Source organism: Sminthopsis crassicaudata, chromosome 2 (genome assembly GCF_048593235.1).
Source record: "Sminthopsis crassicaudata isolate SCR6 chromosome 2, ASM4859323v1, whole genome shotgun sequence".
Lineage (NCBI taxonomy): Eukaryota > Metazoa > Chordata > Mammalia > Dasyuromorphia > Dasyuridae > Sminthopsis > Sminthopsis crassicaudata.
The window spans coordinates 682,956,072-683,097,419 of NC_133618.1; the positions used below are offsets into that span (position 1 = coordinate 682,956,072).

The 141,348-nt window shown below is 55.5% G+C and overlaps 2 protein-coding genes across 2 annotated transcripts in view; both read left to right on the forward strand.

Moving 5' to 3' along the window:
- The first annotated feature begins 37,064 nt into the window (after window positions 1-37,064).
- Window positions 37,065-107,335, forward strand: KNDC1 (kinase non-catalytic C-lobe domain containing 1). Its single transcript, XM_074297218.1, is given in 32 exon segments — window positions 37,065-37,381; window positions 44,178-44,376; window positions 45,328-45,386; window positions 59,083-59,229; window positions 61,240-61,357; window positions 62,013-62,839; window positions 70,715-70,829; window positions 72,540-72,611; window positions 73,028-73,089; window positions 73,899-74,057; window positions 77,408-77,485; window positions 78,100-78,199; window positions 78,368-78,530; window positions 78,625-79,367; window positions 79,642-79,786; window positions 84,511-84,611; window positions 86,990-87,075; window positions 87,077-87,367; window positions 89,172-89,201; window positions 91,324-91,417; window positions 91,508-91,605; window positions 92,259-92,479; window positions 99,705-99,818; window positions 100,129-100,276; window positions 100,399-100,578; window positions 100,828-101,034; window positions 101,869-101,951; window positions 102,399-102,549; window positions 106,236-106,358; window positions 106,448-106,507; window positions 106,602-106,759; window positions 106,971-107,335. Coding segments are annotated over 32 exon segments (5,487 nt in total). The 5' UTR covers window positions 37,065-37,258; the 3' UTR covers window positions 107,203-107,335.
- Window positions 107,336-139,354: 32,019 nt separating this feature from the next.
- The window catches only part of LOC141559118 (uncharacterized), a 5,866-nt gene continuing 3,872 nt past the window's right edge, over window positions 139,355-141,348 (forward strand). Inside the window, exons 1-2 of the mRNA XM_074297223.1 lie at window positions 139,355-139,979; window positions 140,192-140,586. Of these exons, the coding sequence (XP_074153324.1) occupies window positions 139,733-139,979; window positions 140,192-140,586 (642 nt within the window). The 5' untranslated portion in view covers window positions 139,355-139,732. The remainder of the gene's footprint in view (window positions 139,980-140,191; window positions 140,587-141,348) is intronic.

The window sequence follows — 141,348 nt, forward strand, 5'->3', positions numbered from 1 at the left end:
CTAGAAATAATTCTGACTCAGCCTCGTGCTTTGCTGAGCAAACCATCCAGTCCCTTCCTATCGTGCCATGTGCACACACACATACACGCTCACACTCACACACACACATACACGCTCACACTCACACACACACATACAAGCTCACACTCACACACACATACACACTCACACTCACACACACACACGCTCACACTCACACACACACATACACGCTCACACTCACACACACACATACACACTCACACTCACACACACACACACACTCACACACACACATACACGCTCACACTCACACACACACACACACGCTCACACTCACACACACACACACGCTCACACTCACACACACACATACACGCTCACACTCACACACACACATACACGCTCACACTCACACACACACACACACACGCTCACACGTACACACATACATGCACAGGGATACACACACACGTGCATGTACTACATGTGTGCACCACTCTTCCCTTAACACTACCCCCTCGAGTTTCTAATTCAGGGCCTGCTCCTTCCTCCATAGGACCAAAAAGCCGGGGCGGCTGCAGAGTGATGGAAGAAAAATCTCTGTCCTATCCGTGTGTGGTCTGGTTCCAGTCCAGACACAGACACTTTTCTGTGTGCATAAAACTCCCCCCTTCCACCTCGCACATAGCAGATGCCTGACTAATGCTCGTTGATTTGGATTCATAACCAGCCGCGTTCAGAACCAGGAGCGTCTTTCCCTCTGACTTCCAGGCATCCAGCTAGGGGCAAGAGCCCCCTTCCTGCCCTACTTGTCTTGCCTAGCCTGGGGGGACCTGAGGGAGCTGCTGGTTGTTTTCTGTTCTTTGTGACCTAAAGAACTCCGGCCTTCGTCATCAGAGCCACAGATGGTCTTCTCTGAGCCCGGCAGCACGCAGAAATCGGAGTGGAAGGAGGAGGGCAGCCTGAGACGTGCAGGGAGAGACCTCTCTAGGGCCAAGAGGGAGGCAGGGCTTTCCTCCAGGCAGAGCAGTGTCCCAGACACCTCAGTCCAGACACAGGGAGCCCCAGAATCACAAATCCAACTTCCATGAGTTGGGGGGACACCCTTGTCTGCATGGCAAGAACATAGATCAGGCGGCAGGCAGCTGGTGCCCTTGGGAAGAGAGTTCTCTGGGATGGAGGAAGCCATCACCCCCGGCCAAGCTGAGGATCTCCAAGGTCTGAGAGTAGAGAACTGGCCCCCCACGCCACTGCTGTCTTAGAAGTCACTGCTGCTGCTGCTCTTTAAAGCGGGATGCCATCTGAAAGGGAAGTGATGGAGTTTAAAGCCAAGGTATGGGAGAGATGAAGACTTAGGATGAGACGGAGAACAAAGCACAAGGAGACCATCCAAAAGCACAGACGTGTTTCATGCTCATGAACCAAACAGTAGGTGCTTAATAATGCTTGTCACTGAGTGATGTGCCCACACCCTCCCATAGAGGAACCCGTTGCACGTATCCCTCTGACAAAAAACAGGAGCGGGCCACACAAATAGTAAGAGATTGGGAATCCCGACTCTGTGTTCCTGGGCTTGGGCAAACGTTCTTTTTCCACAGGATGTTTTGAAGGGGGCTCACGATAGGAAGGAGTCTCTCTGACTCCACTGGGAGACCGTAAACTCTCTGAGGCCAAAGGCCCGTCCGTCTCCACCCTTGGATGGCCCCGCAGCCAGAAGGGCTGCGCTTCAATCCCCTGCAGATTCCTTCTCCCTTCACTCCAAGCTTCACTCACCCCTGTCCAGTCCCCGGAGCCTGGAGGCTGGCGACCCCGCAGACATCCTGCCCGGTGTGGAGAGCTGTCCCAAAGCCGTCGCCCCCGCTTTGGCTCAGGATCAGGCACTCTTTCTCTGAGTTTTGAAATGGCCCATTTCACCTTTGACATGTTTAATGCCTTCTTTTCTGCCTTCCCCTCCCCCTTGCCTTCTGCAATCCGGTGCCCAATGAAGCTTTTCTACATTTCTGAAAGCTGCCCCTCCTGCACTCAATCCAAACCCCCCAAAATCTCCTTTCTCAACAAACATACGGTTGCACTGAGAGGGGAAAAATGCAATGGAAGCCATCCCAGGAAGCACCCACAGGGGATTGTCCAGGTGCGGGGTAAAGGTGGTGGGCTCCATCAGTCAGCTGTGAGAGGTCTCAGACAGCAATGCTAACAAATACCACAGTCCTGGATCCCAAGTCCGCTGGGATCCCAAGCTTGTCCTCTGTGACATGAGCCCCCAGAGTTTCTGCTGCTTCATCACTCAGTTAAGTATTGAGGTGATGCTTCTTTGCCCAATTGAAGGAGAGGGTTGAGGATGAGGGAAGGATGGGGGGGAACTAAATCAACCACATTTCCCAGAACTCCTGGATAAAGCAGCTTCTAAATGGCCTGGGGAGCCCAGAGCCCAGAGGGCCTTGTTTGCCAGGTTGGAGGTGAATGATTGTTCCTAGTTTTCTTGTCCGAATCTGCTTCTTCAGAATCAACAGCGCCTGGGCCCACAGACCTGAGGCCTCCCTTTCTCAGGTGCCGAAATCTCTCTGGCTCTGGAAGGAGCAGCTGGGACTCCTTGCAGCGCCTCATTGCAGAGTGCGGCGAGCCTCTGACCCTGGGGGGTGAGCCCGGGTGGGGTGGACACGCGGGGCACCATGGTCACGTCTTCTAAAGAAGAATGGAGAAATGCGGGCAACAGCGCACACTCAGAGGCTCGGGCAGATGCCGAAGCGGCCTGCAACCAAAATGAAACCGCGTTGTGAATGCCCCCGGAGACCCAGCTCCACCCCAGAATTCAGGGTCACCGATCGTGGGGCCAGGAGGAACCTCCAGAGCCGTTCCAAACCAAGCCAGCGTCCCCCCCTGTGACAGACAAAACAACAGCCTCTGCTGGAGGACTCCCCAGAAGGGCAAGCCCAGCACCTCCCGCTCCAGGGAAGGAGGATTTTCCTGCAGAAGGGACCAGACCTACTCCTCCCTATCCTCACAAAGCCCTTCAGGGTCTTTAAAGAAAACAGCCTTGTTCACACATGCACACACTCAGGCACACATCCCAGACTATACTCACTCATATGCACAGACTCTCCCCCTGCCCCTCTCTCCCTCCCTCCCTCCCTCCCCTCCCATCCCTCTCTCTCTCTCTCTCTCTCTCTCTCTCTCTCTCTCTCTCTCTCTCTTCTCTCTCTCTCTCTCTCTCTCTCTCTCTCTCTTCTCTCTCTCTCTTCTCTCTCTCTCTTCTCTCTCTCTCTCTCTCTCTCTCTCTCTCTCTTCTCTCTTCTCTCTCTCTCTCTCTCTCTCTCTCTCTTCTCTCTCTCTCTTCTCTCTCTCTCTTCTCTCTCTCTCTCTCTCTCTCTCTCTCTCTCTCTCTCTCTCTCTCTCTCTCTCTCTGTTTCTCTCTCTCTCTCTCTCTTCTCTCTCTCTCTTCTCTCTCTCTCTTCTCTCTCTCTCTCTCTCTCTCTCTCTCTCTCTCCTCTCTCTCTCCTCTCTCTCTCTCTCTCTCTCTCTCTCTCTCTCACACACACACACACACACACACACACACATTCACCCCTCATACTCACTCACTCACTCCACCCTGAGCCTTCTCCAGGCTCCATTTTCCCTGTCCTCCCCATCTTTGCTGTGCTCTCCCACTCTCCCCCGTCCCTGATCACAGTCCTGGCACAGGAGAGTAAGGGGAAGGTGGGCTGTGTGCTTATAGCAGGATCATTTCCATACTTTTTGAGTTCTGAGCACCAATGATGGGTGTAATTACCAAAAAAAAAAAATCATGTAGAAATGATGGAAACCCCCAGAGAACCAGGCGGTGGTGCTGAATGGTTCAGAGAAACGATTTCAAAATAGAAGCATGATGAATACTGTGTCTGCAGCCCAGCTGCTGTGAGCAGGAGAGGTTACAGAAATCCATTTGCAAATAAAGAGCAGCCCATCCATCTTATCATGAGCCCGGGTGTGAGGAGCAGCCCCCATACTGGGCCCGCTGGTAAGGTGCCGGCAGTTGGAGAAACAACTGGGAGCGAAGAGCATTCTGGGTGGATCCGGGACAGCCACACAGTCCATCTCCCACCTCTTTGGGCTTGGTCACTTCTGAGAAGGAAACGCCTTCAAAGTTAAGCTTTTCCCCTTGTTTCCTTCTTCCTCTCTCCTTCCCTTTCTCTGTCTCCCTTCTTCCCTTGGTTTTTTCTTTTCCTTTTCTTCTTCCTTTCTTTGAAATAATGACTGTGAACATTATACGCCTCTTTTATTCCTTGGATCCTCATGAGAATTCTGTAAGCCCAGCCTCAGTTTTTTCACCTGTAAAATGAGAGAATTGAACTAAAGAATTTGTTCCAACATTCGATGACCTCCAAATGGTGTGGACAATCAAAGATTGAGCGCCTCGATTAAGTCAGCTCTTGTTACCACTGATTCCTCGGAGCCCCAGAGGCTCCCTCCGTTCTCCTTGACTACCTCTCCTCTCCCACCAGTGGAAGAAATCCTTGGACACTGTGAATTTAATTGGGTCTGCAGCCAGACCCTGAGCAAAACAGCTCTCTACGCCTTAGAGAAATCCTGGGAAGTAATGGCAAGGTGACCTAGTCCGCCACTCCATTACAAGTCTCCGGGGACTGGAGATTTCACGGAAGGGACAGACTGCCCAGTCATGCTCAAACAATAGACTTTTTGTAATCCTTCTTATCACAAATAAAAGATGACAGGAAGTCTAACTTGAGGCCCTGAGAGAGACCAAGGAGACAGATGGGGAAGGAGGGAAAAAAAGGAAAGACAAAGCTACAGACATGCCCTAATGAGTGGAACGGCCTGGGGTTCCAGGGGCCACCCAGAGAGACTCAAGGATCCCACCCTCTGGGCTGGACTGACAGCCTACCCCAGGCTCTCCCTCCGACGACCCAATCCCACCACCACCACCATACCCACAATCTTGGGGGAGGGCTGGAGGTGGGGCTCACTTACTTGCATGAGACTGATTTCCCCTCTTTGAAGTTCCCTTCAGGAGATTTTGGAGTTCTTGTCACTGACTTCTCCCTTCCCCAATAAGCAGGGAGCAGCACTTTTGGGGAACAGCACTGAGTTTCAAGGGGACCTCTGAGGTGTCAGATCATTCCCTTGCAGCAAACCTGTTGGAAGAAAGATTTAAATTGCCAGTCAGGCTAGCCATGACCTCTCGGGTTCTTGATGCATCCCTGGCTTCTGGGTCAGTTCTTGGTCCCATCAGAGGGACAAACTCCATTGGACTCTTCTTAAGAATTCTGGATATTAACTTTGGGTCTTTATCCAAAACAGGGAGAGCCTTCCAGTTAGAAACCATAGCCCTGCGACATCAGGGGTGTTAGCTCCCTCTGCAGACGGACAAAACCACTTGTGTCCCCGCCGGATACACTGAGCCAGGTGGTTGCTGAGTCCAGTTAATAGACAGGACCGAGCCAAGTTGCATCAAGACAGTGAGTGTCCATTTGGGGAGTCAGCAATTTGATAGCCACAGTCCAGACCGGGAAATCAGAGTAGGACGAGGTTTTCCGGGGATCTCAGATACAGCTTTGCCTTTTCTCTTTCCATTGATGTCATGAATTGGTAGGGGGTGAAAAGAACAAGGAAACTGAAATGTGCGAGGCTGCTGTAAGACTCTCAGAAAGCTAAGTGAGGCTGTGATCATCTAAGCAACTTCCCCCCGGGCCCAGTGGTTTCTGAGAGACAGTCCCATGACTCTCTATGAGATCTATGTGGCCAGAGATAGAACTTCTGGTTGACTGAGAGACCCAAGTCCATGACACTGTCTGCCTTCAAAGGGGCAGACCTTGCAGGGAAGGAAGTGGGAGACTCAGGTGAAAGAGAGAGGTACTAACTTTGAATGAAAGACAGGGAATTTCTCCTGACCCATAGACATGTGAGGAAGCCAACTGCACTCCTACCATGTTTCTCTCCCAGGTGAAGAGCTCATCTGCTCTTTAAAAATACTTCATTTTCCCAATTACATGGAACAATAATTTTTAACACTTGTTGGGTTTTTCTTAAATTTTGAGTTCCAAATCCAATCCCTACCTTTTTCTCCTGAGATGGGAAGCAATTTGATAGAGGTTATACACACACAATCATATAAAATATATTCCTTATTAGGAAGAAATGTGGAAGAAAACTAGAATCAGGAAGGAAGGGAAGGAAGGGGGGAAGAGAAGGAAGGAAAGGAAGGAAATGAGGGAGGGAGGAAGAGAGGAAGGGAGAAAGCAAGAAAGCACCATTAGCTCAGAGCGCTGCCTCAGTCTCTTATTGTAGGTGGGATAATTTTAATCCCTACCCCAGCATCCAGGACCACACACACCACACACACACACACACACACACACACACACACACACACACACACACACACACAGTGTTCCAGACAAGCTGGCCTATTTATACAAAATATTCCACCTCTTACCTCTGTTTTTTGCATGGGAAGTGCCTGGAAATTTCTCCGTCTACACCTCTGCTTCTTGGAGTCCCTCCCCCATCCAAAGGTTCAACTTCGGTGATTTCTCCTCCAGAAAGGCTTTCCTCATGCCCCTCCTCCCTTTGGTTGATAGCATTCTCCCTTGCCCCAAGGGAAATTATGTTAGATTCACTTTTTGTGTTTGCTTTTCTGGGAGTATGTTGTTTCCTCCAAGGAAAGAAGGTTCCTGGAAGACAGGGGTTATGTTTGAAGTGGTCTTTACAGCCCAACACCTGAAACAGTGGCTGGCCCACTGTAGGTCCTGAATAAATGCTTGTCAAATTGTTAGCTGGAAGACATGACCTTCAACAGAGGAAGACGAATTAAGGAATTGAATGCAGCTGATTGAAGAGGAGGTTTGTGTTTCTGGACCTTTACTCAAAACAGGAATTGCAGGCTCTTGCCAAAGCTGGCCAGGTCCATCTTAACCTATATGTGGCAAATCTGTTGAAAAGGAAAGGGAAGGATTGCTACAGAAAAGGGCTGTCATAGAGGGAGATGAAAAACGAGGGAGAAACTCAGAAATTCCCAGGGGAGCAAAGTGAAGAAAAGATCTAACAGTAAAACTGCTGCCTCAGGAGGTGACGCATAAATAAATTCATAAAGTATGGGTAACAGCAAGGAGAACTCCAACAATTTGAAATTCTATCCAGAGCGAAAAAACAACTGTGTAGATCCTGTGAGCAGGACTAAGTCTATACCTCCAAGAGATGTAAGAAAAAAGAACTATTTGCACAAAAATATTTATGGTTGTTCTTTTGGTGATAGCAAAGAACTGGAAATTGAGGGAGCACCCATAAACTGAGGAATGACTGACCGGGTTACGGTATATGGTTGTGAGGCAATACTACTAGGCTACAAGAAATGACAGAAAAGCCTGAAAAGACTTGCACCAACAGATGCAGAGTGAACAAAACCAGGACATCGTCGTGCACAATTTTGATAAGGACAGTTCCCAGAAGTAATGATGAAAAATGCTCTCAGGCCATCTCCAGAGAGAGCTGACAGAGTCCCAGGCTGCTGGGTGCAGACTGACGTATATATATATTTTTCAGTTTATTTTTCCTGTCATTTTTTGCAATATGCTAAAATGGAAATAAGAATGATTTCACATGTAGAACTGATATTTCACTCACCTTCTCAAGCAGAGGAGAGTATCTAGGGGAAGGGAGAGAATTTGGAATTTTTAATGACTTAAAATAAATAATAACTTGTACAAAAACTAAAATCTTACCCTCTTTTTAAAAAACAAGCATGGCCTGGGAGAGATGATTACAACTAACCAATGATTTGGGAAATGCAGAATTCCCCCTTTTTTCTCACAGCCCTCACTGCAGTTACTGATGATGAACCTTTCCAAAGCTGCTCAGAGCAAGGTCTCCTGACGTGCCTTAGGAGGCTTCCTTCATCCGGAAGCCTGTAGCCTCCTCACCGCCTGCTGCCGGATGTTTCCCAGCCGTTTCCCGGCTCCCGTGCCCCCTTCGCATTAGTCGGGTGCTCACTTAGCGTGAGGGTCTCCGGCCCTTCTTGGACTTCTTGGCTTCCTCCTCCCCCTTCTCCTGCTCGATGGGCTGACCGATAAGCTGCCTCTGCTGCTGGGCCCGTCCCCTTCCTGCAGTGCCTGGGTGGGGGCCGAGTGGCCAGGCCAGGCCCCGCAGATTTCTTTCTCGGTACTTTTGCCCTCTGGATAAACGTCCCTTCCTTCGAGGCCCTCCAAGGGGAGCCTGGGGCCATCCTTCCCGCCCTTGCTCCAGCCGCCTGGTCTCACTGGCATCAAGAACAGCCGGAATGGCTTCCCCTCGTCCTCCCCAGCGCTTGGCTCAGGCGCGGGTGACTGTGGGACACCGGACACCGCTCGGTCCGGACCTAAGAGCTGCTGCCGGAGGTGAAGGGTGGGAGGAGGCCGCTGGGTCAGCGCTGAAGCATGAGTGACCCGCAGGGAGGGGAGGGGAGAGGAAGGAGCCAGGAAGATGGCAGCCAGGGCCCAGGGACCGCCTCCGGCCCTGGTGGGAGCCAGCAGGGAGGTCAGAAATGTGGCCGGAAGAAGGCTGGGCACTGGGGAGAAGGCCTGGCACTGGGGGGAAGCCCGGGCACTGGGGAGAAGCCCCGGCACTGGGGAGAAGCCCCGGCACTGGGGAGAAGCCCCGGCACTGGGGAGAAGCCCGGGCACTGGGGAGAAGGCCGGGCACTGGGGAGAAGGCCGGGCACTGGGGAGAAGCCCGGGCACTGGGGAGAAGGCCGGGCACTGGGGAGAAGGCCGGGCACTGGGGAGAAGCCGGGCACTGGGGAGAAGGCCGGGCACTGGGGAGAAGGCCGGGCACTGGGGAGAAGGCCTGGCACTGGGGAGAAGGCCGGGCACTGGGGAGAAGCCCGGGCACTGGGGAGAACCCTTGGCACTGGGGAGAAGGCCTGGCACTGGGGAGAAGGCCAGGCACTGGGGAGAAGGCCTGGCACTGGGGAGAAGGCCGGGCACTGGGGAGAAGCCCAGGCACTGGGGAGAAGCCCGGGCACTGGGGAGAAGGCCGGGCACTGGGGAGAAGCCCGGGCACTGGGGAGAAGGCCGGGCACTGGGGAGAAGGCCTGGCACTGGGGAGAAGGCCGGGCACTGGGGAGAAGGCCGGGCACTGGGGAGAACCCTTGGCACTGGGGAGAAGGCCTGGCACTGGGGAGAAACCCGGGCACTGGGGAGAAGGCCGGGCACTGGGGAGAACCCTTGGCACTGGGGAGAAGGCCGGGCACTGGGGAGAAGGCCGGGCACTGGGGAGAAGGCCGGGCACTGGGGAGAAGCCCGGGCACTGGGGAGAAGGCCGGGCACTGGGGAGAAGGCCGGGCACTGGGGAGAACCCTTGGCACTGGGGAGAAGCCGGGCACTGGGGAGAAGGCCGGGCACTGGGGAGAAGGCCGGGCACTGGGGAGAAGGCCTGGCACTGGGGAGAAGGCCGGGCACTGGGGAGAACCCTTGGCACTGGGGAGAAGGCCTGGCACTGGGGAGAAACCCGGGCACTGGGGAGAAGGCCGGGCACTGGGGAGAACCCTTGGCACTGGGGAGAAGCCGGGCACTGGGGAGAAGGCCGGGCACTGGGGAGAAGGCCTGGCACTGGGGAGAAGGCCGGGCACTGGGGAGAAGCCCGGGCACTGGGGAGAACCCTTGGCACTGGGGAGAAGGCCTGGCACTGGGGAGAAGGCCGGGCACTGGGGAGAAGGCCGGGCACTGGGGAGAAGGCCGGGCACTGGGGAGAACCCTTGGCACTGGGGAGAAGGCCTGGCACTGGGGAGAAGGCCGGGCACTGGGGAGAAACCCGGGCACTGGGGAGAAGGCCGGGCACTGGGGAGAACCCTTGGCACTGGGGAGAAGGCCTGGCACTGGGGAGAAGGCCGGGCACTGGGGAGAAGGCCTGGCACTGGGGAGAAGGCCGGGCACTGGGGAGAAGGCCGGGCACTGGGGAGAAGGCCGGGCACTGGGGAGAAGGCCGGGCACTGGGGAGAACCCTTGGCACTGGGGAGAAGGCCGGGCACTGGGGAGAAGGCCGGGCACTGGGGAGAAGCCCGGGCACTGGGGAGAAGGCCGGGCACTGGGGAGAAGGCCTGGCACTGGGGAGAAGGCCGGGCACTGGGGAGAACCCTTGGCACTGGGGAGAAGGCCGGGCACTGGGGAGAAGCCGGGCACTGGGGAGAAGGCCGGGCACTGGGGAGAAGGCCGGGCACTGGGGAGAAACCCGGGCACTGGGGAGAAGGCCGGGCACTGGGGAGAACCCTTGGCACTGGGGAGAAGGCCGGGCACTGGGGAGAAGCCGGGCACTGGGGAGAAGGCCGGGCACTGGGGAGAAGGCCGGGCACTGGGGAGAAGCCGGGTACTGGGGAGAAACCCGGGCACTGGGGAGAAGGCCGGGCACTGGGGAGAAGGCCGGGCACTGGGGAGAAGCCCGGGCACTGGGGAGAAGGCCGGGCACTGGGGAGAACCCTTGGCACTGGGGAGAAGGCCGGGCACTGGGGAGAAACCCGGGCACTGGGGAGAAGCCCGGGCACTGGGGAGAAGGCCGGGCACTGGGGAGAAGGCCGGGCACTGGGGAGAAGCCCGGGCACTGGGGAGAACCCTTGGCACTGGGGAGAAGGCCGGGCACTGGGGAGAAGGCCTGGCACTGGGGGGAAGGCCGGGCACTGGGGAGAACCCTTGGCACTGGGGAGAAGGCCGGGCACTGGGGAGAAGGCCGGGCACTGGGGAGAAGGCCGGGCACTGGGGAGAAGGCCGGGCACTGGGGAGAAGGCCGGGCACTGGGGAGAAGCCCGGGCACTGGGGAGAACCCTTGGCACTGGGGAGAAGGCCTGGCACTGGGGGGAAGCCCGGGCACTGGGGAGAAGGCCGGGCACTGGGGAGAAGGCCGGGCACTGGGGAGAAGGCCGGGCACTGGGGAGAAGGCCGGGCACTGGGGAGAAGGCCTGGCACTGGGGAGAAGGCCTGGCACTGGGGAGAAGCCCGGGCACTGGGGAGAAGGCCGGGCACTGGGGAGAAGGCCGGGCACTGGGGAGAACCCTTGGCACTGGGGAGAAGCCCGGGCACTGGGGAGAAGGCCGGGCACTGGGGAGAAGGCCTGGCACTGGGGGGAAGCCCGGGCACTGGGGAGAAGGCCGGGCACTGGGGAGAACCCTTGGCACTGGGGAGAAGCCCGGGCACTGGGGAGAAGGCCTGGCACTGGGGAGAAGGCCGGGCACTGGGGAGAAGGCCTGGCACTGGGGAGAAGCCCGGGCACTGGGGAGAAGGCCGGGCACTGGGGAGAAGGCCGGGCACTGGGGAGAAGGCCTGGCACTGGGGAGAAGGCCTGGCACTGGGGAGAACCCTTGGCACTGGGGAGAAGGCCTGGCACTGGGGAGAAGGCCGGGCACTGGGGAGAAGGCCTGGCACTGGGGAGAAGGCCGGGCACTGGGGAGAAGCCCGGGCACTGGGGAGAAGGCCTGGCACTGGGGAGAAGGCCGGGCACTGGGGAGAAGCCCGGGCACTGGGGAGAAGGCCTGGCACTGGGGAGAAGGCCGGGCACTGGGGAGAAGGCCGGGCACTGGGGAGAAGGCCTGGCACTGGGGAGAAGGCCGGGCACTGGGGAGAAGGCCTGGCACTGGGGAGAAGGCCGGGCACTGGGGGGAAGCCCGGGCACTGGGGAGAAGGCCGGGCACTGGGGAGAAGGCCGGGCACTGGGGAGAAGGCCTGGCACTGGGGAGAAGGCCGGGCACTGGGGAGAAGCCCGGGCACTGGGGAGAAGGCCGGGCACTGGGGAGAAGCCCGGGCACTGGGGAGAAGGCCGGGCACTGGGGAGAAGGCCTGGCACTGGGGAGAAGCCCGGGCACTGGGGAGAAGCCCGGGCACTGGGGAGAAGCCCGGGCACTGGGGAGAAGGCCGGGCACTGGGGAGAACCCTTGGCACTGGGGAGAAGCCCGGGCACTGGGGAGAAGGCCTGGCACTGGGGAGAAGGCCGGGCACTGGGGAGAAGCCCGGGCACTGGGGAGAAGCCCGGGCACTGGGGAGAAGGCCGGGCACTGGGGGGAAGCCCGGGCACTGGGGAGAAGGCCTGGCACTGGGGAGAAGGCCGGGCACTGGGGAGAAGGCCTGGCACTGGGGAGAAGGCCGGGCACTGGGGGGAAGCCCGGGCACTGGGGAGAAGGCCGGGCACTGGGGAGAAGGCCGGGCACTGGGGAGAAGGCCTGGCACTGGGGAGAAGCCCGGGCACTGGGGAGAAGGCCTGGCACTGGGGAGAAGGCCGGGCACTGGGGAGAAGCCCGGGCACTGGGGAGAAGGCCGGGCACTGGGGAGAAGCCCGGGCACTGGGGAGAAGGCCGGGCACTGGGGAGAAGGCCTGGCACTGGGGAGAAGCCCGGGCACTGGGGAGAAGGCCGGGCACTGGGGAGAAGCCCGGGCACTGGGGAGAAGGCCGGGCACTGGGGAGAACCCTTGGCACTGGGGAGAAGCCCGGGCACTGGGGAGAAGGCCTGGCACTGGGGAGAAGGCCGGGCACTGGGGAGAAGCCCGGGCACTGGGGAGAAGCCCGGGCACTGGGGAGAAGGCCTGGCACTGGGGAGAAGGCCGGGCACTGGGGGGAAGCCCGGGCACTGGGGAGAAGGCCGGGCACTGGGGAGAAGCCCGGGCACTGGGGAGAAGGCCGGGCACTGGGGAGAACCCTTGGCACTGGGCAGAAGCCCGGGCACTGGGGAGAAGGCCTGGCACTGGGGAGAAGGCCGGGCACTGGGGAGAAGCCCGGGCACTGGGGAGAAGGCCTGGCACTGGGGAGAAGGCCGGGCACTGGGGAGAACCCTTGGCACTGGGCAGAAGCCCGGGCACTGGGGAGAAGGCCTGGCACTGGGGAGAAGGCCGGGCACTGGGGAGAAGGCCGGGCACTGGGGAGAAGGCCGGGCACTGGGGAGAAGGCCTGGCACTGGGGAGAAGGCCGGGCACTGGGGAGAAGCCCGGGCACTGGGGGGAAGCCCGGGCACTGGGGAGAAGGCCTGGCACTGGGGAGAAGGCCGGGCACTGGGGAGAAGGCCGGGCACTGGGGAGAAGGCCTGGCACTGGGAGAAGGCCGGGCACTGGTAGAAGCCGGGCACTGGGGAGAAGGCCGGGCACTGGGGAGAACCCTTGGCACTCGGGAGAAGCCCGGGCACTGGGGAGAAGGCCGGGCACTGGGGAGAAGGCCGGGCACTGGGGAGAAGGCCTGGCACTGGGGAGAAGGCCGGGCACTGGGGAGAAGCCCGGGCACTGGGGGGAAGCCCGGGCACTGGGGAGAAGGCCTGGCACTGGGGGGAAGGCCTGGCACTGGGGAGAACCCTTGGCACTGGGGAGAAGGCCTGGCACTGGGGAGAAGGCCGGGCACTGGGGAGAAGGCCGGGCACTGGGGAGAAGGCCTGGCACTGGGGAGAAGGCCTGGCACTGGGGAGAAGGCCGGGCACTGGGGAGAAGGCCGGGCACTGGGGAGAAGGCCGGGCACTGGGGAGAACCCTTGGCACTGGGGAGAAGGCCTGGCACTGGGGGGAAGCCCGGGCACTGGGGAGAAGCCCGGGCACTGGGTAGAAGGCCTGGCACTGGGGAGAAGGCCGGGCACTGGGGAGAACCCTTGGCACTGGGGAGAAGCCGGGTACTGGGGAGAAACCCGGGCACTGGGGAGAAGCCCGGGCACTGGGGAGAAGGCCGGGCACTGGGGAGAACCCTTGGCACTGGGGAGAAGCCCGGGCACTGGGGAGAACCCTTGGCACTGGGGAGAAGGCCTGGCACTGGGGGGAAGCCCGGGCACTGGGGAGAAGCCCGGGCACTGGGGAGAAGGCCTGGCACTGGGGAGAAGGCCGGGCACTGGGGAGAACCCTTGGCACTGGGGAGAAGGCCGGGCACTGGGGAGAACCCTTGGCACTGGGGAGAAGGCATGGCACTGGGGAGAAGGCCTGGCACTGGGGGGAAGCCCGGGCACTGGGGAGAAGCCCGGGCACTGGGGAGAAGGCCTGGCACTGGGGAGAAGGCCGGGCACTGGGGAGAAGGCCGGGCACTGGGGAGAAGGCCGGGCACTGGGGAGAAGCCCGGGCACTGGGGAGAAGGCCGGGCACTGGGGAGAAGGCCGGGCACTGGGGAGAAGGCCGGGCACTGGGGAGAAGGCCTGGCACTGGGGAGAAGCCCCGGCACTGGGGAGAAGCCCCGGCACTGGGGAGAAGGCCGGGCACTGGGGAGAAGGCCGGGCACTGGGGAGAAGGCCGGGCACTGGGGAGAAGGCCTGGCACTGGGGAGAAGCCCGGGCACTGGGGAGAAGGCCGGGCACTGGGGAGAAGGCCGGGCACTGGGGAGAAGGCCGGGCACTGGGGAGAAGGCCTGGCACTGGGGAGAACCCTTGGCACTGGGGAGAAGCCCGGGCACTGGGGAGAAGGCCTGGCACTGGGGAGAAGGCCGGGCACTGGGGAGAAGCCCGGGCACTGGGGAGAAGGCCGGGCACTGGGGAGAAGGCCTGGCACTGGGGAGAAGGCCGGGCACTGGGGAGAAGGCCGGGCACTGGGGAGAAGGCCGGGCACTGGGGAGAAGGCCTGGCACTGGGGAGAAGCCCGGGCACTGGGGAGAAGCCCCGGCACTGGGGAGAAGGCCGGGCACTGGGGAGAAGGCCGGGCACTGGGGAGAAGCCCGGGCACTGGGGAGAAGGCCGGGCACTGGGGAGAAGGCCGGGCACTGGGGAGAAGGCCTGGCACTGGGGAGAAGCCCGGGCACTGGGGAGAAGGCCTGGCACTGGGGGGAAGCCCGGGCACTGGGGAGAAGGCCTGGCACTGGGGAGAAGCCCGGGCACTGGGGAGAAGGCCTGGCACTGGGGAGAAGCCCGGGCACTGGGGAGAAGGCCTGGCACTGGGGGGAAGCCCGGGCACTGGGGAGAAGCCCGGGCACTGGGGAGAAGGCCGGGCACTGGGGAGAAGGCCGGGCACTGGGGAGAAGGCCGGGCACTGGGGAGAACCCTTGGCACTGGGGAGAAGCCCGGGCACTGGGGAGAAGGCCGGGCACTGGGGGGAAGCCCGGGCACTGGGGGGAAGCCCGGGCACTGGGGAGAACCCTTGGCACTGGGGAGAAGGCCGGGCACTGGGGAGAAGGCCTGGCACTGGGGAGAAGCCCGGGCACTGGGGAGAACCCTTGGCACTGGGCAGAAGCCCGGGCACTGGGGAGAAGGCCGGGCACTGGGGAGAACCCTTGGCACTGGGGAGAAGGCCTGGCACTGGGGAGAAGGCCGGGCACTGGGGAGAAGGCCTGGCACTGGGGAGAAGGCCGGGCACTGGGGAGAAGGCCGGGCACTGGGGAGAAGGCCGGGCACTGGGGAGAAGGCCGGGCACTGGGGAGAACCCTTGGCACTGGGGAGAAGGCCGGGCACTGGGGAGAAGGCCGGGCACTGGGGAGAAGCCCGGGCACTGGGGAGAAGGCCGGGCACTGGGGAGAAGGCCTGGCACTGGGGAGAAGGCCGGGCACTGGGGAGAACCCTTGGCACTGGGGAGAAGGCCGGGCACTGGGGAGAAGCCGGGCACTGGGGAGAAGGCCGGGCACTGGGGAGAAGGCCGGGCACTGGGGAGAAGCCGGGTACTGGGGAGAAACCCGGGCACTGGGGAGAAGGCCGGGCACTGGGGAGAAGGCCGGGCACTGGGGAGAAGGCCGGGCACTGGGGAGAAGGCCGGGCACTGGGGAGAAGCCCGGGCACTGGGGAGAACCCTTGGCACTGGGGAGAAGGCCGGGCACTGGGGAGAAGGCCTGGCACTGGGGGGAAGGCCGGGCACTGGGGAGAACCCTTGGCACTGGGGAGAAGGCCGGGCACTGGGGAGAAGGCCGGGCACTGGGGAGAAGGCCGGGCACTGGGGAGAAGGCCGGGCACTGGGGAGAAGGCCGGGCACTGGGGAGAAGCCCGGGCACTGGGGAGAACCCTTGGCACTGGGGAGAAGGCCTGGCACTGGGGGGAAGCCCGGGCACTGGGGAGAAGGCCGGGCACTGGGGAGAAGGCCGGGCACTGGGGAGAAGGCCGGGCACTGGGGAGAAGGCCGGGCACTGGGGAGAAGGCCTGGCACTGGGGAGAAGGCCTGGCACTGGGGAGAAGCCCGGGCACTGGGGAGAAGGCCGGGCACTGGGGAGAAGGCCGGGCACTGGGGAGAACCCTTGGCACTGGGGAGAAGCCCGGGCACTGGGGAGAAGGCCGGGCACTGGGGAGAAGCCCGGGCACTGGGGAGAAGGCCGGGCACTGGGGAGAAGGCCTGGCACTGGGGGGAAGCCCGGGCACTGGGGAGAAGGCCGGGCACTGGGGAGAACCCTTGGCACTGGGGAGAAGCCCGGGCACTGGGGAGAAGGCCTGGCACTGGGGAGAAGGCCGGGCACTGGGGAGAAGGCCTGGCACTGGGGAGAAGCCCGGGCACTGGGGAGAAGGCCGGGCACTGGGGAGAAGGCCGGGCACTGGGGAGAAGGCCTGGCACTGGGGAGAAGGCCTGGCACTGGGGAGAACCCTTGGCACTGGGGAGAAGGCCTGGCACTGGGGAGAAGGCCGGGCACTGGGGAGAAGGCCTGGCACTGGGGAGAAGGCCGGGCACTGGGGAGAAGCCCGGGCACTGGGGAGAAGGCCTGGCACTGGGGAGAAGGCCGGGCACTGGGGAGAAGCCCGGGCACTGGGGAGAAGGCCTGGCACTGGGGAGAAGGCCGGGCACTGGGGAGAAGGCCGGGCACTGGGGAGAAGGCCTGGCACTGGGGAGAAGGCCGGGCACTGGGGAGAAGGCCTGGCACTGGGGAGAAGGCCGGGCACTGGGGGGAAGCCCGGGCACTGGGGAGAAGGCCGGGCACTGGGGAGAAGGCCGGGCACTGGGGAGAAGGCCTGGCACTGGGGAGAAGGCCGGGCACTGGGGAGAAGCCCGGGCACTGGGGAGAAGGCCGGGCACTGGGGAGAAGCCCGGGCACTGGGGAGAAGGCCGGGCACTGGGGAGAAGGCCTGGCACTGGGGAGAAGCCCGGGCACTGGGGAGAAGCCCGGGCACTGGGGAGAAGCCCGGGCACTGGGGAGAAGGCCGGGCACTGGGGAGAACCCTTGGCACTGGGGAGAAGCCCGGGCACTGGGGAGAAGGCCTGGCACTGGGGAGAAGGCCGGGCACTGGGGAGAAGCCCGGGCACTGGGGAGAAGCCCGGGCACTGGGGAGAAGGCCGGGCACTGGGGGGAAGCCCGGGCACTGGGGAGAAGGCCTGGCACTGGGGAGAAGGCCGGGCACTGGGGAGAAGGCCTGGCACTGGGGAGAAGGCCGGGCACTGGGGGGAAGCCCGGGCACTGGGGAGAAGGCCGGGCACTGGGGAGAAGGCCGGGCACTGGGGAGAAGGCCTGGCACTGGGGAGAAGCCCGGGCACTGGGGAGAAGGCCTGGCACTGGGGAGAAGGCCGGGCACTGGGGAGAAGCCCGGGCACTGGGGAGAAGGCCGGGCACTGGGGAGAAGCCCGGGCACTGGGGAGAAGGCCGGGCACTGGGGAGAAGGCCTGGCACTGGGGAGAAGCCCGGGCACTGGGGAGAAGGCCGGGCACTGGGGAGAAGCCCGGGCACTGGGGAGAAGGCCGGGCACTGGGGAGAACCCTTGGCACTGGGGAGAAGCCCGGGCACTGGGGAGAAGGCCTGGCACTGGGGAGAAGGCCGGGCACTGGGGAGAAGCCCGGGCACTGGGGAGAAGCCCGGGCACTGGGGAGAAGGCCTGGCACTGGGGAGAAGGCCGGGCACTGGGGGGAAGCCCGGGCACTGGGGAGAAGGCCGGGCACTGGGGAGAAGCCCGGGCACTGGGGAGAAGGCCGGGCACTGGGGAGAACCCTTGGCACTGGGCAGAAGCCCGGGCACTGGGGAGAAGGCCTGGCACTGGGGAGAAGGCCGGGCACTGGGGAGAAGCCCGGGCACTGGGGAGAAGGCCTGGCACTGGGGAGAAGGCCGGGCACTGGGGAGAAGGCCGGGCACTGGGGAGAAGGCCGGGCACTGGGGAGAAGGCCTGGCACTGGGGAGAAGGCCGGGCACTGGGGAGAAGCCCGGGCACTGGGGGGAAGCCCGGGCACTGGGGAGAAGGCCTGGCACTGGGGAGAAGGCCGGGCACTGGGGAGAAGGCCGGGCACTGGGGAGAAGGCCGGGCACTGGGGAGAAGGCCGGGCACTGGGGAGAACCCTTGGCACTCGGGAGAAGCCCGGGCACTGGGGAGAAGGCCGGGCACTGGGGAGAAGGCCGGGCACTGGGGAGAAGGCCTGGCACTGGGGAGAAGGCCGGGCACTGGGGAGAAGCCCGGGCACTGGGGGGAAGCCCGGGCACTGGGGAGAAGGCCTGGCACTGGGGGGAAGGCCTGGCACTGGGGAGAACCCTTGGCACTGGGGAGAAGGCCTGGCACTGGGGAGAAGGCCGGGCACTGGGGAGAAGGCCGGGCACTGGGGAGAAGGCCTGGCACTGGGGAGAAGGCCTGGCACTGGGGAGAAGGCCTGGCACTGGGGAGAAGGCCGGGCACTGGGGAGAAGCCCGGGCACTGGGGAGAAGGCCGGGCACTGGGGAGAACCCTTGGCACTGGGGAGAAGGCCTGGCACTGGGGGGAAGCCCGGGCACTGGGGAGAAGCCCGGGCACTGGGTAGAAGGCCTGGCACTGGGGAGAAGGCCGGGCACTGGGGAGAACCCTTGGCACTGGGGAGAAGCCGGGTACTGGGGAGAAACCCGGGCACTGGGGAGAAGCCCGGGCACTGGGGAGAAGGCCGGGCACTGGGGAGAACCCTTGGCACTGGGGAGAAGCCCGGGCACTGGGGAGAACCCTTGGCACTGGGGAGAAGGCCTGGCACTGGGGGGAAGCCCGGGCACTGGGGAGAAGCCCGGGCACTGGGGAGAAGGCCTGGCACTGGGGAGAAGGCCGGGCACTGGGGAGAACCCTTGGCACTGGGGAGAAGGCCGGGCACTGGGGAGAACCCTTGGCACTGGGGAGAAGGCATGGCACTGGGGAGAAGGCCGGGCACTGGGGAGAAGCCCGGGCACTGGGGAGAAGGCCTGGCACTGGGGAGAAGGCCGGGCACTGGGGAGAAGGCCGGGCACTGGGGAGAAGGCCGGGCACTGGGGAGAAGGCCGGGCACTGGGGAGAAGGCCGGGCACTGGGGAGAAGGCCTGGCACTGGGGAGAAGCCCCGGCACTGGGGAGAAGCCCCGGCACTGGGGAGAAGGCCGGGCACTGGGGAGAAGGCCGGGCACTGGGGAGAAGGCCGGGCACTGGGGAGAAGGCCTGGCACTGGGGAGAAGCCCGGGCACTGGGGAGAAGGCCGGGCACTGGGGAGAAGGCCGGGCACTGGGGAGAAGGCCGGGCACTGGGGAGAAGGCCTGGCACTGGGGAGAACCCTTGGCACTGGGGAGAAGCCCGGGCACTGGGGAGAAGGCCTGGCACTGGGGAGAAGGCCGGGCACTGGGGAGAAGCCCGGGCACTGGGGAGAAGGCCGGGCACTGGGGAGAAGGCCTGGCACTGGGGAGAAGGCCGGGCACTGGGGAGAAGGCCGGGCACTGGGGAGAAGGCCGGGCACTGGGGAGAAGGCCTGGCACTGGGGAGAAGCCCGGGCACTGGGGAGAAGCCCCGGCACTGGGGAGAAGGCCGGGCACTGGGGAGAAGGCCGGGCACTGGGGAGAAGCCCGGGCACTGGGGAGAAGGCCGGGCACTGGGGAGAAGGCCGGGCACTGGGGAGAAGGCCTGGCACTGGGGAGAAGCCCGGGCACTGGGGAGAAGGCCGGGCACTGGGGAGAAGGCCTGGCACTGGGGGGAAGCCCGGGCACTGGGGAGAAGGCCTGGCACTGGGGAGAAGCCCGGGCACTGGGGAGAAGGCCTGGCACTGGGGAGAAGCCCGGGCACTGGGGAGAAGGCCTGGCACTGGGGGGAAGCCCGGGCACTGGGGAGAAGCCCGGGCACTGGGGAGAAGGCCGGGCACTGGGGAGAAGGCCGGGCACTGGGGAGAAGGCCGGGCACTGGGGAGAACCCTTGGCACTGGGGAGAAGCCCGGGCACTGGGGAGAAGGCCGGGCACTGGGGGGAAGCCCGGGCACTGGGGGGAAGCCCGGGCACTGGGGAGAACCCTTGGCACTGGGGAGAAGGCCGGGCACTGGGGAGAAGGCCTGGCACTGGGGAGAAGCCCGGGCACTGGGGAGAACCCTTGGCACTGGGCAGAAGCCCGGGCACTGGGGAGAAGCCCCGGCACTGGGGAGAAGCCCCGGCACTGGGGAGAAGGCCGGGCACTGGGGAGAAGGCCGGGCACTGGGGAGAAGGCCGGGCACTGGGGAGAAGGCCTGGCACTGGGGAGAAGCCCGGGCACTGGGGAGAAGCCCCGGCACTGGGGAGAAGGCCGGGCACTGGGGAGAAGGCCTGGCACTGGGGAGAAGCCCGGGCACTGGGGAGAAGGCCGGGCACTGGGGAGAAGGCCGGGCACTGGGGAGAAGGCCTGGCACTGGGGAGAAGCCGGGCACTGGGGAGAAGCCCCGGCACTGGGGAGAAGGCCGGGCACTGGGGAGAAGGCCTGGCACTGGGGAGAAGCCCGGGCACTGGGGAGAAGGCCGGGCACTGGGGAGAAGGCCGGGCACTGGGGAGAAGGCCTGGCACTGGGGAGAAGCCCGGGCACTGGGGAGAAGGCCGGGCACTGGGGAGAAGCCCGGGCACTGGGGAGAAGGCCGGGCACTGGGGAGAAGCCCCGGCACTGGGGAGAAGGCCGGGCACTGGGGAGAACCCTTGGCACTGGGGAGAAGGCCGGGCACTGGGGAGAAGGCCGGGCACTGGGGAGAAGCCCCGGCACTGGGGAGAAGGCCGGGCACTGGGGAGAAGGCCTGGCACTGGGGAGAAGCCCGGGCACTGGGGAGAAGGCCGGGCACTGGGGAGAAGGCCGGGCACTGGGGAGAAGCCCCGGCACTGGGGAGAAGGCCGGGCACTGGGGAGAAGGCCTGGCACTGGGGAGAAGCCCGGGCACTGGGGAGAAGGCCGGGCACTGGGGAGAAGGCCTGGCACTGGGGAGAAGGCCGGGCACTGGGGAGAAGGCCTGGCACTGGGGAGAAGCCCGGGCACTGGGGAGAAGCCCCGGCACTGGGGAGAAGGCCGGGCACTGGGGAGAAGGCCGGGCACTGGGGAGAAGGCCTGGCACTGGGGAGAAGCCCGGGCACTGGGGAGAAGGCCGGGCACTGGGGAGAAGGCCGGGCACTGGGGAGAAGGCCTGGCACTGGGGAGAAGCCCGGGCACTGGGGAGAAGGCCGGGCACTGGGGAGAAGCCCGGGCACTGGGGAGAAGGCCTGGCACTGGGGAGAAGCCCGGGCACTGGGGAGAAGCCCGGGCACTGGGGAGAAGGCCGGGCACTGGGGAGAAGCCCCGGCACTGGGGAGAAGGCCGGGCACTGGGGGGAAGCCCGGGCACTGGGGAGAAGGCCGGGCACTGGGGAGAAGGCCGGGCACTGGGGAGAAGCCCGGGCACTGGGGAGAAGGCCTGGCACTGGGGAGAAGGCCGGGCACTGGGGAGAAGCCCGGGCACTGGGGAGAAGCCCGGGCACTGGGGAGAAGGCCGGGCACTGGGGAGAAGCCCGGGCACTGGGGGGAAGCCCGGGCACTGGGGAGAACCCTTGGCACTGGGGAGAAGGCCGGGCACTGGGGAGAAGGCCGGGCACTGGGGAGAAGGCCGGGCACTGGGGAGAAGGCCGGGCACTGGGGAGAAGGCCGGGCACTGGGGAGAAGCCCGGGCACTGGGGAGAAGGCCGGGCACTGGGGAGAAGGCCTGGCACTGGGGAGAAGGCCGGGCACTGGGGAGAAGGCCGGGCACTGGGGAGAAGGCCGGGCACTGGGGAGAAGCCCGGGCACTGGGGAGAAGGCCGGGCACTGGGGAGAAGGCCTGGCACTGGGGAGAAGGCCGGGCACTGGGGAGAACCCTTGGCACTGGGGAGAAGCCCCGGCACTGGGCAGAAGCCCGGGCACTGGGGAGAAGGCCGGGCACTGGGGAGAAGCCCCGGCACTGGGGAGAAGGCCTGGCACTGGGGAGAAGGCCTGGCACTGGGGAGAAGGCCGGGCACTGGGGAGAAGCCCGGGCACTGGGGAGAAGGCCTGGCACTGGGGAGAAGGCCGGGCACTGGGGAGAAGGCCGGGCACTGGGGAGAAGGCCTGGCACTGGGGAGAAGGCCGGGCACTGGGGAGAAGGCCTGGCACTGGGGAGAAGGCCGGGCACTGGGGAGAAGGCCTGGCACTGGGGAGAAGGCCGGGCACTGGGGAGAAGCCCGGGCACTGGGGAGAAGGCCTGGCACTGGGGAGAAGGCCGGGCACTGGGGAGAAGGCCTGGCACTGGGGAGAAGGCCTGGCACTGGGGAGAAGGCCGGGCACTGGGGAGAAGGCCGGGCACTGGGGAGAAGCCCGGGCACTGGGGAGAAGGCCGGGCACTGGGGAGAAGGCCTGGCACTGGGGAGAAGGCCGGGCACTGGGGAGAAGGCCGGGCACTGGGGAGAAGGCCTGGCACTGGGGAGAAGGCCGGGCACTGGGGGGAAGCCCGGGCACTGGGGAGAAGCCGGGCACTGGGGAGAAGCCCGGGCACTGGGGAGAAGCCCGGGCACTGGGGAGAAGGCCTGGCACTGGGGAGAAGCCCGGGCACTGGGGAGAAGCCCGGGCACTGGGGAGAAGCCCGGGCACTGGGTAGAAGGCCTGGCACTGGGGAGAAGCCCGGGCACTGGGGAGAAGCCCGGGCACTGGGGAGAAGCCCGGGCACTGGGGAGAAGGCCTGGCACTGGGGGGAAGCCCGGGCACTGGGGAGAAGCCCGGGCACTGGGGAGAAGGCCGGGCACTGGGGAGAAGGCCGGGCACTGGGGAGAAGCCCGGGCACTGGGGAGAAGCCCGGGCACTGGGGAGAAGGCCGGGCACTGGGGAGAACCCTTGGCACTGGGGAGAAGGCCGGGCACTGGGGAGAAGGCCGGGCACTGGGGAGAAGCCCGGGCACTGGGGAGAAGCCCGGGCACTGGGGAGAAGGCCGGGCACTGGGGAGAAGGCCGGGCACTGGGGAGAAGCCCGGGCACTGGGGAGAAGGCCGGGCACTGGGGAGAAGGCCGGGCACTGGGGAGAAGGCCGGGCACTGGGGAGAAGGCCGGGCACTGGGGAGAAGGCCGGGCACTGGGGAGAAGGCCGGGCACTGAGGAGAAGGCCGGGCACTGGGGAGAAGGCCGGGCACTGGGTAGAAGGCCTGGCACTGGGGAGAAGCCCGGGCACTGGGTAGAAGGCCGGGCACTGGGGAGAAGGCCGGGCACTGGGTAGAAGGCCTGGCACTGGGGAGAAGCCCGGGCACTGGGTAGAAGGCCTGGCACTGGGGAGAAGCCCGGGCACTGGGGAGAAGGCCGGGCACTGAGGAGAAGGCCGGGCACTGGGGAGAACCTTTGGCACTGGTAGAAGCCGGGCACTGGGGAGAAGCCCGGGCACTGGGGAGAACCCTTGGCACTGGGGAGAAGCCGGGCACTGGGGAGAAGCCCCGGCACTGGGGAGAAGGCCGGGCACTGGGGAGAAGGCCGGGCACTGGGGAGAAGGCCGGGCACTGGGGAGAAGGCCGGGCACTGGGGAGAAGGCCTGGCACTGGGGAGAAGGCCTGGCACTGGGGAGAAGGCCGGGCACTGGGGAGAAGGCCGGGCACTGGGGAGAAGGCCGGGCACTGGGGAGAAGGCCTGGCACTGGGGAGAAGCCCGGGCACTGGGGAGAAGGCCGGGCACTGAGGAGAAGGCCGGGCACTGGGGAGAACCTTTGGCACTGGTAGAAGCCGGGCACTGGGGAGAAGCCCGGGCACTGGGGAGAACCCTTGGCACTGGGGAGAAGCCGGGCACTGGGGAGAAGCCCCGGCACTGGGGAGAAGGCCGGGCACTGGGGAGAAGGCCGGGCACTGGGGAGAAGGCCGGGCACTGGGGAGAAGGCCGGGCACTGGGGAGAAGGCCGGGCACTGGGGAGAAGGCCTGGCACTGGGGAGAAGGCCGGGCACTGGGGAGAAGGCCGGGCACTGGGGAGAAGGCCTGGCACTGGGGAGAAGGCCGGGCACTGGGGAGAAGCCCCGGCACTGGGGAGAAGCCCCGCTGGCCAGTGACCAGAAAGCACTGGCCGCCAGGAGAAGACCCGAAGCTCTGGAGAGCGTCTGCGGCCTCCAGTAGGAGGGACTCGGGGAACAAGCGGCCTCCTGGGAGGCTCAGAAAGGTGAGCTCGGGCTGGGGGGGGGGTCCGCGCTTGCTGGGAGGGACCCTCCGACGCCGCGCTCGGGCCGTGGACTCCCTGGCTCCCGGTCCCACGTTTGCGATCCCCTGAAATGAACATAGCGGGGAAATTGTCATTTAATTTTAAAATTCCGTCTGCGCCGACTCCACCTCCGTTCTGCTGGGACGGCGCCGCTGCGGCCCGAGACCCACCAGGGCCAGGATCCCCCTCGGGGGCGGGGGACAAGGCCTGGCGGAGGAGAACGTGCCCTGCGCGCCTCGGCCCGAAAGGGTCCAGGAGCTGGGCGACACTGCCCTCTGCTGGCTCCTCCAAAACGAGCTCCCGCTTATTCCGAGCTGGTCACTGAGCGCGTTTTCACCCCCCCTCCAAACCCGCCGCTCTCTGGGGCTGGGGGCTCCTTTGTCTGCCCACGGTCTCCCAAGCTCAGGAAAGCCGCTTCCCCGGGGGGCGTGGAGAGGAAGCGCGTCCGGGGGCACGGCGGCCTCGGGGGCACAGGTGGAGCCGGCCCGGCGCGGCCTGGACTCTGCCGTCCAAGCCTCCGAGGGCCTGGGAGCCCCCTCGCCTCCCCCTCGCCTCCCCCCGCTCCCCAGGGAGACGCAGGGTCTGCAGGCGCTTCCGGCTCTTCCCCGTCCGCGTCGTTTCCACTTCAGCGGCTTCCAGACTCTCACTTTAACATATTTTTTATAGCAGATTGCCGAGTTAATCATTTGCAAACTGGGCACCTCGGCCTGCTGCCCCCTCCGGGGCCAGCCGGTGCCCACCCCAGCGGCTTGCCGGCCCCTCGGGGTCCCCAGACACAGAGCCAGGCTCCGGGGGCCCATCCTGGCTTTGGAGGCAGCTCCCAACTGGGCCCCGCGCCAGCCCCGCACTGCCAGAGGAACCGGGGAAGAGCCCGCGCGTCACAGCCCTGGGCCGATGCCCACCGGGGGCCACGCGGCAGAGCCTCGGGCCGATGCCCGCCGGGGGCCACGCGGCAGAGCCTCGGGCCGATGCCCGCCGGGGGCCACGCGTCACAGCCTCGGGCCGATGCCCACCGGGGGCCACGCGGCAGAGCCTCGGGCCGATGCCCACCAGGTGGCAGCGGACAGCGGCACCGGACAGCGGCACCGACCACCTCCTTGGGCGGCCTGGCAAGTCACCAGCCTCAGTTTCCTCAACTGTAAAATGGCGTGATTTCGTACCCGCTTCCCAGGACGGGTGTGAGGAGCAGGCGAGACGCCGCCGGGGGGGCTGGCACGTGGTGGGTGCTCGAGAAATGCTTCCGCGCCCCGGGCAGCACGAACTCGCGTAAAATAGTGCGTGGGATGAAGGAGGAGAGCGCGAACGAGGCTGCGCTGCCTCGGGAGACAGAAACGGGGACAGAGGCTGGAGAAGCGCAAAGTTTGCCTCGAGGCGCTGGTTGCAGACGCGCAGCCAGGAAAAGGGCAGGAGAGGGCAGCGCCATTTCTGCCATCCCGGCACGGGAAAAGCACGAGGGTCTGGACCGGTGGCCGGGCATCTGCCTCAGGCCTGTGGGGATGGTGGGGGATGGGTGGCCCCCACTGACTCTGGAGCTAGCCCGGCTCCCTTTCTGGTTAGGCCCAGTCCCATTGGAAGAAAGCTTGGTGCGCTTGTTAAGATTCAGAGGAAACCTTATTGAATTATTTGACCCTGCGTGGCTGCCAAGCTGAAGCACCTCTTCTGCTGCCTACAAACCAAGGCGAGGACCGGGCCCAAGCTGAGCCGAGGCCCCGTGGGACCCGAAGATCGAGGCAGGAGCTCCTCATGTTTGTCCACGGGTCTTATGGGAAAACTGGCCCCATCTGGCCAAGGAGGCCGCAGCTGCGGGGCCACGACTGAGCCACCTGGGGACACCTGATTCCGGGGAACTCCCCCTGAGTTCTGCCGCCCCCCCCCCAGGGATGGCTCTCAAAGCCAGGGATGGCTCTCAAAGCCACGCATGGCTCTTGTTCCACCAAACTGGGAGTTGTTTCATCTGGGTTTGCTTTGTCCGTTGGGCAAGTTGAGCGGGGACTGAGGGGAAAACAAGGGAGGGGGAAAGGCAGATCTTTGTTTGAAACAAAATCAAAGTAAATAAATTTGGTAAAAAGCCCGGGAGCTCCTTGAGGGAGAGTTGGGGGTTTTGCCCCATTTCATTTATTTCCTTTTGGAAGGATCCCCGCACTTAGCAGTTCCCCACACATGGGAAGCACCTCGTAAATGGGCTTCCCCTGAGCTTCTCTGGATTCCAGCATCACATGGCTCACATCTAAACGTTGGGCTCCGTTCAAGCGTGCAGACCTTTTCCAGAGAAGTTGCTGTAGAATTCTATATCCCCCATCTCATACTGATAAAACCGAGGGTAAGACTTGGCATTAGTTCCGAAAGGCAGCGAGAAGTTACGGCAATGTGCGACAGGTAGGAGCCGGAGGCAGGAAATTCTGAATTCCAATCCTGCCTCAGACACTTAACCGTCTGGGCCGTCCTAGGCAAGTCACTTCACCTCTGTCTGCCTCAGTTTCCTAAACTACAAAATGGGGATAATAAGATCATCATATCTCCCAGGAGAATTGTGAAGCTCAAAAAGAGATAATATTTAGACAATAATTAGTAAAGTGCCTGGAACACAGTAGTCCCTTAATGAATGCTTATTTCCTTATTCCATTCATTTGTACCTTAATTAATGTTATTGCTAAAAATGTTAAGCAGCGCAGAGCCAAGCACAGGTCTTCACTTGGGACCTCCTGCTGCACTGACCTGGAAATATTAGCAGCTCCTCTTTGAGTCCAGTTGTCCAAACAGTTCTGAGTTTGTTTGATTGCACCACTGTCCAGCACAACTTTCTCCTTTTCTGAAGAAGAGCCTGAGATATTTTGTCACGTGTTTTGTTAAAATCTAAGTAAACTAGAGAGTTTCCTTGATCTACTTTTTATCTAACCTGAAAAAAACCAAAAATATTGTGCTTGCTATCACGTGGAGGGCTCCTTGTGGTCACTGCTTCCTCGTCAGGATGTCCTCCAATCATCTCTTAAATAAGGCATTCTAAAACAGCTCCAGTAATCAAACTCTCACTCCCTGACTAACAGTTGGCAAACGATTTTTACTTCCCTCCTTGGAAATTGGAAATTCCTGACTCCAGTTTTGTGGCCCCTTTCCTACTCTCCAAGATCTTTCAAATATCACTGACAATAGCTCAGTAATCACATCTACCAGTTACTTAGGAACCATCTTCCAACTGAGCCAGAGGACTCAAACTCCCCCTGGGCAGCTAAGTATTCTCTCATTGTTTCCTTCCTTGACTTGGACATCAAACATCCTCCTCTCCATCTTGTTCTTGTTTCGTCCTTCCCGTTCCAGAGCAGCTCCATCTTCTCTGGGTCATCACTTATCCTCACTGATAATATCCACAACCGTTGGGAGCCCTGCTTTTCTTTGTATCTTCTCATTCTTCTCTAACTAGTCTACATTATAATGTTTAAAAACCAGCTCATGTATCCTTAGCTTGCCCAGTCTCATCTTCTGCTGGCCTTTTTCCTGCCTTAAACTACTCTTAAATCATCATGCCATGTTCATGTCTTCATTCGCCATTACCTGCCTCACTTCCGTTTCCTCTACAGGTGGCTTAAAGATCTCTGTTGAACTAGAAACAAAGTTATTGTCCATCATTTGAGAAAATGCAAACAAGTAATGGAACCCATCGATTGGGAAAACACAAACAAATGGGGAGATGCAAGTAGAGAGAAACCCTTGAGAAGGCTGTGTACAAAGGTTGCCTCCACTTTGTCTCCCCTTACTCTCTTCTTAAGCCATTACAATCCTGCTTCTGATTTTATCATTCCACCCAAACTGCTTAATCCAAAATAGCCAATGATCTTTTAGTAGCCAATGTCCAAAGCTTAGAGGTTGGGGTGTCATGCTAGGAACAGCCAGGAAGCCAGTGTCACCCCTTTCCCAATCTCACTTCTGAAACTGTTAGTCACTTTCTCCTCCTGGATATTCTCTTCTCTCCAGGTTTTTGGGACTCCCTTCTCTCCTGGTTCTTCTCCTGCCTGCACTCCTTCTCAATCTTCTTGGGGAAATCCTCTTGCAGCCCACATTTGTTACCCACAAACATCCCTCAGGGCTCTGTCTTAGGCCCTCTTTTCTTCTCCCTTTATATTATTTCACTTGGTGATGTTGCCAACTCCAGTGAATTTAATTATCACCTCTGCACTAATGATTCCCAGATTTGCTTATTTAGCCCTAACCTTTTTGCTGATCTCCACTATTGCATCTCCGACTACCTTTCTGCCATCTCAAACTGGATAGCCAGTGGACATACCATATATGTTTAAAATAGAACTCATCATCTTTTTTTCCTAAGCCCTATTCTGCTTCTAAACTTCTTTGTTACTGTTAAAGGCACCACTCTCATCCCAGTCCCTCAGCCTGACAACCTAAAAGTCTTCTGGAACTTCTCACTGTCTCTCACTACCCTTCATATCCAATATCTTGCCAAGGCTTGTCTATTTGACCTTTGATCTCTTGAATGTGCCCCCTACCTCCTGTAACTGTCTAGCTAAAGACCCTCATTACCTTACACCTCAACGATTGTACTGGTCTCTGGGTGGGTCTGCCTGCTTTCAGGATCTCCCCACTACAAAGCGCAGCTCTGACTAATTCATTGTTGGTGGGATTGATTCAACCACTTTCGAGAACAATCTGGAATCATGACCAAAGATCACCTGTACTCTTAGACCCAACAATTCCACTACTAGTTTTATTTCCAAAGATGAATAAGGGGAAAGAAAAAGAACCTATTGGTTCTAAAAATATTTATAGCAGCTCTTTTTGTGGTGGCAAAGAACTGGAAATTCCAGGCTGCCCCTCAATTGGGAAGTGGCTGATCAACTTGTAGTTCATTAGAAAGGAATAGTACTGAGCTATAAGAAGTGATGAGTTCTTTGATCTTAGAAAAACATGAATAAACTTGAATGAAATAACGAAGAGCAGAACCAAGAGCACATACACTACCACCACAACTTTGAGTGACCAATTCATTCTATTATAAATAACCAAATTAACTACCAAAAAAAATATGAAGGAAGACACGATCTGAATCCACAGGAAAAAAAGACTGATGAATAGATGTATAGAATTATTTTAAATATACTGTATATGTGTGTATACATATGTGTACATCTATTTTATATATATGTATATGTGTATATACAGGTATATATGTATGCATATATAGCTGTAGTTATAATTTTATTAAACATTTAAAGGAATAGCACATTTTCTATAATAGATTTGTAGTTTTGTGTACAATCATCTTTTTGTTATTGCTATGTTATGAATATACTTACTTTATTTAATAAATTAAAAGTAAAATTCAAAGAATAAAATAAAATAAAGTACAGGTCTGACCATGTCATCCTCCCACCCACACATACACATTCTATAAACTCCAGTGGGCCCCATTGCCTTCAGTATCAAATACATAATTTTCCATTTGACATTCAAAAACCTTTATAACTCATCCCCCCCTTACCATTTCAGTATTCTTATCCCAAAATGTCCTCTTGGATACAGTGACACTGGCTTCCTGGCTGTTCCTAACAAGACACCCTAACTCTAAGCTTTGGACTTTGCCACTGGGTGCCCTCTTTGTCTGCTCTGCTCCCTGACCTTCCTGACTTCCTTTAAGTGCTAACTAGAGTCCCATCTTCTACAGGAAGTTTTTCCCAACCTCCATTCTAACAGCTTCCCTCTTTCATTTTCTTCCAATTTATTCTGTAGATAGCTTGTTTGTGCATATTTGTTTGCTTATTGAATCTCTTATTAGACTGTCAGGTTCTAGAGGGAGAGAAGGTCTTTTCCATGGTATCTAACTCATATTAGAGGCTTAATAAATGATTATGGACTGATTATGGACTGACAGCAAAAGCCATTTTCCTGTGAGAAATAATGAACACAATAGCTACAGAAAAACAAGTGAAGATGGATCTGAGCTGATTCAGAGTGAGGAACCACAAGGATGTCAGAAAAATCAACTAAGACTAAGTGTTGAGAGAATCAAAAAGACCCTTCCATGTCACCGGCTCCATTCAGATTTAAACTTTTTTACCAAGTGTTAAGGAAAGATCGGTTTGTTCCTACATTTTTTGATATTTCAAATAGGAATGGATATCCATCTTGTCAAAAGCATTTTCTGCAACTTTCAATATAATCATATGAGTTTTGTTATTCTCACTATTAATATGGTTAATTGTCTTCATATTTTTCCTAATATTGAACCAGCCCTGCCTTCCTACCAGAGAACATAGTAGATAGTATGATATATTTGTGTAGAACTGTGTTCTTGTAATGTTTCTTGTAATTATAATTTGTAATGTTCTTGAATTGTCTCTCAGTTGTAATCCTTCTCTGGGAGGAGGTTTCTTTTCTGCATAATCTTTTCCTCTATGAACAGGTTTCTTGGGAGGCTTCTGGAGCCTCCAGCCAGCCTCTTCTTCTTCCTGAATCCTGGCTCTGAATCTCCTCCAGCTCTTGTCCTTCCCCAGTCCAGAATGCTCTCCAGACTCAATGTTGCCTCTTTTTATCCTCCCAGAGAATGGGCGTGGGATAATGCAAGGGCTTTTGGGAAGAAATACTCCAACCAATGAACTTGCTCCTCTTAGAATTCCTAAGGTGTAAACTCCCTTTAAAGGCCCAAACCAAAGGTCTGAGCCAGAGAACTGTCAAGTCAACCTGAGTTCTCACCTTGTAATTGTCCAGACAACCTGAGTTCTCACCTTGTAATTGTCCAGACAACTTGAATTCTCACCTTGTCACTGTCCAGACAACCTGAGTTCTCACCTGGTGATCCTAACAGAACTGGCCCTTTGTATCCTGTCTCTCTGGATGTTCACCAACCATTGCTTTGATCATTTATTCAAAAGTGTTACCGGGAATCAAAGTCATTTGGTTTTGCATTTTGCAAAAATTTATTTGCACTTATTCAAAATTTTTGTACCCATGTTGGTGGAGTAATAAAATGGTCCACTCACTCTATTCTATAGAGCAATTCAGAACTATCATAGGCCCCTAAAGCTACAAAACTATAATCAATCAATAAGCATTTATTCAACACCTAAATTCATGCAGAGACCAGTCCCCAGTCCTCTTGGCTGAGAAACCAAAAACAAGATCAGAGTGGAGCAGGATGCCATGGAAAGCCACACAGGGACTTAACACAGTGAAATTGAAAGAGCTGAGTATAGTCTATGACTTATTCCACAATTCTATCCCAAATGTTTGCCTCGATTTGCCTCAATAATAATTTCATCCATCAAAAACTAGAGAAAATCACCTGAATTTCTACAATCTTTCACATGAGACTATTCATCACTCTATTATCCGCAGTCTTGAAAATGGTGCTTGGGTCCATGTATGACTGTCCTATCCTCCAAGATTCATTCCAATGTAAACAACCCTTATTAAAGCATCTGCTCGAGGAGAAATAACAAAAATGATCCAGATATCTCTTCCCACCGATGAGGAACTTCCCTCCAAGGAGCTGGAATAGAAATGATCAGACCTTTTAGAGAAGGGACCACATGCTCCACATTAGCATGTGTGATAAAGGAGGGCAAATTTCAAATTGGACACAGAGAAAGTGACTTTCTGAGGGCTTAGAGGAAACCCAGGCAGATCCTATGACTAAAATTCTATAAGGGAAATCAGCCGAGGAGGGATGGGACAAAATCAAGTGTGAAATTCAGAGAGCCCAAAAGGAAAGTATGCCAGGGAGGTCAGGGATTGGGAAGTGTCTGGAGAAAAGGATGGGGATCCAGAGAGAACTCACCAAGCAACGGAAGTTTGGGAAGAATATCTTGGTACTTTTCCATTGCCTGTATTTCTCTTCTTGCATGGGGTTTACCCTGAGAGGTAGGCAGATAGTAATGCATTGCCTAGGCAGGGTTTCCATTTAAGTGAGTGTGAGAGATGGCGGGAAGCTCCCACTCTGCTAGGAGATCATAATAAAGTGTCTCCAGCTTCTCAAGGGTGAAGTTGTGAATAAGGCAAATCAAACCAAGCCTTTGGGATAGAAATGGGGGGCAAAGACATGGGCTCCCAGCTTAAGTCAAGGCCCTGAGCGGCTCCTTAGAGAGCTCTGATATTGTTTGTTTTCTCTGACAAGGAAGGAGCAAGACAGAAAGGGCAAACAGAGAGTGGATACCTCCGGAGAAATCGGAGGTGAGTAGAGCAGGAGTTCCCACATCTGGGGCAGAACTCAAGGCCTGCGGCCCAGATACACGATATCCTTGGGTCCAGAAAGAACAGTACTGACCTCGGCCAATAAAAGCTGAAGCTCAGAGAAAATAGGAGAGGGCCTTCCAGGAGGGAGGAGGAAAGACCTTCACCTGGTTCTCAAAGGAAAGAGAGAAGCGTTTGCTAACCAGAGGCCAGAGACCTTGCCTTTGATTCCCGGCTGCACTTAGAATAGACCATCAAAGCGATGGTTGGTGGAGTCCAAAAAGGGAAGCAGCCCGGCTTCCTCAGAACGGACCTGTCAGGCTGACCTCCTTTCCCATTCTGACAGGATTATGAAACAAGCCCCGCAGGGGAGGCTGGGGACAGTTTCCTGAGACGTTGCAGAACTTGGGCAAAGTTTCTCACACTGGTCTGGTGGCAGCTGCAGACATGAGGTTAGACGGAGCTGAGCCCGAGCTGATGGGCTGGCTTACAGTCAATAGTTCGATGACCCCATGACCCCTAGCCAGTGGAGGGCTCTGGGGCTCTCGCTTGGCCCTGGGCGGCTTCACCTTTCTGTGACTTGGACAAAGGCAGGGATCAGATTGCAGAGCTCTCACACTGAGGGAGGGCTCACCGAGGGGGCACTGATGATCTTGACTGCCCCTGAGAGCCCTGAGCTGTCTGATTATTGTTGTTGTTCAGCCTTCATTTCAGAGAGGGCCGATGATGTCATTTGGGGGCGTTCTTTTACCTGAATTGGATTTTGAGAGGTGTGTTTAGTTTAGCTCACTCTCTCTTCCTGAGTCGTTGAAGTCCAGGGCCAGGACCAAAGCCAGGATGACCGGTGATGGCCCCGGATGCAGTGGAAGCTCTCTCCTGTCTGACCAAGCTCCCCGGAGCCTCCACGGCCGCTAGAACAATCTGCCCATTCTGGGGGGGGTCTCCCCATCCCAAACGCCCCTTAGCTCCCTGCTGGGTTTGAGGCCTGTCAGTGACCCACCCAGTTTACCCCATCTGTTTGGCTTCGGGGTGGTTGCTGTATGTGCTACGGCTTCTTGGAGCCATAAAGTAGACACCACAGGGGGAGAAGCAGCCCTTCCACCTGAGGGACTTTTCTCAGTGTACAGCCCCGGTAACAGGGTGGCTCAATGGCCAGAGCCATGGGCCTGAGATTAGGAAAACCTGACTTCAAATCCAGCCTCAAACAGTCCCTAGGTATGGGAGCTTGGGCACCTCATTTACTCTTCATTTGCCTAATTCATTGGAGAATCAAATGGCCCACCACCCTGTGGGGTCACAGAGAGTCAGACCCAACTAATGACGAGGTCCTGAATGGGGTTTGGACCAAGAGAAACTAGAGATTGATCCCTGAGGCAGGCAGGAAGGAAGGTCTGATGATCAGTTGTTCTGTGGTCCCAGCCTCCAGGAGCAATCCAGGCAGAAATCCAAGTGATGTCACATCCCTGAAGCTAAAAGTTCCCTATAAAACCACTTATGGTCCATGGCGTAGCTGCCACTCTCCTTTGGGTCAGTCTGCCAGGGCACTCTGCCTGGGGGGGAGGGGGGTCTTTCCCTTTCCCCTTCTGCCATGCCAGGTGGTATCTCCCCTAACTCCACTAGGCTTCCCAGCCCCACTTCTCCTCCTTACAGCTAACTCTGTTAGGGTGCTGAGCCCCATCCAGGATTGAGCCTGCCAGCTAAGGGCACGCCAGCCCCGGGGGGGGGGGCCTCCCTTTCTACTGAGTAATTGTGAGTTCCACGGAGGAAGTGGTCTTTCAGATGCTCTCCCACTCATTTCCTACTTATCCTTCCTAGTTAGTATCTGTCGTTTCCCTTCATTTTGTCTGTAACCTGTCCCCTAATGCAAAGGGAATGGCCCTTGTGAATTCTTTCTATGACCAACTTTTGGCCCATCAGATCATGTGGCACCAAAGCCCACATGCTAGTGGGCATCACCAATAGCCACAACTTCCCTGGGCCGGGACCCAGTTCATGGAGCTGAGTCTAAAATGGTGAATCAGGACAGATGAATGCAAAGTCTTCTACCCGGGTACTAATGGGAGACAGTGAGTAATGGGGTACAAAAACTGGGGTTTCGGGGCTCCCCCATACAGTCCAAGTGTTGGGGAACAGGAGTTGAACCCAAAGTCACGAATGGTCTCGAAAGAATTTGTAAACTTGGGCCTTCTCTAAATCAGGAGGCAAAGATTTGTTATTACATCATTGACCAGCCCGGGAAAAGGCGAGTTTTACCCTTTAGCAAGGGAAAGACCCCCTCCCCCAGGAAGATGCCATTAAGGGGGAAGGCTGCCATCAAGGCCATGAAGTAGCCAGTGGGGAGTTGGGCTGCTTTGTTAGTGGACTCACCCCAAAAAGTTAGCAAGGAAGTGGGATCCGGACAGGTTCTTTTAGAGGAGAAAAATAACCTCTGGGGTCAATTGCCATCAATACTTGGCTTTCTGATTGATTCCCTAAGTGTGGGGTCGGGATCATTTGGTCATGCAAAGAATTCCACGAGGAATTACAGAATAATCCTGCCGGTGGTCCTCCCTTCAACTCGGTGGGGCCCGTGAAGGCCCCTTAAACTCCACTGGAATTCCACACAAGCCTTCTCCGGTGAACGCCCCTCCCCTCGGACCTCCGAGGCCTGGCTGCCAGCGGGGAGCTGGCCCTTTGCGAGGTCTCATTCGCCCCTCTGTGGGACGTGAAGGCCAGCACGCTGGGGCCTCCGGCTGCGCTGAGAGCGGGCAGGGCTGCTGGCCCCCATCAGACGGCCCCGGGAGTCGGATTTTGGGAACAGAGCCGCGGTCCGCCGGCCCCGGGGCAGCGGGCGCGGCAGAGGCGGCCCCCGGCAGCGGGCGCAGCGGGCGGGGCACAGGCGGCCCCGGGGCAGCGGGCGCCGCAGAGGCGGAACGGGAGGCCTCGGGATGTCCGAGTTTGCGTTTCTTGGCTAAGAAGCCCTGGGGGAAGGAAACTGCGGAACGCTCCATCCCCGGGAGCCGCCAGCGCTGCCACGATTCGGCGGATGACCGGCAGGTGGCGGTGTCCCCGAGCACTCGGCCCTCGATGCAGCTGGGACGGGATCTGACTACCCCAGAGGGCTCTGGGGCACAGGCCTAAGCTCATGAACCATGAACTGCCCAGTTGAGGAGAAGGCTGAATATCTGAGGTCCAACCACTATTGGGGGAGGGGGAGTCAGAAGTTAGCACTAAGGAAAAGAAGGGGGAACAAAAGACTGGAAGTACCGAAGCGTTCAAGAAGAGTCAGAGACCTTGAATATCAAGAGATGAGTCTGTAGGAAAAACAGTAACAACGGAAGGAAGGTGCCTCCAGGTTGAGTAAATTAGTTCATTTATGAATAGATGCAAAAAGCAATGGCAATGGATCTCAGGTGCAGCCGAGAGTGGCCTGTCTTGCAAATCTGAGCTTGACCATACGGGATAGATGGATATTCAATAATAGAGTGAAAAAAGTGAGGAAGGAGGGTCTAGGACAAAGCTTTGGAGAACCCTATGATGGGGGTGGCTCTTCCCAAAGGCAGCGGCAAAAACAGGAAGGGGCAAAGTGGGGAAACTGGCGCATAAGAGGTAAGGCTGACCAAGGACAGGCTCGCTGACAGCCAGGCCCGGGATCCTGGCAGGATTAAGGTGGGAACCACATGAAGGAAGAGACCCCACTGACTCCTCCGCTGCTGCCTTAAGGACCCCCGGGACCTTGCCCTCCAACTTGTGCAATTTGTCCTACTCAATGGGAGCCCAGGGAAAACCAGGAATTGGTTTTCTATGCCTTTCTCCAGTGCTTAGATAAGGTCTTAATATATTTTTCCATCCACTCACCCATTCATCCATCCATCCACCCACCTGTCTATCCACTCCCCCATTCATTCACTTATTCACCCGGCCATCCTGACCATCCCTTCTCCCATCCACCCCCCATCTCCCCATCCCTCCATCCCTCCATTCATCCATCCCTCCATTCATCCTATCCACCCCCCATCCCCCCTCCCTCCCTCCATTCAGCTGGCCATCCTTTCCTTAGGAAGTCAGTGAGGGAGAGCATTTCCGTCCCCAGCCCCCCACCGGCCCTGCCAATGAGCCGACTCTCGGGCCGGGAGTTGCCCACAGACGGCAAGATCCGCTCGCCCCACCTCCCCTCGGCTCGGGCGTGCTCCCCTCCCGCGCCCGGGGACAGCCCGGCAGGGCAGCACTGAGCCCCTGAAGTCGGGCCTCCGGTTCCACTGCTACAGGAGAGGGGAAGAGGGGACAGGGGAAGAGAGGGAGAGGGAGAGAGGGAGGGGGGAGAGGGAGGGGGGAGAGGGACCCCAAACTCGGGCTTCGGTCCCGGTACTTCAGGGGAGCCCCAAGTCGGCCTTCCAGGCCCCGGGGCCGTTGGGGCGGGGGCTGCAGAGAGCCTGGCCGGAGCCCCCCCGCCCTTGCCACGGCAGAGGGTCCATCCTCCCTCCCCCCAACACCTCCCCAACCCGCCAGCTCCTCTCGCCCGCGCCCCGCCTCGGCCAAGCTGCCCCTCCCCTCATCCAAGGACAGCGGGGGGCGGGGGAGGGGTGGTCACTGCGGCAGGAGCCGGGCGGGGGCGGGGCCAGAGCGGCCGGCCCCGCAGGGAAGGGGGGGCAGAGCCCCCGCCCCGCCCCCCGCGCGCTCCCGCGAGCTTGAGCGCGCGTTGCCATGGTGGCGCAGCGTCCGTAGTCCGAGCTCCGCGGGCGAGCCGGGCCGAGGCAGCGGAGAGCTGACGGCCGGCCGGCCGGTCTGGGGGCGGCCAGCCTCCCGCACCCCGCCGCCAGCCCGGCACGGTCTCGGTCCCCGCCGCCAGGAGCACCATCCTCGGGGCCCGAGCCCCCCGCCCTGCCGGAGGGCGGCCCAGGGGCGCACGCGGAGCCCCGCCGCCATGGACGCCGAGCTGGCCGCGCCGCTGCAGCGGCAGCTCTACGGGCGCCAGGGGGACGAAGAGGAGGACGAAGAGCTGGACTTCTACGACTTCGAGCCGCTGCCGGCGCTGCTGGAGGACGAGGTGAGGCCCCGGCGGGGGGAGGCTGCGGCCCGCCTGAACCTGGCCTCTGTCCTCCCCGAGTCCCGGCGCGGGGAGGCTGGGAAGGGCAGGGAGGAGAGCGGGGTGCCCCCCCCCCCCGCGCCCCAGAGCCTGCGGCAGCCACAGCTCGCGAGGGCCGGCCCGGAATCCTCCCCGCGCCTCCCAGCCCGGGAGGGCAGGGCCCGGGCTCTGCCGAGTTCCGGCCGGCAGGTTGGGGTCTGGAGCCCCGGGGACGGCGGCCTGCTGCCCCAGCCCCTGCCCGGGCGGAACCCAGCCATCCCGGCTGCTGCCAGCCACCGCCCCCCCAGGCTGCCGAGCCCGGCCGGAACCCCGACCTCCTGGCCTCTCCCCCAGTCTCAGCCTGAGCAAAGCCGAGGAAACCCTCGGGGACCCCCACCCCAGCCAGTGGGATTGGACCCGAGCTCCTGCCCTTGAAACCTTGGGGGAAGTCCTGGTTCCTGGGTCAGACACCTCCCACCCCGGCAGGAGCCCTTCTGCAGCCCCAGCCACGGGGCTGGCCCTGACCCAAATCTTCTCCTTTAAACCCCCAGCCAGGTCTGCAAGTCTTGGTGATGAGGTGGGGGGGGACCCCGGCCCAGGGCTGTGGCCGAGCACAGGGGGGCTGGGCTTTGCCAGCTGGGCATCCCATCAAAGCAGGCTCAGCCTGGGAGTGGGGCTGGACCACTGAGGGCCCCTGGAGCCGGGGCTGGACCATTGAGGGCCCCTGGAGCCGGGGCTGGACCATTGAAGGTCCCTGGAGCTGGAGCTGGACCATTGAGGGTCCCTGGGAGTGGGGCTGAATAGTTGGTGGCCCCTGGAGCCGGGGCTGGACCATTGAGGGTCCCTGGAGCCGGGGCTGGACCATTGAGGGTCCCTGGGAGTGGGGCTGAATAGTTGGTGGCCCCTGGAGCTGGGGCTGGACCATTGAGGGTCCCTGGGAGTGAGGCTGGACCACTGAGGGTCCCTGGGAGCCAGGGCTGAATACTTGATCGCCTCTGGAGCCGGGGCTGGACCACTGAGGGCCCCTGGAGCCGGGGCTGGACCACTAAAGGCCTCCTTGCCAACTTCCCCAGTCTCTGCTTTTCCCAAGCCTGTCTGCTGGAAGCCTGGAGAGCCCCGGCTTCCTTGTCTGCAGGAGTCTGAAGCTGCTTTCACAGCAGCTTCCGAGGGGAGGTGGGCCAGACGGTCCCTGGGGCACCTTCCTGCTCCCAGGTCCCAGAGGACCACAGGCCCCAGTCTCTTGGCAGAGAGCTAATAAAGCTGCCCCTGGGACCCCGAGCCCTTAAAGAGAGTCTCCCTACTTGGTTGGCAAATGGGGCACAGTGTGTTTCAGGGAAGGCCTGTTGACTTGGGAGGAGGGCTGGCACTCTGCAACAAGCTTACGTAAGGCCTGGCTGCTCTGGCCAGGGGAGCAGGTACCCAGAGGCCCCTTGGCCCAGCCTCAGATTAATTCAGTTGGTGGGTTAGGACTCTCCTGTACTTGGAGGGTCTGAGAAATGTCCCCGGACCCCCGGGCCCTTATTCCCTGAGGGAGTGCAGGGGCAGCCCTTCGCCCAGACACCCTCCTCCCGAGGACTTTGCCAGTGTGGGCCATTGGGATCTCCTAAGAGAGACCCCAGGACGAGGGGAAGGACATAGAGAAAAAAAGCATCGTTCCCTGCTGGGGTCTCCAGCCCACGGGCCGATTTCGCCGCCCAGACCACTCTTGCCGTGCCCAGGACTGTCTGATCCCTGTGGGACCTCAGTCTGGTGAGGGGGAGGGGCGGGCAAACCTTCAGCAAGCACCCCAGGGGTGGAGTGTCAGGGAATCGAGCCATGGGGAGCCTCCAGGAGGCGGCGGGCAGAACTGCCTCCCCAGGGAAAAGCTTCAGGGAGGGGTCTCTCTGAAAGGACTGACAAGGTCAGGCGCCCTCCCTGGGGACCAGACGCCCCTACAGGTGACGGGTTTCCTGACCTTCTCCAAGAGTCCGGAAACCGGACTGACCGTGTTCCTGTCCCAGATTTAACAAAGCATCGTTGAAATGGAAGAGAGAGTGTGTGGGAAGAGGGCCGGAGTGCGGCCTCGAGGGCAGCGAGAGGAGCTGCTTAGTCTCCGGGCTCCCCGGGCACCCTCAGCTCCGAGCCTCTTGTCTGGGGACTCAGAAGCCCGGCTGCCAGAGCAGCGCTGTCCCTTGAGTAAGAAGGGGAGCTTGCTGGGAGTCTCCATCCCCGCCCTGGCAGACCTCCCGGAGGCTTGTTGGACTGAGTTTCCAGTCCCGCCCCAGGGCAAGGATAAAGGAAGAAAGGCTGGATCCCCTTTTAACAGACCAATGGCCAAACTGGAGTCCCGTGCACCCCCAAGAGGCTGCTCATGGTGAAAAGGACAAAAGGCTCCAGATGGACCCCTGGGCTGGGCTTGCTCTGAGTGAGAGCTCTTCCCCGACTCTGACTCCAGCCCTGCCTCTGTCTGGCCAGGGGCCTTGTCCTCCTCTCCGGATGGGGGCGTGACTTGGCAGGCCCTTATCTGGGGCCCCCTGACCTCTGGGAAGAGATTAGGGGGAGGGTTCCAGCCTTTCTTCCTGAAGTCCCTGCTCTGATCCTGGGCTTTTTAGGATTTAATTCAGAAACAAAGCATTGGTGGTGGAGGATGCTCGCCCCTTGAGCTGGCTGTCACCCACAGGTGTCCGGATTCACGGCGACCGCCCATCTGCTCACGGTTAACATCCCGCCTGCCCGTGGCCCTGCCGCTCCACTTCTCATTCTCCCCTGACCCCCCCTTACCAGCCGACGGCTCCTTAGCCGGCTCCCGACTCTTTGACCGTTAGTGGACCGCGGGTTCCGTCCCAGGCCCTCCTCTCCTCTCTTTGGACCCAGTGGATTTAATCGCCTCCCTTCCACAGATGTTCTCAGTTCTAGGTGTCTGGCCCCAGGCTGTGCTGGCTCTCGGAGCTCGCCTTCCAGAGTCGGGGAGTGGCCGTTCAGCAGCCATGTCCATCCCGGGGGGCCCCGGTGGAGCTCCTCGCCCCTCCCCTAACACTCGTCCCTCCTGAGCTCCCGACCGAGGAGACGCCCGGACTCCTGGCTCTCATCTCCCACGTCCAGTATGGGGCTGGGACCTGTCCGTTTCACACAGAATCTCCTGCATGTCGTCGTCATTGTTGTCATCATCATCATCATCATCATCATCATCGTCATCATCATCATCACAGGCTTTTCTAGAGCACTTTCAGGTTCACTACATGCCCTTCAATTGCTGCCTAATGTGATCCTCACGGCAGCCCTGGGATTGAAGTTATCCCCATTCAACAGATGAGAACACTGAGGCAGATGGAGAGGTCAAGAGACCTGCCCAAGCTCACAAAGCTCCTTTGGGCCCAGATTTGAACTCCAGTGTTCCAATGTGCGTTCGCCCTCCCTCGACGGTGCATCACCCCCAGCCAGGGCAGGCCTTCATTGCCCCACCCTCAGAGCTGCACCCCCCCACCCCCCTTGGATCCATACCCTGTTCTTATAACAGATCTGAGCAGGGGCCCGGCTCCATGACACGGCCCAGCCCCCCGTGCCCGCTCACCTCGCTGCCCACCCCCGCATCCTCACTGCAGTGGCCTTCCTCTCCCAGGACGTGCCACCCCTTCCTCCCATCCCGTGCCGTGCCATTAAACAGCTCTCAAGGGCACGGAGTCTTTCTTGCCTCTCTTTTATCCTGGACACATAGGAGGCACTTTGGGGTTTTGAGTTGTTTCATTTGTGTCCAAGTCACTGGGACCTCACTGAGGTTTTCTCAGAAAAGAGAGTTGCGTGCTTGGCCATTTCCTCCTTCTGCTCATTTTATGATAAGGAAACTGAGGCAAACAGGGTGAGGTGAGTGGCCCAAGTTCACGCAGCAAGTGTCTAGTGCAGATTTGAACTCATGGCCTTAGGACTCTGGGGCCAGCACTCTATTGAGTGGGCCACTGAGCGGCTCCAGGCACTCAGTATTTATTGAATCAAACTGGCGATCTTCCATCTCAGTGTAAGTCTCACTTTTTTTTTGCCAGTTCTTAACCTTCGAGCCTCCCTCCTGAGGCCGTTCTGTCCAGGTTGGGTCTGTCCCTTGGTCATTTGGAGCCTCCCTCCTGAGGCCGTTCTGTCCAGGTTGGGTCTGTCCCTTGGTCATTTGGAGCCTCCCTCCTGAGGCCGTTCTGTCCAGGTTGGGTCTGTCCCTCAGTTGTTTGTCTATTAACTCTCCATCTAAATGGGAGCCTCTGGAGGACAGGGGCCGTCCTTCGCCTCGTTCGCTTGTTTGTCTTTGACCCCTCTGGATCATTAAACCCTTGAGCCTACGGGATGGTCCTGGAAGGATAATAGTCCTCGTGACCACTGTTTGGGGTGTGCAAGGCCAAGCTTTATTTTAAGGCACCCTGCTCTTTTTCTTGTTGAGGGTTCTTCTAAATGTCATCTCTGAGCTAGAGATGCAGGAGGGCCGTGGGGAACAACGCCCGTTTGACCATCTCCTCCTCTAGAGTAGAAACGCTTCGATATTAGAATGTCCAATTAGATAAAACTCTTTCTGGCAGCCGTGTCTGGACCCCAGAGAACAACCTTAGTGTTTTGTTGCTGACACATCCTGCTTGGCTTTCCTTCCTCCCGTTCTTCCCCTCTCCAGTCCCTTCTTCACGCCGTCCTCCAGAGGCTGTTTTGATAGCACACCCTCGACCTATCACTCTCCCCCTCATTAATCCCACTGGGTCCCTATTGCCTTTTGGAGCCAATGTGGACTCTTCTAATTGCATTAAGGCCCTTCCCAGCTGCAGCTAGGATTTCTCAGACATTGCTGCCCCCTCTATACTCTTTGGCCCAACCACGGAGACCTTCTGCCTCTTCCTCCCATGTTTCACTGTGTCTCTTTAGTCTCCACGCTTGGGATGCACTCCCCTTGCACTCCCCTCCACATCTTGGATCTCTCCTTTCTGTCAAGATTTAGTTCAGCCACCAGCTCTTCCAGGAAGCCTTCTGGGATCCCCCTTGCTGCTGGTGATTCCTCTTCCCTTCACGCTGTTTGTGTCTGGGAGATTCTGCCATGAATGTGTCTTTTCCCTGGCGTAGTGGGCAGAGGAGAACGGTTTGTTCCCACACCCATGAGAGGAGCTGAAGCTGTGGAAGCACTTGTCCAAGGCACCAGAGCCATCCGGTGCTTTCTGGGCCATCTCCAGTCCTCCTGACTCGGGCTTTGCCCCTGGACTTCGGGGTCTCAGGGGAAAGAGAGAAGCCCGTGGCCTTGTTCAGCTCTGCCCCACGGAGACCCACTCCACATTCAAGTCAAGACATCACTTGTGGCGTTATTGATCCTCCGAAAACGGACAAACTAGGCTGAAATCCCCGAGGCCAAACTGCTGAGTCCAGCCCAGGGCTCAGGCCCTTGGAGACCGGGATAGGACCCCAACCTTGTTATCTGTGAAGTTGATAGCGACCCAATTGATGCTTCAAAGGGCAGATTCCCACTGGTGGAGAAGGTACTCGCTTTGGAGTGGGGAAGACCTGGATTGCAGCCCCTACCCGACCCTGCAAGCTGTTTAACCTGGAGAAGTCATTTCATTTCTCTTTGCCTCAGTTTCCTCATGTAGAAAATAGGGGAGTTGAGTTAGATGCCATTCATGCTTCCCACACATGCCATTTTCTCATGAGCCTGTGCTGCTTCGATCCAAGTCATCAATCGAGTCCAGAGGCCGGGGGCCAGGGCGCCTGAGACACTCCTTCCTTCCTTCCTTCTTTGGTCTGGGCCATTGAACCCTTCCAGGAGCCCCCTAATTGTTCTCTCATTTGGCCCTAAACTCCATCATCGCCATAAGACGGGCTTGAGGAATTTCCCGGAAATCTCGGGGAGTGCTGGCTACCGGGGCCCTCCAGGCTGGTTGGCCTGTCAGTAAGGGGGCCCAGGTGCATCCGGCCCAGAGTTTCTTCCCAGCAAAGGCCTGCTGGCTCTGTGTGATCCCTGCTGCCTTTTAGCTTCACTGACCAGCCCTTTAATAAGACACTCCAGAAGTCTTTCAGCAATCTCCCTGGCCTGTGGTTTGGAGGTCTCGCTCCCCCATCTCCTTCCCCTCCCTCCTCAGGATCCCTTGGTGACCTCTGATGGGACTCCTCAGCCCCCCCAATCACTGGTCCCCAGGCCAGTGATCTGACACCATCCAGAGCAAGGCAGCCACTTGGTTGATGCTCATAGATCTCAGCCAAGCCTGTGAAAAGCACGTTCTTTCCCCCTGACAGGACCCCCCCCCCCATGGTAGGAGTACAAGCTCTGGCCATGAGGACATTATCCTGCTGTGGTACTGGTACTGGCCCCATTCTGTGCCAGTGGGGGGGGGACTTTCTGACAAGTCTGTGACCCACCCACTGAGGCTCCCGGTCGCTGGGTTGCCCCAGGAGCGGGGAGAGAATGAGGGGGATGGTCAGGGCAAGCAGCTGGCTTATGTTGTATTTCAGAAGAATGCTCTAAGCTCCATTCTCAAGATTTTTAATGATAATCTTACTGTATTTGTTGTGTAATTTCATTAAAATCCAAGGATTAAAATCCAAGGGTTTTTTTGTAGGTTTTGTTTTTGTTTTTGTTTTTGTTTTTGTTTTTTTGTGTGTGTGTGTGTGGCAAGCCCTAGATTTTTCCAAGGAGGCGAGTCTGAGGGAGGTGCAGAATCTTGGCTTTCCAAGGTCAAAGCAAACTTCCTAGACATCGGTCTCGGGGGCTGGTCATCCGTCTGCCTGTGCCCCGATTTGTTTCCGCGCCCCGTGCGACGGAGTGAGTTTTGAATCCCTGTCTTGGCAGGAGAATGTATCGCTCGCTGACATCCTGTCCCTGCGGGACAGCTGCCTCACGGAGCAAGACATCTGGGCGGTGTGCTTGGAGTGCAGCCGTTCCCTGAGGAGCATCGCCCATTCTGCCATCTTCCAGACACTGTGCATCACCCCAGACACGCTGGCCTTCAACACCAATGGCAACGTGTGCTTCATGGAACAGCTCAGCGGTGAGTGCCAGAACCTCCCAGAACCCCAATCTGCTGACCGTGTGCCCACCGCCCTGGGGGCCCCAAACTACGGGTTGCAGCTGTGTTTGCAATTCTACAGAAGAACATCATTTCTTAATGAAGGCAATTAAAATCGAAACCCAGTTAGTTTGAAAACTAGATCTAGATAAGTCACAATAATTTTGTCCCAGCAAAAGTTTCCAAGAGAGCAAACCCATTTTGCTGGACTTGTGAAAACTGTTTTGTTGGGGGAACGGAGCTCTGAGCTTGCCTTACGCTTGGCTGGGGCAGGGGACTGGTCTTTCCTTGGCCATTGGAGAGCAGGTACTGCCCTGCTTTGACTATGGCAGCACGCGTTCTGCTGGGGCTGGAATCCACACCCCAAACCCAGGCAGGGGTGGAGCGGGACTCTCTTCCCCAGCCCGCTCAGTGCTTCTCCCGTCTGCCCACTGATTCTCCTAGCTCAGTGAATGCAAGCAAGTTTTCCATGTAGAGTGGAAGCTCTGCTCCCAGCAGCCTCCATGTCCAAGGGAAATCTACTGCTGGGCCAGCCTAGGAGCGGTTTCTCCTCTCCTCCAGGGAGACAGGCTTTGAGCATCTGGGGGCCAGAGGGAAACGACATTAACTGCCTGGGGTGATGCAGATGGGGCAGGAGTTCTGGGGAGGAGCAAGCTGAAGGAGGTTTCTGCGGAGGCCTTAGGAACTGCAGAAGAAAGGGATCCCTTTGGGCTCTGCCCAGTGGGATGAGTCAGGCCTTCCGGATCCAGCTCTCTACATGTATCTTGGGGCCTCCTGAGTCTTCAGAAGAAGCTCCATTTGTCCTAGAGCCACAAAACCCACCTCGGGCCACTGCTACCACTCATTGCCTGGGCGGAAGGGAGTTGGCCATGTGGTTGAGGTGCGCTTGAGAGCGGAGGTCATTTATTTCTCCGTCTCTCTTCCTTCCCCAAGATGATCCTGAAGGTGCCTTCGTTCCTCCAGAGTTCGACATAACAGGGAATACTTTTGAGGTAAGTAAAGGCTGGGGCTTTCACCAGATGCTGACTTTCTCTTCTGGGGCTTTCACCAAATGTAAGCTTTCTCTTCTGTGATTTTTGTCAAGCCCTTGATTTAGTTAATCAGAGTAAAGCCCTCCCCACCCCATTTCTGCCCTCTGTTTAGCCTCTCCAATCTATCCTTTCTGTGGCTCATTTGTCCATGATTGCTTGCCTGTTGACCCTTCCCCCCCCCCAATTAGATGATGAGCTCCTTGAGGGAACATGGTAGGTGCTTAATAAGTGCGCGTTTCCTTTCTCTCCGTTACTCTGTTCCTAGGAGTGAATCTGCAGCCAGCTTCAGAGGTTGGCCAGCTTTTGTGAAACTTGTGAAAGTGTTTCGACTCCTGGACTCCAGAAACATCACGGGTTTTCCTCAAAAACATTTTATTTGGGCAGGAAGGGAAAAGGGGTATCTGAGCTTAACTAATTAACTGATCCTTTTACAAATAAACTTAATATGAATACATTATTAAGGAATAAATAGAAATAAAGTTAACTAATTAGCTGATAACCCCCAGCTTTAGAGTGAGAAAATGGAGAAGCGTGCCATGGTGACTGACAATGCTCACTTCCATTGATCTGTGAACTGTCGGGACATAAGATGGCTCATGCTGACAGGATTTTAGCGACTGTGAAGACTGAGGGAGGCCAAGAGAGAAAAGGATGGGTGGCCGGGGGAAACTTGTGTAGCATGTCCAGCCGAGTGAATGAGATCATGCTCAGGATGCTGACCTCCCCCTTTAGATTATCGGGGAGAACAAAATGTAGAAATGGAAGGAAGCTTCAGTGGTGGAAACAGTGCTGGAGAGGCAGTGGGTGGCCCTGCCCTGTGTTGGAGGATGCTAGGGTAGGGAAGGAAAGCTGGAGCAGGGGGAAGGCACATGGCCCCAGAGTGAAGCAGCAGAGACCCCCCAGGAGCCAAGGAACAGGCTGCTGGGTGGTGTGTCCTGCTGGGAGCCCACAAGTGGTGATAGGGAGACATTGAGGTTTATTGAGCAGGAGTGGCCTAATCAAGTCCACACTTTGGGAAAATCATTTATACATACATGTGTGGGGAACGTATGCATGTATAGGGGGATGTGAAGGCAGAAATAAAGCTTGTCGACAGATTGGAGAATGTGGGGGCATGAGAGGTGCAGAAAGGGATACCAAGTTCAGGGATGTGGGGGATGGAGAAAGCTGGGAGGACCCTCACCTTCTGTTTATCAACCCAGCCCTAAGGCCCTGTTTTTAAAGGGGCAAAGATTCATCTCGGAGCTGGCTGCTGAGATGATGGGAGCCTTAGAAAGGTACATTCATGTTCAACCTTGGGAAGTTGATTTCTGAATATCCTCTCTTTGTATCCTAGCATTTAGCATGGTTCATAGGACACAGCAGGTGCTTCAAAATGCTTGTTGACTGCCTGACCTCAAAGCAACCATTCCTGCTTTGCTTCTGGTTATCAAAAGCCCTCTCATAAGCAGTGAGGGTATCATCTCACTGCCTCTTGTGGAGGATTTTCCTGAATTTACTACTGCTACCAAGTTCAGCCTTCTTCCTTACAGATAATTGGGAATCTATAGGCCCCAAAAGATCATGATTCTCAGCAAGCTCTCAACACAAGAAAAAAGAATGGGGGAGAGTGGTTATGGCTGGGATAGGAATGGGAATCTTACAGACAGGGTGACATTTCCCTCTGGACTAAACAAAAATAACTTTAATATTTTCATTTGAAGAATAGATTCCTTCATTTGGTGATATTATTGTCGGCAGCTGTTGCTGAAATAAATCTGGTTATTTCTGCAGTGGATATAATTACGTTATTGAAATAAAAAGATTTCTCCATATGCTCTTTTGGCATAAATGTGGTATGGAGACAGAGATTCATTTAAGCATTTTGAAATTTTATGATGTAGCATTTGTCATCATTTCCTAGAAGTTCGTATTTTTCTTTTCTTTCTTTTATAAATTCAACTTTATTTTCATTTCCCAATTCTTTCCTTTCTATCACCCATTGAGAAAGCAAGAAAAACAAAAGTATCCCAAGTATATGATCAGGCAAAACAAATTCTTGTATTAGCCATATTGAGAGAGCTATAAAGAAATGATTCCTCAGTCTGTGTTCTGAGTTCATCAGCTCTCCATCTGGAGGTGGGCAGCATGTTTCATCATTAATACTTTGGAATTGTGGCTGCTCACTGAGCTGATCCAAGTTCTTAAGTCTTTACAGTATTCTTGCTCCTGTATAAATTATTCTTCTACTTCTCATCCCTTCAATTTGCATCAGATGATAAAAGTTTTTCCATGGTTCTCTCAAATGATCCTCTTCATGAATTCTCACAGTACATGAATATTACATCGCCTTCATTTATCACAATTTGTTCAGCCATTCTCTAACTGATCAATGTTTCCTTAATTCTGAATTCTTTGCCACCCCAAAAAGAGCTTCTGTTGATATTTTGTACATATGGGTTCTCTTCCTCTTCCTTTGATCCCTTTGGGAAAATGGCCTAGTTACGGCATCACTGAGTTAGAAGAGAAAAAAAATTTAGTAATTTTTTGAAGGAGGGTAGGACTTAGTTTCGAACTTCTTTCCAGAATGGTTGGACCAGTTCACAGCTTCACCAACAGTACATTATTTTCCCACGTCATCTCCAGCTTTTTAATTTGTCAGTCAATATGACAGGTACAAAGTGATATCTCAGAGTTTTAATTTGTATTTCTCTTAAGTATAAATGATCTAGAGTATTTTTAAATATGGCTCATTTTAGTTTGGATTTCTTCCTCTGAAAATTGTCTGTCATATCTTGTAACCACTTATCAATTGATGAATGGCTTTTATGCATTTGACTCAGTTACTCATAGATACTAGAAATAAATATTTATCAGGGAAATTTGCTACAAATAAATAAGTGGTGAATGGCTCTAATTCTTATACATTTGACTCAGTTACTTTTGTATACTAGAAATAAAACATTTATCAGAGAAACTTGCTACAAATATTTCCCCCAGTTTTCTGCTTCAAAGTTTAACTTCATTGGTCTTTTTGAAAAAATTTAATTTTATATAATCAAAAATGGTCGTTTTGTGCTCTATGAATCTCTCTCTTGTTTAGTAATGAGCTCTTTCCTTTCTACAGATGTGCCAGATGGTTTCCTCCATGTTCCTTTAATTTGCTTGTGACGGCACCATTTGGTTCTAAATCCTGCAATTTGACTTGCTAACAGTCTAAGACATTGGTTTGCACCCAGTTTCTACCCAGATGGCTTTCCAGTTTTCCAATTTTGTTAAATAGTGAATTCTTACCCCAGTAGCTGCAATTTGAGGGTTTCTCCGACACCAGGCCACTGTGCTTTTCAACATCTGCATGTTGTGTAGCTAATCTAGTCTACAGATCACCCTCTTTATTTCTAACCCAGCACACGTTTGTTTTGACAGTTATAGTTCTTTAGTATAGTTTGCAATCTGGTACTGCTAAGCTGACTTCTTTCCTTTGTTCTTTAACTCCTTTGATATTCTTGACCATTTATTCCTCCAGATGAATTTTGTTTTTTAAATGATTTCTCTGGTCATGCTTTGTTCATTACATAGTTCTCTCCCTACTTTCCTTATGTATCACTCTCAACATGGAAGACAGCCAGACCATATGGAAAAGCCTTCTGATGGTGGGAATCAGGCTGCTTGTTGACATCAGTATTTGGAGGCAAAATTGGTGGGAGCAGGTGCCTATTTTTTCTATAATCCCTAAAATCATCTGTTTGGAAATGATGGCAGGGCAGAGAAGCTAAGGTGTGTCTATCCTTGAAGTCACTTTTGTTATCCATGAGCCTGTAAGTCATTCTGCAGATGACTGCTTTATAGCCCTCTTGCTTTTTGGAGTATCGCTGGTAGTTGCTGTGGAGAAGATGCTTGTTCTCTTTCCACTGATACATCTTCCTTCTTGATACATGGGAATGAAATATCCTGAAAGAATTTCTTCTGTATAATACCAGGTTTGCCTGCTTTTTCCCTCTGGGCTTTGGGTTCCTCATTTTTCAAATAAAGGTCACCCTCAAAGATCACCTTCAGCTCTACTGGTCTGGAATAGATTTTAGGAAAGTTAATTTTTGTTTTGCTGGGGAGAAGAGGGAAAAATACAGAAAATTCTCCAGACAGAAGGTCCTTTCTGGTGGTGCCCTGAGTTCACGAGAAGCTTGCTAATGAAGGCACAGCAGCAGCTAGGCTTATCATGTGGACTGTTTCAAAAAGAAATATTTATCCCCTTCCCTTCACACAAGAGTGTCTTTGGGGGTTCTGAACATCTTTTCATGAGACTAAGGAGAATATCACAGTAACTCAGGACCAGCACTTCTCAAAACACGTCTTTTGGAGGAAGAAAATATGAGCAGCCCTGAGACAGATGCATCCTAGGGCTGAGTTGGCACATTGAGTTCTGTGATGTCTGGCATCCTTAGAGCCAGGACTGTGTGGGAGGAGAACTCATGTTTAATGGACAGGTGGCCTGGTTAACTTAAATATGTACAAGGCTACCTAATAGTTCTGTCTTCCTGATACCTTGGGAATTTGGAGGATTTTGTCATATTATGGCAAATGTTGAAAATTTTCCATTCTGCTGCTGCTTAGTGATTCCACAGGTGGGAGGGAGCTTCTTTGTTGCTTCTAGAACTTCTTCCTTACCAAGTTCTTCTTGAATATGAGATCACTGATGTATCCCTGACAGTGACAGAAGATTGGTAGGTAAAAGAGTGAGGAGCAAGAAAGGATCAGACTAGATGACTGCTGAGGTTTCCAGCCCTAAATCTTAGGTTCTGTAACCCCATACCTGGTGCTGCCCATGGAAGCCAAAACTGCAGCAAGAGGCACCACAGAGCACCCTCACCATCAAGCATGAAGTGAAGCCTCAAGGAAATGAGAACAAGCTGCATCCTGGAGCTTCTGGAGGAGGCACCATGGAGAGCAACCTCACCAATGTAACTAGAGGTATAAGAAAGGCAGCACCATGGAGAGCGATCCAGTCCATAAATGTTAGGCAGACAATGGTCCATCATGGGGCTTCTGGAGGAGACACCATAAAGAGCACTCTCACTAATGTATCTAGAGGTGCGGGGGAGAGCAATCCAATCCATAAATGTGAGGCAAGGGCAGCACCATGGAGAACACCCTCACCAATGTAACTGGAGAAGCAGGAGAAGCAGCACCATGGAGAACAACCTCACTAATGTAAGTAGAGATACAGGAGAAGCGGCACCTTGGAGAGCAACCTCATCCATAAATGTAAGACATTATGGGCCATCCTGGAGCTTCTGGAGGAGGCACTATGGAGAGCAACCTCATTAATGGAACTAGAGGTGCAGGAGAAGCAGCACCATGGAGAGCGATCCAATCATAAATGTGAGACTGGGCAGCACTCTCATCCAGAGACCTGAGGCAAATAATGGGCTATCAAGATGCTTCTGGAGAAGGCACCATGGAGAGCACCTTGGAGAACAACCTCACCAAAGGAACTGGAAATACAGGAGAGGAGGCGTCTTAGAGAACAGCATGACAGAGCTAGTAGAGGAAGCACACCAAAGAGCAACTCAGAGCTGAGGGAAGGAATGTTTGGAATAGTAAAGGCAAACTCGTCTATTTGGATTGTGTGAAAATCTCTGTAGGGTCTAAACTCTACAACCAGAGCCCGTCTAATCCAATACTCTCCTTCCCTCCCATTTTACAGATGAGAAAATTGAGTGAATGACATTGAAGGTTAGGTAAATCGAGAGAAAAGTTTTCAGTAGTGTGGCCAAAATTTGAATTCATCTTCAGACTCCCCAAATGCTGTGGCTTCTTCTACAGCACATTTAGAGGGAAGGGAGAGAAAGGAATAAGCATTAATTGAGTATCTCTTATGTACTAGACATTGTAATAAGGCCTTTTTTACAAACATTATCTCATTTCATCTTTGGGAACATGTCCTATTTTGAAAGGTGCCTTTTTCAGAATGTTTTATTTGAGTTTTTTTTTACCCTTCAGTCCTTTAATAAAATTCCCTTTGATTTCTCAAACTGTGCAGGTGCTTGCATGCCAGATGATGCCTCTGAGCCAGAGCACTGGAAGCCCACCCAAGGGACGTCCTCCATGCTCTCGGCATGAGTTTGAACCTTCATCCTTGGGGGCTGGAATGAATGACTGGCAGGAGAGCAGCTCTGAAATTTCTCTCCATTTCTCTTCTTCCTTACCAGCCATGTACACGCCCACTTTGCAACATTTTGCAAGCAAAATGCCTGCCCCCATCATTCACAGCATTCCCCCAATAGTTACTTGTAGAGGGAGGGTGGGTCTGTATGGATGCCAGCTCAAGGAAAAGCTACCTCACTGGGATTGCCCGGCTAGGTCAGTAGAAACATCACTGGGCAAGCTTGATTCTGGCCCCACTGTGACAGCCTGAGCCATTCGTCTTGTGGAGAGTCACAGCAAGGATTCAAGGGAAGGATGCTTCCTTCCGTGTGTTCCTTTAGAAAGAAAGCCATGTCTCCGAGGTGGGGACATTGCTGAGCCAAGGTCTTGGAGAATCCTATCAACATGATGGAACACAAAGAAGCTGCTCATTGTCCCCATTGGCTCTAAGCAATCAGTCAGCATTTACTCAGTGCCTCCCTTGTGTCAGAAGCTATTCTCAGACCTACACCAAACATCACATGGTATTGCTGCAGTAAATTTGGGGTGTTTCTGTCGGCCCCACTACTTTTGCTTTCTGCTCACTCCATGATTGGGGTACCACTCACTCTCTGACTTGTATAAGCCAAAATCCCAAAGAGAAAAGGAGAGTTGGGCATTCTGGCCTGAAAACACACTCTGCTATTTTGGGGAGAGAAGCTGGGGAGTGGGCTCTTCCTTCCCGGGAAACTAAACAGCTTTGCCTGCAGCACCTACGTCTGGACTGTTGGATTTACCGGTTCACCTCACCCCCATCTCGAGCGCCTATTTCACTATTCAGTCTCATGATCGCCTTTCACAAGACCTAAGTCACCTCATTCCATGGCTGACTGGCATTTCACTACCACCACGCTCTCTTCTCCAGCCCATTCCTCACACAGTTGCCAAAGAAAGGTCTGGCCACATTGCTCCCTCACTCATGAAGCCCCTATGACTCCCTATTACCCATAAGAGTGAATATAAAATCCTCTGCTTGCCATAAAAAGCCCATGATAATCAGGCTCCAGCTGGTCCCTTCACACAGTGTACATGCTGTGCCATCTGCCACAACTATATCTTTGCCCAGGCAGTGAATCCCACCTGTGCCTGAAATGGCCTCCCTCCTCACGTCTCCCTCTTAGAACACCTGCTTCCTTCAAGCATTTGGCTCATGTCAGCTCCCAGACAAAGCCAAACTGAACCTGCCAGAGATGTGATTCTGGTTTTCTCTTGTACCTACAGACATCTCACCTGAAAAAATGGAAAGTCCTTGAGGGCGGAGGCCATTTTGTTTTGGGCTTTGAGTCTTCAGTGCGTGGCCTAGAGTAGGCACTTATGAAGTTCTAGCTGGCCCCTCTCCTGGCCCTTCCCGGCCCCTCCTGGCCCCTCTCCTCACTTGTGTAAGGCACGGCTATTCCCCATTCCAAAGGTCTGTGGAATTTGTATGGCATCCATCCTCCATTCAGATGCACCTTACATTGTAACTGGTACCACTCCAAGCCAAAAGCCCAAATTGAAAGAGGTCCTTTTTAAAGAAAGATTCCCTTTTAAAATCAGGGCAAAGCTATGGGCCTCTCTTCAACATCCTCCCAGGGAGTGTAGTAAGTGCTTGAGAAGTCAAAGGGTGCCAGAGCCCAGACCCAGTCTGCCGGGTCTCCCTCAGCTGTCTCGGCCCCTCGTTTCTGCATCCGTAGAGCTCTGCGTTCTGTCAGAGTCTTAATTTGATGCAAGTCCAGGAGAGGGCAAAGGAGGAAATAATGGCTGGCCTCCAATGACTTGTCCAATGACAAGAAAGTGGATCTTGCTCCTTCTCCTTCAGCATTATTGACATTGCTTCACGGTCCCTCTTCCTGAAGACAGAGCCCCTACAGCAGAGGGAACCTGGCAGTCAGGAAAGGCTCTGGATAGAGACTGGTACCAGATGCCCAGCAGGGAGAGTCTTTTTGTGCAGAAAAATGGCTTTCCCTATCCTAATCAGGGCTAGCACAGCTGACCCATGGGAATTAAAGGGAAAAGTAGGTGGTATAAAGATATAGAACAAAATGAAGAAAATGTCCTTGTGCCCAAATTCTGGGGCTTCCACAGTACAGTGCACTCTTCATAGAATTGCTTGCTCTGAGATTGGGCACCATCTTGCCAGATGGTTGATCTGGCACATATCCCACTGCAGCATGGCAACCACTCTTCCCCCATCAACACATGCATCTACTGAGAGGATATTGTGAGTAAGGCCTTGGCAAAACCTGGCTGGTTCTCCTTCACTCCCCCTCACAGCATATTTTACCAAGAAAATTGAGCTCATGATCTGTGATACCTTCTCTCCAAGACTGTAATTCAGATACTCTTAACTAGGCCTGCCCCCTCTTACATCCCCTGGGCCATTTGGGGAGAGAAAGGGGTCCCTTTTACCAACACTCAACCCTCAACCCTCTGCTTGTTCCCCCCAACCTTTCCATCTTCTCCAAGATGATCTTCCTTGCCCACTTTCCCCTTTACTCTGCAGTTTCTCCTTATCCATTGGCTTCTTCCCTGATGCATGCGAACATGCCCCAGTGTTCCTCACTATTTAGAAAACTCCTTCCCTTGATCCTGACCACCTTTCAGATTTTCATTCTCTTATCTCTCCTTTTCCCAGATTCTTAGGGGAAAAAGCAGCCCATCCCCATCTCCGTTTTCCTATCTCCATTAATTCCTCAACCTTTTACTGTCTGACTTGCTACTCCACAACTCTAGTTCCACCTCTCAAGATCTCCTTATTCAAACTTTAATTAGCTTTAGGACCTCCTTCTTGATTTAGCTAAAATGTTGTACGTTCTCCACCCCAACTCTAACTTTCCATTTTTTCATTCCCCCTAACTCCTCTCTTACTTCCTCTCCCCATCTGACCTCTCCTCAGCTTCTTAGTCTGGGTCCTTATTCATATCCCATCCCTTAATGTGGAGGACTGTTCCCCAAGGATCTTTTTGACCTTCTTTGTCCTTTACACTTGGTGACTTCATCATGTTCCAGGTGCTAGCATTGATACAGATACACAAAGCTCTGTGATTTCCTCCACGGTCCCCTTTCGGGTACCTCTCTGACTTACTAAATAAATCCGAGGGAGTTGCCTGCAGCACCTAGAGCTAAAGTAGCCTGCCCAGATTGCAAAAAAAGAAGAAGCAAAAAACCCTGGATTATCAAGCTTTTGCCCTTTCTACCATACAATCCAAATTCTGGAAGTCAGTGTCTCCTCACCTCCAGGACTTTCCCTTCTTTACTCAGTGAGCTCAATGGCTGCCTCAAAATCTCCCTCTTTTCCCCAAATTCTCTCTTTTCACTTAAGGGATTTCAGTAAATATATTGATGCTCCCTCAGCCTCCCAATTCTTCAGCTTGTTTCACATGAGCTGTTCCTTCACTTTCCTACTTTAGCTCTAACCCTAACCCTAACCCATAAATGCACCACTTTCCCGTTGAAGAACTCTGAAAATGCCTTATCTGCTGTCCTCTGCTGACTTATCATTCCTACCTTGGCATTTCCAAGCTTTGTCTCTCATAACACCCCGACTTTCAAAATCTTGACCCCTCAATTCTCTCCCAAGTTGTTGCCCCTGCACTAACCACTCTCTCTTCCTTTCCCCACCTTCACCACCTCCTTATGTCTTGGCAGGCCCCAGCCTTGGATCACTGCCATCGTTTGCCCCTAGACACACATTGCTGAATGACGATGGAGAAAATCACATAACCATCCTTACCAGATCCGCTATAGCTTTATGTTACACAACCACAAGTGGGCCTTCAGTACTGCTAGATAACCCATCTATCCCTCCCTAATTAATTCACTCTCCAGCTCTCCACAGTGACTCTTCCAAACCCTTTCATTCTTCCTCAGATTTCCTGTGTTTTCTTCCCCCACTGTCTTCAGCTAAGAACCTTGTTCTTATTTTCTGAGGTCACTGACAGAACTTTCTCTCCTCCTCCTCTTCATCTCAGATACCTTCTGTTCCTTTCTCTTCCTTTGCATCCCGGTTTTACACAATAAGTTGGCCCTTCTTGACAAGGCTTAAACTTCTACCTGCACACTTAAACCCATTCCATCTCATTTTCCCCAGCAGATTGCCCCTCCACTCCAGTCTCTCACTTATCTTTCCTCTCTCTGTTGGCTGCTTCTCTATTGTCCACAAACATGCCCTTTGTCTCCTCCTTCTGCAAAAACCCCTCATTTATCCACATTTCCTCCATTATGTGGCTATCTACAACAGGTGCCTTCACTTCCTCTCCTCTCACTCTTCTTTTTTGGGTTCATCTATTGTTTATTGAAATAGAACAGTCAAGGTTGTACAAATAGCTCTTTAGAACATAAAACTAAATGTTTTTGTCCATAATAATTAATTACATTCAGCATTTAGCAGTACAAAAGTGTTCTGCATTTACATGATACAAGTTCCATATAATATCATGATTAAATAACGGTAATGACAATAATTAATGTTGTGAGATCCATCTTGTTCAGACTGCTGTGTTTCCCGCACAGCCTCTCACTCTTTTCTTAACTCTACAACTTGGGTTCAACTAGAACTGCTCTTTCTGGAGACATAAATAATCTCTATTTGCCAGACCCAAAGGCCTTTCCTCAATTCTCATTTTCCTTGACCTCTGTAGTCTTTGACACTTTGTTGGACATCCTCCTCTTCTTGCTGCTCTCTGTTGTTCTCTCCTATCTGACTCTTCCTCAGTTCTCTCTTTGACACTTTGTTGGACATCCTCCTCTTCTTGTTGCTCTCTTCTGTTCTCTCCTATCCGACTCTTCTTCAGTCCCCTCTTTGACACTTTGTTGGACATCCTCCTCTTCTTGCTGCTCTCTGTTGTTCTCTCCTATCTGACTCTTCTTCAGTCCCCTTTTTGACACTTTGTTGGACATCCTCCTCTTCTTGCTGCTCTCTGTTGTTCTCTCCTATCTGACTCTTCTTCAGTCCCCTTTTTGACACTTTGTTGGACATCCTCCTCTTCTTGCTGCTCTCTGTTGTTCTCTCCTATCTGACTCTTCTTCAGTTCCCTCTTTGACACTTTGTTGGACATCCTCCTCTTCTTGCTGCTCTCTGTTGTTCTCTCCTATCTGACTCTTCTTCAGTCCCCTTTTTGACACTTTGTTGGACATCCTCCTCTTCTTGCTGCTCTCTGTTGTTCTCTCCTATCTGACTCTTCCTCAGTTCCCTCTTTGAGTCTTTATTGGACATCCTCCTCTTCTTGCTGCTCTCTGTTGTTCTCTCCTATCCGACTCTTCTTCAGTCCCCTTTTTGACACTTTGTTGGACATCCTCCTCTTCTTGCTGCTCTCTGTTGTTCTCTCCTATCTGACTCTTCCTCAGTTCCCTCTTTGACACTTTGTTGGACATCCTCCTCTTCTTGCTGCTCTCTGTTGTTCTCTCCTATCTGACTCTTCTTCAGTTCCCTCTTTGACACTTTGTTGGACATCCTCCTCTTCTTGCTGCTCTCTGTTGTTCTCTCCTATCTGACTCTTCTTCAGTCCCCTTTTTGACACTTTGTTGGACATCCTCCTCTTCTTGCTGCTCTCTGTTGTTCTCTCCTATCTGACTCTTCCTCAGTTCCCTCTTTGACACTTTGTTGGATATCCTCCTCTTCTTGCTGCTCTCTGTTGTTCTCTCCTATCTGACTCTTCCTCAGTTCCCTCTTTGAGTCTTTATTGGACATCCTCCTCTTCTTGCTGCTCTCTGTTGTTCTCTCCTATCTGACTCTTCCACAGTTCCCTTTGCTGGTTCTTCATCCAGAGCACATGTCCTAGTTTTGGGTACCCCACAGGGCTCTGTCCTGAACCCTCTTCTCTTCTCCCTCTTTTTTCACTTGATGATCTCATCAGCTTCTAGAGATTGGGTGATCACCTTTATATTGATAATTCTTAAATCGACACATCTGGGTCTGAGCTCTTGGCCAACTCCAGGCATGGGTGCAAAGACGGGACTTTGGAGAGCCGGGTTGCCAGGAGGAGCAGGGAGGGGACATGGATGTGTTGCTTAGCAGGGAAGTGATATGGTTAGACTTTTGCTTTAGGAAGACTTGAACAGCTGTTGGAGAGAGGTCAGGGATAGCTTAATGGGATAGATGGGCCACAAAGGAGGGAAGAGATTAGAATTAAGAGGGTTTGGGGAAGGCTTCCTATACAAGGTGAGATTTTAGCTGAGACTTAAAGGAAGCCAAGATAACCTGCCAGCTAGGGGAGGCGGCGGGGAGAAAGAGGGGAAAAATTGGAAAAAAAGGTTATGCAAGGGTCAATGTTGGAAAAATTACCCATGCATATGCTTTAATTAAATAAATAAATAAAAAGGAAGCCAGGAGACACTTCATCCGCAACTCCCCCTTCCAAAGCAAGCCATGGGAGCTTGTCGCACGTTCTCGAATCGCGGGCCCTTAGCAAAAAGGAAACTTTCACCGGCAGCCTCGCCGTCGCATCCAGACTCCTCCCGTGAAGAGGTCTGGATGTTTGCCAGAGACCTTTTTCTGGGGCTTTGGGGTCCGTATGCAGTGCTTTAGTCACAGAGCATTTCCTCACATTTCTCTAAAATATCTGAAATGAAGAGGGAAGAGCGTTTCCGGCACGGGGGACAGCTAGAGAAAATGGCCAGACCCGAGAGCCGGGGGGGCTTGTTTGTGGAACAGCCAGAAAGCTGGGACCTGTGGATCAAACAGAACGTGTTGAGGAATAAAGAGCCTGGAAAGGTAGGAGAGGGCACAGGAAGGGTTTTGAGGGCCAGACACCATTTTGTACTTTGGCCCAGAAGGGACAGGGAATCCTTGGAGTCCACAGAGGCGGGTAAGAGCTCAGACCTTTACTTCTGGAAAGTCAGTCTGGGGACTGAGTGGAGAGTGGGCTGGAGGGGGACAATCTGAAGCAGTCTGAGCCCAGCCACTAGTGCGATAGTCCAGGAGGCGATGACGAGGTCCCCGGGGCGGGCTGTGCCCGCTGCTGGGTCCTTGGGACACCTGGGATCCACCGACCTCTTCTGCTTGTGGATTCCATCTTTAAAACCATGGGAGCTCCCTGACCCCATTGTGCAGACTGGTAGTGGGCAGAGCAGAGCCTCAGTGGGTCCGACGGGTGGCGCTCTTAAAGACAAGGGGGTCTCAGCTCCCTTAAGATTGCAGCCCCCGTGCTGTCAGCTGGACTCCCAAAGGCTGCAGGGACAGACTCATGGGGCCGTGCAGAGTCCTTTCAGCCAGAAAACTCCGACTATTGGGCATCCGGGCCTCTGGCACGCAGGAGGTTGTGGTAACGTTGGAGCCCTGGTCCTCAGGCCCTGGAAGCTGCTCGGCAGGGATCTTGCCCTCTCAGGCCCTGCCCGAGGAGGTCCTGCCTCCCCGCAGGGCTGACAGTGGGCTTCTGCAGCACGGTATCCTGGGACAGTGGTCCGGGCTCATTGCTAACCGGGCCTGGAAGAGCACGCGTGTTTGGGAGATGCCGGGGCCCGGTTTTTGCCTTTGAAGAAGGGCTGCACTGAACGAGTCCGTTTGCCTTTTCTGCAGGCCCACATCTACTCTCTGGGGGCGACCCTGAAAGCTGCCATTGAGTATGTGATAGAACCCGAGCTAGAGCCAAAGTTCTGTAAGGACCTGGAGACGCTCCTGGACCAGATGCAGGAGGAGAGTCCCGGCAGCAGGCCCGACATTGAGGTGAGCTGGGGCGGGCTGGGGGACGGGCTCCCTGGTGGTGGAGGAGGGCATACCTGCCAGCTCATCCCTGGGGCCGGCCAGCAAGCTTGTGCAAGTGCTTGCTTTGTGGCGAGCACTGGAAGAAGCCCCGGGTACCAAGCTAGTCAAAGGGGCGCATTCTCGCGGGGAGTCACCCAAAAGGGGAGCTGGATGGCCGAAGCGGTAGCTAGAGGAGGAAGGGAGAGACATACCTGCTGGGATGGGGAAGTTTGGATCGTGAGCCATAACAGAAGCCCCCAGTGGGAGAAGGGGACATCAGGGCAGAGGGGGAAGGCCTCCCGGGCGCAGCGTGAAGTCCAGGGTAGGACCAGTCTGCTCCTTTCCCCAAATAGGGGAGCAGTAGGCGCAGGAGCCCCAGTTTGGAGGGAGGTGGTCTGCGGCACGGTGGCAACAAATCTCACCGTGAAGGACGGCGGAACACTCCCAGCCACTAGCGGGGGTCGTAGCCACGTGGCCCGCCCTGATCTGGGTGCGTCTGATGGACGAGGTGTCCCAGGGACTGATTAGAGAGAGGTCCCTCACCCTGACCACCGCGCCTGGAGTGTCCGTTGGCCAAGGCTCGGGGCGGGCTTGTGTAGGGACTGGGCATGCTGGGAGCCGCGCCCCCGCCCCTTCAGCACCCGGTGTCCGTGTGAGCAGTGAGCGGCTGGTCCCCGTGAGACTTGTTCATCCTCACTGAAGGGCGCGCTCTCCTCACTCCCTGAGCCCCCTCAGGGCCTCCAGCGTGAGGAGGCTCCTTCCTGTGCTTCTGCTCTTCTCCCTTGGCAGGTGCTCCCAAAGGCCTCTCATGGTCAGCCCCATTGGTCTTAGAGTCTCCGTGCTCTGAGTGGGCCTCAGTTTATTTCACCGCTGCCCCGTTGGTGGACGCTTAGGTTGCTTCCAGGGTTTTGCAATTCCCCATAAAGCTGCTGTGAAACTCTGTGAGCAGGTAGCCCTTTTTCCTAACCCTTTCAGAGCATATTCCCAACAGTGGAATGACGGGGTCAAAGGATATGAGGGGTCTAAAACTCGCTGCGTCGGGCCGGGTTCCCAAATCGAGAAAACCGAAGACCACATTCTCCCGTCGGTGGAGGAGGGGCGGTTTTCCCCCAATTCTGCCCGAGCCGAGCCTCCTCGTGTCCAGGTGTCCGACAGCGCGGGGGAGATCGCGGCTCTGCCCGTTACCGAGGCCGAGCCGCCATAGCGAGCGATGGGGCAGTGCCCTCCTTTTGAGAGGCCGTTCATATCCTTTGAGCCCTTGCTCCATTGTGGGCTGGGAATGACCACTTTGGCATGCACTGGTGGGTCACGAGCGCTGGACCAGACGGTGCCCGGGGCCTTCGTGCCCAATGCTCGCGAGCCCTCTCCAGCCAGGGTGTCGTGCGCTCCTCCGCGGGAAGCCCGAGTCCCGGCGGCGACATTACGGCACGGGACGCACTGGCCGCCTCCTCCGCGCCCCCGCCAGTGGGGTTGGATGTCCTGGGAGCGCTCGTCACCGCATCTCCTCTAAGCATGTTTCCTGGGTTGCTCTCTGACTCTCAGACTTCATCTTGAACCTGATACGCTGCTGACAAGAGAAAGAGGCTTATGGGACATGGTCTCCCTCATGCTCTCCCCTTACCTGATGAAGCGGAGGCTCCCCCGCCAGGGTCCCAGTGGCCTCTGAGGATGGCAGCCCCTCCAGGGGTCCGTCCTCTCCTCCCCAAGCTGTCCTGGGGCCTTGGCTGGACAGCGGTCTGCATTAGCCCCGCCCCACCTCCTCGGGCTGCCCAAAGGGGCTAAAGGCCCTCTCTCGAGCCCGCCGAGCCGGGTCTGGCCGCTGAGACTTCCTCCCGGACTTGTTGGCATGCTGTGGGCGGGTTGCTGTGGTGAGGGAGGGGGTCCCTAGGAGAGACCCCCGGCATGGGTGGCCCGCCATTGCCGTGAACTTCCCGTTGTGCCGTGGCAGAGGCGCGCTGGGAGAGCTTGCTTTTGTCTCCGCCTTCCTTCTAGAGCATCATCGCCTTGTGCGAGGGGAAGGTGCAGGCGGCCTCCTCCTGCCAGATCTGCCGAGATCTGTCTGCCGTAGGGAGAAGAGTGCTCTCCATCGAATCCTTCGGGACTTTTCAAGGTAAAAAGTGCCCCAGGCGCCCGCCCCTGAGGAGCTAGGGAAGAGCATGCTGGGGAAAGTGAGGCAGGCCCGAGGGCACAGGCTGGCTGCTCTTCCCTGGAGAGGTGCCCCGCAGATTGGCCCTCCCCTTTCCGGCCCTTCCCTGCTCTGTCTCCCCCAGCCTAAAAAAGCTCACTTGAAGGGGCCTAAAAGGAGCGTGACCAGGGAAGTGTCCACCACTAGCCCCGTGGGCCTTTACGTGGTACTTATAAGTCCCTACGTGAGAGCCCCAGGGAAGGGAGATGTTTCCCTGGGGGAAGAGCAGGAGCCACGTTATCGTGCTCACAATCCCTCCCTGGGGAGAAGCTCCCGGAGCCTTTCAGGTAGATCTTGGGGGCCCCGGCATCCAGAGGGCACGGAAGGCTCAGGCAGGGCCCCCTGAGCTTCTCACCGGAGCCACTGCAGCTGCCACGGCCTTGCCTCCCTGGCTAGGGTGAGCCCCAGGGAGTCTGAGGGACGGGGAGAGCCCTTCGGCTGGAGGGCAGCCAGTGGTAAGCTTCCCTGCAGATGTTTGGAGCCTGTCAGAAGGAAGAGGGACTGTATGGGCCTGGAGCCCCACCCCTGCCCCCTGGGAGTGACCCCGGTCGCCCGCATCTCATCCGTGTTTGTCCCGCAGATGTGAATGAGAACCTGTGGAGGGGGAGGACGGGCCCCAGGACCCAGCCGGAGGAGAAGCAGTCCGAGAGGGGCGCCCCTGCTGGAGCAGCCCCGCAGGGTGGGGACGGCGGCTCCACGGCCCAGAGAAGCCTGCCTCCGAGGCCTCTGGCCGGTGAGAGGGACAACCAAGAGAGCTTCTCGAAGGAAAAGCTGGCCAGCTTCTTCCTGGACTCGGGCTATTCCCACAGTGACCCAGAGAGGGGGCTCCTGAAGAAAAGCCGCCTGAGAAAAATCCAGACGTTTCCACGCCTCCTCATGGAGGCCCCCGAGTCCAACAACTTCTGCGTGTCCTTGACCACCGGGGGGTCTCTGACCAGGAAGAATCAGCCCCCTGCCTCCGAATTCTTTCCTCCAGACTACAGGAAGATCTTCCCAGAGGGGAAAAATGGGCCTTTCCCCATCAAGGCCCAAGCCAAGCACCGACTTAGGTCCGAGCGCTTGGCTGACCCCCCCGGGGAGAGGTCCCGGTCTCCCCCCCAGGAGCGAGCCGCCAGCGCTCGAGGAGGTGGCGAGGGGTGCGATGGCGGCAGCGGGGGCCACGAGGAGAAGCGTCCTCGTCCTGGACCTGCAGAGGCAGCTCCTGATGGCACAGAGACACCTGCCAACCCCGAGGCTCCCGGAGGACTGAGCAGAAACGGGCCACGGGATCCGGACTTAAGGATGAATCCTGGGGCAGAAAGGGCCCCCCCGGAGAACACAGGCTCCCTGGAGAACGCGAGGATGGCGGGCAGTCAGGAAGAACACAGCCTGGGAGGCGGAGCGCTGGACAGCGCGGACAGCGAGCAGGTAGGACGCCTTACAGTTCCCATGTGGGTGCTGGAGGGGGGGGAGGGAGGCCCAGAACCCCAGATAGCTGCCTCCTCCATGTGTCTGGGTAGGAACCAGTCTGGGGGCTGCCTGGTTCAGGCCCTAGGGGCGTAGGAGAAATCTTTCCTCATCCGAAGGCAGTCCCAGGCTCTGACACCCACAGAAAGTGGGACCCAGCGGGCTTCCCCACAGGCTGAGTCTCTGGGCCCTGGAGGAGCCCTCCATCCAGTCCAGTGGGCTCCCAAGCGGCTCTAATTGGGCCCTTCCAGGGGACAGTCCTCAGGCCTGTGTCAGGCTCCTTGGGAAACAAAAGTTCTAAATCTTGCCGGGGAGTCCAGCAAGTTGAGGCCAGCTCCAAACCCCATCCCAGCTCTGAAGCCGTGGATTTATGGACCAGCGGGGGGCTGGATCTTCGGTCAGTGTAGTCCTTCCTCCCTTCGGACGCCATGCTGCTGACCTCTCGGAAAGCTACAGCCAAAGTCAAGCGTAAATCCCTATTTTTCCTCATTAGAGAGGTGTTGGCCAGGGAGGCAGGAAGGTGGCTCAGAGCCTCTCCTCAGCCCCACATTGACTTGGTGACCATTCTTATTGTTTTTATTTAGTCGTTTTTCTGCCATGACTCCAGTTGGAGGGGCTGGCCATTTCCTTCCCCGGTTCATTTTACAGATGAAGAAGCTAAGGCAAACAGGGGGCAGGGACTTGCCTAGGGTCACCTGGCTTATAAGCATCCGAGGTCAGATTTGAACTCCCAAAGAGGAGTTTTCCTGACTCCAGGCCCTGGTGCACTACAGGGGCCCTCTGGTAGCACCCGGCTTCCCAAGAAAAGACAGTCTAGAAAGCACAGAGCAGATGCTCCCTTGGACATGGACATTAATGACTTTGGGGAGAGCCCAATAATAAGGTTGGGAGTCAGACCATAGAGAGCCAAGAAGAGAATGAGAAGAAAGGAAGTTGTCTGTTGTCAATGGCCTTCTCAAAGAGGTTAGCCATGAAAGACAGGAAAGATAAAAGAATTCTGATTACACTGAATTTGCACCAAAAAATCCAATGCAGCTAAAATTAGAAGAGAAGCAGGGAATGTGGAAAAACCTAATGGTTTAACTCAGATCCCAGCTGGGTAAGAAATGGCTGCCCAAAGCAAATTGTTTTAACAATGATTGCTGTGTACATCGTGTCATCTGAGATACAGTACAAGGACCCTTTTCTTCACATTTTTTTTCATTGATTGACTTGATATTTTTGACCACTTATTTCCCCATATACATTTTGTTACTTTTCTAGCTCTATAAAATAATTCTTTAATAGTTTGATTGTTATGGTGCTGAATGAATAAACTAAGTACTGGTGTCATTTTTATTATATTGACTCAGCTATTAATGTGTAATTAATATTTCTCCCAATTATTTAAAAAGGAACAAAAAAGAGAGAAAAGAAAAGAAGGAAGGGAAGGAGGAAGGAATAAGGGAGGGAGGTGGTCAGGGATGAGAAAATGAAGAGAGAAGCTTCAAAGGTTCATCACTCTCTGGGGATGGATAGCATTTTTCATCATGAGTTACTGCATACCTTATTCTCCTGATTTCTACCCACTTCACTTCATATCCCCTTATGTATCTTCCAAAGTTTTTCCTAAAGTCATCCCCTTCATTATTTCTTACAGCACAGTGATATTCCATCACATTCATAAACCATAGCTTGTTCAGCCATCTCCTCAGTCTCTAATTCTTTGCCACAACAACAACAACAACAACAAAAGCTGCTACAAATATTTTTGTTTATATGAATCCTTTCCCTTTTTCTTTGATTTCTTTGAAAAATGAATCTAGTAGTGCTTTTGCTGGATGTTCATTGTATGTTTTATGGTCCTTTGGGCATAGTATTAAATTGTTCTCCAGAATAGTTGGACCAATTCACAGCTCCATTAACAATTCATTATTTTTTTTTGCTTGTTCAGTTGTTCTCAGTAATGTCTGACTCTTCCTGACCCACTTTGGGGTTTTCTTGGCAAAGATAATGGATTGGTTTGTTGTTTCCTTTTCCAGCTCATTTGGTAGACAAAGAAACTGAGGTAAAGAGGGATTCATGACTTGCCCGAGTCACACACTAACTGAGGCTAGATTTGAACTCAAATCCTCCTGACTTCTGGCCTGATATTGGATCCTCTATGGCATCTGGTTGCTCAAAATATAGTCCCTGCTCAAAATATAGTCACAGTCCAGTGGGGAAAATAACCTGCCAACAATTATTGAACAAAAAGCTCTATACAAGACAAAATGGGGTAATTTCAGAAAGAGAGAATTAATGACTTCATTTGTGGTTTTCTTGGCAAAGATGCTGGAATTTTCGCTCATTGGGGAAACTGAGGCAAATAAGGTTAAGTAACTTACTCAGGGTCACACAATTAGTAAGTATCTGAGGCCAGATTTGAACACAGGATAATTAGTCTTCTTGACTCCAGATCCAGTACTCTATTCACTCTGATTGATGTCCCTTAGCTGTCCCATACACTGAATTAATCTATTTATTTTTCCACACTCCTTTAGCATTTGTCATGTTCCTTTTTTGTCATCTTAGGCAAATGGGTAGGTGTGAGGTGGTACTTCATAGTTGTTTTAACTGGTATTATCAGGGATTTAAGGGGCAGCTAGATGGTGCAGTGGATAGCACACCAGCCCTGGAGTCAGCAAGACCTGAGATCAAATCTTTCCTCAGACACTTAACAGTTACTAGTTGTGTGACTTTGGGCAAGTCATTTAACTCCAATTGCCTCCAAAAAAAATTAAAAATAAAAATTATCAGTAATTTGGATCATATTTTCTTAAAACTAGTGGTAGCTTAGATTTCTTCCACTGAAAACTGCCTTTTCATAACCTTTGACTATCCAATTGGAGAATGAGTCTTATTTTCATAATCTGTTCCTTATATATTTTAAAAATAAGACCTCTATAAGTGAAACTCACTTGCAAAATAATTTCCATTTCCTGCTTTTCTTTTAATGTTATCTGCATTCGTTTTATTTGTTCAAAAAATTAATTTTATATTATCCATTTTACTTCCCATGAGCCACTCTATCTCTTGTTTGGTCATCATTTCTTCTCTTATCCATAAATCTGATAGGTTAATTTTTCAGCACTCCCCTAATTTGCTTAGATTGTCACCCTTTATGTCTAAATCATGTATTCATTTGGAGTTTGGGCATATAGTGTGAGATGTTCACCTATGCCTAGTGTCTGCCAAACTTTTGTGGTCAAATAATGAGTTCTTGTCTCAATAGCTGTGACCTTTGTGTTTATCGAACACTAGGTTATGTGTTCATTTATTTCTATATATTGTATGCCTAATCTATTCTATTGATCAGTCATTCTTTTTCTTATCTGGTATCAAGTTGTTTTAACGATTACCACTTTGTAGAATTGTGTGAGAGATCGCATACTTCCAGACTTCTTTCCTTGCATTTACACACACACTCTCTCTCTCTCTCTCTCTCTCTCTCTGACACCCCCACCCCCACCCCTTCACACACACACAGAGACTCTAATTCCCTTCATGTTCTTGATCTTTTTTTCCTCCAGATGAATTTGTGTTATTTTTTTCTAATAAGTAAATTAATTTAGACAGTATTGTCGTTATTATTATATTGGCTTGGCCTTACCTTGAACAGTTATTATTTCTCCATTATTTAGAGCCATCTATATCTGCATGAAGTGTTTTGTAATTTTTCTGCACTTATTGAAGTCATCCTATGCTTTTCTTCTTTTTGTTATTAATATGGTCTATTATGCTTATTATAGTTTTCCTAATACTGAATCAGTCCTGGATTCCTTGTAGAAATCCAACCTAGTCATAATATGTGATTTTTGTGATATAATGCTATTATGTCCTCGCTAGTATTTTATTTAGAATTTTTCATCAATATTCACTAAGGAAATCTGTTTATTCTTTTTTTTTTCTCTGTTTTGACTTTCCCTAGTTTAGGTATCAAGACCATATTTCTGTCATAAAGGGAATTTGGCAGGACTCCTTTATCAATTGTTTTCAAAGTTTATGTAGCATTGAAATTAATTGATCTGTTTGGTAGACTTTCATTGTAATTCCATCTGATCCTAAGTTTTTCCCAAACTTTGGAAGTCATTTGCACTGCACTCAATTTCTTTTTTAAAGATATGACTATTTAAATATTCCTTTCATGTTAATGTGAAAAATATATATTCTTGTAAATATTTATTCATTTCATTTAGAGTGTTAGGTTTATTGGTATCTATTTGGGTAAAAATAGCATCTAATTATCACCTTTATTCATGTTTGTGAACTCACAATTCACTTTTTTTTTCTTTTTTAAAAAATCAAGTTAACTTACCAATTTATTATGTTTCCCCCATAAAAAAACAGTTCCTAGTTTTATTTCTTGAATTTAAATTTTTTTCAATTTTGTTCATTTCTCCTTTGATTTTTTTTTCAGAATTTCTATTTTGATATTTGGTTTTTTTTTTAATTCACTATCTTTCTAATTTTTTTAGTTGTATGCTCCATTCATTAATCTGAACTTTCTCAATTTTGAAGGTTTAATATCCTTAACATATGGTTAGGTCTTTTGAAGATACCATGCATAGCTGAGAAATGTGTATATATTTCTTTCTATGCCTATTAATCATCTCTAAAGATCTATCATATCTAACTTTACTAAAAGTTTACTCATCTCTTTAACTTCTTTGTTATTTTATGGTTAGCTATATCTAGATTTTGGAGGGATAAATTCAAGCCCCATAGAAGAATACTTTTACTAAATTTCTTCCTCCTTTATTCCCCTTTACTTTTCCTTAAGTATTTAGTATTTACTTAAGTATTGAGTATTTACTTTTCCTTAAGAATTTAGATGCTAAGACAATTGGTGCTTATATGTTCAGCATCGATATAAGTTCATTGTCTCTGCTACCTTTTTTTAGCAAACTGTAATTTCCCTGTTCATCTCTTTTAGTTGTCTATTGTTTTTGCTTTGTCTAAAATCTTCATTGTTACTCTTGCCCTTTTAATTCAGCTGAAGCAGAATAAATTCTGTTCCAATCCCTTATTTTAACTGTGAGTAACTTTGTTTCAAGTTTGTGTCTTATAAACAAAATAAGATTCTGTTTTCTAACATTCTGCTATCCTCTTCCATTTTATGTTGAATTTATTCCATTCACATTCAAAATTATCATGTGTTTCTTTCCATCCTATTCTCTTATACTTTTCCTTCATTTCTCCCCATACCCTCTTCAAGAGATTCTTTTGTCTCTGTCTATTGTCTCCCTTAATTTACCCTCCTTTTTAATCCTCTTTCCACTCTTTCCCTTAACCCTATTTCTTTCCACTACCCTGGACATGTGTGTACCCTCCTTCAATCAGTTCATAGTAATATTAAATATTAAAATATTTCTGGCTTTCCCCCCCCACTCTGCTACTATCCTGTTCATTATATAAACTCTCCCTTGAGCACTCCACCTATGTGGTAGAATTTTCTCCATTCTTCCTCTCCCCTCATCATCTGCTGCATTTCACTTACTCACTCTTCTATTTTCTTCTGAGATGATCCCAACTGAATAGAAACATATTTAGTTCCTCTGTCTTAATAGATTCCCTTAGGAGCCCTAGCTGATGATAAAGTTCTGAGGAGTTCAATGTATCATCTCTCTGTATAAGAATGGGAACAATTTAATCTTGAGTTTTCCACTCAAGATTATCTTCTCATGTTGATTCTCTTGAGTCCTGTGTTTATATATCAGACTTTCTACTCAACTCTGGTCTCATCAGGAATGCTGGAGGGTCTTCTGTTTCATTAACAAGCCCTTTTTCCCCTGTAGGATTATGCTTAGTTTTGTTAGGCTAGGTTATTCTTGGTTATAATTCTAACTCCTTTGTCTCCTAAAAATAATCTTCTAAACTCTTAATTTATTTAGTGATGGTTGCTAAATTTTGTGTGATCCTGACTGCCTCAGTGGGACTTAGAGTGTTTGTGAGGGAATATTATTGTATAGGAATAAGAAATGACAAGATGATTTCAGAAAACCTAGAAAGATCTAAATGAACTGATGCAAAATGAAGTAAGCAGAACTAGAGCATGTTATCGGTAAGAGCCACCTTGGGGTACGACTCAGCGCTTCCCAGCAATACAGAGAGCAGAGACAGGCCCAAAGAGCTCTGATGAAATCCACGCTCTGCCCCAGAGAAAGCAGGGATACTGTAAGAATACAGGCGGAGGCACGCTACTTTCCACTTTTCTTTCTTTTTTTCTTTTATTCATTTTCTCATATAAAATGAATAATAGGGAAATGTTTTATATGCCCTGTACCTGTGAGAGGGAGAGGAGGGAGCGAAGGAGGGATAGAACACAGAACTCGAAACTTAAAAACCACAAATGTTTAACATAATGTTAGCATGTAATTGGTTGTAGGAGAATGTATGGACACACATTCACACTCACACACACACACAGACACTCACACACCCACACACACACACTCACTCTCTCACACACACACACTAGGCCCCTCCCACCCCAGGCCTGCTCCCGTCAGTCAGCTAGCCCGTCCTTCTGGCGCCCATTTCAAACAGACCCCTTCCTTTGAAGCAGTGAATCCTGGGGGCCTGGGGAGCAGAGCCAAATTCCTGTCCTGGCAGGGGCTCTCCAGGCTGCCTGCACCTTGGCCTTTCCTCAGAGCAAATGGGCCTGGGGAGGGGGCTGGGCCCCACCTTGCTGTCTAACAACTTTTACAAGAAATAGCCCTGCTCCCTCCCCAGCCTCCTGCCCCACTCAGACCTCTCCTTCAAAAGGAAAAAACCTTCGGCAAGCCTGGTGCTCAAGGCCAGGAAGGCCTTGAATCTGCTCCAGCTCTGCACCAGCCAAGTCTTGTAACATTTTGGGGCCATTTTCTGCGCCAGCCCCTCCACCATAAAGGAGTCTGGATGTTGGGGCGTCTTACAATCATGAGGCGCCATTGGGGGGTCTGGGAGAAGGCAGCTTTCTCTCCTCAGCTGGCCCCTACAAAGTCTGCAGCCAAAGCCCCAAGACCACTTTCCCTATGGTTTTTCACAGTCCCAAGCCCCCCAGAGACTCTGGGAGCAGCCGGGCCCAAGCAGTGACCTCTGGGAGCCCCGGGACAGATCCCTCAGTCTGTGCCCTCTCAGCCCCGCAGATCAGGAGGCCTCCAGGGTCTCAAGAGGGCCCCCAAAAGCCCTTCCCACAAGGGTTCTTGTGAGAAGCAGAGGGTGCCCCTGGTGGCTGATGAGCTTTCCGAGTCTGTGGAAAGTGAGTCACCATGACCAGGGCCATGCACACGGTCAGTCACCGACAGTCACTGGGACCCCACAGCCAAATGGTGTCACATGGTCACTCACACGCGCACACACACACACACACACACACACTCACACACACACACTCACACGCATCACACGCACTCACACACACACACATACACACACACATGCACTCACACACACATACACACATACACACACATGCACACACACACATGCATTCACACGCACTCACACGCACGCGCACACACACACACACACACACACACACTCACACGCATCACACGCACTCACACACACACACACATACACACACACATACACACATACACACACATGCATTCACACGCACTCACACGCACGCGCACACACACACACACACACACACACACACACACACACACAGCCCTAGCCAGAAGCATATTTACATGGCCATTTTTAAGCCTCCTGGCTGTAGCTGCAGGAGCCTCTTGTTGCCCCTTGGGTTCTGCCTGTGGGCCCGCTGGTACCTACGTTAACAGGTTGCCCTGCCCCCTCCTTGTCTTGTTGTCTCCCACCCCCCAGTGGGTCTCTCTGCAGGAGCTCCTGGCCAGGCTGGGAAGGCCCTTTGGGGAGTACGAGCTGTGGGCGCTGTGTCGAGAAGCTTTGTTCACTCTTCAGAGCTACATAGAATACCCAGGTAAGCTCCCGCATCTCCCGGGTCTGACTGGCAGGGAGCACCCACAGCAGGCCCCGCGACAGGGCTGACCCGGCAGCCTGCGCAGCCGAGGCTGACTAGGGCCGGTGGCCGGGCCCTCTCGCAAGCTCCAGAACCCAGAGTAATTCAGGATTTGGGCAGTGGAGGCCGCTCCCTAGAGCCTGGCACCCTGGGCGAGGAGAGCAAGGCAGAAAAGGGATGCCAGGAGGAGGGGGTGAAGATGAGCCAGCGTTTCAGTCCTCCAACATCTATTAAATGCCTGCTGTGTGCAAGACATGGGCAAGGCCCTGGGGATTCCAAGGTCAAAACAAAACTTTTTTGCCAGGTTCTCCAGTTCAGGGACCATGAGGAGAGTGTTTGGTTAGGCATAGAACAGGGGTCCCCAGTCAAAGACCCTCCATTAGCCCCTGCCAAGCTAACATTGAACAAGGTCCTCCCCCCTCCCCAAGGTGGCCCAGACAGCCTGGACCGATCGCTGCCCCCACAGCACTGCCCACAAAAGTGCCCTCTGCCTTTGCTTTTTCTAAGTCTTTCCATTTCATTTGATTTTGGGTTCCAAATACTTGCTCTCCCCCATCTGCTGAGAAAACAAGAGCTTGTCACACTTAGGAAATCATGCAAAATATATTTCCACATAAGTCATAATCTGAGGAGAGAGAGATGGGGGAGAAAGGGAGAGGGGAGGGAAAGGAGAGAGAGAGGGAGGGAGGGGGGAAGCAACAAAGGAAAGAAATGAGCAAAGGAAAGAGGAAAGGAAAGGAAGGAAAGGAAAGGGAAAGGGAAGAGAAAGGGAAGGGAAATGGAGGGAAAGGGAAAGGGAAAGGAGGAGGGAGAGGGAAAGGGAAGGGAAAGGAAAAATGAAAAAGAGGAGAAGAGTGGGAGGGAAAGGAGGAGAGAAGAGGAGAGAAGGGGAAGGAGAAAGGAAAGGAAAGGGGAGAGGAGAGGAGAGAAAAGGAGGAAGGAAGGAAGGAAGGAAGGAAGGAAGGAAGGAAGGAAGGAAGGAAGGAAGGAAGGAAGGAAGGAAGGAAGGAAGGAAGGAAGGAAGGAAGGAAGGAGGGAAGAAGGGAGGGAGGGAGGGAGGGAGGGAGGAAGGGGGGAGGGAGGGAGGGAGGGAGGGAGGGAGGGAGGGAGGAAGGAAAGAAGGAAGGAAGCTCAACCTGCCCCCTGCATCCATCATTCTGTGTCTCTGCTTTTCCGAAATTCTGCCCATCCTTGGTCCAACCTTGATCTTGAGGAGCAGATACAACATGAAACAGGCCCCGGCTGCCCTTGGGAGGCCCCTGAAAGAATGAGGCTCTTGAGCCAAAAGGCAGATATGGGGTTGAAGGTTGATCAAAAAGATCTGAGTTCAAGTTCAGCCTCACACTTAGGAGCCGGATGACCCTGGACAACCTCTGTCTGCCTCAGTTTACTCATCTGTAACATGAGGGACATAGTGGCACCTGCCTCCCCAGTAGCTGGAGGGGCGAATGAAGTGATACCTGTGAAGCTCTGCGCAGAGCACCTGGCACAGAGCGGGCCGTCCCAGTATTAGTTGTCATGAACATTGAGCTGTGGGCAGCGAGGGCCCCTAAGCCCTAAGCTGGGAGCCGTGCCTTCACTGTCTGTTTCCTCCCGAATTTGAACTCGCCCTTTCAGCAGCTGCCCCTTGAGGTGCCCGCCCCTCCCCCCGATCTGTCCTTCCTTCCGCAGCTTATCTGTGTCTGGACTCGGTGCTGGTGGATTCCGAAGGAAATGTTCTCTTCGGAGCTTCCAAAGACACAGGTGAGTCTGTCCCGCGCTGCCCCGGGCTCTGTGGGAGCCTTTGGGTGTTTGTGGGAGGGCCGGGTTGGGCATGGGCTCTGCAAGAGGGGGCTAGGGAGGCTGTGTGCCCACAGGTGGGGGCTCTGCATGGGGGGGAGGGGGGCTGGGGGGGCGCTGGGGGAGGGCAGTGTGCCCACTCTGCATGGGGGGGAGGGCAGTGTGCCCACAGGGGGGGCTCTGCATGGGGGGGAGGGCAGTGTGCCCACAGGGGGGGGCTCTGCATGGGGGGGAGGGGGGCAGGGGGGGGCACTGGGGGAGGGCAGTGTGCCCACAGGGGGGGCTCTGCATGGATTGTGCATTCACGTGTCCCGGCTTCCAGGGGCTGGCGCCAAGCGCTTTCTCTGAAGGAAACTTTAACCCTTTCCTTGTCTCCCCAGGCTCTTACAACCCGTTTTATGTGGCTCCTGAAGTGGAACGACAGAAGCCGGTCACAGAGAAGGTCAGTGGGCAGGTTCCTGCCAGGCCCCTTGCCATACTCCAGAGCGCTGGGGCACAGCCTGGCACCCAGCCTCAGGACACAGGCTCAGCCATGCCTCAGGACGGCCCAGGTCCTCCCGCAGCCCCTCTGAGACTGTCCCAGGCCTCCAGCAGAGCCTGGGGAAAACAGCCGAGCTGGGGGCCCAGGGCGGCTGGCAGGACCACGGACAGAGGCAGCGCTCCCCTGCAGGAAGAGAGCCCGCTGGTCCAGTGCCCTGTTCTCCCGGGCTGGCCCTGGTGCCGACGAGGTGGTCAGGGCAGGACACTGGCCCCAGCTCCGGGCAGACCCCGACACTCTCGGGGAGCTCCATCGCGGCCCTCGCTTGAGTGTTGTCTCTGTCTCACGGTGGACCCCGAGCCACTCCCTTAGCGGGCTTGGGATTTTCTCCCGGGTAGAAGAAGGCAGATTCAGGGGCTTCTGGGTCCCTTCCAGCTCCAAACACAGAAGCCTTTAGGTAGATGCTAGGAGGCTTAAGGAGAGGGTCCAGCCTGGGAGATCAGGGGAGGGTCCCGGGGAGGCGGTACCAGAACTGGACCTTGCAGGCTCCTGTAGGGAAGCAGGAGAGGCCGGCTGCCCCTCACTGAGCGTCCTTGTCTGCAATCGGGGCAGGGGCTTGTGAGGTTGCTTTGTGCCTCGGAGCGGATCAGGGAAGTCTCGGGGAGCTTCCGTGGCCCTCTGCCTCGCTTTAGACTCCTAGCGCCTGGCCCACAATAGGCCCCTTCTAAATGCGTGTCTTGCCTGGCTGACGGCTCCCCCACCTTTCCCGACAGGCCTCCGTTTACTGCGTGGCAGCCATCCTGTGGACCGCGGCCAAATTTAACTTGGCCCCTAACCAGAAGCTGGCCTTGCCTCGGAAGCTCAAGGGTCTCCTGCTGGACATGGCCCGGAGCAGCGCCGCGGAGAGACCGTCCGTGGCCCAGGCCATGAAGGTGATTGCTTCGCTGCCCCTTCTCCCCCCAGTCGGCTCTGGGCAGAGGAACACGAACCAGTCGGTCTCCAAGCCCTCCCCGGGCAGGGGTCGAGGCAGTTGGAGATGAGCCCAGACTGGCGCCAGAGGGGGAGGGCTCGGCCTGACAGACGCCGGCATCCGCGCCCGGGCCAGGCTGCTCCCTTCCAAGCCTGACGGCGACACATCTTCCACTATTGTCACAGGCCGAGCCCGTGTCCTTCCCCCCACTCTCCATCCTTTTCTCAGAACCCAACAGACCCATTTCCAGACCTGGTGCCCGTAAGACTGACCTCTGTGGTGATGGAATTCTCAGGAGATGCTCCTCAGCTCCCCCCCAGGGGAATGTAAACTGATTGAGCCCCCCCCCCCCCGCCCCCCCCGCCCATCCACTGCTCTCATCCTCTAGCCTTTCTTTCTCCAGCGCCTGGGTTGGAATGGCAGCCTCAGGGCCCACTTGGAAGTCGTCCAGTGCCTTCAAATCCACACAGGGTGGAGCTCTGGGCTGCCGGCCCACATCCTTGGCCTTCTGGAATACAATTCCAAGCTCCCCACTCCTTGCTGGCGGCGGCTGCCAAGTCTTGGGTGCTCCCGGTGGCTCCTTCGGTGGCCAGAGCTGGGTTCCGGGTGTCGCGTTCCCGGGGAGCTTCCGGGGGGGATTTCTTCCACGGAGGGACGACTTAATTCGGTTTCTCCCTTGTTCTCCGGTCCTATGGCCTGGGCGCTTTTCTTTTTGGTTGCAGTGTGCAGGGAGTCCGTGATCCCCAGCTCCTCTGTCTCTTTTCCTGCTCACTCATTTTTGCTGTGGGATAATTGACATTTTCTTCTATTTTGTCAGGCTTTTGACTTGTCGGAATATTTTGTGACGTTTCATGGACTCTTGGCTTCTGTCTGGCCACTTCTTGTGCCCCTTGTGCAGTTAATTCCCCTTCCCCCCTTCCTTGTGGAAATCTCCTTCCCACATTGTTGGCTCCTTTCAAACTCCTGCTTTGGCTCTTCGGGAGCTCTGGATTGTGGCCGGCCTCCGGCTCCCCGGGGTTGCCCCCCTTGGCCACGGCCTGTGGATTTAGGCTATTCTCTGGTGCCTGGAGCTTCCCGGCCACTGTCTTTGGGGGGGGGGGCATCCTTTGCACTGGCTCATCCTCCAGCCGCCCCCTGGCTTTGGGCCTCGGGTGTCTGCAGAGGGAGGAGCCGGGCTGATCTTCGGTCCCCACTTTCTCTTTCATAAATCTAGAAATTTCCCATAGTGTTTTATTTTTTCAATCACACGTGGTTTTCCCCATTCGTTTTTGTAAGCCTTCCTCCCTCCCTCTCTTAGCTCCCCACGACAGCAAGCTATCTGCTACAGGCTAAATAGCGCAGTTCTTTTTAGCAGATTTCCCACGCTGTCTCACTTCCTCTGAGCGCCAAGTCCCAGGCTCTCGGGGCCAGCTGAGGCAGGCGCCCTGAAAAGCGTCTGACTGCTGCCCCCGCTGAGGGAGCTCTGCCAGCTGCTGATCTGAGTTTGGGGCTGAGAACAGGCCTGGGGGCTTGCCCAGGGACCCAGTCACCATTACCCCCCTGGGGACCTCCAGATTCAGTGGCCAGCCTGCCAGCTGCCCTGGCTATTCCTCTGCAGCTTCAGCCTGGGCTGGCGGCCACAACCGAAGCCCTGCTCCTGGGGTCCTTGCTCGGTGCCCAGTGAGGGCCCAGGACCACTCGCTCAGTGCCCGGTGGGGGCCCAGAACCCACTCACTCAGGGCCCGGTGAGGGCCCAGGACCACTCACTCAGTGCCCAGTGAGGGCCCAGGACCACTCGCTCAGTGCCCGGTGGGGGCCCAGAACCCACTCACTCAGGGCCCGGTGAGGGCCCAGGACCACTCACTCAGTGCCCAGTGGGGGCCCAGAACCCACTCGCTCAGTGCCCGGTGGGGGCCCAGAACCCACTCGCTCAGTGCCCGGTGAGGGCCCAGGACCACTCGCTCAGTGCCCGGTGGGGGCCCAGAACCCACTCCTGGGGTCCTTGCTCAGTGCCCAGTGAGGGCCCAGAACCCACTCGCTCAGTGCCCGGTGGGGGCCCAGAACCCACTCCTGGGGTCCTTGCTCGGTGCCCAGTGAGGGCCCAGGACCACTCACTCAGTGCCCAGTGGGGGCCCAGAACCCACTCACTCAGGGCCCAGTGGGGGCCCAGAACCCACTCACTCAGTGCCCAGTGGGGGCCCAGAACCCACTCACTCAGGGCCCGGTGGGGGCCCAGAACCCACTCGCTCAGTGCCCGGTGAGGGCCCAGGACCACTCACTCAGTGCCCAGTGGGGGCCCAGAACCCACTCGCTCAGTGCCCGGTGGGGGCCCAGAACCCACTCGCTCAGTGCCCGGTGAGGGCCCAGGACCACTCGCTCAGTGCCCAGTGGGGGCCCAGAACCCACTCCTGGGGTCCTTGCTCGGTGCCCAGTGAGGGCCCAGAACCCACTCGCTCAGTGCCCGGTGGGGGCCCAGAACCCACTCCTGGGGTCCTTGCTCGGTGCCCAGTGAGGGCCCAGGACCACTCACTCAGTGCCCAGTGGGGGCCCAGAACCCACTCACTCAGGGCCCAGTGGGGGCCCAGAACCCACTCACTCAGTGCCCAGTGGGGGCCCAGAACCCACTCACTCAGGGCCCGGTGGGTGCCCAGAACCCACTCGCTCAGGGCCCAGTGAGGGCCCAGGACCCACTCCTGGGATCCTTGTTTGGTGCCCAATGAGGGCCCAGGACCACTCGCTCAGTGCCCGGCGGGGGCCCAGAACCCACTCGCTCAGTGCCCGGTGAGGGCCCAGGACCACTCGCTCAGTGCCCGGTGGGGGCCCAGAACCCACTCACTCAGTGCCCGGCGGGGGCCCAGGACTCCAGCTGCCACTCCCCTCCCCGTTCTCCCAGTTGGCACCCAAGCCCGCGCCCCCACCCCCTGGTCCGGCCCCTGCACTCAGCCGCAGGCCTCCTTCGGCCCAGACGCTTCTCTCCTCTCACTCCTGGCCGGCCCGTGCTCAGTGCCCACAGGCTCCTCGGCGTCTCCCTGACCCCGGTTGGGACCATGACACCGGGTGGCTCTTTCTTGACCCTGGATTTCCCGCGGTTTCACTTGCGGTCTCTAGGGCTTTGTGGGGAGGGCCCGGAGAGCCGGGCTGTCCCGGCCGGAGCAGGGGGAGGCGGTGCTGGCTTTGGGGAGGGTGGCGGGACCAAGGCCCTCCCTCTGGCTGTGCGGTCAGAGAAGAGCTCTCATGTTCCCAAGTGCGACGCCCTCTGGGGCTGGGACGCTGCCCTGGGGTGCGGGCGCCTGGTCCTGACGCCCGTGCACCGCTCTGCTCTGCCTTGCCCAGGTGTGCAGCAGCTACCTGCACCAGCGAGGGATGGACAGCAAGAAGATCCTGGCCCACCTGAGCATGTGTCCCCTGCAGGTAAGGCCCCATGCTCTCCGTGTCTCAGGGGTTCCGCCCGGGCAGTGACCCTTGCTGGATGAGCCCCTTCCAGCCCCTGAGCCACGGGCAGACGGCCTGGCCTGGCAGAACTTGACCTCCGGCCCCTTGCTCATGGCCAAGTTTGTGGGTTCTAGGTCTACACCAGGTGAGAACCTGCCGCCCCCCAGGAGCCCCTTAGCTTTTGGTGTTAGTGAGCAGGACCTGGGGCTGTTCTGCTCCTTCTCTGTAAGTTAACCAGTTTGGGGGCCCATCGAGCCCCACAGGGCCAGGGGGAGCCTCAGTCATCCGGAGCAGCCGTGTGGCCTTCGGGGCATGAGGGGCAGCCCAGGGCTCCTGCTGCACAACGCGGGGTGGGGCGGGGGGGGCTTGAGAGAGCTTGGACCAGGACTGGGGGGCCGCAGGCTCAGTTTACTCATCTGGAAAGTGGGAGAAATGATGCTGGTAGTGTTCTCACGTAGCTAGTGTGGAAACCAGGCGAGCCGGGGCCCGTGAGGGGCTTCGGCCTGCCGTCTCCGAGAAGGTTGGTCCTCGCCCTTGCTGGGATGAGACAGAAGGCCGCAGGCGGCCCCTCCCATTCCTCCTCCCGCTCTCAGGTTTACCAGGAAGAAGAATCCATCGGCTTGCAGAAAGCCCTGAGCGGCGTGGCCCTCGGGGCTAAAGGTGGCGCAGAGGGCACGGAAGAGGTCGGGCCAGGTGGGCACCCCCTTCCTCGGACAGCAGGGCATGGAACCCCCCACCTCTGGGCACTGGGGGCACCCTCCCCCTCAGCTAAGAGGCACCCTCATCCTCGGACAGCGGGGCGGGACCCCCCACCTCTGGGCCCCGGGTCCTTCTCTGACCTTGGGTCTTGTTTTGTCACAGGGTTTGTCCCCCTGATTGGGGATAGCAAGCTGGTGGCTGTGAAGGGCCCGCTGCCTTGCCCGCTGTCTACGGGCAGAGAAGGGCCGGCCTTGCCCCCTGCATTTAGCTCTTTGGCCACTCACTTTAAACCCATCATTTTGGCACAAGAGGCAGAAGTGACCGAGTGAGTGCCCGGGGCGGGGCGTGGCCGGGGGGCAGCAGGGGCAGGGAGGCGCCAGGCGAGCTTTACCAGCTGGGTTTTCTCGGCTCCGTCTCAGGGAAGGCCGGGCACCCCCCTCTGATCGGGGCGATCGGCTCCAGGGCCCGGGTCTCGCTGCAGAAAGCACCAAAAGCAAAGTGGCTGAGGAGCAGACGGCCACTCCAGGAGCGCCCGCGCCAGCCCCGGGCAGCCCGGCCCAGCTCCGGCCCCCAGCCCCAGGGGGCCGGCAGGAGAGTGAGCCGTCCACCCCACGGGACCCTTCTGAGGCCTCCAGGCCCTCTGCCTCTCCCCCAAAGCACAGCCTCCTTCCTCCACCGGCTCCAGAGGCCAGAGCAGAACTGCCGGTGGAGCCCGGAGGCCCGGGCCTTCCTGGTGGCAGAGACCTCGAGGACCATGTCACCTGTGGCCCTCCTTGCAGCCGGGGCCCCGCGGTCAAGGAATCCGGCCCCCCGGGGGCACCGGGCCCGGAGCCCAAGACGCCGGGCAGCCGCAGGCAGGCACCAGGTCAGCTCCTGCAGGGGAGCGTCCTCGGAAGTCGAGGGGGGGAGAAAGAGCCCAGCAGCTCGGGCCCCGCCTTGGACTCAGCAAAGCCCCCCACGGACCCGGCAAAGGCCCCCCCAGAGTCGGCAAAGCCCCCCGTGGACCCGGCAAAGCCGGCGGATCGGAGGCCTCCGGCTCACTCGGAAGCCTCCGGACAGAGGAGGACCATCGGGCCGTCCTTGCAGCGCGTCATGAGCCTCATCCAAGAAGAGTTCGCCTTCGACGGCTACCTGGAGAACGGGCTGGAAGCCCTGATCATGGGTATGGCCCACCTTGGGGGTCCTGGGCTGGGCGGGCACTCGGGCCGAGGGGGCGGTGCAGGCGGGGAGAGCTGGGACCTCTGGGGCCTCCGAGTCCTCCCCCGCGGTCGGGGGGCCCAGGCCCGAGCAATCTCTTCTCAGGCAGCCAGCAGACCCCCCGAACCTCCTGCGGTGCTGGGGGAGGGGGCACACGGGGCGCCCGGCCCCCCGGGGCGCCTTCCCCCAGAAACTGGCAGAGGTTGGTGAGCAGGGCCTTTCGTTTGGCTCCCCCGAAGGAGAGTACATCTACGCCCTGAAAGACCTCACCTACGCCACTTTCTGCGGCGCCATATCCGAGAAGTTCTGCGACCTCTACTGGGACGAGAAGCTGCTGCAGAATCTCTTCAAGGTCGTCAATGGGAAGGTGTCCCCGGCGGGGGGGTGAGTGGAGCCCCCGAGCGCTCTGCCAGTCTCGTGCCCCACGCGGCCCCCGGCCTCCCGGCCTTCACTCGGGGCTGCAGCTCTCAGACCCCCCTCCCCCGCGCGGCCTCCCGGCCTCCCGGCCTTCACTGGGGGCTGCAGCTCTCAGCCCACTTGCCCCACTGTGCTTGGCCACCGTGGTGACTGGCAGGCAAGAAGCCCAGTATGACCTTCCCTGGGCCCTGTGGTCAAAGTCCTCATTTTTACAGCCGGAAAGTCCTGTTCTCCCTGGGATTTGTTTCTCTGCGGGAAAGCGCATCGGGCGGGGAGGGCCGATCCCCCCTTGCCCAGGACCCCTGTTCCAGTCTGCTTCCCGACTGGCTCTTCCCCCACCTTGCCCCTTCCTCTCCAGACCAGGTTTTCCCTTTCCCCCCATTTCTGCGGCTTCCTCTCTGACGTATTTCCGTCATGGTGACGGTGACAGTGATGGGGAGGGACATGGTGACGGTGACAGTGATGGGCATGGACATGGTGACGGTGACAGTGATGGGCATGGACATGGTGACGGTGACAGTGATGGGGAGGGACATGGTGATGGTGACAGTGATGGGCATGGACATGGTGACGGTGACAGTGATGGGCATGGACATGGTGACGGTGACAGTGATGGGCATGGACATGGTGACGGTGACAGTGATGGGCATGGACATGGTGACGGTGACAGTGATGGGGAGGGACATGGTGATGGTGACAGTGATGGGCATGGACATGGTGACGGTGACAGTGATGGGCATGGACATGGTGACGGTGACAGTGATGGAGAGGGTCATGGTGACGGTGACAGTGATGGGGAGGGTCATGGTGACGGTGACAGTGATGAGGAGGGTCATGGTGACGGTGACAGTGATGGGGAGGGACATGGTGACGGTGACAGTGATGGGGAGGGACATGGTGATGGTGACAGTGATGGGCATGGACATGGTGACGGTGACAGTGATGGGCATGGACATGGTGACGGTGACAGTGATGGGGAGGGACATGGTGATGGTGACAGTGATGGGCATGGACATGGTGACGGTGACAGTGATGGGCATGGACATGGTGACGGTGACAGTGATGGGGAGGGACATGGTGACGGTGACAGTGATGGGGAGGGTCATGGTGACGGTGACAGTGATGGGCATGGACATGGTGACGGTGACAGTGATGGGCATGGACATGGTGACGGTGACAGTGATGGGGAGGGACATGGTGACGGTGACAGTGATGGGCATGGACATGGTGACGGTGACAGTGATGGGGAGGGACATGGTGACGGTGACAGTGATGGGCATGGACATGGTGACGGTGACAGTGATGGGGAGGGACATGGTGACGGTGACAGTGATGGGCATGGACATGGTGACGGTGACAGTGATGGGGAGGGACATGGTGACGGTGACAGTGATGGGCATGGACATGGTGACGGTGACAGTGATGGGCATGGACATGGTGACGGTGACAGTGATGGGGAGGGTCATGGTGACGGTGACAGTGATGGGCATGGACATGGTGACGGTGACAGTGATGGGCATGGACATGGTGACGGTGACAGTGATGGGGAGGGTCATGGTGACGGTGACAGTGATGGGCATGGACATGGTGACGGTGACAGTGATGGGCATGGACATGGTGACGGTGACAGTGATGGGGAGGGTCATGGTGACGGTGACAGTGATGGGGAGGGACATGGTGATGGTGACAGTGATGGGCATGGACATGGTGACGGTGACAGTGATGGGCATGGACATGGTGACGGTGACAGTGATGGGCATGGACATGGTGACGGTGACAGTGATGGGGAGGGTCATGGTGACGGTGACAGTGATGGGCATGGACATGGTGACGGTGACAGTGATGGGCATGGACATGGTGACGGTGACAGTGATGGGGAGGGACATGGTGACGGTGACAGTGATGAGGAGGGACATGGTGACGGTGACAGTGATGGGGAGGGTCATGGTGACGGTGACAGTGATGGGGAGGGTCATGGTGACGGTGACAGTGATGGGGAGGGACATGGTGACGGTGACAGTGATGGGCATGGACATGGTGACGGTGACAGTGATGGGGAGGGTCATGGTGACGGTGACAGTGATGAGGAGGGACATGGTGACGGTGACAGTGATGGACATGGTGACGGTGACAGTGATGGGGAGGGTCATGGTGACGGTGACAGTGATGGGGAGGGTCATGGTGACGGTGACAGTGATGGGGAGGGACATGGTGACGGTGACAGTGATGGGCATGGACATGGTGACGGTGACAATGATGGGGAGGGACATGGTGACGGTGACAGTGATGGGCATGGACATGGTGACGGTGACAGTGATGGGGAGGGTCATGGTGACGGTGACAGTGATGGGGAGGGACATGGTGACGGTGACAGTGATGGGCATGGACATGGTGACGGTGACAGTGATGGGGAGGGACATGGTGACGGTGACAGTGATGGGCATGGACATGGTGACGGTGACAGTGATGGGGAGGGTCATGGTGACGGTGACAGTGATGGGGAGGGACATGGTGACGGTGACAGTGATGGGGAGGGTCATGGTGACGGTGACAGTGATGGGGAGGGTCATGGTGACGGTGACAGTGATGGGGAGGGACATGGTGACGGTGACAGTGATGGGCATGGACATGGTGACGGTGACAGTGATGGGGAGGGACATGGTGACGGTGACAGTGATGGGCAGGGTCATGGTGACGGTGACAGTGATGGGGAGGGTCATGGTGACGGTGACAGTGATGGGGAGGGACATGGTGACGGTGACAGTGATGGGCATGGACATGGTGACGGTGACAATGATGGGGAGGGACATGGTGACGGTGACAGTGATGGGCATGGACATGGTGACGGTGACAGTGATGGGGAGGGTCATGGTGACGGTGACAGTGATGGGGAGGGACATGGTGACGGTGACAGTGATGGGCATGGACATGGTGACGGTGACAATGATGGGGAGGGACATGGTGACGGTGACAGTGATGGGCATGGACATGGTGACGGTGACAGTGATGGAGAGGGACATGGTGATGGTGACAGTGATGGGGAGGGACATGGTGACGGTGACAGTGATGGGCATGGACATGGTGACGGTGACAGTGATGGGGAGGGACATGGTGACGGTGACAGTGATGGGGAGGGACATGGTGACGGTGACAGTGATGGGCATGGACATGGTGACGGTGACAATGATGGGCATGGACATGGTGACGGTGACAATGATGGGGAGGGACATGGTGACGGTGACAGTGATGGGGAGGGTCATGGTGACAGTGACAGTGATGGGCAGGGACATGGTGACGGTGACAGTGATGGGGAGGGTCATGGTGACGGTGACAGTGATGGGCATGGACATGATGACGGTGACAGTGATGGGGAGGGACATGGTGACGGTGACAGTGATGGGCATGGACATGGTGACGGTGACAGTGATGGGGAGGGTCATGGTGACGGTGACAGTGATGGGCATGGACATGGTGACGGTGACAGTGATGGGGAGGGTCATGGTGACAGTGACAGTGATGGGCAGGGACATGGTGACGGTGACAGTGATGGGGAGGGTCATGGTGACGGTGACAGTGATGGGGAGGGACATGGTGACGGTGACAGTGATGGGGAGGGACATGGTGACGGTGACAGTGATGGGCATGGACATGGTGACGGTGACAGTGATGGGGAGGGACATGGTGACGGTGACAGTGATGGGGAGGGACATGGTGACGGTGACAGTGATGGGCATGGACATGGTGACGGTGACAGTGATGGGGAGGGACATGGTGACGGTGACAGTGATGGGCATGGACATGGTGACGGCGACAGTGATGGGGAGGGTCATGGTGATGGTGACAGTGATGGGGAGGGTCATGGTGACGGTGACAGTGATGGGGAGGGACATGGTGACGGTGACAGTGATGGAGAGGGACATGGTGATGGTGACAGTGATGGGCATGGACATGGTGACAGCAATGGGGATACAAAGAAAATTCGGGGAAAGCCCTTCGAGGAGGCAGGCCCCCGAGCCCCAGGGGCCCTCCCTGCCAGCCTCTGCTGCTGGCCCGGGAGCGCGGGGGCCCTGCTGGTCTTGGGAGTCCTGCTTTGTCATGGAGTTCAGACCTGGGGGGCCCCCAGCTCCTCCCCGCAAGGCCAGATCCCACCGCCCACGGGCTCATTTGACCTTGCCACAGAAGGAGCCATGTCAGGGGGCACGGGCTGCTGGCTCCTGTTCTTCCTGACTTTTCCGATGGGCTGCAGCAGCGCGCCCGGTGGCCACCCGTCCCCATTGCCATGTCTAGCCAATTGCCAGCGGCGAGTCGGCCTCTAGCCCAATCCCAAGCCTGCTCCATCGGGGGCCGACGGTGGAGCTGTCCGCCCCCTTGCCGCCGTCCCCATGCCAGGCCCCCATTGCTCCTGACTCTGCCTTCTGGGGCCAGGCGACCACGTGGTGCTCGACCCAGACAGCTGATGGCCCAGCAGACAGAGCAAGAGGACGGGTTCGGATGCGACCTTCGTCCACGGCCGCCCCTTAGGCCTTATTTAGCCCCTGCCCGTGGCCGGGCCGTTTGTGCGGGGGGTCACCCGTGGCCCGGGCAGTCCTGTCAAGGCAGCTTTTTCCAGCCCAGGCACAGACAGGGGGGAGGAAGGCCCGGGCTTGGCCCAGAGCCCTTGGAAATGTTAACCCAGAGGTTCTGGTTTTCAGTGACAAGGAAACGGATGGCTCCGAGTGGGCGGACCAGGGCCACGATGGACAGGAGCCAGCCAGCGGGCCGGCGGGCGGGAGACAAACCAAGTACGAGGCAGGTGAGACTCGGCGCCAGCCGGGGCCGGGGGCCTTCCCCTGCTGGGGCTTCCTCGTCTCCGCTGGGCTCCCGCATCGCTCACTGAAAACAAGGAGGTCGCCGACCAGCCAGTCCTCGGTTCTTAAGCCCATCATTAATCGGGAAACAGTTTCGGTTACATGGAGGAAGGGCAGTGACGCGGGGGGGGGGGGGGGGGGGGTGGGTCGCCAGAGCCGAAGTCAGGAAGCCGGGGCTCCCGTGGGCTTGTGGGCCGGTGACTGGGAGGAGTCTCGGGTCATCTCTGAACTGGAGTCACCGAAAGCATGAAAAGCTGCAGATTAGAGAGAGAGAGAGATGGGGGAGGAAGGAGGAACAGAGAAGGAGAGAAAGACACATGATAGACAGGCATGGAGAGAGACAAACAGACAGACACAAACACAGGCAGAAAAGAGACAGACCGAGAGGTAGCCAGATAGAGGAAATGGGAGTTTGCATGCCTCCTCTCCCCTTCTGGTGGGTCTCTCCAGGCCGGGACCCCCATCCCCAGAAGGGAAACCTCTCCCCTGGACTTGCTCCTTTTCAGTGGCTCACTCCTGCCAAAGGGCAGCTGCTGAGGGGGTCATGGCTCAGTGCCCTCCTGCCCCCTCGGAGCTGGGATTGGTTCTCTGCTCAGGCGGCGTCTCTCTGAGACGCTGGGCCCTTCCAGGCGTGGCTCCAGATTTTCAGGAACTCCAGATTCGGGGGGGGGGGAGTGCTCCCTTCTCTATCCAAGAGCCTGGGGCCTCCAACCCTAGTGAAACAATGTCAGCTCCGGGGCCATGGGTGGCAGTCCCCCGTAGCCGGCTCCTCGCCCCCTCTCCCAGGCTGCCACAGCAGTGCCCGGGGATGGAGCCTCCCCTCAGAGGCCCCGCTCTTAGCTCTGCCGCCATTGTCTCCCTCCCGCCGGTCTTGTCTCTGGCCCTGACTCCCTGCTCCCTGCATGGACCTGCAGCAGGGCCAGGAGATGTCCTCAGTGGGCGCCAGCAGTCATTCCCGGGCTCCCAAACAGTGGTCCCAGCTGTATCCGGGCCACGTGATTTCTGGGAAGGTTCCACCGGGCTCTCCTGACCAGCCCTTCACGGGCTTCTCCACAGGGAGCTGTCTGCATTCCCTGCACATCGTAGCAGATGACTTGGGGTTCAGGGACCTGCTTCCCAGTCCTGGGTAATTTGGGGGCCCTTGAGGAGGGCCCCACAGCCTCAGGCAACTCCCTTAATGTAGCAGTTGCCCCTTTCCCAGAGCCCACTCGTTGCCCCAGGAGGCACAACATCCATGATGTTCTCATCAGTTTTTAGACGCTCCCTAAGTTATTGGTCTTCCATGAGGGGCTCCCCAAATCTCCGTGGGGCCAGCGCTTATATTCACTCCCAACAGCCACTTGTACAAGGTGCCCCTGGGCTTGGGCTTTTTGCAAGGGTCCGACTTCAGTCTAAAACAAAGTCCAAATAACCAGGAAGGGAGGGAAGAAAAGGGGAGAGAAGGATGGGAGGAGGAAGAGGGAAGGAAATGCGCTTCCTCCCCCAGTGTAGAAAAGCCGGCATTTTCACCATCCTCATTTCTAACTGTGATTGAAGAACCCAGAGGAGCCGGCGATGTAACGGGCACCGGTGCTCTGGCGCTCTGGCTCGGGAAGCCATTGGAGCTGGGCCCCAAAGCCATTCCGGCTCCTTTGTGCCCACCCGAGACTCGGCCTAACCCCGGGGACCGGGACGCAGCCATAGAGCGGCGCTTTTGGGGAAGCCGAGGGGGCTGAGCTGGGCTGCCAGGGCTGTGAGGAAGGAGGAGGGGGCAGTGCCCCAGGAATCTGGGGAGACTGGGGCGGACGGGGGCCTAGTGACTGGCGGACACCGCGGTCCTCTGTTAGCACACAGACACGCGGGTCCAGGCCCAATTCCCAGGATCCCCCTGCGGGGAAGGAGGGGGGGCGAAAGCCCCCGGCTGTGGCCTGAGCCTGAATCTGGAGGCTCCCACGTGAGCCAGTTTTCTGGGATGAGTCCTGTGGCTTCTGTTGTTCTTGCTTTCTCGGGGAGGGAGAGGGGGGAGAGAGACAGAATTGGGACCAGAAAATAAAATTGCTTTTTTTTCCAAAACCTGACCTAAAGCTCTGTAGCCACCCCCTCCCCATTTTACAGATGAGGAAACTGAGGGCCACGTACTGAGGGTCAGCGGTGAGACTTGAGCCGGATCCTCGGGGTTGAAGGCCCGGTTCCAGCCGCCCCTGCAGGAGGTGGGAAGAGCCTGGGGGTTGAGAAGTAGGGAAAGACAGGCGTTTGCGGCGGCGGTCGTGATGGCCGGCCTTAGGGACCCATTTTCCCATCTCCCGGGGCCCAGCCTGCTCCTTGTCCCCTTCTTCTCTCCAAGGCAAACTGAGGCCGAGGGCCTCGCGCACCCCGGGGGCCCCCCCCTCTCCAGCCTCACTCTCGGAAATGGATGCCAACGAGCTGTCCCCAAAGCAACTTTGAGGTGGGCTTCCGGCCGCAGAAGGCGCCGGGCGGGGAGCCCCGGGAGTGCTCCGCGGAGCACAGCTGCCTCCGGGACAGCCCGGGAGAGGAAGGCCCGGCCCTGGGCGCCAGGAACATCGCCCCCTCCCCCTGCCCCGCCGAGTTCCGCAGCTGCAGCCCCGGCTGGTGCAGCGCCTTCTACGAAGCCGACTGCTTCGGGCCGGACGTCCACACTTACGTGAAGAAGCTGGGGCGGCCGAAGGACAACGGGCCCCAAAACGCAGACGCCCCGGGTCTGGTGAGTCTTCCCAGCGCCCTTGGGGGCCCCGCGCTCCAGCCGCTTTTATTTCTGTCTGCACTCACTAAGGGGGGGCGAGTGCTCCCTGGGGGGGCGAGTGCTCCCTGCGGGGGAGGCTCGGGGGTCCCTGGGGCTTGAGGCGGATCGGAGGCTCTTTGGTCCCAAGAACAGTGTCAGAACCAGAGACCGAGGGCCTCGGCAAGCTCGGAAAGGCCCAGGGCCAGCCCCAGGCTCCGGTCCCCGCCATCCCCCGTCCCTGCGGCCTGCTTGTCCCAGAGATTTTGGGGCCCACGAGGCCCCTCAGAGGCCATGCAGACCCAGAGGATTCGGGAACGGCCTGGCCAGTGCTAACCAATCTCCTCTCGAGCCTCTAAAATGCATGGCAGGCGTCTTGCAGAAGCAGCAGCCATGAGCGGAGCGGGTACAGTTAGGGTGGGGAAGGATTGAGCCTGGACTGGGCGGGGCAGGGACGGCTGCTGAAGGGAGGGAGGGAGCAGCGCTCAGCCGGGTAAGAGCTGTCCTGCTCCCAGAGTCCCGGGAGCCCCCTCCCCAGTACTTGGGGGAAATAAGCTGCCCCGCCGGAGGCGCCCAGAGCCCGAGGGTCCGGCCCCTCCCCCGGCCGCCCCCAGGCCAGGCTCCCCTCCCCCCCCAGGGGCAGCCGCAGGCCCTGGAGCAGGCCCTGGCTCTCTGCGGCGCTGACCGTGGTCCTGGAGCCCGATCCACCGGGCCACCTCCCATTGCTTTTGCCAGCCCTGGAGAGGGGCGGCTCCGGGTACTGGTGCCCTGGGGGAGAAGGGGCCGCTCCCGGCCTGCTGGGCCTCCTCTGCCCCCCGCTCCCGCCACTCAGCCTGCATTCCCAGTCTCTGATCCTCCTTCACCCTGAAACCGGGGAGGGGGCCAGAGGGAAGAGCAGGGCCCAGCGGAACCCCCGAGGCCGGAGGCTCCTCTTCTCCCCAGGCTGAGCCTCCTGGCCTCCTTCCAGCTTGGAAAAGAGGAGGCCGGAGATGGCGCAGTGGGGGGGCGGGTGCCTGGGGTCCGGAGCCGGGAGGGAAATGAGGCCACGATTCAGAGCCACTGACCACCTTGGCTGCCTGAGCCCAGGGAAGGGCAGTGACGCCCTCCTGGGGGCTCTGCCCCCCTTCCCCCTCCCCCGCCCAGGACCTCAGCTCTAGGGCTGCCCCCATCCCCCTCTCCGGAGAAGAGGAAGCTGGACAGAGAGCCTCCGGCCAGGGCGCCCCCTGGCCTCTGCACGTGGGCCCCATCCCGTCCTCCTCCTCCAGGGGCCATGGGGGCGAGGGCAGGAGGCTCCGCTAGGAGACCTCGGCCGCTTGGGTGGCGGGGGAGGGGCGTGAGCTTCCACAGCTCCGGCCGCCTCCTGCTGTTGTTCCTTTAGGACTCAAGGGGAGGATCCCTGGGGGAGGAGACTGGGGCGCTGGCTGCTGACTTGGGAGTCGCTCTGCCCCCAGGTCTGGCCATGGGGGGGGAGGGGGGCCAGGGGCTCCCTGCTGCCTCCGGGAGAAAGAGCCGACCTCCCTCGGCCACTCACTGCCCCTTCACCACCCGGTCCCGCCACCTTCCCGCCCACTTCCTTTCCGGCTCCCCAAGCCCACCCTCCGCTCTGGGCTCTTCTCCTTCCCAGTGATAACACCCGCTCAGGGGGAGAGACACCCCGAAGTTCCCTGAGCCAGCCGGCCCCCCAGACTCCGGCCAGCAGCCGGTCACCCAAGGGGGAGGGGCGGGGCATTTGCAGGGCAATGACCGAGATTTCTCAATGTCCCTTTTCTGCCGCGCCGCCGTGGAGCAGACTCCCCTGGAGGAGCATGAGTGCAACCGGGTAGGTTTCGGGGGGCGGCCAGGCACCCCCTTGACCAATTTGGGCTCCTTCCCATGATCTGCATTTCCAGACTCTTCTGAAGAAGCCTTTAGCTGGGGGCCCTCATCATGTCTGCCTTCCCGGGCAAGGGCCCTCGTACCAAAGGTTAAAGCAAGAGCGAAGGGGCCCGGCTGGCCCACGGCCGCCCTCCCACAGGGGCTCTCCCGCAACGTCCCTCCCCGGGGAGAAGGGGGGTCAGGTCCTCTCGAGGGTCCCTCCCAGGCCTGAGGATCCTGCATGCACACTCATACACACACACACACACACACACACATACACACACATACACACACACTCACACATATACACACACATACACACACACATACACACACACTTACACACACACACACTTACACACACATACACACACTTACATACACACACATACACACACTTACACACACACACACTCACACAACACACACACATACACACACATACACACACACTTACACACACACACACTTACACACACATACACACACTTACATACACACACATACACACACTTACACACACACACACTCACACAACACACACACATACACACACACATACACACACACTTACACACACACATACACACACACTTACACACACATACACACACTTACACACACATACACACACACTTACACACACATACACACACACACTCATACACACACTTACACACACACACTTACACACACACACTTACACACACATACACACACTTACATACACACACATACACACACTTACACACACACACTTACACACACACACTTACACACACATACACACACATACACACACACACTCATACACACACTTACACACACACACTTACACACACATACACACACTTACATACACACACATACACACACTTACACACACACATACACACACACTTACACACACACATACACACACACACACACATACACACACTTACACACACATACACACACACACTTACACACACACTTACACACACACATACACACACATACACTCATACACACACACTTACACACACACTTACACACACATACACACACACTTACACACACATACACACACATACACTCATACACACACACTTACACACACACTTACACACACATACACACACACTTACACACACACACTTACACACACATACACACACACTTACATACACACACATACACACACTTACACACACACATACACACACACTTACACACACATACACACTTACACACACATACACACACATACACACACACACTTACACACACACATACACACACACATATACACACACAAAGACACAGACACACTCACATACTTACACACACACTCACACAACACACACACACACTTACACACACATACATACACACACACTCACACAACACACACACACATACACACACACTTACACACACACATACACACACATACACTCACACACTTACACACACACACACATACACACACACACACACACACACACACACACAGGACCAGCCCCCTCCCAGGGTAAAACAGCCGACGGGGACCTGAGGCTGCACAACGCAGGGGAGGGGAGGGGGCCGCTCTCCATCTTTCCCATTCTGCCCCCCCACTCATTTCTGTAAGATTTTTTGCTCCAATTCTCCCCCCCCCCACTTGCTCCCTACCCAAAGAGCCAGGACCAGCCGAGGTTAGCTGTGACAATCTCCCCCAAGAGCCCGGCGGGACCCTCCCTCCCTCCCTCCCTCCAGCCTCGAAGGGCCCGCTCGCAGTCAGGCCTTGTTCCCTCAGACTTTCTCCTCTGACAGGAGAAGAGACAGGACCCAGACAGGATGCTGGCCCTCCATCCCACGGCCCGGTCCAGGTCCAGAGGGCGCAAGCTGAGCCTGCTGGGGCTCCCGCCTCTGAAAAACGACCCTCACGCCCACCATGGGACTCGTGTGGCCCCGGAGCTTCGGCTCCTCCTGTGCCCCGGGGAGTCCGTCAGTGGCCAGCCTCTGTTTGGGGCCTGGGTCTTGACCCTTAGGCCCAGAAAAAGGTGGAAGCCTCAGGGCTCGAGTCTTCCCCAATAGCCATGAACTTGACCTTTTTCCAGGAGCTGGAGCAGCAGCTGATGATGGAGAAAAGAAACTACCGCAAGACGCTCAAGTTCCGCCAGAAGCTGCTGCAGAAGGAGAAAAGGAGCCGAGGTAGCGGGCGCGGGCAAGGGCGAGGCGGGGGGCGCCGGACGTCGGCCGGGCCTGGGCTCCCGCTCCGCTAAATGTGCTTTACACCTTAAGGGTCCGAGGTTAAAACCATGTTGTCCAAATTGAAAGGACAGCTGGAAGAGACAAAGGCCAAGGTGCAGTTCCTTGAGCTGGTCAGGAAGTACCTGCAGGTAAGGCAGCTCTGGTTCTTCCCCTTTTCTCTTTTCCCTCTTTCTCTTTCCCTTCTTTTCCCCTTCCCCCTCCCCTCTTCCTCCCTCTCCTACTGATCCTCTCCTTTCCCTTCTTTTCCCCTTCCCCCTCCCCTCTTCCTCCCTCTCCTACTGATCCTCTCCTTTCCTTTCTTCTCTCCTCCCCCTCCCCTCTTCTTCCCTGTCCTGCTCCTTCTCTCCTTTCCCTTCTTTCTTTTTCCCTTCTCCCTCCCCTCCTCCTCCTCCCTCTCCTGCTCCTTCTCATCTCTTTCTTTTTCCCTTCCTCCTCTCCTCTCTCTCAGCTTTCTCCCTCTCCTCCCCCTCCCCTCTTCTTCCCTGTCCTGCTCCTTCTCTTCTTTCCCTTCTTTCTTTTTCCCTTCCTCCTCTCCTCTCTCCCAGCTTTCTCCCTCTCCTCCCCCTTCCCTCTCCCTTCTGTTTCCCCTTCCTTCCTCCTCCCCCCATTCTACATGGGCCCATGTCAGTTCCCACCACAGAACAGGGCCATTCTCCAGGAAGGGCCTGGCCCAGCCCGGCCGGTGGCTGCCCCATTCTAGCCCCAGCCCTTCTCACAGAGACCTCTAAGACCAGAGGCCGGGGGGTCCCAGCCCCCCTAACAGCCACTGGCCCCCCGGCAGGTGGCTTATGCGGAGCAGTGGGGCCTGCAGCCCTGGGCCCTGCCGGTCATCGTGAACATCTCGGCGGCCGGGGGCGACACCCTGGACTTCAGCCCTCTGGACGAGTCCTCCTCGCTCATCTTCTACAACGTGAACAAACACCAGGGCAACAACAAGCAGAAGAGGTCTCGGATCCTCCAGGCCGGGACTCCGCTCGGGCTCATGGCCTATCTCTACTCCAGGTACTCGGGGCCCAGGCTCAAGAAGGGTGGGAGGCTGCCCGGGGTCACCCAGCAGGAGAGCCTCCAACCTTCGGGGAGATTGCGCCTGCGAGGTTCTCGTCCTGGAGAACGGCCGGCGGGGGCCAGACCCCCCTTGTTCTCAGGACACTCCCTGCAGTGTCCACGTCTCTGCCCAGTTACCCTTTAGTGCAGAAGGCCCCCTTCTTCCTACTCTGGGGGTGGTAAATTTACTGATGAGATTCCCCCAGTCCAAGTCTCTCACTTCCCATCAATTCCCTCCATCATCATCAGCCTCAGTTTCCACATCTGTAAGATGGGGTCAGTGCTGGGAGAATGCCATGTGATCGTGAGTGTGAATTATCACCATTAAGTGGGCAGAAAGAGGGGATCCCTTGCAGACACAGCCCTGCCTCCCGCTTCCCGGGGCTTATGTTCTCCTGAAGGAAAAACACTTTTCTCATCTGCAAAAAAGGAGGCCTGGGACCAAATACCCTCTGAGGTCCTTCCAGCTCCAGGGCTCAGATCCGAAAATGAGGAAGGGATATTAAAACTGCCGCCCAAAGTAAGTGGTGACTTGGTGGGCAGCGTGGGGCACTGATCCGGAGGAGGCTCAGAAGGAAATGCAGAATTTGGGGAGGACGGAGTGGTCCCCGTGGGGAGCAGCTGGGAAAGCACATTCTGAGAGGAGGCTAGAGAGGAGCCTGGAGCTGGGGCATGAGGAGCCACAAGTTGCGGGGACCCATCTCTCCAGGGAGGAGAGAGGCGGGGATCAGGGAGACCAAAGTGTCTCAGGTCAGGGAGACCCAGAAGAGCAGGGCAGCTTGGAAACTGGCCGCTTGTTTCCAGGGGGGCGAAGCAGCTGCAGAGTGTGTACAGGCCGGCCCCCTCCCCCCCAGCCTCCTGTCCTCTGTATTTGGGAATAAGATTAAAATGTTTAAGGGCGCTCCAGCCAAAAGTGGAACCAGGAGGCCGATTGTCCCCAGTGTCACTCGTCGGCATTCTGGAGCGTTAGCGATGAGAAAAAGAAATCCAGGGCATTGGAGCGATGATGGAGCGACCGCTCCGTGCAGATTATAGGATGGCGGGTCAGAGAATGCCAGACAGTCTTCCCAAGCCCACTGCGAGCCGTTCACAGCTTTAGCAACGTTGCGGGACATGAAATAAAGTCCCACAAACCAGCAGCGTTTCTCTGTGTGGCTGGCAAAGCAAGAGCGGCAAGGAGAAATTCCTTTAAAATAACTGTAGACAAAAGAAAATACTCAGGCGCCTACCGGCCAAGACAAACCCGGGAACTGCATGAATACAGTCACAAAACACTTCTCACACAGATAGTCTGAGCTAAACAACTGGGAAAATAGCCATTGCTCATGGATAAGTCGAGCTAATATAATAAACATTCTAATTTTTTTTTTTTGGCTGAGGCAACGGGGGTTAAGTGACTTGACCAGGGTCACACAGCCAGGAAGTGTTAAGTGTCTGAGGCCAGATTTGAACTCGGGTCCTTCTGACTTCAGGGCTGGTTCTCTACCCATTGCACCACCTAGCTAACTCCTAATTTTTTTTTAAAGTAGTCCAGCTTCAAGGGAAGAGCTTGAACTAAGGTATAGAGACTGAAGGGTTCCCAGCAAATGATGAAATAATGGAAGGTCAAGATAAGAGATGATGAAAGATGTGATTGGGAGGCCTGGGAGCCTGCAGGTGGTGGATGATGGGTGGCAGGTGGCAGAGGGGCTTCTGGGTAGAAATAGAGAGGCTACAAAAAGGGGCCAGTTTGATATGGGGAAGTGAAGAAAAGATGAGTTTTATGGAACAGTGAGGGCTAGAAGTGGGGACTTGTTCATGGTGGTCTTCATTGACCAACCGATTAATTAGCGAGCGCTTATTAAGAGCCAGGCAGGAGAGAGAACAGAAATACAAACTTACCCTCCTCGGGGACCTTCTAGTCTTTGGGGAAAATGTGGACACACAAGCATACAGAGAGGAAATAGGAGGCCCAGCAGTTTGTCAGTGAGATGCCATAGCTAGGGCAGTCGTGGAAAGGATAAGGGAAACCATGGGAGGTCCTGAGTCTGGGAAGAGAAGAGAAGAAGGTCCAGGACAGAGCCTTAGGGGACTCACGTGGTTAAGAGCTGACCCCTGGACTCAGAGCCGACAAATGGGACTTCTGAGCCAGAATTCAGCGCCTGCCCTGGGGAAATAGCACCCCAAGTGCTGGACCCTTCAGCCAAAATCACCCTTTCTGCAATGTGAGTCCGCACTGGCTTGTGGATGGCAAAGGAACAGGCCGTGGAACAGGCTTTGGTGCCTCCCATGCTCTGAGCCTCCCAGCCTGCACATAGATAAACAGGCCCTTCCAGTAGGAAGGTACATCAATGGCCACATCTAATCCAAGCCATATAGAACCGGGTGCTTCTCCAAGCATCACAGCAAGTCTCAGTTTGAAGACTTCAGTTCAAATCCTGCTTCAGATACTTACTGTGTAATTGTGAATTTTTTTTTTTAAAGCTCCCTGCCTCAGTTTCCTTATCTCAAAAATGAATATGACACATCCAATGGCTGTCATAAGAATAAAATCAGACATTTGTCAAAACATTTTTAATCTGACAATATTTCACTTTGGCCCATTACGTGTAAAAACAATTTTAACATTCTTTTTTCATATTTTGAGTTCCAAATTCTCTCTCAGAAAGCAGTTTGACATAATATAGATGTGTAGTCATTCAAAATATATTTCCCTGTAAGTCATTCTGTGAAAGAAAGCAAAGACCAAAAACAAAACAAGAAAAAGTATTCTTGATCTGCATTCTCTACCAGTTCTTTCTCTGGCACCTACAAAATTGCGTTGGCTCATTGTATTGATGAGAATAGTTAAAAGTGGATCATTGCACAATGTTTCTGTTACCGTGTACAACACGCTCTGGTTCTGCTCCTTTCACTTTGCTTCAGTTCATAGAAATTTTTGTTTTTTCTGAGAATGTCCTGCTCATCATTTATTTTATTTATTTAGTTATTTGTTTTTGCTGAGACAATTGGGGTTAAGTGGCTTACCCAGGGTCACAGGGTTAAGTGACTTACCCAGGGTCACATAGCTAGGACATGTTAAGTATCTGAGATAAGATTTGAACTCAGGTCTTCCTGACTTCAGGGCTGGTGCTTTACCCACTGCACCATCTAGCTGCCCCATGCTCATCATTTCTTAAAGCACAATCATACCCCATCACAATCACATAGAACAATTTGTTCAGCCATTCCCCAAAGGGCAGACATCCCCTCAATTTCTAATTCTTTCCCACCACTAAACAACTTAAATATTTTTGTAACAAAGATCCTTTTCCATTTTAAAAAAATCTTTCTTGGATACATACCTAACAGTGATACTGCTTGGTCAGTGGTTTTATAATCCTTTGGGCATAGTTCCAAATTGCTCTCCACTATGGTTGAATTAGTATACAATTTCACCAATAATACATCAGTGTTTTAATTTTCCTTTTCTGTCATATTAGCCAATCTGACTAGTGTGAAATAGGAGCTGAGTTGTTTTAATTTTCATTTATCTAAGCAATAGTTATTTAGAACATTTTATGAGTATAGATAGCCTTCCCTCGCCCCCTGAGGCTGGGGTTAAGTGACTTGCCCAGGGTCACACAGCCAGGAAGTGTTAAGTGTCTGAGATCAAATTTGAACCTCCTGAATTCAAGGCTGGTGCTCTATCCACTGAGCCACCTAGCTGCCCCCATATAGATAGCTTTGATTACTATACCTGAAAAGTTCCTGTCCATATCCTTTGACCATTTATCAATTGAGAGATGACATTTTTAGAAATTTTCTTCATTTTTCTATGTTTGAGAAATGAAATCTTTAACACAGAAACTCATTGTAAATATTTTTTTCAACTAATGGTTACCAACTATGTAATTCCCTCTATCCTATTTTCCCATTGTTTATATCCTATTCTCTCTCCTTTAATCCTATTTTCAAGAGTGTTTTGCTTCTGATTTATCTCCCCCAAACTGTTTTCCCTTTTATCTACTCCACCTCCCTACTCTTATTCCTTTCCTTTCCTACTTTATTGTAAGGTTAGATAGATTTCTACAACCATGTAGAACTCCCTCTTTGAGCCAATTCCAATGAATGTAAAGTTCATGTACTTCCCTCTACACTTTCCTCATTTTCCCCTCCACTGTGAAATCTGTTTCAGACCTCTTTTATGTCAGATAATTTATTCCATTCTCTCTCTCTCACTTTCTCCTTCTCCCAGTGTATTCTTCTTATTCCTTAATTTTATTTTTTTAAATAATCATGCCATCACATTCAACTCACACCTCTACTTTCTATTTGTGTGTACTCCTTCTAATTGCCCTAATAATGAGAAAGTTTTTAGGAGTTGTAAATAGCATTTTCCCACAGGAATATAAACACTTTAACCTCACCGAATCCTTTGTGTTTCTCTTTCTTGTTTACACTTTATACTTCTTTTGCATCTTGTGTTTGAAAGTCAAATTTTCAAATCTGGTCTCTTCATCAGGAATGCTTGGAAGTCCTCAATTTCATTCAATGCGCATATTCCCCCTCCCCCCAAACAATTATACTTTGTATAATTTGCTAAGTAGGTGATTCTGGGTGGTGTTTACTCCTTCTAATTGCCCTAATAATGAGAAAGTTTTTAGGAGTTGTAAATAGCATTTTCCCACATAGGAATATAAACACTTTAACTTGACTGAATCCTTTGTGTTTTCTCTTTCTTGTTTACACTTTATGCTTCTTTTGCATCTTGTGTTTGAAAGTCAAATTCTATTCAGCTCTGGTCTCTTCATCAGGAATGCTTGGAAGTTCTCTATTTCAATGTATATATTCCCCCTCCCCCAAAACAATTATACTTTGCATAATTTGCTGAATAGGTGATTCTTGGTTGTAGTCCTAGCTCCTATGCACTGTGAAATATCACATTCCAGGCTCTCCAATCTTTTAATGGATAAAGTGTTAAACCTTGTGTTATCCTTACTGTGGTTCCATGACATTTTAATTGTTTTTTGGCTGCTTGCAATATTTTCTCCTAGACGTGAGGGCTCTGAAAGTTGACTATAATATCCCTAGGAGTTTTCATTTTGCAATCTCTTTCTGGAGATGATCAGCAGAGTCTTTCAATTTCTCTTCTGGTCCTAGAATATCAGGGTAATTTTCCTTGATAATTTCTTGAAAGATCATGTCTAGGCTCTTTTTTGATCTTGGCCTTCAGGTAGCCAAATAATTTTTAAATTATCTCTCCTGGTTCTATTTCCCAGGTCAATTGTTTCTTAATGAAGTCTTTCACATTGTCTTACCTGCTCTTCAGAGAGGTTCTGTTGTACTAATGGTCTTCCTGGCATTAGAATCCAGATCGAAGTATAAGCAATACAACAAAATCTTGCCAGTAAAGGGAGCCTTATAAACCTCCTTCTGACCCCTTATCTGGTCCCCTTCCTATCTGTCACTTAGAGGTCTGTTGCCACTGATTTGGTCACCCCAAAGCCTGCTGAGGTTGGGCCTGTGCTGGTGAGGCCCGTGGCTGGACTGCACTGCTCTCTCACCCTGGTGCAACAGACCTCTGCTGCTGGCCTAAGTCGTCCTAGGCTGGAAAATTGTTTCACTTCATCATTTGGTTTAGAATTGGCTTAAAATCGTTATTTCAAGGCATTTTGGGGGAGAGCCCAGGTGGATCCCTACCTTCACTCCTCCATCTTGGCTCTGCCTCTCCTTTGAGGAGATTTTGCAAATCTTAAGGCACTATACCAAGGCTGGCTATTATTATAAGTAGATTTGAGAATCATCAGCAGAGTAACAACAGCTGAGTCAGAGAGGCTGAGGAAATCTCCCAGTAAAACAGCAGAGGGAGCCGAGAAAATGGCTTAGAGCCTTAGGGGGCATAGAGTCAATGGGCATAATCTCAGAAAAGATCCAGCAAAAAAAGACTGAGAAGGGGTGATCAGGGAAGTCAGAGGAGAACCACAGAGGCGCAAAGGCAGAGACAAAGATGGAGACAGGAAAGAGACATGAGAGAGAGGCAGAGACAGAGACACAGAGAAGGAAACAGTAAAAACCTCCAGAGAAGAGAGTCCGAGGCAGGGAAGAAGAGAATTTGGCATCGGGAGTTATGGGCAGTGATGAGTCAGAAGCCAGACACAGTTAAGACAGGGGTTAGAGGAAAGAAGGCGACTCTCTCAGAAATGACAAAAAAGGAGGAGAGAAGGATGATGGCTAATGGAGAAGGGTTGGGTTTGGGTTTGAGAAAGGGGACCACAGAGATGCAGTCAAAGGGGGGGGCAGATAGCAAGAATAGGGTCCCGGAGGAGGCATTGTGCCGGAGCAGATGGGGCACAGCAGGGTCACGGACACACCCAGAGAAGAGCCCCTCTTCTTGGGAGACAGGGTAGAGGAGAAACAAGGGGCAAAAGGACCTGGGACAAGAAGCTCACCACCGATGGTCTCCTTTTTTCAGGAAAACATGACCCCAAATTCTCAGGTGTGAGGGGCTGGGAAGGGGATGCCAGGAGGGTTTTGTGGAGGGTTGGAAGCCTGAGGGTTCCTGGGGTGAGTGGAAGGGCAAGTCAGTGAGGGCAGAGGATGACTTAGCAGCAGGGAGGTTAGGGGGCAGGATTTTGTGGTGAATAATGCCGTTCTTAGGGGAAAGATGGCGCCCTGGGGGTTGGTAGTGATACAGCCGGCGGAGTGACCTCAGTTCTGTCCTGTTGACCAGGGGATTGGGGGTGGTTTGTGTCTCTGGAAACCCAAGAGAAAGTCTGATATTAGGTCTGATAGGGGTCCAGGTAATGAGCTGAATGACTGAGTCAAGATCCCCAAAGGAAGAGAGTAGCATAAAGGAGACCCCGAAGCTTATTGAGATGATCTCCATGAAGGCAATGTCTGTCCCTGGCTACCTCCCTGTGTGTTCTTGTGTCTCCATCTGTCTGGGTGTCTGTCACTGGGTGTCTGTTCTGTGTCTCTCCCTGGGTTTGTGTCTGGGTGTGCGTGTGTCTGTCTGTCTGTCACCGGGTATCTGTCTGTGTCTGTGTCTCTTGTCTGTATCTGTGTCTGCGTCTCTGTGTGTCCCTGTGTCACCGTCCTGCTCCTGTACACCTGCTGATCCCCCCCCCGAGGCTGGCACTTTTGCCGAGCCATGCTCACAGCACCCCAAGGGCGAGGTCCTGGTGCGTCCCGGCGCGTCATGGCCCTCCCTCTGCTCTTGCAGCGACGCTTTCCTGGAAGGTTACGTCCAGCAGTTCCTCTACACCTTCCGGTACTTTTGCACCCCAGAAGACTTCCTGCAGTTCCTCCTGGACAGAATCAACAGCACTTTGTCCCGGTAAGTCTGGAGCCCCTGCTGGGGCGGGCCCAGAAGAGACGGCCTTGGCCCACGGAGCCTGGCAGGCAGCCCGTGCCTTCTGGCCCAGACCTGGAGCAATGATTGCAGCCCAAGCTGGGGCTGGAGCCTTCCTTCCTTCTGACCTTGAATCCCCATGCCCGTCTGGCCCAGATCTGGGGTCCCAGTGGTTGGGAAGGCCTCTGGATGAGGGGCCCCTCGGACACAGGCCCCGGGCCCCCTGCAGCCCAAGACCCAAAGCGGCGGGCTCCCGCGCAGGTAACCCCGCCCTCCCTCTTCCTTCTGTCTGCAGAGCCAACCACGACCCCACCTCCACCTTCACCAAAATCTATAACCGCAGTTTCTGCATCCTCCAGGCCTGGATTGAAGACTGCTACACCATTGACTTTACCAGGAACTCTGGGCTCCTGGAGAAGCTGGAAGAGTTCATCTCTTCCAAGGTAACGCCTCAGTTACCAGCCCAAGAGCTGGCCAGGGAGCAGGTCGGGCGAGCCCGGGGGAAGGGGCAGGGCCGGCTCGGGCCGGGGCAGATCCCCCTGACCACGCGCTGGGCCCGGGCCAGGTCACTCCCCTGGATGGCTACGGGGAGCACCTGCGGTCCTTTCTTGAAGTAGCCACAGACGGGAAGTGTGAGGGCCCCTCCCGCCTCGGGGACTTGGAGGATGAGAAGGAGGCCGACGAGGACACGCGGTCCCTGAACGCGCTCTGCAAGAAGCTCTCGGAGGAGAACCTCTCTCGGAAGGTACGTTCTCTCTCCACGGAAATGCCCAACTGCCAGCACGGGCAGCATGGACCTGTGGAGCGGGCAGTGCCAGGGTGTCCCCGAGCAGAGAGCTGGGCAGGCGGGCCTTCGGATTCCCGAGAGCGCCTGATCCGGAGCCTCCTGCCCATCTTGTGGGGGGGGGGGGTGCCGGATCCGGTGTTTCCCACCCTCGTTGGCAGGGCTGGGCTGCCCGGGTGAGGGAACCCCCCAGTGCCTGTGTCTTGGCAGGGATTTAACTGGAAGCTCCCGCGGGGCAACGGCTTCATCCTGCCCCACCACAAAGAGCGGCCGTACACCATTGCCTCGGCCCTCCCCAAGCCCTGCTTCCTGGAGGAGTTCTGTGGGGCCTACGGCAAGGGCAGCGAGAAGGGGCCCTACTTCCTCACCGAGTACAGCACCCACCAGCTCTTCAGCCAGCTGACCCTCATGCAGCAGGTAAGGACCCCGGAAAGGGGGGAGACACGGGGCCCGGAGGCAGGCGGAGCCCTGGCACAGGAGGCACCGCTGCCCGGCTGCCCCCGCGGTGCCCTCGGGAGTCCCCGTGCTCCCCAGGACGGGCCCGGCCCGCAGAGCCACCGGTCACTGCGAGGGCCACAAAGGCCCGGCCGCCTTGCCGAGATGGATCCTCCCCCAGGGCTGCGATCACTGGGGAGCAGGGAACTTGGCAAGGCCTCCAAAGGGGGGCCCTGACCCCAAGGCGGGGCAAGCTGTGGCCTAAAGGTCGCGGCTCCCAGAGCGACCTCTACATCCCCAGCAAGGAAGGCCCTTATCTCCCCGGTTTTTTTTTCTTTCTTCTTTTCTTTTCTGCCACTAGAGGGCCCCCAAGCCAAAGACAGAGGGCTCAGGCTGGAGAGGCTGCCTCCTGGCCCCGGGCCTGGGGGGGATCCTCAAGCCAGAGGGAGCTAGTGGGGGAGAAGGGGGGGGGGGGGAGGGACGCTGCCTGGAAGACGGCGTTAGCAGGGGGTGACCCTGGGTCTCAGAGCCTGGCTCCACTGCTGGCCCTCTCCTCCTGGATCCCCTGCATGCGGCTCCTCCAGCCCCTCCCCAGCCCTGGCCGCCCCCCCCCCCCCCACTGTCTCCCAGCGGGTCCCTATCTGGCTTCCGGCCCCGGGAGCACGTTCTCCCGCCCTGCAGGAAGCAGCCACAAAGGCTTTGGTCACTGAGCCCCAGGGCCTGGCCCGGTACCTTGGAGAGCGCCCGCAGGCTGCCTTAGCAGGACAGGGCGGAGGCCGCCCACCAAGCACTGACTGTGACCCTTTTTCCAACAAGGAGATGTTCCAGAAGTGCCATCCCGTCCACTTCCTGAACTCGAGAGCCCTCGGGGTCCTGGACAAAAGCACAGCCATGCCCAAGTGAGTGTGTGCCCGCTGCCTGGCGCTGCGTGCCGGGGCCGATGCCCGGAGCCAGCCCTTCTGGGTCTCTCGGAGCCCCGCGCCACCCAGAGAGAAGCAGGAGACTTCCCACTGGCCTGGGCGTGGGCGCTGCCCAGGAGGGAATGGGGCAAACGGACGGGAGGGGGCTTGAGGCAGCTGGCAAGCTCCTGTGACCGCAAGGGCACCTCCCCAATGCTGGCACCCCGGTGCCACCTCATGCCCGCATTACCCGTTGCTGGGCCCGCGGCTCTCAGGCCCGAGTCCCCCTCTGATATCCCGAAGGCCCTCCTGTGGCGCGGGGGAGCACGCGCACGTGTGTGCGCTGGGGCGGAAGCAGGCGAGAGACGGCCGGGCCGGGCCCTGGGGAGGGCGGACTGGGCCCCCGCCGTCCCGTCCCTCTCACGAGGCCCCGCGTTTCCATGGCAGGTGCGCCTCCTCAGAGCCCCTGTCCGCCAAGGTGGGCAGCCTGTTCCTGCCCGGTTACATCCAGGACAAGTACCTGCTGCAGCTCCTGAGGAACGCCGACAACGTCAGCACCTGGGTGGCCGCCGAGATCGTGACCAGTCACACTTCCAAGGTTGGCCGCTCCCCGGCCCCTCCCGGGGAGGACTGCTGCCGGCGCTTCCCATTCTGTGCTCCCTCCTGCCCATTCTGCAGAGGGGGAAGCTGAGCCCGGCAGTCCAGGTCACCCAGGCAGCCGGAGTCCGAAGTGGGGCTGGGGCCAAACCCTCTCCCAGCTGTGAGCCCGGAGGCCTTTCCCTGCTCACTCTCAGCTTTCCAGGAGTTAGAGGAGGGAGGCAGGGAGGGGCAGTGGGACGGCTGGGTCCGTGGTTAGGTGAATAGATGGATACACGGAGGGAGGGAGGGATGAACACAGGGACTGATGGGGGAAGGGACGGATAGTTGAGGGGACCCTGGGTAGTTACTGAAGCCACTTCCCAGTCCAAGAGGACTCTGGACGTCTTGCTCCCTTCAGTGTGGGATTTAGTCTTAACTGCAGCAAGAACACAGGAAGTCCCTGTCAGAGGAGCAGCCTTGGTAGTCCCTGAGGTCCCAGAGGCCGGAGAGAAGGCGGTCCTGGGCGGGGCCCACGAGCCACAATCTGCCCCGGTTCAGTCCTGGCCGGCCGGGCCGAGCTTTGGCTGGGCAGCCCGGAGGGGCCGGGGAGTCTGTCGGTCCGGGACCCAAGGACGGGGGTCCCGGGATCTCCGTCCGCCTCTCGGGCAGAGTCAGGGCTCAGACATCACAAGCGGGGTCCCAGGCTGCAGGCTTGGGGGGAGGCACACGCTGGGCTTCCCAGCCTCTGGGCCCGCGGGGGTCCTGGCCTTCCGCAGCAGCCCGGGGCCTCAGCTTTGTCGTCCCAGAACTGGGCACGGGTGGTTCAGGAGGCCTGGTGAGGCAATAGCTAATTTGCTAAAAGATCTCGGGGTCTGGATGGCCCACAAGCTCTCAAAAAAGGAACGGCCCGGGCGCTTCGGCAGGGCTGGCCTCGGGGTCCATCCTCGCCGGCCACACCCCAGGGGGCCAGGGGACCCCATGAATGGCCCAGCACGTGCTCATAAAATCGCCCTTGCCTGGGCCAGACCCCGAGAAAACGTCAGAACGCGAACAGTTCGCGGTTGATGAACGCGTCCCGGGAGCCCGGGCAGGGACCTTGCTGGTAAGGGGTCCCCGGGGCCCTGACCAGCCGGCAGTCCGGGCCGGGTCTCCGCGGGGGCAGCTTCCCGGAATGGGGTTCCGGGCCGTCCCCCGGGGGCTGGATGGCTGACGAGGGCGCGGCCCCTCCCCCCACAGTCACTGACTCGGAGGAACCCCCCTCCGGAGGGCCTACCCCACAGCACTGGGGGGCGGGGCGGGGGGCGGCTCTTCCTGCCTTGTGGCCTAAATCTGGCTATGAGTGACCCCCCCCCCCCCCCCCGCATGCGGCCGGGACCCGGAAGGGCGGCGCCTGGCGGAGCCGGCCGGTCCTGCCGGGCGGGAGACCCCGTGATGGCTCCAGAGCGCTCGGAGCCCCCCTGGACACTGATTAGCTGAGACCCTGGGCAGGCCCCCCCTCCCGTCGGCCTCAGTCTCCTCATCTGTAAAATGTGCTGGAGAAGGAAATGACCCCCCCTCTGCCAGGAAACCCCATCTGGGGCGCGGGAGCACTGGGGGTCTGGGAGCCAAAGGGGGCAGCAGCTCAGTCCCACAGCTTCTCTGCAGGAAAAGATGGGGGAGGGGGCTTGTCTTGGTGTCGGGTCCCCAGACCTGGCGGCCCGCGGGGGGTTGGGGGGCCGAGGGCGGGACAGGCCGGAATTGGGGGGAAGCCTGAGGCAGGCGGGACCCCCTCCCCCAGGAGAAGGGGGCGGGTCCAGGGATGCTGCAGGTGAGTTGGGGGAGGGGCGGAGGGGGCCCAGGAGCTTTCTTCGGGGCCTGGGGAGGGAGCCGCCGATGTGGCCCAGCCTGGGGGGGAGGGGCCTTGTCCGGGACCCCGCTGGAATCCCCCAAGGAGGCGCCGCCCGCACGCGGGGGGCGGGGGCTGGAGCCCGCCGGCTGTGAGTCTGGGGGCGCGGCTGCCCCCTGGTGTGCCCTGCAGGACACCGGGGCCCGGACCCGTTTGGGAAACCGAGGCTGGCGACTCCATAACGTCAGCTTGCCCCGCCCTTTTCAGCACCGACTCCTCGTGTGGTCCTCACTCCGGCCAGAGGGGGGCAGCAGAGCTCTCCGGAGGGAGCTCTCGGCGGTGGCCGCCGCAGCCTCCGCGCTGGGCGGGAGCCCCTCCCCCTCGCGCGGGGCCGGAGGCCGCCGCCTGGGCCCGCGTAGAGCCTCGGCGGGGGGGAGGGGGCGCGAGCCCGTATGTGTGTGTGTGTGGCGGGAGCTCCTTGTGTAGATGAGGGCACTGAGGCAGGCGGAGCGCAGGGACCCCCCCTCCCCCCGTTGTAATGGCGGCCGTTCTGTGATCAGTGAGGCTCGCCTTTAAAGGGCCTAGCACGCAGCCGGGGCTTAATAAATGCACGTTCTCTCCTCCCCTTTGTGCCCCCACCCCCTCCCTCCTCCCGGACGCCTTTGGGAGCTGAAGCCCCTGGGCTCAGGGTCTGGGGCTGCCTGCGCCAAGGGCTCGGAGGGGGGAGGGGGTGGCAGTGGCCAAGTCCTCCCTGCAGTGCTCCAAGCTTGGAAAGGCGCGGGAGTTCTCCAAGAGGACTCTGGGACAGGCGGGTGCCGGGAGGCCACGTAGGATTAGAACTCAGCTCTGCTCCTCGGCAGCGGCCGGAGGTGACGGGATCTGGGGGAATTGGAGGGAGGAAGGGGGGATTGTGCTGGACCCAAGGCCAGGATTGGGGGAGAGCCGCCCGCCGCACCGACAGGGCTGCCCTTCCCCCCAGGAAGGAGCGAGCTGGAGGCCGGGGGTGGCCCCGGGCCCACCCCTCTCCCACCCCTCTCCCCCCCCCACCGTTGTCTCGGGAGCACGCCGGGATTCGGCACCGAAAGCCCCTCCAGCCCTCCTGCCTTTCTCGGCCCTCTCCACCAGGCCCGCCGTGCTCCTCCCGCTGCCCCCCAGTCCTCCTCCTCCTCCTCAGGATGCTTTCCCCAAACGTGCCCCCCACGAATTTTCTCGTTGATTCTGTGCATAGTTTGTTTGCCCCTGGAAGTTCCCATTCTTCGCTGGCAGACTGGGGGCTCCTGCGGGCAGGATCTTGTTTTGTTTTCTTTGTGTCCCAGGTTTAAAGCGCAGGGCCCGGCACACAGTAGGTGCTTCATAAATGTGGCCCTGCGGCCCGGGGGTGTTGTGAGCAGATCCCTTCGGAGGGTCAGACTGGGAGGAGGGAGGTGGACGACCGGCAGTGGCTTGGGGGATGATGGGGAGGAGCCTGGAAAAGGAGGAGGGGCCAAAGGGCTCTGGGATCCAGCAGCTTCGGCCGTGGTTCAGTCACTCCAGTCGGGTCCTGGAGGCCCCCTGGGGGCGCTCGCAGCGGGGTTTGCCTTTCCTTCTCAGCCCATTTTACAGATGAGCGGAAGTGGCGGGAGGAGGCTCCCCCTCCTCCCTCTCCTCCCCCTCCTCCCCTGGAAAATGGGCCTCGGGAGCACCGAAGGGACAGCGGAGACTCTGGAAGAGTCAGTTTCGGGAGCTGCGGGGGGAGGGGAGGAGGCAGCTGGAGGCCCCAGCCCTCACCTCTTGTAAAATGGGCATGAATTCCAGGTGCCAGAAGGCTGGGGGGAGGGGGGAGCAGCGGGGGCGGGGCCTGGGGGTGCTGACCGCGTGCCCCGGGGCCCTTCCCGCTTCAGCTGCAGGTGAACCTCCTCTCCAAGTTCCTGCTGGTGGCCAAGGCCGCCTACGAGCAGAGGAACTTCTCCACGGCCATGCAGATCCTGGGGGGCCTGGAGCATCTGCTGGTGAGGCAGCTGCCGGTGCGTGAGCGGGGCCTCGAGCTGCTGGGAGGGCCCGCGGCTCCCGGGCCGGGACGCAGCTGAGAGGCTCCTATCTGTGTGTCTCGCAGGCCTGGAAGATCCTCCCTGCCAAGATCGCAGAAATCATGGAGGAACTCAAAGCCGTGGAGGTAGGGGACAGGAGGAAGGGCCCAAAGCCCTTGGTTAGGTGAGTGCCCCTGTCCCCCGGGCCGCAGGGGGACCCAGAAAGCCCTTCTCCTCCAGGTGTTCCTCAAGAGCGACAGCGTGTGCCTGATGGAAGGACGCAGGTTCCGCACCCAGCCCACCATCCCCTCGGCCCACCTGCTGGCCATGCACATCCAGCAGCTGGAGACCGGGGGCTTCACCATGACCAACGGGGCCCACAAGTGGAGCAAGCTCAGGTGCCCGGGGCCCTCAGGGCGGGGCAGGGGCCAGGCTGGATGGGGGAGCGAGTGGGGCTTGGTTACCTGAGGGAGTGGGGCTGGGGGGGGCAGCTTGATTTCCTGAGGGAGCGGGGCCCAGGCTGGACCGGGAAGGAGTCTGCGGCTGATGCTCAGCCCGGAGGGCATCCCTTCCCCTCGGCCCTGGCCCAGCTCGGTTCTCCCCCCCAAGGAACATCGCCAAGGTGGTGAGCCAGGTGCACGCGTTCCAAGAGAACCCGTACCCGTTTGCGGCGGACCACAAGCTGCAGTCGTACCTCAGGCAGAGGATCGCCCGCTTCAGCGGGGCCGACATCTCCCTGCTGGCCGCCGACAGCCGGGCCAACTTCCACCAGGTCCCTGGAGAAAAGCATTCCCGCAAGATCCAGGACACGCTGCGCCGCATGAAGGCCACATTTCAGTAGCCGCGGCTCGGCTGGCCCTGCTGGACGTCGGGCTGGGGGGGGGCAGGAAGGACTGTCCTGGTCGCCCATCTTCCCCGCCCCTGAGCAGTCCGGCCCCTTCCTCAAGCCCTTCCTCCGTCCCCAACCAGACCACAGGGGGTGCAAATGACCTAAAGTAGAGCCAAAGGGTGGAGGGCACTGCCCAGGACAGCGAGGCCATTGTTACCCTGATCAGGCCTCTGGCAGCTAGGCGGGGCAGTGGGCAGGGTGTGGCCTCAGACGCCAGCTGGGTAAGCCTGGACCAGTCACCTCTCCCTGCTTGCCTCAGTTTCCTCATCTGTAAAATAGGCTGGAGAAGATGATGGCCAGTCACTCCAGTTTCCTTGACTTGGTCCCGACTCTGCTGCCATCCACTGGGCCTTTTTGGCCCTGGCTCATCCTGGGTTCTTACTTCTCTCCAGGCAAAAGATCCTCTGGCCACTGGCTATGGGCTTGTGGGGATAACAGGGTCCCGCTTCTGCCCCCCAGGCTGCCAGACCCTGAGCCCTCTCTCCCTCCCTCCGCTCCCGGCGCCTCCCCAGGGAAGCTCAGAGAGCCCCAGGCAGAGTGGGGAGGGCTAAGCTCATTGTCCCAGGCCTGCTGGAAATGCAAGTGGAATTCTCCTGGGAACCAGGAAACCTCCTGCGCCCCCCCCCCCCCAGTCCAAGCACAGTGAGATGGAGCTCCAGCCCGGACCCCCGAACCTAAAGGGGTGTGTGGCCTGGGCCTGCGCCTCCCAAATCAGCTCTGCCCTGGGCCCGCTGCGCCCCGGGCCTGGATTCTGAGCAGCACCCCTTGCTCCTGAGCTCAGGGGAGGGGGGGAGGGAGGGGGAAAAGGGGAAGGAGGGAGGAGGGAGGGACTCCCATCGTCCATGTGCACATGGGCTCTGGGCTGAGGCTTTGGCCAAAGATCTTCATCCTTTCCTGACAAGGAACTGGGATTCTGGGTTCTTCCTGGAGCTTCTCTGGCTGTTGATTCCCTCTGGTGGGAAACTGGGCACTTCCCGCCCTCCCCCAGTGATAGGGCAGGGAGCGCCTAGCCGCCCATTTCTGGAAGAGAAGGTGCCCACTGTGGGCAGTGAAAGGCCCCATCCGTGGGGTATGCAGGGGGGTTCAGCAGCCCAGCTGAGGACCAGGCCCCCAAAAGGGGCAACAGCTTGCATGGGTACCTTTGCTGCTACACAGACACAGACACACACACACACCCGCTGGCCCCAGGGGAGAGCTTGAAGGATGAGGCTCCAGAGCCCCCCTTGTTCAGGGCCACCTCCAGTGCTCAGGCCCACCTAGCCACTTCCTGGCCGCCCGTGACTGACTAGCAGGAGAAGCTGCCCAGGTTTAGGCTCTGCCGCTGCTCCTTCTCCAGCAGTACCTGCCCCGGTAACCCCGGGAGCCCCAGCCTCGCCCCCCTCCAGGGACTTTCCAAAATGGCGCTCTGCTTTGGCTCCGTGCATGCCCCTGGCCCTGCTGCTGCTTAGGGCAAAGACCAGCTCCTGGTCCTCCAAGACAAGCCGATGACCCCCAGGCTTCCTCCAGCCCCCTCTGCGCTGAAGGGAATACCTCCTCCTCCTGTAAAACTTACCTCATCCCATGAGCCTAGTGCTCTCAGTCAGGGTCCCAGGGCTGTCAGGAGGGGGCCGCTCACCACCCTGGGGCTTGGGTCCCTCACCTGGAGAGGGGCCATCATCTTCTTCCCCTTAGCTTGGGAGATTGGCTTTCGGGATTCAGTGGGTCCGTCCATAGCCTGCTTTGGGGATGGGATGGATGTGGGTGGCAGGGCAGGCCAGGGGGGAGCAGGCCCTGGGGCCTCCCAGCTGGCCCGACTTCCCTCCCCTAGGAAGACAGCCTCATGTGCTTTGGACCCAAAGGACAGAAGAACGCCCGAAATGGAATGGTCTTGTCCCCACTAAGCTGGGTGGGGCCCCGGGATAAAGCCCCCAGAAGCACCATAAGCCAGCACCCGGTGCCCCATGTGTCCAGCCCCCTCTGCCGGGGTCTCTGGCCCCCTCTGCCAAGGTCTCCAGCAGTCCCAGGCTTCCTTCGTCTGCTCCATAAATTTGAAGGGTTCCACCGAGTCTGGGGTGTTGGGTCTGTCCCTCTACGTGTCCCCAGGAGTCAGGGAGGGGCCTCCGAGCCCGCCCGGCCCACCAGCGGAGCCCCCCCTGCCCACATTGGCATGGCTGCCGCCCAAGCCCATTCACTGCCCTCGCCCGCATGTGTGCGCACAACCCAAGAGGAGCTTCCCCTTCCAGCGGATGGATGAGCAAGGCAGCCTCGACCCGGGGCCCTCGGCCTTTACCCGGACCAGGCCTGAGCCTGGACCGGAGCGGGCGGGCGGGCAGCGCAGACACTCAGTGATGGCCTTGCCTCTCGGGGAAGCGAAGGCGCCGTTCACCCCAGCACTGCTGTCTGCATGTCTTCCCTGACGCCCCGATTTCTAAATAAAATCATTTGTACCCAGACCTGGCTCTTCCTCCGGTGAGGGCCTGCCCTTGGCAAGCCGGCCCAGTCCCCAGTCCGTGCTCCTTGCCGGTCCCCAGTCCGTGCTCCTTGCGGGTCCCCAGTCCGTGCTCCTTGCCGGTCCCCAGTCCGTGCTCCTTGCCGGTCCCCAGTCCGTGCTCCTTGCGGGTCCCCAGTCCGTGCTCCTTGCGGGTCCCCAGTCCGTGCTCCTTGCCGGTCCCCAGTCCGTGCTCCTTGCGGGTCCCCAGTCCGTGCTCCTTGCGGGTCCCCAGTCCGTGCTCCTTGCGGGTCCCCAGTCCGTGCTCCTTGCCGGTCCCCAGTCCGTGCTCCTTGCCAAGGCTGGCCCCGAGCCGCTAGAATGCCCAGGCCCCACTGGGAGGCAGGGGCCGGTGAGATTACCGGGGCCCAAGGCAGCCCCACATCCTGGCTAGAACACCGGCAGGGGCCTCCAGCACCTTGCACACACCCTAGAAATCACTGTAACCACCCTGGGCCTCAGTTTCCTCTTCTGCAAAATGTTTCATAAGTACCTGGGCCCATTATCCCATAGGCAGCGGTACCTCGTGACTGTAGGAATGCCCTGAAGGTTTGGGACAATCTTTGCAGAGGAATAAAGGAAGGGGAGGCGAAATGAAGGGCGTGGGGGGAAGGTCAGAGGTCTTAGTCCCTCCCTCAAAACTAAGGACGAGAGACCTGGAATCATCTAGCTAGGGAAGGACTGAATTAGAAATGTCCCATATCTTCAGGGAGGTCTGCAGCCCGGGCACCCGCTGCCCGCCCCCTGCAGATTCGGGCGCTGCCCCCACTGGGCCCTCTGACTCCACTTCCTGCCCAGCCCCACCCCCACCCCCCAATGCTGCTCAGGCAAGAGCATCCCAGACCGGCCTCCCATGGGGGGACGCGTGGCCCCAGTTCCGAGATTCCCATCCCGCAGCCGCTGTCTCCTGGGGCTCAGTCTGAAAGTCAGGAGGGGGTGGAGCCCGGGCTCTAAGCCTTGGTGCTGCCCGCCGGGACACTGGCCCCAAAGGCCCACAACACACCTGGGAGGTAGCCCGAGGGCAGCTGGGGGGAGGGGAGCAGCCTTCCAGCCTGGACTCGGCCTGCCGCTGTGACCTGTGGGGCTGAAAGGGCGAGGACCTTTGGGGGGGCCCAGTGTTGAGGAGAAAGGGAACCGCTTTGGGGTTTGGAGAGAGGGAAGGAGGAGGGCTGCCTGGCAACCTGGGGCTTGGCGCCCTCCCACAGTGCCAGGCAAGTCTTTGGGTGCGATGGGCATGCCCAGGATGAAATGCCATGTGCTGGGACATCCCTCCACGGAAGAGGTGGCAATGGGCCTAGGGCCCGGATTGGGAACAAGTGGGGGGCAGCCCGTGGGCCTGTGTGCCAAGTGGAGAATAGACTGGTCACAGCCCGGGAGCCGACTCCACAGCTCTCCAATGCTAAATGCCCTGCTTTCTGGGGAGGGAGGCCGTGCCGGCCCTCGGAGGTCTCTGCGGGCAGCTGCCGGCCCGTGCCGGCCCTCGGAGGTCTCTGCGGGCAGCTGCCGGCCCGTGCCGGCCCTCAGAGGTCTCTGCGGGCAGCTGCCGGCCCGAGCCGGCCCTCGGAGGTCTCTGCGGGCAGCTGCCGGCCCGTGCCGGCCCTCGGAGGTCTCTGCGGGCAGCTGCCGGCCCGTGCCGGCCCTCGGAGGTCTCTGCGGGCAGCTGATGGCACTCTGACCCCGCCAGGGGCACTGGATTTGGGTCCCCAGCCGGCTATGATCCCAGCTAGCTCGCCTGCTCTCCACAAGCCCGCCCTCAGCCCTGAGCCCAACTCCAAGGGGTCTCCCCCTGCAAAAGGGGGATTGGCTCCTACTCTCGGACCCAAGGGGTTTGGGGATGGGTAGCATGTATGTTATGGGGAAGGGACAGCCTCGCTTTCATGGGGGGGGGGGCGGCAGAGAAATGCTTTTAGCTGGGACTGAACCCTGCGTCTGCAGGGAAAAGCTGTAGCCCCCTGGGAATATGGCTTCTGCCCATCCCCCCCTCTCTCGTTCCCTCCCCTCCTCTCAATTCCTCCCTCCCCCTCCCTCCTCCTCCGCAGACTGAGAGGCTGACAATGGAGAGCGAGACATTTCAGGGTGCACAAAGAGCTCTCTTCCCTTCCGGGGGCTGGGGCGGAGAGAGAGCAGCTCGCTCCCTCCAACAGCAGGGGTCCCCCCGGGTTCGGGGCTGAGCGCTCCGCTCTTCTCCCCTGCACAATGACCTCATCGGTTCCCTCGGATTTAATGACCATCTCTATGGCGACGGTCCATGCACGCGTCGGGCTCCAGCCTCCAGGCTGACCTCCACACTCCCATCTCCAACAGGCTCGATTCAACGTGTTCTAACCAAGTCATTCTCTGCGGGGAGCCTCCCCTCCCCCAGCCCCACAGGCTCCCCCCCCCTCGGGAGCCACCCCATGTCTCTCCCCCCAGATCCCCGCTGTTGCCGGGGCCAGACTGGCCCGCCCCGCCCCTGGCACTACGCCCCCGGGCCAGACCTTTTGTCACCTTCCACCTGGACCACTGCAGCAGCTGCTGGGATTCTCTCCCCACCCATCCCCCATTCAGTAATCTTTCTAAAGCCCCCTACTCAACCACCTCGGGGGCTCCCTTTCCCACCCCAGCCTGGGCTGCACCTGCTGCTTTCCCAGCTTCCCTTTAAGTCCCAGCCAAAAGCCCAGAGAGCCTTCCCCAAGCCCCCCTCCCCCCCAGGGCCTGCCCTCACTCTTTCCCATCTCTCCTGCAGGAAGCTTGTTGGGATGCATCCGTTTGCATGTTTTCTTCCCCCAGACTGGGAACTCTAGGGCAGACACTGTATGCAGTGCCTGACACACAGTAGGCATTTAATAAATGCTCATTTATTAAACATTTATGAATCAACAGGCTGGTTCCTTCACGGCTGGAGTCCAGAGATGTAGCTCTAGCTTCTCCTTCACAACTCCTTTCTTTTTAAGTGAAGGGATTGAAGACCAACAGGGTGAGCTCCAGAAGGTCAGGCAGCACCCTAACACCTGGGGTCTGCGGGGCTGACCTTGGGGCTGAGAAGTGAGGGCTCACCAGTTGTGAGCTGGGTGGGACCAATGCCCTACCCCTCCAGGGTCAGCCCCTCTCCCGCCCAGAGACCAAGGGGTGGGGGCAGGGCCAGGAGGGGGTCCCAGAGACATCCGGGAAGCCTGCTGGGAGCCGCTGCTGGTGGGAGCCGCTGCTGATGGGAGCCGATACTAAGCAGCGGGAACAGAACAAAGAAGAGTTGATTATAAAAAAAAAAAGAACCAAGGAGAAAGCAACAAGACTCTGGTCTGGGCAGTGACCGGCCAAGGTCCAGCTTCTGTCCTTGAGCTTTCCCCCACTGAGTTTACTGCCATTCATACCCTCAAGGACCCTCCTTGGTTCTCTGCGTGACCACTGGTCTCAGACTCTTCTGCGAGATCTCTCCCCTTAACAAGAGACAGAGACCCCCACGACCCCGTCCTGGGCCCCCTCAGTTCATGGACTCGATGACCACCTCGCCACAGGTGACTGCCACATCCTCATGTCCAGCAGTGATCTCTGTCCAGATCCCTGCTCTCCCACTGCCCAAGAGCTCCACTTGGGGGAGGGGATCCTTTTATTCCCCTATAGCTTGCGTGTACAGAGTGGTTGACTTGTTTCTTCCCCAGAAAAGGGGGCATTCTTAGAGCTCTTGGCCCGGTATATAGTAGGCATTTAATACCGGCTTATGGACTGGTTCCAAGGCTGCAGAGCCCTTGACCTTAACCCTAAGACCCATCCCCAAGCCCCTGCCACCAAGTCCCGCCAAAGCGCAGCTTCCAGGCCAAAGCGCTCCGGTCATTTGCCCCCTAAAGCAGCCTGGAAGAGTCTCCAGGTCCTCAGAGTTGGACAAAGAAAGGCAAAGGTGCGACGGGGAGAGGGGGCGGCCCGGGGACCGCGCCCTCCTCAGCGCAGCTTTCCCCGCCGGAGCGGGCAGAGCCCCGGCTTTTGCCTTGGGAGTTTGAGTTTTCACTTTAATCTCGGGGCAATTGACCATTTCATGGGATCCATTTTTATGGCCTTTCCATTAGCAAAGACTCATAAAGCGCATTTCTATTCAAACAGAAAGCGCGGAGCCGCCGAGAGCCGGAGCTCGGGAGGAAGGCGGAGAAACGCCTAATGGCTTCTCACAAAGAGCCTTTGTCCTTCCCTTTCTCCGGCCCGGAGGCCCGCGTTCCGCTTCGGAGCCGGGGCCCACCCCACGCCATGCGCATGCTCCGGCCCACCAGCCCCGCCAGGAGCCGGGGGAGCGGGAGGGGCTTTGTTCCCCGCGTTCGCTTCCGAGCCTCGCCTCTAGAGGCCCCCGAGCACCCAGCTCAGGCCGCCTCGGGCCCCCCTGCTTGTCTCTCTCAGCTAATAACAATGGCCGGCATTCGTGGCCGGATCATCCCTCATCTGTCACGCGGGGATGCGGATAGTATGCGCATCCCTATTTCGCATAAAAAGAAACTGAGGCACGGGTCACCCAGCTAGCCTCAGGTCCGTCCGCTACTCCGCGGTTAAGTGTTCGAATCCCAGCTCTTGTCCGCTCTCGCCCCGTTCTGTCCTCTGAGCTTCCCCTCAGCGGCTGGCTGGCAGAGTGGAGGCTGTCCGGAGTGGAGGCTCCCGGGCTTCTCCACCTGCAGCCCGCAGGCCCGCTCCCGGGCCGAGCTTTTTACACCTGGGGCACTCGAAAGTTGCACCGCCTCCAGCTCAGCCTCCAGGGAAATGCTTTCCATTGGGTCGTTGGCACAGCGTCTGCCGCTTTAGAGAAGCCGGGGTTGAGGTTCGCCTTTGTGTGTGTAGTAGGGTAGCTAGCACATAGTAGGCACTTAATGTTTCCAATCCACTTTACACCTCGGATCTCAAGTGACTCGAAGGACCCTTTGAAATAGGAGAATAAGCCGCCTCCTCCTTACCGTTAGAATTACTCAACCGTGCTGGAAGATGCCCATTTCCTGGAGGAGAACGCGGCGCGGGAACCAGCCCCGCCTCTCTCAGGACTGGGGGCTGCGCATTCATTACTCCCCCTCCCATTTCTTGCCCGTCCCTGCCCCGTCCACTCTGGCCAGGGCCCAGTCCTAGCCCCCCTCCCCCGCAGTGTCTCCCTGCCCCACTGAGGTGTCTCTCTGCCCGTTTGTGGCACGACCACCTTTCCCAGGCTCTCCAGGGGCTGCTAAGTCAGTCTCCGCGGGCCGGGCCGGGCCCCGCAACCCGGACAGACGAGGTGGCTTAACCGGCGCCCGGGCAGCTGCGGAGCCGCAGAGCCCTGCCCAAACGGCACAAGGCGCCCCCAGAGAGAGGCCGCGCCCGGCCCCGTCCCCACTCGCGGGCGGTGGTCCGAGTCCGCCCCCCCCCGGCCGGGGAAGGGGGGAGGGGGCGCTCCAACGGCCCCTCGCTCCCCTGCGGTCCCGGGCACCGCAGCATCCCTCCCACAGCTGCGTTGCCTTGGCAACCGTGTGGCGCAGGATGCACGCCCCTCCTCACTGCGGCTTTTCGCTCAGCCGCCGGCTCTCTGACGCAGCCCCTCCCGCCCCGAGCCCCCGGGAGCGGGAGCCGCGGTGTGCGTGCCCGCCCAGCCCGGCTCCCCATTAAAGCGCGGCCCCGGAGGGCAGCCGCGAGGAGAGGCTCGGAAAGGGGGGCCGGCCCCTCCCCACTCCCCGCGCCTCGGAGCCCGCCTGGTTCGGGCTTTTCTGTCACAAACCTTCAGGGCCCGGGCCCCATCTTCCCCCCCCAGCAGGCGGGGCGGGAGACATACAAATGGGTTGGCTATGACGGGCCTGCGGGGACGGGGAGCTGGGGTGCCCCACCCGCCGGGGCGCTGCCTTTCCCCCCCAGATCGCCCAGCCTCGTCCGTCTCGGTAACCCACAGTAACTACTTGCGGGAGGGGGAGCCGCGCGGCGGCCAAGTGGCCTCTCAGAAGGCGCTGCTTCCGCCCCTTCCCTCCTCCCGAAGCCGCCGGCCCTGAGCGCTCGGGCCCCGCGCCCCGCGCCATACCCGGGGCTGCCAGGGCCCCGGCGGTTCCTTCCCACTAGCTGTCCTCCTCCTCCCAGAGCTTTCTGGCCAAGGGGCCCCTTGACCCCTCATCACTCCTTCGCCCACCCTCAGCACCGGAATTCTAGGAGCGGGAAAGGGCCCCAGCTCAATATCTCTTTTATGGAGGGGAAACTGAGGCCCAGAGAGATCAGGGGGCTGGCCGCACCGGCAGGAAGTGGGTGGGACTGATCCCAGGTCTTCTCGCTCCCCACCCCAGGGCTCCCTGGTTCAGAAGGACCTAGGATTTGGGGCAAACAGGCCTCCCCGGCCTCTCCTCCGCCCGGCCTCCCTCCCCCCAACTTCCCTTCCAAGGGCTCCACATTTTGGATTAGGGATGCTAAAACCAGGCCCTGGCCGGCCAGCCTTTGATCTCCGGCCAGAGGAGGGGAGGGGCCGAAAGGAAGTTGTTTGTTCCTGGGATTTGATGGGGGGGCGGGGGAGCCCATCCAGAAAGCAGGCGCCAGCACCCCAGGGGAGCCCGGTGGCTTCTGACGGACCGTCTGGGGGAGATAGGGCGGCCAGCCCGGGCCTTGGGCTCTGGCTCCGGGGCCCGATCCCACGCCCGCTTCCATGCCATTACCTGGCCCCCGTACCTTCTCTTGGGGGGGAGGGGTGCACCCGACTAACAGCAGCCTCCCCTTCCGCAGGCTGACCGCCACCCGGCTTTGCAGCCCTCCGGCCCCCAGCGGGAGAGCCAGGGTGGCCCAGGGCAGTTTGACTTCCCGGACCCACGAGGGACCCGCCAAGTCCTGGAGAGGCGATGCTGCCGCACCTGCTAACGGCCGGCGCCGGGCCAGGTGCCTTGGTGGTCGCCTCTCGGTGGAAACTGAGGCAACCAGGAGGACGCGTCAGGCTGGGTTTGAACTCCTCCCCAGTCCAGGCCTGGCGGCCGGCTGCCCAGAGGCTTCGCACATTCTGTCTCCTGGGATCCTCACCCTTCCGGGAGATGCGGCGGGCCTCCCTTCCTAGCAGAGGAGCCAGAAGGCGGGGAAGTGACTGGCCCAGAGCCACGCAGCTGGGGCTGCCTCTGAACTCGGGTCCGCACCGTGCCTTCTACAGGCAGGCGCTTAGCTCCGGGCAGCACCGGCCCGACAGCCCGGAGCGGGGGGCGTCTCGCCTCCCCGGGCGCCTCTAGGACCAAACCTTGGGAAGCTGCTCTCTGAAGGGGGGGGGGGCTCTTCGGAATCACTTCCCACTCCCGGAGGGAGCCACCGCCTCCGCCTCCCCCGCAGACCCTGCCCCTCCTCCCCGCGCGACGTTAGGAGACCGCGGCCCCCAGACCAGCCCCACCCCAGCCTCGGGGAGAGATAGCTGGGCCTCCCCCTCCACTAAAACAATTAGGCCGCGCAATCCCATTAGTCTGGCCCGCTAACAATGGGCTCATTCCTTTCCAGCCCAGATTCCAAGGCTGATCCTCCAGCCCTCGCCCCTGGGGCCAGGAATCCTGAGAAGTGCCTCCCCTGGAAATCCACAATCAGCGGAGGCCGGCCTCGATGCCCCCGAGAAGGCCAAGCCCCCCTTCTCCCCTCTGGGCCAGCACACGAAAGGGCCTAAAGATGTCCCTCCCTGTCACCCAGCTGCCCCCCCCCAAGAAAAGCGCTCGGGAGCCCCGCTCCCTCCTTGGGCTCCCTCCTCGGCCTCCCGGAGGTCTGGGCAGGAGGCCGCAGCCCACCGCCCTGGGCGCGGGCACAGCACTGCCGCGGGGAGAGGGGGGCGCCGGCCGTGGGACCCTGACGGCCACGTCCCTCCTCCCCGGCCAGGCTTTCCCAGCTGGGGGAAAGTGCGCGGAAGCAGACGCCGGCCGAGGCCGGGATCTGAGGCGGGGGCTTCCCGGGCCCCTCGGAGCGCAAACTAACAATTCAATCGCTTTATCTCCCGGAGATAATGTATGCAAATGTTTGCAAAATTGCAACCAGAGGCTGGGATTATTCGGAGCTGCTCCGGGCCTCGGCGGGGGGAGGGGAGAGCGTTCCGGCCTCAGACAATTAGGTAGTAAGTGGCTTTTTTTCTGCCCCACCCACTCCGAGGTCCAAGCGGCGGGCCCTGGGAAAAGCCCGGGGAGGCCGGGCCGCGGGAGCCGCGGCCCGCGCTCTCTTCCCGGCGATCGCCCTCCCAGTGTGCGGCTGCCAGTCGCCCGCTGAATTTGAACGGGAGACTCCAGAGCGGGGACTCCCCGGGAGCCCTGCGGGCGGCGGCGGGGACGGTGGGACGGCTCGGTGACCCGGGAAGGCCGCTCTCCCGGGATAAAGGCCCTCCCTTAGGGTGTAATTAGGGCAATTACAAGCCACACACCCAGTCCCGGGCCGGAGAAAACCCAGCTTGACACATCTGTAGGCCTCCGGGGCCTCCCACAGACTCCCCCACTCTACTCTCTGGGTGACAGTTTCCAAAATCACGGCGCGAAAGCACATCAGCCCTTGAGACTGTGACGGCTCCCGAAGCCCCACGGCGCGCAGCTACCCCAATCCTCCCGGGGCCTGCCTCCCTCTTCACAAGATCACAGACCAGAGCCGGGTTTGGGGAGGATCTTTCCCCTCTCGGGAGGAGGGACCTGAGGCACCTCTGGGAGAAGAAATGACGTGGCATGAAGAGGCAGGCCTGGTCCGAGTTCCATGGTCTGCTCCTAAGCCCTCGGCTCTTTCCACTAAGTCTCCGTATTTTTCATTTCAACTTCTGGTATTCATTTTTAATTTTTTTTTGCCATTATTTTTGTTTCATTTTGTTTCACTCTACTCCTTGCAGTATTCCTCCCCTCCTTTACATACATACTTGCGGAGAAATCAGCGAACATGGAGCACCTACTCTGTGCTAAGAGGTGGGGCGTACTACGTGTCGGGCACTGTGCTGAGAGGTGGGGATACAAAGAAAGGTCCAAGACAGTCCCTGTCCTCAAGGAGCTCTGTGCTCTATGAGGGAAACAAGCGGACGTATGCAGACAAGCTTTATACAGAAGAAATGAGAAAGAAGCAAGCTGGGAGAGACTTCCTGTAGAAGGTGGGATTTCAGTTGGGCCTTGAAATAAGAAAAGCCCAGACTCCAAGATGAATTGGGAGAGCAGCCTGAAAAATATGCCCAGAGCTAAGAGAGGGAAATCGTGCCCCAGTCAAGGAGGCTGTGCTCCTGCCGCGCAATTTAGGTGAGGGGGACCCCAGAAAGGTAGGAGGGGCAGCTCATGAAAGGCTTTCGATGACAAACAAGAGTTTATTTTTGATCCTGGAGGTGCTGAGGAGCCAGCGACTAGTCAGAGCTGTGAAGTAGGAAGATCACTTTCACAGATAAGAGAAGGATGGACTGCAGTGGGGAAAGCTGGCAGGCAGACCAAAGCTATTGCAGCCATAGGGGTGAGGTGCTGGGGGCGGGGTCAGAAGAGAGAAGGGGGCATATGTGAGATGTGACAAAAACAAAACCGGCAAGCCTCGGCAACAGATTGGATGCAGGGGGTGAGAGAATGAGGAGCTGAAAGTGACACCTGAGCTAGGAGCTTGGGACCTACAAGGAGGTGGCAATCCGGAGTTTGGGATCTGGAAGGGGGAAAGAAAAGCAGTTCAGTTTGGGATTTCTACAGGATATAGATCATGGAGAGGAGTTAGAGATGGAGACTGCAGCTCAGCAGAGAGGTTAGGGATGGATAAATAGATAGGAGAATTATCAGCCTAGAAATAATACTTGGAAGCTAATGAGACCACCAGGGAAAGTAGAGAGGTAGCAGATTTAGATTCTTTCTCCTCTCCTCTGTGTGTGTGTGTGTGTGTATGTGTATGTGTGTGTGTCCATGTGTATGTGTGTGTCCATGTGTATGTGTGTGTCCACGTGTGTGTGTGTCCACGTGTATGTGTGTGTCCATGTGTATGTGTGTGTGTCCATGTGTATGTGTGTGTGTCCATGTGTATGTGTGTGTGTGTCCATGTGTATGTGTGTGTGTGTCCATGTGTATGTGTGTGTGTCCACTGGAGAAGGAAATGGCAAACGACTAGAAAATCCTATGGCCAGCATAGTCCACTGTGTAAAGTCTCTTTGCATGTGTCTGTATATATAAGCACACTGCTAGGGGAGAGTATGAACGTCAGCTACAGAAGGACGCATGGAAGTAGCCTTTCCGCCCTTCATCATCTGGGCTGGACTCTGACTCCCCTAGAAGCCTCAAAACCCATTTGAAAAGCAGATCAGCGCCCGGTTATCCCGCATTAGAGGCAGGCTCTTTGCCCAAACGGTGGGATACAGTTTCTTGGGAGAATGGCCCGACTAAAGAAGCGGGGTTTCCTGGGCAGGTTCCACCACTACTCCTTCCAGCGCTGGCCGAGTATCTGGGACCAAGGAGGCCCTTAGCAAATGCTTCTGACTATGTGTTTGCTGAGCCCGAGAGAGGCCTCCAGCCCATGGACTAAGGGAGGGGGGCGTGAGGAGCCATTTTCTCGGCATCCTCTTGGGGCCCACGGTGTGGGGGTGGGGTGGAGGAGCAGAAGTCCTCAGGAGTTCGGAGGGGGGTATGCAGAAGAAAAAAAAGAGGATGTAACTACTGGGATGTAACATCCCCGAGAAGGAACTCAGACATCTAGGAGCCAGCCGAAGTGCGAAGGGCCCCCGGGGTGGGGCTGAATGGAGGACAATTAGGTGGTACTTATCGGAGCCTTTGAGGTTTGTTTATGCAAGCCAGATTGGGGGGTGGACCCTGGACCTGCCGCAGCTTATTTAAGTCTCACCTCGGCGCTCCCGCGCGTCCCTCTCAGTTCCCAACTTCCTCAGCATGACCAAGGCCCCGTTCTCCGTGGAATGGCTATCCCAGAGCAGCCAGAAATCTTCGCACCTCCACCGCGGGGACTCCGGGGCTGGCGCTGGACGCGAAGGCCGAGGCCCCCGGGGCCTTGAGGGAGTTACAATTTTTCCGGGGTCCCCCGACATCTCGGAGTCGCCCTCTACAAGTGCCGGGCCCCCAGACCTACCAGCCGCCACGGCCACCGCTGGAGGCCCTTCCACGTTCAGTAAGTGCTTTCTCCGCGGGTGGGGAGCTCTGTGGCCGAGGCGGGAGGAAGTCTTGACCACCGAGTGCCAGAGTGTAGGGAGAGACCAAAGAGAAGGGGGGGGTGGCGGGGGGAGGGGGGCGCTTTCGGTTTAGAACTGAAGAGACGGTAGCGGGCCGGACTGGACAAGGCACACCCCCAAAACGGGGGGAAGTCCCCTTTTGTACATAAGCCGGGAGCTGGCGGGTCTACGGGAGGCCTAGTCCGGCGACGGGGGCCCGGGCCTCTATTCGGTTCCGCCCCCCACCCCTCGGGCGCACGTGTGGGGCTAGTAAGGGAGGACTTCGCCTTCCGGCCTCCCCATGGCCCCTCCCTCCGGGAGCGAGGGAGATTCGTGCTCCTCCTTCAGGTGAACCTGAGGGAGGGTGTGGCGGTGGGTCCGGGTGGGAAGGCCCGGCTCTCCAAAGAGCCTCCTCCCTCCCAAGAATCCAGGTCTCTGGGTGAGGAGGCTTCTCCCGAGGTCAGCAGCGGCCACTGCGGGCTGGCCGAGGGCCCGGGCCCGGACCCTCCCGGCCGGGGCGCCCGCCGCCTCCGAACGGCTTTCACCACCAAGCAGATCAGCACTCTGGAGAGCTCCTTCAAGCGCCACCACTACCTGGGCGCCGCGGAGAGGCGGAAGCTGGCGGGCAAGATGCAGCTGTCGGAAGTTCAGGTACCAGGCACTCGGGGGGCTCCCCACCCCACCCCCACTCGGGCTCGCGCGCTGGCCCCCGGCCTGCAGCGACGCTCAGGCTCGGCTTGTTGGGCTCCTGCAGATAAAAACCTGGTTCCAGAATCGCCGCATGAAGCTGAAACGCCAGTTGCAGGACTTGAGGCCGCCCGACCCTCCTCCAGGCTTCCCCCTGCACTTTTACAGCCCCCTGCTCCTGCGCCCAGCCCCGGTGCCGCCGCCGGGCCTGCCGTACGTGTACCCCGCTTCGCCGCAGCTCCGCGTCCCCGACCTGGTCCAGGAGCCTTTTGCCGCTGCCCTGGCCCTCCCGCCTCTGCCCCCTCTCCCCTTACCCCCCGGCTCCCGCAAAGCTGCCCCTCCGGCCATCCCGTCGGTGCTGGCCTGCCTGCTGAGCGGCTGCCCAGACCAGGCCTCCTTCCTGAGGGCCATGTGACTTTGGAGGCCTATGATCCCCCCGGGGGCGACTGCCACGGAGACAGAACGAGGGAGCGGGAGACCGAGCCCTCCGGGGCGCAGGCTATTTGGGAAGACCAGGAAATAACGCTCTGCTCTTGTCTTCGGCCCCACGGAAGAACTCCGCGCGCGAACTTGTACATAGCTGCAAATTTTTTGAAGTATATTATGTGCAGAGAATTATTTATGGACATATTAAATAATTATATTTCTAACATGTCTTACGTGTGTTTAATCTGGGAGAAGCTCTGCAAGAAAAACCAGTCTCCTCCTGATTTGACCTTCCCAGCTCAAGGAGAAAACTTAGCCACGGCTATTCACCGAGCAGGAGGGGTAGCGGCCCAGAGGAGGGCCTTCTTCCTGTAGAAGGTGCTGCTCCACATTCCAGAGCGGGTAGCACATTCTTCCTGGGGGGCCGACAGGGGAAGGAAAGTGGGGGAGGGCCGGCTCTCCGCTACCTGTGAAAAACATCCTGGCTAATAACAAGGAGGGCTGAGGACCCGCACATGTTAAAAGCTGGAGATAAGGGAGGAGCCCATCCAATTAATTTGCAACAGGTTAGCTAGCTCTTCCTGAAGTGGGGCTGGGAATTTGCTCTGAGGCGCAGTGGGGGTGGGGAGTGTCCCGCATTAAATGAAAGTTCTGGAAGGTTGGGCCCAGGGGAGAAAAGGGAGGGCAGCAGATAGAAAATCCTCTGGAGGCCGGTCTAACCCCAGCCACAGTGCAAAGGGTTTTCAGTGGCCTGCAGGGTTGGCCGGACCTCTTGGGGCATCAGAACTTTCCCCAGATGCCCCGCTCCCCCTGGAAGCAGTGATTGTTTCTAAGCCCAGCCGCACTGCATGGAGCAAATCCTTGTTTCTTGAAGGCTGGAGGTTGAGTTTTTGCAAATCCTGCCTGCCTAACCTGCTCAAGTGGAGAGATTGCCACGTCTGGGCCGCAGAGGAACAGCTCCTGACCCCACACATAGATAGCACGGTCAAGGTCAAGTATCCGACCCGGATTAGGCAGCAAGAAGTCCCGGCTGGGGCTGAGCGGACCCGGACAGTCTCTGCCTTCACAATAGGGCTGTGTTTAATGGGCCAGACAGTGTACACAGCACATAACGGGGAGGAGGGGGGGGGCTGTAAAGCAGAAACATGAGAAGCCTGGGAAGGAAAACTGGGCCCTGATCCGTTGAAAGGAGCAATTACTAAGATGCCTACTATGTGCCCAGCCACTCAGCTGGGCCGGGGAGACATTTGCAGAAAGTTTAGTATCTGCTGGGGCCTGCTGTCGTTGCCCAGGCCAGCTGCGGAGGGGCTCTGAGCAGCTGCTAAAAGGAACAAGGGGAGGGGGAGAGGTCGTGGGCCCACGCTCCCAGAACCTTTCACAGATGTTAGTGGCCGCCCCAAGGCAAGCCTGTGGAGGTGAGGAAAGCCGGTGTGGTCCAGAGGGGGCCACATCTGGGACAGAGGCCCACCCCATGAGGGAGGGGCCTCTGAGCCCCGTTTTGCAAAAGATGAGACTGAGGTTTATTAGTGGCAGCTTGGCTAGTCAGTGACTTAGGGGGAAAGGGATGTCGCAGGGACAAGTTCACGCGGGTTGGAGCACTAGTGTTCTCAGCAAGTGGGTGGGCCAGCGGCTTGTTTCTATCCCGGTGCCAGAAAAACCAATGAAGAAGATGGAGGCAGAGGGCTGGTCGGGGCTGCCCTGGCCCCAGCCAGACAATGCCCCTTCAGCACAGGAAAAATAGCACGGCGCCTCTCTGCTTCCGAAAGGGCAGGACTTGCTGGGGGGGGGGGGGGCACTAAGGACCCTACCTTGAGGGCCTCGGGAAATCTGGCAGAGCCACTTGTCAGGGCCCCTAGCTGCACCCCTCCCCCCTTTCCCAACAGCCCCTAATTGTTGGATCCCAGAAAGCAGGAGGGCTCTCACTTAATGCCCAGCGATGTGCTCAGAGAAGGATTCTGTGAACTGGACCCTCACCATCTCAGCCCAGCTTCATGCCCCTTCTGGCCCTCTTCGGCCTGTGGTGTGTGACCCTGGCCAGCCTCCCTCCCTCCTGGAAGTTGCTGAGAATCGTGGGTGGGCAGGCAGGCAGGCAGGCACTCTGACTTCCCAGAAATTGTCCCTGGTTCTTTTTTTTTTCCCCCAATTCAAGAAACATTTTGTGCCATTATGTGCCAGACTGTGCTGAGTGCCGGGGCTACAATAAGGAAAAGCACTGGCTGTCCCTGGCCTCCAGGAGTTTTCCATCTCCTCCCCTAGGGTCCAGGGGACTGAGGTTTGGGAGCTCCCAGGTGCCCCAGGCAGGAGCTGCTTTTGCTCTAAACTGGATGATGTCAGGAGGGATTTCTGGGAAGGCAGAAGTTGGGAACGTTTCTGCCCTGTCCCCTTCTTCCCAAGGCCAGGAGGTGCAAAGAAAAGCCCCCTTAGCGGAGGGGACCTCTGCCTGTCTGTCCCCTCAGATGGACCCTTCCATAGCATTTCCAAGCTTGCACCCGCACACTCGCTCTAGAAAGTGGATTGTAGCTGGAGGCCCCTTCTCTTTCCTCTGGCTTCCTGGCTTTTGGCCCTTGGCCTCTCTCCCCTCAGTCTCCGCTTCTATCTCTGTGGCTCTGGGGTTTCTGCTCCGCCCCCGCCCCACCCCTGCTCGTCTCCTACAGCTCTCTCTTCCCTTCGCAGCCCAGACTTCTGAGGCCCCAGCGGGTTTTTCTGGGGGCTTTGATCCTGGGGGGAAATCTGGCACCTTGCTGGAGACAGAGCGACTTGGGATAACCTGGCACTGGGCCTTCCTCAGAATAACAAAGGGCCCGGACCCGGCCTGACAACTTCCCCACCCCTAGGGCCCCAAGGCCCGCCCCCCAAAGGAGCAGCGCCCCTGGCCTGAGGCTCCTTTGCCCCCTCGGCTCCTCGGGGTGACCCCACGGCCTCCTAGGTGGCTGATTGGTGGGCCTCCAGCGGGCATCCGCAGCCAGGGGAGGCTGCGGGCTGGACTCCTGCGAGAGGAGGGCCCCTCCGGCCATTGGACATCGGCCCTGGGCCGGGAGAGTGAGGAGGCTCTGGCAGGAAGCTCCAGATACCGGACTAACCAGCCCATCCCCCCACCATGGTTTGCTCTGAGCAGGACCAGTTGCATGGTCGGGGATCCTGAAGGCTGGAACCCGCCTGCTAGATCCCCAAGAGACCTTCAAGGTCACAATTGCTGCTAATGACCTAGACCAGGGAGCTGGGCACAGATGAATGGGCTGAACCCTGGGAGGACCCAGAAAGAATAGAGAGCTGTGCACATGGGGGGGGGGGGAGGGACCTTGCGGCCCCTCAAGGACTTCACCAGTTGTCTCTTTCTTAAAGCCTAGTTGGGAGGGTCCCAGAGGCAGGGAGCCAGCTTCCTGGGTCTTCCTCCAGGGAAGGGACCCTCACTCCCTCCATTTTCCCTCCAGCCATAGTTTTGGGCCCCTAAGTCTGCACCACTGCCCACCTTGTCCTGGAGCTCATGTCAGCCACAGGACACCTCCCCAGAGCCTCACTCTTCTCCGCACCCAGGAAGAAAATGAACTCTCCAAAGGCAAAGCCTGGATAGGTTTTCTCTTTTGAATTTCCATCACCCAGGCAGACAGAGGGATAGACAAGTCAGCTGGGTGACCCTGGGCAAGTTACTTAATCTCTTGAGGTTCCCTGGAGCAGGAAATCACCAAGCCCTCCAGTACCTTGACCAAGAAAACCTCGGAAGGAGTCGCCGAGAGATGGACACAGCTAAACGCCACCATGTTCCACAGAGGAGGTGGAGTGGCTCTGTCCTCAGAGGCCATTTGTCCCTCACCCCTTCCCCGATCTGGCCCGGTGTCCCAAACCACAGAGAAACAATCTCTTAGCCAATCCCCCACCCAATGGGGGCCGACCCCTTGGACTTCCCCAAGTCTCTGTCTGCCCCAGACAGAGAGGAGCCAGCTAAGGACCTGTTTACCCAACCTTGGAGGGATCAGAGATCCTTCTAAAGAGAGCTCCCAGGGCTAGGCTATTAGATGCAATCGTGGCCCATTATCTCTTGCTTTGATCCACAATTAGGTGTCAATTAAGTTGGGAAACTCTGTCAATTGTTGGCCTCCAAAAGGGAGAGAAGAGTTGCAGGGGAAGGGGGAGGGACTCTTGAAGGCTGAGGTCTGGGTGGGCAGGGCCCTGACCTCAGCTGCTTCATGACTGAGAGGCTCTCTATCTTCCTTGGGTTCCAGTCCCAACCAGAATCCCCTCCCCCACTTCACCCTCGGGTGGCCCCTTGGATGAAGTAGAGTTCACATCTAGAGATGTTTAGGATGTCAGAATGGTAGAATCCCCTCAGGTATTCTAGCTGTGTGACCCTAGGCAAGTCATTTAGCCTTCCTCTGCCTCCATTTCCTCCTAGATAAAATAAGGAAAGTGCTATAGAAATGCTGGGGATTTGGGGGCTCTGAGTTAGCTAGAAGGAGATATATAATGACCCCAGTGTGAGGATCCCAGAAGTCCCAAGGAGCCCCTGAAGCGCTTTCAGTAAGGGAATAACGGTGGGACAATTCTGTTCTGCATGAATACACGCCTTCTTGCAACCCCAAAGGCCTTAGAGCTAGAGCAAGCTCGGCAGCCTTAGCCTCTGGCAGCTGAACCCCCAGCCGGTCTGCTCTCTCGAGTCAGCAATCCCTAGCCTGGGCCGGCATTCCCCGAGCTGCCCAGTCTGGAGGACTTCCCTTCACACAGGTGCACCCCGCCCCTTCCCTTTCAGCCCCTCTTTAGGTCTGGCCTTCCCTCCCTAAAATGGCAGCTGGAGAACAGGAGTCATTTTTGCTTTCCTTTGTATCATCAGGCAAATCGCCTGGCACTGGGGGGAGACTTGAGTAAATGCTTAAAGATGGGCTGTCCAGCAATCAGCTTTCAGGTTCCAGACACTTACTGGCTGTGTGTGCCCTCAGGCTACTTACTTAGTTTGCCTCAGTTTCCTCATCTGTAAAATAGAGATAATAATAGCACCTCCTTCCAAAGGTGGTTGTGGGATTTAATGAGGCAAAACACAGAAAGAGAAGGATTTCTAGGGTGAGAAGGAAGGAGAAAGATCAAAAGGAGGAAATAAAGAAGGCCTTACTTTTGAAGGAGGAAGGTGTTCCACTGATAAATGCTCCTATTGATGGAAACGTTGCATTAAGTGGGGAGGGGCAGAGGGGAAAGATTTGATACTGGAAAAGTCCAAATCTCCGAGGGGAAGGGAGCTGCAACCTTTTGAGGCATTGGGCACCTGAAGCTGTAGGGACAGCATGGACACCAGGAAGAGATTTCCAAGCAAATATGGGGGGACTGGGAAACAAGAAAAACTAGAGATCAGTGTGGGAGAACACTATCATGGGGCAGTGTTCTCTCTGACACGGAAATAATTAGCATTGTTCTGAATGAGGTGCAGTGGAAAAGAAAAATCCTTACATGTAGGCAGTGGCAGAAAGCACCTAGAGGAGACAGCCTTGAATGCAAATCTGGGAAGCCTTGATTGCATGAAGAACACAGAGAAAAGAGACTAGATAATTATAGGCTTCATGAATCAGAAAATGACAGGCAGGAATAAAGTGAAAGAGAATATGAATAATGAAATCTTTTTTGAAAATTAAAAAAAATAAAATCTAATCAACACCATTAGCTGAAGGAGAGGAATGAAAAGAGGAAATCTACTTGATTAGTTGAGAGGATAAAAGAGGGAGAAAAAAATATGTAACCAGATAAAAGCAGAAGAGAAAAAGGAACTAATAAAAACCCTCAAGAAAAAGGAGTAGCAGACAAGATGGGGAGAGGGGAAGAGAATCGTGGAAACAGGGTGACCTTAAAAAGATTGAAATTAAAGTAACAAAATGTGTATAATATTGTGTAGACAGTAGGAATTCAACTTGAAAAAAATTAGATACAGATGGAGGAAAAGATTAATCTAACTCATAACTTTAAATATAAATGAATTAAATATCCCAATGAATTTTGTAAGTGACAGATTGTATAAGACAACAAAATCCTACAATCTGTTGTTTATAAGAAACATTTAAAAAACCAAAGGCATACAGAAAATAAAGATAAAGGGGATAGAGAAAAATTTACTACATATCAAGTGAATCCCCAAAAAAGCAGGAGTTGCCCACACACTAGACAAAGGAGAAATAAACATTTAAAAGAGAAAGGAGATAAACAAGGAAACTATAATATGCTGAAAAGAAGCATAAGTGATGAATCAGTATCTATAACATATATTCCAATTGCCTTAGCATCCAAATTCATAAAGAAAAGCAGTATCTGAGAGATTTCAACGCAGTATCTTCAGTCAATTTTGGATTAGACTTTGCTCAGCAAAAGGGAACATATGTAACTGAACAAATTTCTGGAGAAATTGGACTTAAAAGACTTAGAGTATCCTTTACATTGGACAGAAAGAAAAAAAAAAATGCCACATACTTTTCTGTACCACATGGAACTTTTTCAAAAATTGACCAGGTATTATGGCACAGAGATATTGCAAACAAATGTAAAAAGGAAGAGTTAATATATCCTTTACAGATTTCAATGCAATAACAATAACATTAGTTCAGAGATCTCAAACAAAAGCTACAAATTCAAGTGGAAACAACAATGAAATCTCAAATAATGAACGGCACAGAGAACAAATCATAGCAGCAATAACTGTAACAGAAATCGATGATGATGAAACAACATACTAAAATTTCTTGGGTGGATCTAAAGCACTTCTCAGGGTCGACCTAAAAGCACTTCTCAGGGTCAGAGGGAAAGCATATCTTTACAATCATACCCTAACAAAATAGAAAGAAAAGAGTATTAATGGACTGAATAAGCTTTTATTTAAATTAGAAAATAAGTAAACCTAAAATAAGCACACAACAAGGTAGCTCAACTGATAAATCACTAGGGCGGGAATCAGGAAGATCTGAGTTCAAATGTGACCTAAGACACGATCCCTGTGATCTTGGGTAAGTTATTTAACCTCCATCTGCCATAATCTGATGGAAAAGGAAATGGCAAACTACACTACTATCTGTAGACAATGGGGACTATGGAGGTCATGAAGAGCTGGACACAATAGCCTCAAGGTGGAATAATGGATAGAGTGCTGGGCCTAGAGTCATTGAGATAATTGATAGCTTCAGCAAAAAGTTGTAGACTATAATATAAATCCACAAAAATCAGCACAATGATAACAAAACACAAGAAGCACTCATAGAAAAGAAACTGCCATTGTAAAAAACTAAGAAATGCATAATTTCTATGGGCGTGAACCTCCACAAACACAAAACACTTGAAGAGTTTCAATTACGGAGCATTCCTAAAAGAAACAAAAAACAATCTAAATAGCTGAAGGAATATTCGGTGCCATTTGGCAACGCCAATATAATCAAAATGACAATGCTACCAAAATTAATTTATACCTTCAATGCTATATTACCAAGGGAATCCAATTTACAAGGGAATATTTTACAGAACCTGATAAAATAATAACAAAATTCATCTGGGAAAACAAAAGATCTAGCATATCAAGAGAAATAATGTAAAGAAGTAGGAATGAATGGGGATTAGAATTTCCAGGCCTTGAATTGTATTATAAAGGAGCAATCATCAAAATTATCAGGTATTGGTTAAAGAAAAAAGAACTACATCAGTGGAGAAGATTAGAGAGATTCAGAAACAGTCTTGCTAAATCCAATGTTTGATAAAGTAAAAAATGTAAATTATCTAGGAAAATTTTTTTAATAATATTGTTATTATTACTCTTATTATTCTTAGGAATGTCACAAAGGGAATAATAATAATACATGTGAATCTTGGGCCCACCAATTAACTCATTTTAAGAAATAACTTCAATAGTGCTTTTAAATATGCCCATAAATGTATCATCACATTTTTTCTCTTTTTAAAAATTTCTATTTTCCATGAACATGGATAATTTTTGAATTCACCCCTAAAAACCCTATGTTCTAATTTTTTCTCTCCCTTTCCTGTCTCTCCCAGTCAGCAAGTGATGCAATATATGTTAAAGATGTGCAATTCCTTAAAAAAAAAAACTATTTTATAAAAATGGGGGGAAAGCTGGAAAGTAGTCTGGCAGAAACTAGGTTTCAAATAACACTTTATACCTTAATCCATAGTACATTCTAAATGAATATGGGATCTTAAATAAAGATTACTGTAATGTCTGGGCTAGCTTTTTGGAAGGCCTTGGGACCAGCCTTGGTCTCAACAGAATAATCACCACAAGAATAGTCAGGAATGGAGTCCAAAGTCTCTATTGTCTCCTTCACCGTCTGTGTCTGTCATAGTGTGACTCGGTCTCCTCCAGCAGTCTGTGGGTCTGCCAGTCTGATTTTAGCGCACGAGGCTGGTCAAAGATAGAATATCTCTCTCCCTGTCCTTGTTGGCTCTTATATACCTTATTGTAATTACATCATTACAGCCTACTAAATATGTGTGAACTAGAGAACCATTACATCACCATGCTAAGTACTAAGTATATATGTGAACTCTAGACAACAATCATCTCATCAATTCCATTGAATTAACACTTTTTTTTTCAAGTATACTTCTTCAAAGTTCAGCCCTCTACAGATTATACTTAATGGGTAGGGAATGTCTTAACCAAATAAGAGACAGAGGGAATTACAAAAGATAAAACTGATCATTTGAATTACTTGAACCTGATAGGCAGCATTAAGGTATATTAGCTCCCTTTAATTCAGAAACTATTACTGGATGTAAAGCCCAATAAAATCATCAATTAAAAAAAAATCCTTATGGACTACAAAATATTTACAAAAGCAAATTTTTTTTTTGTAATATCTAAGAATTGGAAACAAAATTGGTTCCTATTGATTGAGAAATACCAAAATAAACATCGGTTCGTGAACATAATAAATATTACCATGTCAGAAGAAAGGAAATATGCGATAAATACAGGAAAGCATGGAAAGATCTATAGATCTTATAGTTCATATATGAACTGATGCAGAATAAAGTAAGCACACTAGAGAAAACATTATACATGTGAATGGGAAAAAATGATGGCATATCAAGAAATCAAAAGTAAACCAGAAGATCATTATGCACTTCAACAATGATACTGTACGAGGATGTATGCTGATGGAAGTGGATATCTTCAACATAGAGAAGAGCTAATCCAATTCCAATTGATTAATGATGGCCAGAACCAGCTACATCCAGAAAAGGAACACTGGGAAATGAATGTAAACTGTTATTTTTACCTTCTGAATCCAATTATTCTTCCTGTGCAACAAAAAATTCGGTTCTACACACATATATTGTATCTAGAATATACTGTAATATATTTAACATGTATAAGACTGCCTGCCATCTGGGGGAGGGGGTTGGGGGAGGAAGGGAAAAAATCTGAATAGAAGTAAGTGCAAGGGATAATGTTGTAAAAAATTACCCATGCATATGTACTGTCAAAAAAATGTTATAATTATAAAATAAAATAAAAATTAAAAAAAAAAAGAAATCAAAAGTAAATAAACAATGAAAATATAAAAATTACAAAAACAATACAGGAATCAGAATAAAGAGATATTAGAGAACACCTTCATCCCACCCCTTTGTGGAGATAGGGGGTCCACAGGTATTATGCTTTGCACATATTTTTCAATGTAGTGATTAGTTGTGCTGACTTTTGTTTTTCTTCTCCAAAAATTACTACTTGTCATATGGGCTGAATCTCAAAGGGAAAAGGAAAGAAATTCATGTAATACTACAGTGACATAAGAAACAGAAAATATTAATCAACACTTTTTTTTGTTTAATCTTTTATTTTCCTCCAATTACATATAAAAACAAGTTTTAACATTTGTTTTTAAAACTCTGAGTTCCAAATTTTCTCCCTTCTTCCCTCCTCTCACCCTCCATTGAGAAGGCAAGCAATTTGATATGTTCTATGTGTGTAATCACAGAAAATATTCCCATAATAGTTATTCTGTGAAAGAAAACGTAGACCAAATATCTCAACAACCTCCCCAAAAAGCCCACCACCAAAACCTCATGAAAAATTAAATAAAAAGAGTAAGCTCCAATCATAAAGTCTTCCAACTTGTTTTGGGTCATGTATTGCTGAGAACAACTAAGTCTTTCATTGCTAATCATCTTACAATATTGCTGTTACTTCACTTTCCTCAGCTCATAGTGGTCTTTCCAGGCTTTTCTGAGAGCATCCTACTCATCATTTCTTAGAGCACAACAGTACTCCAACTCACACAGATTTGTTCAGCCAATTCCCAATTGATTGACATCCCCTCAATTTCCAATGCTTTGTCCCCAGAAAAAAGCTGCTGTAAATAGTTTTGTACATATTTGTGTCCTTTTCCTTTTGTTTTTTGTCTCTTTTGAGATAAATATCTATTTATTGATATATATAGACATAGATATAATACCTATACATTGCTAGGTCAAAGGATATGCATACTTTTATATCACTATTTCTAAATTGCTCTACAGAATGATCGAATCAGTTCACAACTTCACTAACAAGGCATTAATGTCTCATTTTTCTCACATCCCATCCACCAGTTGTCATTTTCTTTTTCTGTCTTATTAGCCAATGTAATAGATATGAGGTAGTAACTCCACTTATTTTAAATTGCATTTCTCCAGCCAATGGTTAGAAAGCTTTTTTTTAATATGACCATAGATAACTTTGATTACTTCATCTGAAAATTGTTCATATCTTCTGATCATTTATCATTTGGAAATTGCTCTTTTTATAAACCTGATTTAGTTCTCTATGATTGAGAAATGAGGCCTTGCTTCACATTTTTCACATTTACTTTTCCTAATTGTATTTCCCTCCATTCTATCCCTGCCCTTATTTGTTCTATTTTCTCCCTCCTTTCAGCCTATCCCTCAAAAGTGTTTTGCTTCTTACTATTCCTTCCCCCAAGTCTTCCCTCCCTTTTATCACTGTCCACCCCACTTCCCTTATGCCTTTCCCTTTCTTCTTTCCTATAGGGTAAGATAGATTTCTACATCCAATTGAGCCAATTCTGATCACAGTAAGTTTAACCCATTGTCCTTTGCTTTTCTCCCTCTTCTCCTCCACTGTAAAAGCTGTTTCTTGCTTCTTCTATGTGAGGTAATTTATTCAGTTTTTTGTGTCTCCTTTACCAAGTTGTTGACTCATTTTTCATGGTTTTCTTACATCACTCTCATACTGTCATTTCTCTTCCCTATTTTTTCTTTGCCTCTTTTATTTCATTTTCAAAATCCTTTTTGAACTCTTCCATAGTCTGAGACCAATTTGGGCTTTAGATGTAAGAACTTAAACTTTGTTTCACTCCATCTTTTTATGAGTTCTTCTGTTCTGGAGTTTGGACTCATTATTTGAAGGTATTTGGAGGGGTTTGGGGGAGAGCTCAGGGGAGTCCTTGTGTTTAAACTGGCATCTTGGCTTCACTTCCTAAAACTTATTTTAAAAAAAAAAGGTGTTGCGATAAAATTTCCCTTAAGTACTGTTTTAGTTGCCTTTCACAAAATTTTAGTATGTTGTATCATTGTAATTGTCATTAATGAAATTATTATTTCTATTATTTGTTCTTTGACCCATCCATTCTTTAAGATTAAATAATTTGATTTCCAATTAATTTTTAATTTTGGCTTTAAAGGTTCTTTATCAAATGTAGTTTTTCTTGCATTGTGTTTGGTTATAGAGAACCCAAGATATTGGGGAGCTCTGAGAAAAATATATTTGAAACAAAGATACTTACTGCAGGAAGTTAACTCAGTATAATTGATGAGATAATGGTTCTCTAGTTCACATACACTTAGTATGGTGATGCAATGGTTCCCTAGTTCACACATATTTAGTGTGCTGTAATGATGTTAATCATACCAAGGTATTTAAGAGCTGAGAAGACTGGAAATGAGACACTCCATCTTTGACCATTCCCTTGGTGACTCTCCTGCCTCCTGTATTCCTCCACTAAGATCAAGACTGGTCCCAAGATCCTCCAGAGAGCTAATTCAGACATTACATTTAGAAAAAGGTATATTTAATATTTTTACTTTATATACAAAATTAACTTTGTGAATTCACAGTTTGGACCCTTTTTGATCTGATTTTTCCTGTGCAGCATGATACTAGTGGAAATATATATAGAATAATTGAACATGTTTGTCATATACTGGATTACTTGCCGTCTAGAGGGGGAGCAGGTAGGAGCAAAATTTGGAATGCAAGGTTTTTCAGGAGTGAATGTTGAAAAGTATCCATGCATATGTTTTGAAAATAAAAAGCTTTTAAAAATAAAAAAAAACGGGGGCAGCTAGGGGGCGCAGTGGATAGAGCACCAGCTGTGAATTCAGGAAGACCCGAGTTCAAATTTGATCTCAGACACTTAACACTTCCTAGCTGTGTGACCCTGGGCAAGTCACTCAACCACAGCCTCAAAAATAAATAAATAAATAAATAAATAAACCTAAAAAGTTAAAAAAAGAAAAAAAAAAAAAAGCTTTAAAAAACCCTTTTTATATCTCAGTGGATGAATTGAAAAGCTTGAAGACAAGAAGACTCATCTTCCTGAGTCCAAATCTGGCCTCAGACGCTTCAAAATTGTGTGACCCTGAGCAAATCATCAACTATTTGCCTCAGTTTTCTCATCTGTAAAATGAGCCGGAGAAGGAAATGGCAAACCACTCCAGTATCTCTGCCAAGAAAACCCCCAATCAAGTCAATGAAGAGTTAGATGTAACTGAACAATTGTAATAATTATCACAGTATGACTGGATCTACCACCATTCTCTCCTAATTGGTGAGTCAGACAACACAGATGTATCTGCCCCACATCAAATAAGAAAATCTTTAGGAAGGCCCTCAGAACAGTGCCTGACACAGAGTAGGCATCATAAATTTATTATTCCCTCCCTTCCCCACCTAGCCAATGGCAAGCCCCAGACCACAGCTCATCCCACCACTCACCTTTTTCAAAGCCCTCGCCCTTACTTTGGGAGAAGTAATCAAATTAGCCCTGTTGCTTCTGCACGGGGGTGTCGGTTGGTAGTCCTAATGTCCCGTGTGGTGGTGCTCATTTCCCCGGTGAGAGTACAAAATTCTCTTCCATTCCCCACTATGTTGATTTCCCTTCAATAACTAAGTTTCTGGAGGCGGGAGCTGCTTTGCTTTTTCATTGTGTTTTAACACAATGCTTGGTGTGTACTAGGTATTTATTGGTTTTCTGTCCCAAATACATTTTTCTTGACAGCTTTTTTTTTTTTTTTTTTTGTTTGTTTTGTTTTGTCTTGTTTTAAATATCACCATACTTTCTCCTAGTATCTCTCCCATAAAATGATATTTTAAAGAAAGGAAAAGAGAAAAAAATCAGGAAATGCGATCAAGTCATCAAATAATCTGAAAATGTCACTAGACTACATTCTGCCAAGATGGATGGAGGAGGGGAGGAGCCTCTGTTTCTTTTTGGAGGTCAAGCTTATTCTTTGTAATTTCACAATCACTTTTGATTGTTCCTTTATTTGTTTAAAGAGATTTCCTCAATTCAGCAACCCAGCAACAATCAAGAGTTAACTCCTTAATAATTAGCAGTCTAGGTAGATACAAAGAAAGACAAAAAGATAGACTTAATCAAGTTCTTGTCAGTATATTTCAGTGGCTCCCTATTACCTGTATATCACATGGAAAAAACTCCTTCTTTCACACATACAGTCCTTAAGCAAACCTTTCATCTCCTGCATAGATTGTTCCCCAGATTTAAGAGTACCCAAGAAAAAATAATTTTCCCCCTAATTCTTTTTTTTAACAGATTTTTAAAATTTTAATTAATTTAATTAATTTTTACAAAAAGTTTATGCATAGGTAATTTTTCAGCATTGACATTGTTCCAACTTTTCCCCTCCTTCCCCCCACCCCTTCCCCCAGATGGCAGGTTGACCAATACATGCTAAATATGTTAAACAAAGTATAAGTTAAATATATTATATGTATACGTGTCCAAACAATTATTTTGCTGTGCAAAAAGAATCACACTTGAAACAGTGTACCATTAGCCTGTGAAGGAAATCAAAAATGTAGGCTGACAAAAATAGAGGGACTGGGAATTCTATGTAGTGGTTCATAGTTATCTCCCAGGGTTCTTTCACTGAGTGTAGCTGGTTCAGTTCATTACTGCTCTATTGGAACTGATTTGGTTCATCTCATTGTTGGAGAGGGCCACGTCCATCTGAATTGATCATCATATAGTATTGTTGCTGAAGTATATAATGATCTCTTGGTCCTGCTCATTTCACTCAGCATCAGTTCATGTAAGTCTGTCCAGGCCTTTCTGAAATCATCCCGCTGGTCATTTCTTACAGAACAATAATATTCCTTAACATTCATATACCACAATTTATTCAGCCATTCTCCAATTGATGGGCATCCACTCAGTTTCCAGTTTCTGGCTACTACAAAAAGGGCTGCCACAAACATTCTTGCAGATACAGGTCCTTTTTCCTTCTTTAAAATCTCTTTGGGATATAAGCCCACTGGTAATGCTGCTGGATCAAAGGGTATGCACATTTTGATAACTCTTTGAGCATAGTTTCAAATTGCTCTCCAGCCATTCACAATCCCACCAACAATGCATCAGTGTCCCAATTTTCCCACATCCCCGCCAACATTCTGCACTATTTTTCCCTATCATTCTAGCCAATCTGACAGGTGTGTAGTGGTATCTCAGAGTTGTCTTAATTTGCATTTCTCTAATTAATAATGACTTGGAGCATCTTTTCATATGACTAGAAATAGTTTCAATTTCTTCCTCTGAGAATTGTCTGTTCATATCCTTTGATCATTTATTAATTGGAGATTGGCTTGATTTCTTATAAATTAGAGTCAATTCTCTATATATTTTAGAAATGAGGCCTTTATCAGAACTTTTCACTGTAAAAATGTCTTCCCAGTTTATTACTTCCCTTTTAATCTTGTCTGCATTAGTTTCATTTCTACAAAAACTTTTCAATTTGATATAATCAATTTTTTTCTATTTTGTGATCAATAATGCTCTCTGGTTCTTCTTTGGTTTTAAATTCTTTCCTCTTCCACAGGTCTGAGAGGTAAACTATCCTATGCTCTTCTAATTTATTTATAATCTCATTCTTTATGCCTAGGTCATGAACCCATTTTGACCTGATCTTGGTGTAAGGTGTTAAGTATGGGTCAATACCTAGTTTCTGCCATTTTTCCCAGCAATTTTTGTCAAACAGCGAGTTCTTATCCCAAAAGCTGGGGTCTTTGGGTTTGTCAAACATTAGATTATTGAAGTTATTGGCTGTCCTCTAATTCTTAATACTCCACTCTTTATGTTGTCTTTCCCATGACAAAGTGTTTGTTTGCTTTTTTTTCCTTTATGGAAGCTGTCAGGACTTAGGTTGGTATCTTTTTTCCAATGGTCTTTATATGGTCTTTCCATTTTCAAGTCTTTACCACAATGAAGAAGAAACAAGTCTTCCAGGATGCCAGGTTCCTTAGAAAAGCTTTGCTGATTGGGCAGCTAGATGGAGCAGTATATAGAAGATTTATCCTTAAATGAGAAGGTCCTGAGTTCAAATCTGATCTCAGACATTTAACATGCTAGCCATGTGATCCTGGGAAAGTCATTTAACCCCAATTCCCTGACCCCAAAAAGTAAAATAAAAGTATATATATATATAAAAGCAAAGAATTTATCCAGACTAGTTTGCCGCTAATAAGTTGTCACTTCTTATCATTATTTTGTGCTTGGGGCTGCATTTTCTTCTGTATTTGGTACAACTGCTCCTGTTTCATTGTGGACTTGATGGATTCTTGAGACGTTGGACTTCCCCACATCAAAAATTTTGGCAGTATCTCTACAAGTCATTGAAGTGTGCTGAGTTAGGGCTATACTTCTTACATATATCCATTCTTAAAATCTAAAGAATTAAAAACACATCACAAGAGAGCAATGCAGATAACATGGAATCTTGCACTCAGCTGAGCAGGAAGCCAAGGTAACGAAAATGGCACCAGAGAGTTTCTTTTCTGGTTCTGCAGCAGCCTAGGGTCAAGAGAAGCTATTCTAGGATATATGATATACAACATTATAATAGCTATAATAGCTTCTAGACCCTACAGAGGCAGGGAGAGGGCCCATCTGTGCCCAGAGAGCCCTTGGGGACCGAGTAGGGATCACAGCATAGTATTTTCATTTTGTTGTTATCTGCTTGCATTTCATTTTCTTTCTCATTTTTTTCCCTTTCTGATCTGATTTTCCTTGTGCAGCATGACAATTGTAGAAATATGTATAGAAGAACTGTACATATCTAACATGTATTGGATTACTTGCTGTCTAAAGGAAAGGGGGGGAAGGGAAGGAGAAAATTTGGAACACAAGGGTGAATGTTGAAAATCGTCTATGGGGGGCAGCTAGGGGGTGCAGTGGATAGAGCACCAGCCTTGAATTAAGGAGGATCCGAGTTCAAATCTGATCTCAGACACTTCCTAGCTGTGTGACCCTGGGCAAGTCACTCAACCCCAGCCTCAGGGGAAAAAAAAAATCATCTATTCATGTTTTGAAATCTTCATTATTTAAAAAAAATAAATTAAAGAAGGCCAAAAGGATTGGGTGTCCCAAGTGATTCAGACACAGTACTAGAGACTGACTCCAGTGAAGCTTTCTTAAGGATGAAGACTTAGGCACGTTTGTACACAGCAGGAAAGTAGCCAGGAGATAGATATTGAAGGGACAAAGTGGGGATGATAGTCAGGATAACCTTGGGGGGGAGGGGGAAGAGGTAGAATCCCCAGTCTAGGTGGAGCTATTGACCTTGGCTAGAAGTCCTCAGAACGGAGTAAAAGAAGGGAATAGGGAAGAGGAAGCTGGTAGCAAATTGGCTAAAGTAGGAGGGGGAGTCCTCTTTGGAAAGGAGAGGGTTGCAGTTAGAGGCAGGAGGGAGAAGGAGGGAGAAGCACTTTGAGAACCTAGGAATCTCAGCAATCTAGTCCAATAAACTTTTAAGTGCCTACTATGTGCCAGGCTCTGGAGATGCAATTAATTAAAAAAAAAAAAATCAGTCCCTGTCCTCAAGGAGCTTCCAATCTCATGAAGATAACCCTGGAGAGCAGGCAGGACGGGAGGGGCTGAGGGATAGGATGGGGCATTGAGAGGCCTCCGTCTTGTTCTGAGGAGTTGAAGGCAATCAGAAAAGCAGTTAAGTGAGCTCCATCTCTGCCGCCACAGGGCAGGAGTTTGGCGGCCTAGCCCTCCAGAGCCAGGTAGTGATCCCTGTCAGGTGGTGTCAATCAAGGTTTTAATCAGCAGCTTGACAGGTTTAACATTTATATCGCATTACTAGCAGTCTAAGGAAGAAAGGGAAGGTGGGGAGGGGAGGGGGGAAGGAAGGAGGTAGAGAGGGGGTGGGGCGAGAATGGGGAGGGAGAAATAATTAGAACATCAAGTTTTGCCAGGGGAAATGTTAAAAACTGTACACAGACTTTTTAAATAAAAAGCTAACTACTCAATTAGGGGCTTGGTGATTAGATTAGAAGTGATGAGTTTATCCTGGGAGGGGCATCTTTGAGCCGAGAAGGAGGCAGGCCCGGAACAAGTCCTCCCGAGGACCCAGCACTAAGACGCCTGACCTTGGGGCTGAAGCCTCTCTCGGGCCTGACACTTGTCCACCCTGCGGGACAAAAGGGCCTTCCCGCAGGGCCTGCACTGCCATCTTTGGGATGGGAGCCTCGGGGCTCGCTGCCCGCCTTCCTCCTCCGGGTCGAGGCCTGAGCCTCCACCCTCATCAATGCCCCACTTGCTCAGCCCCCTTATAATGAAGGCCCCGCCTCAGCGCCTGGGATGGTGGTGGTGGATGCCGCCCAGCTGGTGACTGAGGCCATGAGCGCCAGGAGCTTCCCCCCTGGGGCTGCCCCCCAGCCGCCTCCCCGGAGGCCTTACCTCCCCTGCGTCCCTGCCCCAGTGTACCGGGGCCGGGGCTCCCCCAGCGCCGTGGCCGTCCCTCGCGCCCTCCCTGCGCCCCAGACCCGCTCCGGGAGCCCCGGGTGGCGGTCCGGAGCGCTGCCACGGACACCATCCGCCGCCGATGGTGAGTCTGAGAGGGGGCTTGGGGGGCCTCTCAAGGACGGACTCCCGGAAGCTACCTCGGGGGAGCGGCTTGGGCCGCCTCGGGCCATCGGCCGGGGGGGGGGGGGGGGAGGGACAACATCTGCCCAGAGAGCTCGTTGTGGGAAGCGTCCCGGCCCTCTCGGGCGCTCGCTGGCACCCTTCCTCCTTCTAACCCTCTTCTGTCTCCCACAGCTGCGGAGACCCGGCCGGGAGCCGGCCCTGGAGCCCCGGAGGCAGTCGGCAGCCACCCCGAGGGCGAGTGGGAGGCCGGGCCCGAGGGCGAGTGGGAGGCCGGGCCCGAGGGCGAGTGGGAGGCCGGGCCCGAGGGCGAGTGGGAGGCCGGGCCCGAGGGCGAGTCGGAGGCCGGGCCGGAGGGTGAGTCGGAGGCCGGGCCGGAGGCCAGCCTGGAGTCGCCGCTTCGGGGGGCGTCGGGGCGACCGTGGGCCGGGCCGAAGCTGCGCCGGGGCAGGACCGTTTTCTCCATCTCGCAAGTCAGCACGTTGGAGAGGGCTTTCCAGAAAACTCCGTACCCCTCCTCCGAGGACGCGGCCGGACTGGCGCGGGAGCTGAGCATCACCGAGGCCCAGGTCAGTTTAGGAAGCGAGCGTCCTGGAGGTGAAATAACCCCCGGGGTCACGGGGCCTCCGCTGGGGCTGGGGGACCGGGGCGCCATCCCCCAGCTCCCCGGGGGGGGGTGGGGGAAAGCGGGGAGGGTGGAAAAGGCCTCCCCCGAGGGAGGGCCGCTGAGCCAATGGCTGCCGTTCCACCTCCCGCCCTTCCTCCGCGTGGGGAGCTGGGAAATGGCACCTTGGCCAGCACGGTTCCCCCCTCCCCGCGCGCCATTACCAATTCCTCTTCTCATTTGAACCACTTTGGTGCTTCTTCTCCTGGTGTTTGAATGGTTTGTGATCAGAATTGTTCCTCCTCTCTTCTGTGATCCGGCCTCCCTCGTTTAAGCTGTGAACAGCCCCCCACCCCTTGTTTGGAAAAGTCCTTTGGTTCTAGCTCCTAATTTGTTTCCGGAGCTTTGTGTTCGAGGCCATGTGCTCATCCAGATGCTCTAGTCCGGCCCCTTTGTCGGAGAACCCTGCCTGGCAGTCTCTCTTTTGCTCGAGCGCTTTTTGTTCGAAGGCCTTGGCCCAGTTGTGGGTTTTGCCGGGAAAGTCAGCTGCTGGGGTTCTGTGCGAGTGCCGGGACCCACTCGTCTCCTCGGCTTTTTAAATTAATTAAGAATAATTCGAGTTATTCTGTGGCCATCTCCAGTGGCTCCGATGCCCGCTGCCGCTTTGCGTGTTTGAGGTCTGGGCCTGCTGGACCACCTTGCCGACTTCCTTTTGATCCGTCCACCC